The sequence below is a fragment of the Erythrolamprus reginae genome, chromosome 4, assembly GCF_031021105.1.
Source record: "Erythrolamprus reginae isolate rEryReg1 chromosome 4, rEryReg1.hap1, whole genome shotgun sequence".
NCBI lineage: Eukaryota > Metazoa > Chordata > Lepidosauria > Squamata > Dipsadidae > Erythrolamprus > Erythrolamprus reginae.
In genome coordinates this window covers 92,301,513-92,429,502 of record NC_091953.1, presented here as the reverse complement: position 1 = coordinate 92,429,502, position 127,990 = coordinate 92,301,513, and the positions used below count along the sequence as shown (strand labels likewise).

Sequence of the window (127,990 nt, the reverse complement as noted above, 5' to 3'; positions counted from 1 at the left end):
TTTTTGTAAACTTCCCGGTCAGATCTAAACTGCAGACCAAAGCTACAGAGTTTTTTTAAATTATTATTATTTAATTTCTTTATTGAAGACATGTTTTCCCAAACACCATCACTGCTAAACAAATAATTCCCTCAACACTGTCAGACTTTTTACTAAATCTGCACTTCTATTTCTACTAGTTTTTCTCATCATTCCTATCATCCTTTTCCTCCCACTTAGGACTGTATGACTGCAACTTGTTGCTTGTATCCTAAGATTTTTATTAATATTGATTGTTTCTTCATTGCTTATTTGACCCCTATGACAATCATTAAGTGTTGTACCACATGATTCTTGACAAATGTATCTTTTTCTTTTATGTACACTGTACCATGGCATGGTTCCCACGCTTGGCAACCAGCATGCCTTTATAATTATTGCAACAGCCCAGGATCATTTATGCACTGTTTATGGCCTTCCCAGCCAGTTTCTAACAAGCAAATCAATGGGGGAGCCAGATCCATTTAATGACCACATGATCCACTTAACTATTACAGTGATTTTCTTAACTGGCAAAAAAAGTAACATTGGACATTACTCACTTAACAATCACTTAGATTATAATGGAAATTCTGGTTCCAATTGTAATTGTAATTCAATTACAAGTACTGTACCTGCAATGGCTTTTTTCTCTTTCTTCTCCCCACTCCAGTGGCAGGAGAAGCAGCAAGAGAGAATATCAGGGAAAGAGAATGTGGGTGAACAGTTAACAATTTTCCAATTTAATATGAAGACCTAATATAGCAATTATTCTCAACCTGGGGGTTGGGACCCTTTTGGGGTCGAAAGACCGTTTCACAGAGGTCACCCAAGACCATCAGAAAAGACAAATTTCCCATGGTGTTAGGAACTAAAACTTCTTTTCTGGTGCCTTGGAACATATTTTTACAATCTGACCAATCAGGCATTTACCATGGGACTGTCCCTCTGACCTTTCTGCCAATCAGCTTAAAGCTCTATTGGGAGAATTGGTGCTAGACTTATGGTTGGGGGTCACCACAACATGAGGAACTGTATTAAGGAGTCGCGGCATTAGAAAAGTTGAGAACCACTGTGATATAGGAATATGGTACTAAAGAAGCAGAGGTGTTTCTCCTTTTGTCTCTCTCGTGATTGCAGATCAAGTCCCTACTTTACAAGGCAAAATAAAAGTCTGAAACCTTTTGTTAGTATTAGATCTTTTCTTGTTAGGTTATCAATGGGAAAGTTCAACTATCTCTGTAGGAACAGGCTAAGACAGTGATGGTTAACCTTTTCCAGATGGAGTGACCAAAGCACGTGCCTGAATCCCCAAAATGCAATGCGCACTCACCCCCGCACATGTAATGTAATCATTATAAGTCACTCAATGACAAATTTTGAGAAACTAAAGGAATATTTGAAATGGAGAACAATGACACCAGATGGTATCAGGAGAATCTCTGCTTACAGAGGAAATAAAGGTTAAAGATCACTATGTTCAGAGTTCAGTTATTGACTTTTACAAGTGTACTGTGTACTTTTCTCTACATTATAGATTAAGGGGAATACCCAAATTGTATTATTTCACGAAAAAGACTTAAAACGAACTCTAGCACAATTAGACAGCAAATTAATCACTTATAAGCCACCCTGAATCCCTCGGGATTGGGCGGCATAGAAGTCGAATAAATAAATAAATGTTTCTTCAGATTTATACAATCTTGTAACAATAACATTATTGTATTACAGTCATGTATCAAATTGATGAAGCTTATACCTTTGTAATACAATAAGGATGAAACCCAAAAAATATTATCATGAGCTGTAATAATAGATGACTGTCAAATATTATGCTGGCTTTCCCCATCCTGGTAATCTCCAATATGTTGGAACTTTATCTTCTCAACCAGCCTAGAAGTTTAGCTACTTCTAGGCAGTGTTCCCTCTAATTTTTTTTTGGGGGGGGGGGGGGGCGGAAAATTATAGTGTCTGAGCGGCAGTCCCTTCGGGACTGGGCGGCACAGAAATAATAAATAAATAAACAAACAAACAAATAAATCATCCAAGGGCATGGGGTGAGATATCATCAATATGCCGATGATACCCAGTTGTACATCTCCACCCCATGTCCAGTCAACGAAGCAGTGGAAGTGATGTGCCGGTGCCTGGAGGCTGTTGGGGCCTGGATGGGTGTCAACAAACTCAAACTCAACCCAGACAAGACGGAGTGGCTGTGGGTCTTGCCTCCCAAGGACAATTCTATCTGTCCGTCCATTACCCTGGGGGGGAATTATTGACCCCCTCAGAGAGGGTCCGCAACTTGGGCGTCCTCCTCGATCCACAGCTCACATTAGAAAAACACCTTTCAGCTGTGGCGAGGGGGGCGTTTGCCCAGGTTCGCCTGGTGCGCCAGTTGCGGCCCTATTTGGACCGGGAGTCATTGCTCACAGTCACTCATGCCCTCATCACCTCGAGGCTCGACTACTGTAACGCTCTCTACATGGGGCTACCTTTGAAAAGTGTTCGGAAACTTCAGATCGTGCAGAATGCAGCTGCGAGAGCAATTATGGGCTTCTCCAAGTATGCCCATATCACTCCAACACTCCGCAGTCTGCATTGGCTGCCGATCAGTTTCCGGTCACAATTCAAAGTGTTGGTTATGACCTATAAAGCCCTTCATGGCACCGGACCAGAATATCTTCGGGACCGCCTCCTGCCGCACGAATCCCAGCGACCGGTTAGGTCCCACAGAGTTGGCCTTCTCCGGGTCCCGTCGACTAAACAATGTCGTCTGGCGGGACCCAGGGGAAGAGCCTTCTCTGTGGGGGGCCCTGAAATGAATGAGACTCAGACAGGAGTGAAAGATGGTTCCGTTTATTCAGCTCTCTCGAAAGTGACTTCAGCAAGGAACGCATCTGAGCTGTCAGTGTCAGAACAGCCCTTTTTATACGTTTAAGGCTCGCGCCTAAAAGAAACGGCCGTGCGTCTTAGCCAATCAGACGCGGCCAAGGTTTATTCATAGTTTAAACAGTATTTACAAGGTATTTTCTTTTACAGAGTTTTACATTGGTTATATACAGACTTAACACCCCTCCCTCATTAGTTCAGCCAAACTGTCAATCAGTGAGCCAAGTGACGTAGTCCTCCAATCGATTGGGCCGGCGTGACGTGCGCTCAGACCTGCGCAGATCATTACCGGCTGGTATGTCTATGGTGGAGGTTGGCTCGTCGTTGTCTCCTGTCCGCGGCTGGGCCCAAGTTGGGGCTCTGGCCTGCGGAGACAAGTATGCTGATGGCGCACCGTGCCCAGAAGAGGAGGAAGGCTCGGCGTCGCTGGAGGAAGCATCAGGTCGTGGTAAGTCTTTTTGTAATTCCAAAAGTTCGAGTTGCGAATTAATGTCTGCTTGGGGGGAAGAATTTCCGTTAGCGGCCGGCTCTTCATTTGGTGTTATGCGCCCCCTTAAATGATCGATGTGCCGCCTCCATGTGCGGCCATCTTCCAATTGTACCACATAAGATTTTGGGGCTGTTTGTTGCAATATTTTTCCTTTCAGCCAACTCAACCCCCCGTCAAAATTTCTAGCAAAAACCAGTTGCCCTAGGTACATATTTCTTTCAGGTGCTGTACATGTTTCATTATTTACATTTTGAGTACAATAACGAGGGTGCAACCTGTCCAGGGGGGACCTTATTTTTCGACCCATTAAAATTTCTGCTGGGCTTTTGTTTGTGATGGAATTTGGGGTGATATGCTGCATTAATAAAAATTGATCTAATTTGTGTTGTATTTCCCCTGGGCCTGCCCTGCGCAAGGCTTCTTTGGCCACACGTACATAACGTTCTGCAAGGCCATTAACCCATGGCGAGTAAGGGGATGTGAGTGCGTGTCTGACCCCTAAGTTGCTTAAAAAGCACTCGAATTGTCTGGCAGTTAATTGTGGCCCGTTATCTGAAACTAGGATGTCTGGGCACCCATGTGTGGCAAACAAATGGTATAATGCTTTAATGGTGGCACAAGTAGTAATGTTTTGCATAGCAATGATTTCCACCCATCTGGAGAACGCGTCTACCACAATTAAAAAGTTTTGGGTTCCAATAGGCCCTGCGAAGTCAATATGAATGCGGGACCATGGCCCCGTGGGTCTTTCCCATTCCAGAGGTGTTGTTTTCGGGGGATTGGGCCGTGACTCCTGGCAAGGGTCACAGTTTGCTACCCATTGTTCAATGTCCCTATCTAAACCTGGCCACCACAAATAGCCCCTGGCCAACCCTTTCATTCTGACAATGCCTGGGTGGCCTGCATGCAACATACTTAGTACCTTCTGTTTTAAGGTATTGGGAATGACCACCCTGTCACCCCATAACACGCATCCCTTCAAGTAGGATAATTCCAACCTTTTAGATTTAAATTCTGACAGCCCAGTTTCCTCAGAGTCTCCCAACCAACCTTTTTGAATACAATTGATTAATTTTAACAATAGTAAATCCTTCTTAGTGTGCTCAGCCACCTCTTTGGCAGTGGTCAGGCAGTTTTCCTCAAGGTCAATTAGTAAGACATCCTCTGTGGGGGTTGGATCTGAGACTAACTCGGGCATGGGGCATCTACTTAACCCGTCAGCATGATTTATTGATTTTCCCCCCCTTGTGTGTTAGATGGTATTGGTATCCTGACAGGAAAAGGGCCCATCTTATTAATCTAGGGGACATGAAGGGAGGAGTTGGTTTATTGGCAGCTAGAAGACCAAGCAGGGGTTTGTGATCTGTTATTAGTTCAAAACTCCTCCCACAGAGATAATAATGGAATTTCTTAACGCTAGAGACTAGGGCCAATGCCTCTTTGTCTAATTGGCTGTAGTTTCTCTCTGTCATGGACAATGTTTTAGAAAAGAAGGCGATGGGGGCCTCTGTATTGTTTGGCATTATGTGAGCTAATACCCCGCCAACCCCATACGCCGAAGCGTCGCACGTGAGCCTTATTGGCAAAGTTGAGCTATATTGAACCACTACGCTTTTAGAGGTCAATAACTGTTTTATTTTATGAAAAGCTTCGCGCTCCATTGTGCCCCAGGTCCAGGGAACTCCCTTCTGCAGCAGTCGGTGTAGTGGTTCTGCTGCCGTTGCCTTCTGTTTAAGGAAGACAGAATAAAAATTAAGGAGGCCCAGAAATGCTTGGAGTTCTGTCTTATTATTTGGCTCGGGTGCTTTGGTTATGGCCTCTAGTTTGTCTGCTGTGGGGTGTATTCCCTCACTGTCTATTCTATAGCCCAGAAATTCTATGCTACTTGCTCCCCATACACACTTGTCTGGTTTTACTTTTAACCCCTTAGCTTGCAGTCTAGCCAATACTTCTCTGATGCGCATGTTTAATTCTGCTTGGTTTTTTCCTGATATAAATATATCGTCAAAATATGGGGAGGTTCCTTTTATACCTGCCAATAATCGTTCCATGAAACTTTGGAAAATACCTGGGGCGGTACTGACCCCGAATTGCAGGCGGGTGCACCTAAAAGCACCCCTATGGGTCACTATGGTCTGGGCCAGGGATGTGGCCTCATCGACCAGAAGCTGTTGGTATGCCTGTGCCAGGTCGATTTTCGAAAATACTCTCCCTTCCCCCAAAGAATGAAGCAATTGTTGGACCACTGGGATCGGGTATGGATGGTGTTGCAGGGCCTTATTGATAGTGGCTTTGTAGTCTGCACAGACCCTTAAGGAGCCATCAGGTTTAACTGGAGTGACAATGGGGGTTTCCCATGGCGCTTGTTCTACAGGGACTAAGATGCCCTGGGCAATCAATTTGTCCAATTGGATGTCTAGTTTAGGCAATAGTGGTAGGGGTACCCTACGAGGCTTAAGTCTGACTGGGGGTACCTTGGGATCTAGAGAGAAGGAGATAGGGGCCCCATTATAGGTGCCCAAAGTAGGGCTGAAAACCTCAGGAAATTCTTGGATAAAGTTAGGAATATCAGGTTCAGCATTTACATGACAAAGACCCAGTATTTCAATTCCCAAAGGAGACATCCATGTTAACCCCAGGAGGGAGTGTTTGGCTCCCTCAACCACAATCAGAGGAAGAAAATATTCACAATTTTTAAATTTCACAGGCACATCTACTTTCCCCAAAACAGGTATGACATTACCTTGAAAATCCCTTATTATTAAAGTTGAGTTAACAAAATCAGTTTTAAGAAAATTTGGCATATACATTTTGAATTTGTCCCAAGGCATAATAGAATGCTTAGAGCCTGTATCTAATTCTAGGTTACAAGGTTTGTTATTTAAAAGTAGTGAGATGATAATCTTGTTCCCTCCTTTAGCAGTTGCGCAATTTACGTAAGTTTGTGCTTTACCTCGTGCGTAGTCACGGTTAGCGGTAGAGTCGTTTCTGCGATTGAAGCCTCTGGAAAATTTGTTGTCTCGCAGTTGTTGTGCCTGGTTGTTGAAACGTTGTTGGCGGGGTGTAGAGAAGGACTCCTCTGGAAAGGGCGCTCTGCAAGCCTCGGCGATGTGCCCGCGTCGATTGCAGCGGCGGCAAATGGCGTCCCTGAAGGGGCAACGCTGTCGTGGGTGATTTCCTCGGCAACCGGGGCATGGGTTGGAGGGGCGTTGGTATCTGGGTTGTCTGGCTTGCTCGGAAGGCAGCAGGAGACAGGTGTCGTCGTCCGTGGCAGCTGGGCTGAGGTCATCTGTGGTTTCGGCGCGGGAAACAGCAACGGAGATTTTGGAGACGGTGTCTTTCTTTTCGTGTTCCTTGAGTTCTTTGGCGGCCGCGTCAGCTACTTCGGCTGTTTGAGCCAGCTTGATGACTGACTGAAGCGTTGGGTCGTCCTCTGTTAGGATTTTGTTCCGGACGGTCGCATTCTTCATCCCAAAGATCAGAGCGTCTGTGAGGCGAGCTTCTGGGCTGTCAAATTTGCACTTTGACAGCACCGTGCGAAGTCTCGTGGCGAATTGATTGATTGTCTCAGACTCACGCTGGGTCATCCTGGAAAATTGATGTCTGTAGACTACGGCAGGCTTCGTTGGTTTGAAGTGGTTTGCCAGTCTTGCTTGGAGGTCGTCCCACGGAACGGATTTAGCTGGAAGCGGGTCGGTAAGCGTTTGGACGAGGTCAAAAATCTCAGTCCCGCAATAGTTCAAGAAGATTGCCCGCTTCCTGTCGTCTTCAGCTTCTCCCATTCCTGCCGCTTCTAGGAAGATTTCAAATTTCGCCATGTAGGCGTCCCAAGACGACTTCTCGGGGTCGAAGTAGTCGGGAGCCCGGCCGATCTGGAGGTGATTCATGCTTGACTCGTGGATTCTTCGTTCTCTCGTCGCCAGTGAAATGAATGAGACTCAGACAGGAGTGAAAGATGGTTCCGTTTATTCAGCTCTCTCGAAAGTGACTTCAGCAAGGAACGCATCTGAGCTGTCAGTGTCAGAACAGCCCTTTTTATACGTTTAAGGCTCGCGCCTAAAAGAAACGGCCGTGCGTCTTAGCCAATCAGACGCGGCCAAGGTTTATTCATAGTTTAAACAGTATTTACAAGGTATTTTCTTTTACAGAGTTTTACATTGGTTATATACAGACTTAACAGCCCCGACCCTCTGGAACCAGCTCCCCCCTGAGATTAGGATTGCCCCCACCCTCCCTGCCTTTCGTAAACTCCTTAAGACCCACCTTTGCCGTCAGGCATGGGGGAACTAAAACACCTCCCCCTTGCCCATGTTGTTTTGTTGATTGATTGACTGTGTGCCTGTTTTTTTATATATACTGTTTTTTATGAGATTATTAATTTCAATTGGAACTGGATGGGTGGGCATTGGATTTGGTATTGTGTACTGTACTGTTTTTTATTATTGTTGTGAGCCGCCCCGAGTTTGCGGAGAGGGGCGGCATATAAATCCAATAAACCTAAACCTAAATTAAAAAACCACCCTGTTTTGCCTCAGAGAATTTCAAAATAAAATACTGTACAGTGTGTCTATAACAGTGAGCTCATAATAGGGCAACTCTATCAATATCAAAATGCCACTTAAATAGTTGAGCTAGTTTCAAACTAGATTTTGATTTTCTTTCTCTCTTCCTTACTCCCATTCTTTTTCTTTCTCTTTTCCTTCCTCTCTTTTTTTCTATCTGTTTCTCTCTCTTCCTCTCTTCCTCTCTCTCTCCTTCCCTCTCACTCTTTCCCTCTCGGCTTCTGGGCAGGTTTGGAAAACTCTGAGTTGATGATGATTTTTAAGTGAGCGATTGCTCACTGCTCAGCTTAGAGGGAACTATGCTTCTAGGCGGTGAGATGTTTCAAGTTTTCTAGCATTATTTAAGTGAGTTTCTACAAAAATAGAATGTAAAATGAGTTACCAACATTAACACTAAGAACTTCCTGTTTCTGTTATATTTCTAGGTGTTGTGTCCTGGGATTTGCATGTTAGCTGAGCTGTCGTCAATCAGGTCCGCGCTATGGAGCAAAGTGCTCAACCCTGTTTGGTTCACTCCCTGCCGGGCGCTCTATTTAAACTGGGGTCTCCCAGCAGGCTTTTGCTGGAGTTGCTCACTGTAACCAATAAAGAGCTGCAGTTACACAACCTGCCTCCTGCCGCTTCAGTGTTGGAACTCAACATTTGGTGGTGAGGATGGGATACTGAAGAACATTTCCTCCAAGCATCCGGCCTGGCCAGAAGGACATCTTGTGGTGCTAAATTTGAATTCCAAACAAATACTACATTAGCTGCCATGTCATCTTTCCATCCGCCAACCCCATTTGACCCAAGCAACGAGACATGGGACACCCACATGACAAGATTTTGCTGCTCCCTAGGAGCCAATGACCTGCAAGGCCTCTCAGTCAATTGGGAATGAGATACGTTCCTGAGCCATTGTGGCCACAAGGTCTTTGATACCACTTTGGTGCTAATGGAGCCAGTGCCTGTAGACTCGACCACATGGGCCACACTACAAGACCTTCTTTAAAAACACAATCCAGCACCCTCCAAGGTGGTTAGCCAGTACAAATTCTACAAGTGGCTACTACATGAAGGAGAGAGCATCAATGACTATGTGGCGACTCTATGAAAGGCAGTGACCCATTGCAGATTCCATGACCTGGATGATGCACTTCTGGACCAGATCGTGAGGGGGATTAAGGACATTAACCTACAAAAGAAACTTCTGCCTAAAAGCAACTTGAATCTAAAAATGGCGGTGGAAGAAGTCAGGATGTTGGAGATTTCCAATAAGGCTGCTGAGACCCTGCAGCAGAAATGCACACCAGCCCCTAATAAAGCACATTTCAAAGTGCATAAAACTCAATGCAATGCCAAGCCACCAGCTAGCAAAAAGGAGGAAGTATTCCTGAAAGACTGGTGCCAGGAGGGTGAGACAAGGAGGCCTCGACTATGCTAAGTTGTGGGAAACAGGACTCCCAACTTTCATGCCAGTTTCTTTCTAACCTGCCAACTTTAAGGTGTGTAGACTATGGGTAATGTGACCAGACGTCCTACTTTCCGCAGGACAGTCACACTTTCTAGCAATTTGTCCCGCGTCCTGGGGCATTTTTAAAAAGTCCCAATTTTTTGAAACAAGCTACCAGGAAGCCGCGAAGAAGGAAGCTCAGCTTCCGGTCTCACAACTTTTTGCTCTTTGCCCCTTCAGCTCCACAGATGTTGATTAACACATCCGGCACCCCTTCCCACCTTTCCCCCCCCCTCTTTTATTTTTTAAATTTTTATTTGCTCGCTTCCCCCCTCTTCCTCTTCCACTCTTGCTTGCTCCTCACCCTGGCTCGACACCTTCCCGTAGCTACCACCATGGGACTGAGCTGCCCAGGCAGGAGGGCTCGTTGGCCATAATAGCAAAGGCGGGGGAAGGAAAGGGAAGCATGGCCGAGGCATTTGCCCCCCTCTGACAGCCCATCCGCTGTGCTTGGAGGCGGGTGGGCAGAGCGGCATTTGTGCTGGGTGGAAGAACCTATCCGCTCTTTCCAGCAGCAGCTGGCCCAGCAAAGAGAGATAGGTCCATCCCGACCCGGTGTTCGCCCCAGCACCACCAATTGAGCGACTGAGTGTGCTCTGCTTCTGCCTCTGGATCAGCGTCACCTCGGAAGCAGGTGAGAGAGGCAGCACAGGAGCCCACCATTGACAGAGAGAGAGAGAAAAAAGAAAGGAAGAGAGAGTAAGAGAGAGAGAAAGGGAGAGAGAAAGAAATAGAGAGAAAGAAACAGAGAGAAAAAGAAAGAAAACAAGAGAGAGGGAGAGAGAAAGAGAGAAATAGCATGAGAGAGAGAGCAAGAGAGAGAGAGAGAGAGAAAGAGAGAGGAAGAGAGAAAGAGAAAGAAAGGGAGGAAGGAAGAGAAAGAGAGAAAGAAATATTTTTTGGCTAATTTATTTTAGAGCCCCCCCCCCTCCTCGCCCCGCTCAAGTGTGTCCCTCTTTCCCAATCTTAAAATCTGGTCACTTTAACTATGGGAAACATAGAATGTCCTGTGCCCGTTAACTTTCAGAAGATAATCCTATGACCAAATCCCAATTCTTGGAATAAGGGAGAGGCAGCTTTGCAATTACATCTTGATTTCTTTAAATTCAGAACTTTAGGCTATAAAGCAGAAGAAAGTTGTCCATTCTTCTAGAAACTGCATTTGAACTAAACTTCAAAGAACTTTGGAACAGTGAAATATGAAAAAGCTGTGTCACGTGCCCAGACAATAACAGTCGTTTCCATCATTTGGGCCTAGAGTGATTGATGTCTTTGGTTGCTTTTTTATAAAGGGCACCTCAATACAAACTTGATAAGTGGAACTTGATTTTCCATCTTGATGCAGCCATATTCACATGGAGCACATAAGACCCAGGATCCATCTAATTCAGTTTTTATTTCCAATAGTGGTCAATAAGCAGCTTTGGGAAAATACATGTTACATCATGCTATTTGCTCTGCATTAATTATTAGAGGAAAGCTCCTATTGACCTTCCTAGTTTTCTATTAACCATCATAATGATTTGAATATGGCTGCAGATCTTCTACAGTGTCAATAATGTTCAAGAACTGTCTGTATTTGTTTTTAACCTCATTGTAATGTGTTTGAAATTGCAGTAAGGCTAGTGTTTTCTTTGGCAATACTTTCAAACATCAGCTCATAAATGGTCTGTTTTCCCTACCACTGGTATGAACTCCTAGTTTACTCTTTTAGCAATTCCTGAACAAAAAGCAACTATTAATCCTATCTCCACTCCAAGGCTACAGTTTTGAAACATATTTCTGAAGAAGTTTTATTTCAAAAGGGATCATTTAATCAAAGGAAAAAACAAAATCCCCAAACTTGAGCAGTTGCTTGGTATTTGTAATAGGCTTTTCAATCAGCTCCTGATAGCCTAATTTGGGTTATTATAACCCAGGAGGAGTTGAACAGAGACATTAGAAAATAAGTGTCCCGTCATTACAAAGCAACCACCAATCTTTGCAAATGTGCATGCATCATCCATGTTATGCATACAGAAGGGGAGAAATGTACATCACATTCTTCCATTCTTCCATGAATGCCCATAACTTGCAATAATCTACAAGCAACCATAACAATCCAGAACAATTCTGTCTTGCATACAACAGCAACAAACACTAAGAACTATTGTAAAAGGCTTATCATTGCAACAATGTGATAGGCTCTTGCAAATTAGATTGGCTTTTAAACAGAAAGAGAGAACCATACTTTGCAGTTGAGTAGGTTCGTAGTGTGACAATTTTTCAAACAAAGCTGTCAATTGTGCAAATGATTTGCACTATAGATAGTCCTCAACTTATAACATTTGTTAAGCGACTGTTAAAAGTTATAATGTCAATGAAAAAAGTGACAACTTACAACTGTTGTAGCATCCTCACAATCACATAATCAAAATTCAGACACTTTGCAAACACTAAAGCTCTACATAGCTTAGGTCCAGACAATCTTTGGGACCGTCTTCTGCCACATAGCTCCCAGTGACCGATAAGGGCTCACAGGGTTGGTCTTCTCTGGGTTCTGTTAGCTAAACAGTGTTAGTTGGCGGGGTCATGAAGGAGAGCCTTCTCTGTGGCGGCTCTAGCCCTCTGGATCCAGCTACCTCCTGAGATCTGTACTACCCCCGCCCTACAGGCCTTCTGAAAAGCTGTAAAGACCTCGCTTTTCTGGCAGGCTTGGGGCCATTGATTAGATCAGTTTTTTTCAATCCTTTAGTGTCATCAGATTTCTGGCAGAACCCTGGTTGAAAAACACTGCATTAAGCTATACGCCCTGAAGTTGAAATACAATTATTTTATTGGCCAAGTGTGATTGTCTTTGGTGCACATGCTCTCAGTGTACATAAAAGAAGGTGCATTTGTCAAGAATCATGAGGTACAACACTTAATGATTGTCACAGGTGTCAAATAAGCAATCAAGAAACAATCAATATAAATCATAAGGATACAAGCAACAAGTTACAGTCATAGTCATAAGTGGGAGATCGGTGATAGGAATAGAATAGAATTATAATTTTTTTAATTGGCCAAGTGTGATTGGACACACAAGGAATTTGTCTTGGTGCATATGCTCTCAACGTACATAAAATAAAATATACATTTGTCAAGAATCATGTGGTACAACACTTAATGATTGTCATAGGGGTCAAATAAGCAATGAAGAAGCAATATTAATAAAAATCTTAGGATATAAGCAACAAGTTACAGTCATACAGTCAACATGGGAGGAAATGGGTGAAAGGAATGATGAGAAAAACTAGTAGAATAGAAGTGCAGATTTAGTAGAAAGTCTGACAGTGTTGAGGGAATTATTTGTTTAGTAGAGTGATGGCGTTCGGAAAAAAACTGTTCTTGTGTCTAGTTGTCTTGGTGTGCAGTGCTCTGTAGCGACATTTTGAGGGTAGGAGTTGAAACAATTTGTGTCCAGGATGTGAGGGGTCAGTAAATATTTTCCCCGCCCTCTTTTTGACTTGTGCAGTATAGATGTCCTCAATGGAAGGCAGGTTGGCAGCAATTGTTTTTTCTGCAGTTCTGATTATCCTCTGAAGTCTGTGTCGATCCTGTTGGGTTGCAGCACCAAACCAGACAGTTATAGAGGTGCAGATGAAAGACTCAATGATTAGTAAATAGTTTGACAGTGTTGAGGGAATTATTTGTTTAGTAGAGTGGGAAAAAACTGTTCTTGTGTCTAGTTGTTCTGGTGTGCAGTGCTCTATAGTGTCGTTTTGAGGGTAGGAATTGAAACCGTTTGTGTCCAGGATGTGAGGGATATGTAACAGTGTTGGGTTCCCACCAGTACAGTTCACTTTGCCATTTCGATAGCAGCCCACGACGGCTCCGGTACCATCTTTGCCAGACTGTCGTGCATGCCATCTTTTTTTCTGAATTTTCTGCTTTTCTTTTCTTCCTGCGCATGCATGGAAGCAAAATCTCATGAGGGGATGTACATATGAGATTTGGTGACTTTTTGCTTCTGCACGCGAAAGAAAAAAAATCACTGAAATCTCATTCGCATGTCCCCGTGTGAGATTTTGCTTCTGCACATGCCCAGGAAGCAAAGTCACGTGAGAGAATGTGCGTGCATGGCAATGCACATGTAGCACACCAGTATCAAGGTAAGAAAAACCCGCCTCTAGCTCTGTAAATATTTTCACCGCCCTCTTTTTGACTCGTGCAGTATACAGGTCCTCAATGGAAGGCAGGTTGGTAGCAATTGTTTTTTCTGCAGTTATAATTATTCTCTGAAGTCTGTGTTTGTCTTGTTGGGTTACAGAACCAAACCAGACAGTTATAGAGATGCAGATGATGGACTCAATAATTCTTCTGTAAAACTATATATGACAAAAAAGAAAAAGAAAAAAACAACAACCCCATCCAACCCTTGGAAAATTGGATGTGACTCATTTAGTGGCCATCTTGCTTAGCAATTTTGGTCTCAATTGTAAGTCTATGTATAATTTTGTGACCTTATGATGTGTAATTTTATAGGCTTCCTACCTGTTTTCCTGCAGATTCCTATGTATTTTTTTCCAAATTGACAAAAATATATACGGAGAGAATACTGGATAAAGTTTGTTTCTAGCAACTTCTTTTCATTCTCTTACGCTTTAACTGCAGATCTGGAGAGTTTTAATACATCAAGTGAAGCAGCAGCAGCAGTAATTCAAAATAGACATTGGTTGTGTGGTATTTTGCATTTTTCTATTGGTCCACTAGAGGGAGCAATGACCATCTTGTGATGTTCTGCTTTTGTTGATGGACTAAAAATGATTGAGCTTCAAATTCCTCTAATTTGTAAAAAAATATTTGTTTTTAGTTTGGATTAATTTGGGGAAAATTATTTGTTTTTAGTTTGGATTAAATTTATTGTAAGTCAATGTTACCAGTTGGTGTTAAGGTATTTTTCAGTCATATCATCTGACTGAATTTATTGGCCTTTATAATTGCCTATTGTCCTTTTCTGGTCATTTCCATTCTGTAGTAATCAGCTTGAAAATTATAGATGCCATTTCTAATGCACTTACATAATATATTTATAATTACTTAATCTACTTCTGTAGTGCTTGCCATGTCAAGAAGACATCTTGCAGTAATGAATAAGCATAACCATATTACAGGTTACCTATATATAGATAATTTTATTAATTAATGCAGTCAATTTTCTCATACTTTTTCTAATAATAAGCATATTATATCCCTTTTGTTCAAGTTTATATAAAAGTACAGGTAGTCTTTGGCTTACAACAGTTCATTTCTTGACAGTTTGAAGTTACATTGGCACTGAAAAAGTGACTTATGACCATTTTTCACATTTATGACCAATGAGGCATCCCATAGACACATGATAAAATTCAGATGCTTGGTAACTGATTCATATTTATGATAGCTGCAGCGTCCGAAACTCATGTGACACCTTTGGTGACCGTCTTATAAGCAAGTCAATGGGGAAGCCTTAACAACCTTGTTACCAATTTAACAAACATGACAAAAAAAGGTCATAAAATGGGGCAAAATTCACTTAATGTCTCAGCAGCAAAAGGTTGGCATTCAATTGTGGCTGTGAGTCAAGGACTACACGCATTTCTACCAAACATTTTATAACTTGACAGTAAGTTTGATGTATAAAACATTTTTAAATTTTTAAATCTCAGATTAATTTCTACTAAGTAAATATTGATCAGATTGAGATGCACATCTTCCTATCCTGAGTACTTCCCAGGTTCACACGAAACCAAATACAGTAATCCCTTGCTACTTCGCGGTTCATCTTTCACAGATTCGCTACTTCACTGGTTTTCAAAGGGGGCTTAAATCCATTAAATCCATTGAAAATTTTAAATCCATTAAAAATTCATAAAATTCTTCTATAGTACTATAGTATTATATTAAAGAAGCTGGTAGGATATCACATCTAGTTCCAGCTGAGAAACATTATAGAATGACTGTTTAATGCAAAGGGTGGATTTTAAAAGTCCAAATACAGTAGTCGTTAAATACATTTAAAAAAATACCTTCACGGAAATTCATTTTTCATGGGTGGTCTTGCAAAGCATCCCCCGCGAAAAACAAGGGATCACTGTACAATATCAAAGCAGCCTGAGAGAAACGTAGAATTCAAATAATCTATCTCAAACTGACTTCTGAGACATTCAGTGGCAGGTACTTCACATCTCAGATCTAAAATTGATTAGTGCTTCTTGTTTTAGAATTTTGAAGTTCAAACTGAAGTGTCCACAAGGGGTCAATCTTAATTCAGGAATTCAACACAATTTAAAGTTAAAATTCTAAGAGACCATCCCTCATTACATTATTTTAAGTGCTTTTTAACTTAATTGCTTTTTGAGATCCAGAAAACAAAAAGGACTACAGTATTCATGAGGGCACTGTGTCAATAATGAGCCTAACATGTTAATGGAGGTAGGGAACAAGGAGCTGGGTTTTGTACAATTTTTCCCTATGGTCTTCTATCCTACATATTTGTAACAACATATTTTGGTGTTCCTTGGTGGAAGTACAAGGCAGGATGAGAAAGAGGGAATTTTCCATATTTGGATCATTCTCTGGATTTCTGCACTGTTGTTAATATAATATTGCCTGGATCTTGGAAGAGTTGGCCTAATTTGAATCATCGGGTAACTGGTGGTTTTTGCATCTTTCTTCTTCCTTTCCAACCTCCTCCCTTCACATACAGACCCTTTATATAGTTTCACCTAATCGGAATTTCTCACTAATAATAATAGTATTGCAATGAAGGAATCTGCCTGTTAGATTAATATGGGAATTAAGGAGCGAGCCACAAGAACAGTTCATCAGCACCATTTATTCTCCTAGCTGAATGTAATACAAACTGCCAACAAGCAGCAGACAAGCCATTTTTATGGGCTTTCCTGTAACCTAGCTAGTCACTGACAGTAATTTATTTATCCTATCACTAGACCAGCCAATCAGTGGTGGCTATGCAAATCTGGGCTACGTATGACTGTATGTAACTTCACCCTTTTGAATTGATTAAAGCTTTCTGTATAAAGGTTGGTTGCTCAAGAAATATTTCTACCCTTTAAATGTGTCCATGTCAGAAGCTTCTTCTGTAAAAGTGGCCTTCAGATATTTTAGGGCTTTAAAAAAATTATGTTCCTTGTTTCAAAATATCAGTTTTCACAGAAGTTTTCAGTTAAAACAGTTAAAAACAACAATTATAGGACAATTATTGAATTGTATGATTTCATGATAATAATCACTAAAATGTACAGAATCACGTTTTTCTTTATGTAGAAATTTGTAACACTGTATTTTCTGGTCCCAGATACCATTGCACAATTTAGTGTAGTACTGTGAACACTTTGACCCAGAATTTCACAAGTTTGTCAGATTGTGCAAGATTTCAGTAATTCTGCCAGGAAATTTGAAGTCTTACAGAGAAATACCGCTGCTTAGTGAGATCTGGGTATACTTGTGTTCAATTTTCACATTCTTATATGAGAGTTCTGCTATTACCATGTTAGATTTTCATGTTCTTGATGTTCAAGTCTAATAAGACTTTGTGCCTGATTATACAATTTTTGAGAGTTTAGTGATTGACAAATAACTGGACATTTTGGAATGATAAAAAAACTGATTTTCTCTTGTGCGATTGTAGCATCATATCAGAGCAAATATCAAGAATGATATCTCATTCCACACTTTTAGTATGAGATATTTTGTCAAGTGTCTTGTTGCTAACTTAAAGTTGGATTTAACATTTTCTTTGAATCACATACTTCATTACCTGTGCTGTTTTCATCTTTTCCCTAAAAGCAAGCTACATGTGTATTAATACTCCATAAATATAGTTTGCCCAAATTAAATTAAAAAGTTCATATCTGTCATTCAAAATCAGATGAATTTTAAGTACAGTGCCATCTTAGAATATGTTACATATACTCTTATGATATTAGCTATTGATAATTGGCCATATCTTTCATTTATGATAGAGTTTGCTTACAATAATTCATAGCTCCCTGAGTCCATTTATACATATCACTACCAAATAAAGGAGAATATACATAGCTCATGTTTAAATGAGGAGTCTTTGGTGTTTTGAACTTGCTTATTTTCTTGCAATATTTCATTATCCAAACTAGATAACATCATCAGTGCTTGTGCAGACTAACAATGATAATGTTATCTAGTTTGGGTGATGAAACATCTGCAAAAAAACAACCAAGATAAGAGGACGCCAAGGATCCCTCAGCTCTTCAGGCCCACAGACCCTTAACCTTTTCCAAACATACTCAGGACCTTAGTAACCTACAAACATCCCAGTTTTCCAAGTAGTTAATCACAGCTCAGTACTTCTTAAACAACTATCCTTCTTTCTTTTACAGTAGTAGCTAAAAAGGTGAATGTCAACTTTATTTAAGGGCGTACATAAGTGCACTGGCGTGCCTTTCGTTCCCTGTCCAATTGTCTTTCCTTTTTCTCACTTATCATATATATTCTCTTTCTTTCATATATCCTCTCCTCTAAGTTCACTTTTACCCTTATATATATTACTACATGTCTATTTTTCTTCCTATGTATTTGTGTATTGGACAAATGAATAAATAAAATAAATAAGTGCTTATTGGACCTTCTGCATAACAGTACAAAACAATTATATAGCTTTTGGGTTATAGATAAGAGTTTTCCAGCATTCTATAGTTTTCCACCAGTGTTGTTATACAATGTTGAAAACACCTATACTTTTATATACCTTAGTCCCATTCCTACCTTTGTATAATATCTATACAGATTTAGTGTGTATGACTGTTCTTCCATTCCATTATATGTTAAATGATGTTATGGGCGTCATATGAATGTGAGTTCCTAGATGTATCTGTGAAGCTGGCAGCAGTAGAAATTTTGCAAATTTCACTAATGAAATCTGGCTGTGCTGATGAAATCGGGCTCTGCTAATGAAATATGATGAAATGAGACCATTTTGTGTGTTGCTTGTATTATAATGCAGAAGTATGCTGAATGTTTGTCACTGTACTTAATCTCTGAGCATTATCTCTTTTTTTAAAAAAATGAAATTGTTTTTTATCTTTAAACATTGTATATCATGGGATCTTTAACCTGTATAGTTTGGATATTATTTTTTCCTCTGGGCCCATCAAGATTTTATCTAGCTGTTGTGTTTCTATCTCTATACCAATCCCTTTGATATCTTTTTTATATCTTGATTTTAATTATAAATAGGGCCACCAATTGATCTTTATATTTTGTTCTGCCAATTGTTCTCTACTTTTAGTTTCCCAATTGAATTTAATATATCACTATATTTGTTTGTTTTAGTTGAGTCTATTAAGTTTGGATAGATTATTGCTTCCATGGTAGAAAGCCACTTAGGAATTTTCATATAATTTTTCTTTTTAGTTTCATACAATGTTTTTAAAGGCAACTTCCTAATTAGATGTTGATTAAAATTTTGCTGTAGTTTGATTCCATCATTCCATAAGTAAGGATGCCATGCCATCTGAAGATCATAGCCTTCTAATAACAGTATTATTTTATTTGTAAGATTAATCCATTCCTTTATCCAGGCCAGGGATGCTGCTTTATGATAAAGTTTCCAATCAAGTAGTAGTCCGAGGCCAGTTCTGCTCTTATTATCCTGGTAATCTTGCTTTTTTATTTTGCCGTATAGATTTAGATACGATTTTATTTAGTTCTGTAAAAAAATTCATATCTAATTTGATTGGAATCATTTGGAATAAATATAGAAATTTTGGCAGGATGCTCATTTCAATTGTCGCTGTATGTCCTAGTGGTGATAATTGTAGATTCTTCCATTTTTCCAATTCTAATTTTGTTTGATTTACTAATTTATCGTAGTTATCTTTTTTAGTGGATGAGCACTTGTGTCAGTGCTCCAAATAGCATCTGAGAAAAAAATCATATTCCAGTCCAATTCTCTCATCAAGATTCAATTTATTAACAGAGCCATGTTGGTTACACTGTAGCTTTCCCGATACTAACTTCCTTCCAGTATCTCACCCACATATTCATCACGAAGACCAGTCCGGTTGCAGGGATTCCACCGACCTCCTCCTTACATCTACTGGTGCAGAACAAAGGATGACCTTGGACTCCAAGAAAGGAATTTGTTGTGGCTAGTAACTTTCCCTCTCATGCAACTACCCCTCCCAGTAACCATGATACAATTCTACTGCAGCAGACCAAAGTCTCTAACTCAAAATGATGGCTTTGGCCTGACAACCTGTTTGTTAGAATTATACCTGAGAATAGGTATAGAATTATTGTCAGCCTCGCTATGTTTCATCTCTCCACACACTTCGGCTGTTATAAGTAAATGGGGGGGGGATATTTGGGAGGGGGAATTTTTTGGAGGGCCCTGATAAGTTTCACTTCTCTGGCAAAGGCCAGGAAGAGTTTTGATTTCCCTGAGAAGAGGTGAGAGAAAAGTCCACTAGAAGCTGCATTCCATAAGTATGATGCGGGGGGGGGGAGATGCGTCCACCTGACAAAGCTGGACAATGGGGATTGGCTATTTCCCAAAGGGGGGCAAGTGGGATTTTTTGATATGGGCAATTATCACACCTTTTTCTTTAGTCTTTGCTTTGCTTTTGATGCTTTCAGTTCTGATTTGAGTAAAATTCACTTTTGAAGTTCAAAATGGACTCTGAGTTTTATTTTTCTTAAATTCTGATTGAAGCCAGCCTGACAATTATCTAGAATTAATAGAATTATGTAGAATTATAGCATCATCTCTAGTATAATTCTTCACTTTGACTGGATTTCCAGAGATGCTCAGAGGGATATCAGGGACATTTCTGGAAACACTGAAAACTATTGGGCAAAGAGCAGCACAACAGTTTCTACAGTAAATAAATAAAAGCGTCAAATTTATGTTTCCTCTTTGACTGTTTTTCCTTCTTCTCTAAAGTTAATAATGTTTAGAAATATCTGCATAGCCACAGCATATCTCATTATTACAACCAGCAAAATCAATGTCTATTGCTAATATTGTCCTTCATTATTCTTAATATGGAGATAAATCTTGCAGTGTTTACATTGCAAAATGTGTTTGTTCTGCATAATGCCAACATGTCTACTGTCAAACCACATAACACTATCAAACTTCCCCTTTTTCTATGAAAAATACTTTATCGTGACATTCTGCTTTGACTAATGTTGAAGCACATGGTGCACAAAGTTTTAATAAGTATGACTAAAGTTATATTGTAGTGAAAAGGCCATGGCTCAATTCTTTCATCTAACCTGACTTTTGTAAATACAGAAAGGTTTTCCTCTGAGTAGAATGACTGTCTTCTTTGCACTTTATGGCATTACAATAGGTAGAATTAAATTCCATGGGGGGAAAATGAATGTTTTGAGTATAAAGTTCCTCCAGCAGTTCAATTTTATTTAAAGCTGCAATGTTAAATATGCATAGAAATAAAATACAACAGTGGTTGTCATTTGTTGAAGCAGCTCAATTTTTCTACTTGTAGTTTCAAAGCTGGAAAATTAGATTAAATAGGAAAACATATTCACTAGTTTACAACAAGAATGATTTTCAGTTGTAGGAAGAAGGAGCAAGAAAAGGGAAAGGAGAAGGATTTGGATGAGATAGTTAAGCATGGACTATTTTACCTATTTAGATTTGGGGTCAGCTTTATGAATTTTTGGTAATAGTTCAGAATTTTTCCTGGATCTTGAATATGTTTGGGTCCTTATATTTATTTCCTCCAAAACCTTTATAGTAAGGAGTGGGCTGCTGCCTGGATGGGAAGTAACGCAGTTGGGTAGCAAAAATGGAGCTCCACCCCAGAGCACTCAATTTGCACTGAAAGATATTGAAAGAAAATGCAGGGCATCCTGAATAAGCCACGCCCACAGTGTAGTAGTAAAAACTTTGGTAGCCTTTCACTGATAGTAAGGGTAATCTTTTTCCTCTCCAGATTGTTATTGTCTGGGATAATGACTTAGAACTCAATTTCTGAGTATGATGTCTTTATCTAATACGGGTCAAAATTAGAGGTAGTTCCTTGTGTTTCTCACTGGTTCTATAGAACTGGTAGTAAACCAGTGGTGAGATCACAGAGTTTGTTCTGTCAGTGCCAGTCCATGGACTCCAACATCTCTCTTTCTTTGAATTTTTTGAATTTTGAATTGTTTTTTGTTTTTGTTTTTTGCTGGTTTTTGTACTGTGCATACACTATATTATCAGCACTGTGCATGCACCACCATTTTTTTTTGCCTTTTTTTTTTTGCATGGAGCCAAGGGATGTGCAATGCATGCATAGCCATGTGACGTACTTTGCACGCACAACCAAGTGACATGGGAGGAAGTGAGCTGGCAACAAGGTAAGTTAGAACCTGCCCCTGGTCAAAATCTTTCCAGAATATCACCAGACTAGAAAAACAGTGTTTTAGCAAATGTAAATATAGTGAGTTTCAAAAAGTTTCATCTTTATACCTTCTCTATGGAGTGATTAAACCTTAAATATATCATTGTCCACTAATAAAGTTACAACCTACCCCTCATTCTCCATGCAGTGTATCCTGAAGAACGTATTCTGCTAGGCACTACACTTTTATGGGGCAACTGTGACCAATTAAAATAGGACATTAGTATTGTTTTATTGATTAGAAGGCAGAAGAGAGGCAAAATGTCCTTAAATAAGTTTCTCTAATACTAATATGGTACTTAAGTATAAGGCAGTCTTTGACTTATCGCCATTTGTTTAGTGACCATTCAAAGTTAGAACAGCACTGAAAAGGGTGACATGATTGTTTTTCACACTTACGACCAAAATTCGGATGCTTGGCAATGGACATGTATTTATGATTTGTGACCTCGCGACAAGCAGAGTCAATGGAGAAACAGCTTTCACTTAACAACCACATTACTAACACAACTGCAGTGATTCAATCAATCAGTCAGTCAGAATAGAGTTGGAACGGACCTTGGAAATCTTCTAATCCAGCCCCAAGCCTAAGCAGGAGACACTACACCAGTGATGGCGAACCTTTTTGGTTCACGTACCAAAAGAGTGTGTGTGCTTGTGCTAACATATGCGCACGTGCCCACCCCCATTCCCTCCCCCACACACATACACACCCCTGTGCTGCCCTGCACATATGCACAATCACCCCATCCCCCTGCCCCACATGTGCGCAGGCCTCACTGAAGCCTGGGATGGTGAAAAAAACAGCCAAATGGGCAAACCGGAAGTCTGGAAAAATGGACTTCCAGTTTGCCCTTTGGACTGTTTTTGTAGTCCGGAGGCTTCAAGAAGCTTTCCTAAATCCCCCAGAGTGCAAAAACAACACAAGGGCAAACCAGAAGTCCATTTTTCTGAACTTTTGGTTTGCTCGTTAGGCAGTTTTTTGCACTCCAGGGCTTCAGAGAAGCTTCCCTGAAGCCTCTGGAATGGAAAAAAACCCAGCACAACAGCAAAACAGAAGTCCATTTTTCTGAAGTTTCAGTTTGCCCATTGGGCAGTCCTTTGTACTCCGGGGCTCCAGGGAAGCTTCCTTGAAGCCTCTAGAGCAGTGTTTCTCAACCTTGGCAGTTTGAAGATATGTGGACTTCAACTCCCAGAATTCCCCAGCCAGCAATGCTGGCTGGGAAATTCTGGGAGTTGAAGTCCCCACATCTTCAAACTGCCAAGGTTGAGAAACACTGCTCTAGAGAATGAAATGGCCTTCCCCAAGGCTGAAAATCAGCAGGCTAGCATGTGCATGAGTACTGCAACTAACATAGGCAACGTATTGTGTGATATGGCTCCACGTGCCACCCATGGCACTCATGCCATAGGTTCACCATCACTACCCTATACCATTTCATACAACTAACTTTTTCAGTTACTTAAATATAGCATTGTCCACTAATAAAGTTACAAACTACCGCTCATTCTCCATGCGGTGTAACCTGAAGAGCCAGTCTCTTCTTAAAAGACTGCAGTGATGGATCACACACAACTTCTGACTTAAATTTAAACTTAAGATTCATTTAACAACTGTGGCAGGAAAGTTTGTAGAATGGAGCAAAACTCACTTAACAATTGTTTTGTTTAGCAATGGAAATTTTGTATTCATAAGTCAAATACTACTTGTAATTTTCCTCTTTATTACTTTGGTACCAGTTTAATAGAAAAATGCTAGCATTTTCATCAGCTCAGGCCATATTTAATAATAATAATTATTATTTTTATTATTATTTATTAGATTTGTATGCCGCCCCTCTCCAGAGACTCGGAGCAGCTTACAACAAATATTTATATCACAATAATCACTTGGTTTTGTTATTTATTCTTAGGTTTCCCCATTGTTTTTCAAACTCTGCAATTTTAGGGGGCATGGTTCCAACTTCCAGAATTCTCAGGCCAACATGATACAGAGCTGTTATTTTATTTATCAGGTGATAGGGATTCAGTTTGCTGTAATGGTTAGGCTTTCATCTAGAAACAAGAAAATTGAGACTTCTAGTCCTATCTTGGGCACAAAGTCAGTTGTTTTATCTTGGCCAACCACTCTTTGTCTCTACTCTAGGAAGCAAACAATCGCAAACCACTTCCAAATCTTGCCAAGAAAACTTCTGGGACTTGACTAGGTAATTGCTAAGAGTCAGCACTGGGCATCATACTACCGTATTTTTCAGACTGTAAGATACACTGGAGTATAAGAGGCACCTTAGTTTTGGGGGAGGAAAACAGGGAAAAGAATCTTCTTACCAGGTATTCATATAGCTAGCATCCTTAGACAGCACATTATTTTATCCCCTGGTTAGGGCTTTAAAAAAACTTTATTCCAAGAGAGTAACAATGAAAGAGCTTACAAGCCAGTAAGAGCTGGGAAAATCATTAGCACCTGGAAAGAAACATTTGGAGCAAGTAGAGCAAGGAAAAAAACCTTCAAAGTCTTAGGGCTTGGAAAACATTCTTTGCAGAGAGTAACAATGAAAGAGTTTGCAAGCTGGTAAGAACTGCCAATATTGTTAAAACCTGGTTAGGGCTGGAAAGAAACATTAAAGCAATGAAAAAACCCCTACAAAGAAAGGGTTTGGAAAGCATTCTTCGCAGAGAGTAATAATGAAAGAGCTTGCAAGCAGGTAAGAGCTGGGAACATTGTTAACACCTGGTTAGAGCTGGAAAGAAACTTATTCAGAGCAAGTTAGAGCAATGAAAAAACCATGCAAAGACTTAAAGCTAGGAAAACATTATTTGCAGAGAGAAACAATGAAAGATTCTGCAAGGTAGCATTGAGAGTATAAGATGCACCCAAATTATCAGCCTCTTTTAAGGAGAAAAAAGTGTGTCTTATACTCCAAAAATATGGTAAATAGGGTGCACCAAAAATGGCAAGGAGAAAATAGTTTACTATTCTCTTATCTAAAACTTCAGTTGAGAAAAGTTATAATTGCTTGATGTACTTTATACCACAAGCAAGGTTTGCTGATTAAAGTCTCATCACATTAAGATAATTTAAGATAGTTGAGTGTTCATTCAGAGCCTTGGGTTTGACATTCAATTGCTGAGATGATTATTCCCTTATCGAAAGACCCCAAATCGCAGATTGTTAAAGACTTGTAAATATAGCTTTAATTCTACTTTGCTATATGAAACTAGCATGTAGTGATTATTTTTTGTCTCAGTGTTATCTAGATAAATGCTTGGAAATTGTTTTATGGGAAGGGGAGACTAATACAAAAGCAGAAATGGATACGCATGTAAATTTAACATGCTATTGTCTTGCTAACACATTTTGTACATTCTTAATCATCTCCTTCCTAGGAGATTATTAATTTGTAAAACTCCTTAATTCTTAACAGCACAAGTATTCCAATATTTTAAAAAAGAAATATTTATTTTAAAAAAACAATGATACCATTTCCATTCTTTGGTATATAAATGCAGTTTGCTATGTAACAAATTAACGAACTTCTTCCTTTTGAGAAGCTTTTGATCTGTACACTTACTTTTCCTGAAGCCTTCAGATTTTAAATTGTAGCATTTACAATTCTACATACATTCTAGACATGTTTTTTGTTATCTATAGTAGAGCATAATGTATGTCACTAACCTGTTTTTACTTGATGGAATTGTTGTGGTCCATTTGCGTCCTGTGCAATTAGCAATGGACCCAGAGGACTCAAAGACAGTGGAGGCACAGTACAGGCATCCTGGCATCCGAGACTGACAGCAAAGAAGATGTGGTGTCAGAGGCTAAAGAGCAATCAGAGCCTTCTGCACCTCCTGAGATGAGTGACTTGGGAGAAGAGGAGGAGCCTCTTCTTGATGCTAGTATTCGCAGGGCCTTTAGGAGGCAAGAGTGGTTACTCAGGAGGAGACTTCCTCATGAGTAGTACTGCTGGCTACTGGGCCACACCCTCAGTCTATTTAAAGGGGAAATCACACGATGCTTTGGCACAGAGAACAATGCAGTTCATTTCAGAAATCTTGTCTCCGGCTTGTGTTTTAAAAGAACCACATTTTTGGCTGCAGTAATTAGCTCCTGGCTTCCAGCCAACCTCTGAAGTCTACGATACTGAACTTGGCTATACTCTAGTAATTACTGTCATGTTTACTTATTGTTGGGACTCTGGCCAGCTGATAAGACTTTATAAGAAGTGTGGTGAAGCCTTGCTAGATTTTATATTCTTTTCGAAAAGACTTTCGTAAATAGTAAAATCTTTAGGATTTAATCCGGTGGTGTGCATCTTATTTTGGGGGGCTTGTCACTGGGACAGAACAGGAATACTGTATGCAGCATATCAAAAGGAAGTGAGAAAATAAAGAGAAAATTCCAATAATGTACAATTACAAAGCCTTTAACATATCTTGTAAGAGGCTTCTACACTTAAAGAAGCATAAAATTAATCCCTAGGAAAAAATAAGTTTTTATTTTACTGATTTAATTTTAAAAAAATAATGCAACAATTAAACTTAAACATATTTACTTGAAAATAATTTGCATGAACTCATTAGTGCTTTCCTATTATGTAGTTATGGAACTGCAGTTCCACATAGTTGGGTATTATGAGATCTCAGAATCCTCATTTTTTTCTGTTTCTTTTACCTGTCAATCAATTTTCCAAAAATATGATAATGTCATTGAAAGTGGCACTGTTTTTGCTATCCCAATAAATAAATCCCAATAAGACACATAGCCTCAAATTTAATATGTGAAGTAAACTTTCCTGAAACATAGTCCATATTATTTTCTTGTCGGATCCTACAATGCTAAAAATTAGTACTGAGAACTGGAAGAATTTTCTTTTTAAACCTAATTGAGTCAAATAAAAGAAAAGAAATAATTTTATTAATAGAATATATAATGGCTTAAGCTTACTAGTGCCTTGAAATATTCATATTTAAAAACTTTACCATCCAAGCTTTTAAAACTGAATGAAACACTTTTTATTTTTTCCTTAACATAAATTGTACACAATAAACTTAATACTTATATAGAAAGTCATTTCAAATCAGATTAGGTTCACAGTATATTTTGAAAGCAATATAGTTCACCATTGAGGGTTAAGAATTTCAAATTTTATCAATACAGATTGAAAATTATGAACCAACTGCTACATGTACCTTAGTCAAAAGGTTACCAGTGAAAGTGTTATAATAGAGGAAATTTTGAACCAGAGAAACTAGGTTGTGTTGTGGTTGGCTTCAGGCCAGCTCCTGTGGCTGCTGATTTTGACATGGAGCAGTGGGGGCTGTCTGTTCACAGAAGACCAGTCTGGCTGGAGGACAAATAAGATAGTGAACCAGAAGCAGAGACAGGGAGAGGGAGGGAGCAGGAAGGGACTTGAGAGACAGAGAGGGGAATGGAGTCAGTCAGCTCTCCAGCCAGAGGTTCATCTGAATCAGAAGGGAAAGAATTAATGAACAATCCTATTCTGAATGCTCAGGTCCAGAGAATGCTGGGAAGACAAGAGCAGCTGCGCAAACACAGAAACAAATTATAGGGCACAGTTGATAAGGCTTAATGACGCTGCTGCAACCTTGAAAAGGTGGGGGATTGGAGAGATATACGTGGGATGTTATGTTTGCATGCTGTTATGAAAGAGAGATCCCTGATCTCTCTTTCATAACAGATCCCTAATTGGATCAGACACAGATCCCTGATTGGATCAAACACAGCCAATAGGAGCCCGCAGGCTAACCAATAGGAAGCCTGCAAAGACGACCAATCAGGAGCTTCAGCACGAGGACTGGAAACAATGTCACCAATCCCAGCGCTGGCAACAAAGTATATAAGTGTGGGTTTTTGCCAGGGTTTCTCAATCTCTCGCTAGATTCTTTTCCAGCCTGCGAGCTGGGCTCTCTGAATGCTCCTGCTGATCAAATAAAGAGCTGTTGTCACTTCCCTCTTGCCTCTGCCTCTGATTTAACAGTGGCGACGAGGGGCTTCGAACCTCCGCGGAAAAACCAGAGATGGCTACACCGATACCCCACGCTCTGCCTTTCTTCAACCCTGAAGAGGACACATGGACAGCATATATGTCCAAATTTCGACTCTTCCTTCAAGCAAACAACCTCGACGATGCCACAGACAACAGAAAACAAGCGATCTTCCTCCTCTACTGCGGCCAGATGGTCTACAACCGGGCCACCATGCTTACAGACCAAGAATCCATAGAGGACATCTCCTGGGCAGCGCTACAAGAGAAACTCGCAACCCATTTCCAGCCAACAACTCCTGTCCGCCTCAGCCGCCACCAATTCTCTCTGCTAAAACAGGCTGAAGGCGAATCCATAAATGACTTTGTTACCCGACTGCGCGCCCTGCTAACAAAATGCAAGTACAAAGAGCCAGAGGAACACCTGGTGGACCATTTAATCTTCGGGATGAGCAACCTAGCCTTACAAAAAAAGTACCTCATTGAAGAAGAAACGTCTTTACAAGACATCATGAAAGCCGTGAAAGCCGCTGAGATCTCCGATGCATCTGCTGCCGAACTCAAACGCACAGCTGCACCCGTGCACAAGGTGACAGAAATCACCCCATCACACACGGGAGACTCCGCCGAACAACCACCCGAAGCAGCAACTGACGAAGACTACTGCCTTCAGATCCGCCGCTCCTCACAATATGGCAATCCTCGGCGACCTTTCCCACCATGTTTTGGCTGCCATGGCTCCCATTCCCAATCCCGATGCCCTTTCAAAGATGCCCTCTGCCACCGCTGCCATAGAAAAGGGCACATCGCCGAAGTTTGCCGAGCGCCCGCCCCAGGGGACTTCAACCAACCCTGGCAGCGCCAGCCAGCCACAGGCGGGAATTCCAACGCTCCCTATAACCGCAGGAACTTCAAGCAGTCCACAGGCTTTCACTCAGGATCCCGCAAAGGTAATTCCCCTTTTTCAATTAACCACAACTCTACACCGGCCCAGGGGAAACTTTTCACCTCCCTTCTAATTAACAATCGGCCCTGTAAGATGGAAATTGACACGGGCTCCCGCTACTCCATAATGCCATGGCACAAATTCCCACCTATATTTGCCACATATACTAAAAGACCAACTAACCCCCTGGACTTTTGGGCTGGCAGATTTTCAAGGGAATACCATTCCAGTATTGGGGTCTATCGATGTGCCTGTATGCTCTGATCATTTCAAAGGACTGTTGCCACTAATTGTCGTAGACGGCCCTAAATACACCCTGTTGGGGCTAGATTGGTTCCAGCCGCTAGGCATGGGCATCACAGGCATTCACTCCATTACTGACCAAAGAATGCCCCCAAAGGACATAATGAAGGACTTTGCTGACGTATTTGAACCAGGACTGGGCACATATAAGGGCACTCCAATATCATTCAACCTCGACCCATCGATACCCCCAATTCGCCTAAAACCCCGGAGGGTAACTTTGCCATTACTCCCAAAGGTCGACCAGCAACTAGATAAATTAATCGCCCAGGGAGTCCTCATACCAATTGACCACGCCAAATGGGAGACCCCAATCGTCCTCTCCCTAAAACCCGATGGCTCAGTTCATATATGCGCTGACTACAAAGCAACGATTAACAGGGCTTTGCAACACAATGCTTACCCGATTCCAGTAGTTCAGCAGCTATTACATACTCTGGGAAATGGCTCTGTCTTTGCAAAGATCGATTTGGCCCAGGCTTATCAGCAATTACCAGTCTCAGAGGAAACGGCAGAAGCCCAGACAATCGTGACTCACCGGGGAGCATTCAAATGTTCCAGGTTACAGTTTGGGGTAGCTACCGCCCCAGGCATTTTTCAAAGCCTCATGGAATGCTTGCTAAACAAAATCCCAGGGGTGGTGCCATATTTTGATGACGTGTTAATATCCGCAACATCAGCCCCCCAGCTATGGGAAAGAATTCGACAAGTACTCACTAAATTTCAGGAAGTGGGCCTCCGCATAAAACCGGAAAAGTTTTCTTGGGTAGTCCCCAGTGTCAAATTCCTGGGTTTCTCCATAGATAAAAGGGGGATCCATCCAACAGAAGAAAAAGTCTCAGCAATAAAAAACGCCCCTGTCCCAACGAACAAAACGGAACTACAATCATTTCTGGGTTTACTAAACTTCTATTCCATCTTTCTCAAGCAGAAAGCCACAACAGCGGAGCCGCTTCATCACCTACTTAAGCAAGGAACAGCCTGGACATGGGGACCGGCCGAGCAGGACGCCTTCCAAGCCATCAAAGAAATGCTATCATCAGACAGTGTCCTCGTGCAATACAACATAACTATGCTCGTGACCTTAACCTGCGATGCCTCACCGTTTGGCATAGGAGCTGTCCTCAGCCACACTTTCCCAGATGGCATGGATGCCCCCATAGCTTTCTACTCAAAGACCTTGTCCCCGGCAGAAAGGAACTACTCTCAACTGGACAAAGAAGCACTAGCTTTAGTCACGGGCATCAAAAAATTCCATGGGTATTTATTCGTCCGCCCATTCACCTTGATTACAGACCACAAACCCCTATTAGGAATCTTAGCGGGAAACAAACAGACGCCTGCATTCCTTTCCCCAAGAATGACCCGCTGGACAATCTTCCTAGCAGCCTACAACTACACTCTCATACACCGAGGGGGGAAGGAAATCGGCCACGCAGATGCCCTTAGCAGATGCCCCCAGACAGACCTGGTAATAGACCCAGCCCCAGCCACGGACATATTGCTAATTGAAATGCAGGAGAACCCGATAATAAGCGCAGAGGAAATTGCCCAGGAGACAAATAAAGATTCGGTATTGTCTCAAGTCAAGCAGTGGGTCCTGAGGGGGTGGCCAGAGAAAATCCAGGGAGAGGCATTTCAAACTTTTAAAAACAGACAAACGGAACTGAGCGTGTTAAGGGACTGCATATTGTGGGGCGACCGAGTAATAGTTCCAAAACAGCTACAGAAAAAAGCGTTAAAATTACTGCATCAAGGGCACCCGGGCATGGTACGAATGAAGAGTCTGGCTCGGAGTCATTTATGGTGGCCCGGGCTGGATCAGGACATTGAGACCTGGGTAGCAACATGTAACCCATGCCAGCAAACTCGCCCAGATCCACCCAAAACCAAGCCAACGGAGTGGGAAACACCAAAAGGGCCCTGGTCTTGCATTCACATAGACTTCGCAGGACCAGTGGCAGGACAATCCTTTCTAATCGTAGTAGACGCCTACTCAAAATGGCTCGAGGTAATTCTAATGACCTCAACTACAACGGCAGCTACAATAAAGGCACTGCGGAGAATTTTCTCCACACATGGGTTACCAGATGTCCTAGTCTCCGACAATGGCCCCCAGCTGACATCTAGACAAATGGAAATCTTCCTAGCCGAGCGAGGGATCCGGCATGCACTAACTGCGCCCCACTTCGCGGCCTCTAATGGCCGGGTTGAACGAATGGTGAGGTTCACGAAAGAGGCCCTTCACCGAGCACCAACCAGAGACTGGCAACAACAAATAGATGAGTTCCTACTGGCCCAACACATCACCCCTTCAGCCAGCACCAAGAAAAGCCCGGCGGAACTCCTCATGGGAAGAAAGCTCCGCTCCCCTCTAGACAGAATGCACCCAGAATACACTAAGGAAAAAGACAAACCAAAAGCAGAGCCGGAAAGAACCTTCAAATCAGGCGACCCAGTGTATGCCAAAGACATTGACTCAAACCTCCGCTGGAGGGAGGGCACCATAGATCAAAGAACCGGCCACAAGTCGTACACGGTTCTGCTACGAAATGGGAAAATCTGGCGAAGACACATCGACCAAATCAGGAAGCGACACCCGGATGAGTCCCCACAAAATAACGATCACATTTTCCCCACAGAAAATCGCATAGAACAACCATCCTACTCACCACACCATCTTCTGGCATCCAGCGATGGCTGCCCGGGAGCCCTGGTGGCCAGCGGAGGTGAGACCGCACCATCGTCCACGGGCCAAGGCAACCCTTGCCAGGATGGAGCAGCACAAGAGCCAGCCGCCCAGGAAGACAGCTCACAGCAGACTGAACTGCGCAGGTCCGGCCGGGCGACCAGACCACCAATCAGGTTACAGGACTACGTAGCCTATCTAAATGACTGACAGTTGTAAAAGGACTATGGGGGGAGGGATATTATGTTTGCATGCTGTTATGAAAGAGAGATCCCTGATTGGATCAGACACAGATCCCTGATTGGATCAAACACAGCCAATGGGAGCCTGCAGGCTAACCAATAGGAAGCCTGCAAAGACGACCAATCAGGAGCTTCAGCACGAGGACTGGAAACAATGTCACCAATCCCAGCGCTGGCAACAAAGTATATAAGTGTGGGTTTTTGCCGGGGTTTCTCAATCTCTTTCTAGATTCTTTTCCAGCCTGCGAGCTGGGCTCTCTGGATGCTCCTGCTGATCAAATAAAGAGCTGTTGTCACTTCCCTCTTGCCTCTGCCTCTGATTTAACATGGGAGATTATTGTTCAGCATTGAGGAAAGTTTGATGAATTGTGGTTTGGTGCTTGCTGTGGATTTCTGGACATTCCGACATTCCAATTTTGAGTTATTGCTGGCTGCTGTAAGCCTGAAAGTCTTCTACACTGACTGGAGTAATTAACTCTGACCTATTGACTACATGAACTCACATTGCTCTGAAATTTTGTGGTTTGCAGTTCTCTGAGCATAAAGAACAATCCTTGTTTGATTTTTCCAAATCTGAGTGTGTGTGTTTGATTAATTACTTTGTTCTTGGGTGGCTCAAGGCCAGGCAGAACAGGTTGCAGAGCATTTGGATGATTTTATCTTGGATTTAAAAGCAACACATTCATCCTCCTCAAGAGGAAATTGCTTAAACTGTGTATAGTATCAATGTTGACACATGGTTGCAAAATGTTAAATGCAAAAGCAGGACAGATTAACATTATACAAAGAAAAATGGAAAAGGCAAATACTCAATACAGCAAGACATAGAACATAGAATCTGACGAAGAGGTCTTCTAGTCCAATTACCTATACCATCATCCAGGTCAAATGGTTGTCCAATTTCTTTTTGAAAACCTCCAGTGATGGAGCACCCACAATTCCATGGGACAAGCAATTCCACTAATTAATTGTTTTTACTGTCAGAAAATTTGTCCTTACTTCTAGGTTGGATCTGTCTTTAACAAACTTCCACCCATTACTTCTTGCCCGGCCTTGAAAAATAAGGCAGTGCTTGGTGCTTTGGAGAATAAATCAACCCCCCCTACTCTGTGACAGCCCTCCAAGTGCTGGAAGACAACTGTCATGTCCCCCTAATCCTTCTTTTCAACAGATTATACATAAAAATGACTCAGCAGATAAATCCCTGAAATACAGTATATTCAGTTATAAGGGACACAGTTGGTACACTGGAAATAAAGAATGGTGGTGGGAGCTTCTCATAACCAAAATTACATTTACATCATCAAAACAAATGGACTGATCAACTGATCATTATGTCATAATGAAACTGATAGATTCAAGGAAATTACAATTGACTGGCTATTTTGTATTGAACAGATCAGTGGTGCCAACAATTCTCAACTGGATATGAATTAACCATAAAAGACCCAGGAAAGGTTGTAACTTTGCCAAAATAGTTATGTTTTCTTATGGTATAATTTAAAGATTATAATACATATTGGATTTCCTCAAAGAAAGAAAATTTCAGTTTAGTCACGTGTAGAGTTAGACACACTGAAATCAATTAATATTGATTTCAGGGTGTCTATTCTAAGCATACAACTTGAACCTAACTCAGAGTCATTGCTGAATGCTGCTATGGATTTGTGGCATGGTAATGTTCCTTTACATTTTACATATGTTGCATATTACAATAGGTATAATAGTTCACATATTTGAAGACAAGAATTTTCCCGGTATTGAATAGAGTTCCTCAATCTTGCTTGTAGAGTAGTTGTTTGAGATAATCATTCTTTTGCTTTTTTCATGAAATAGAACGAAAAAAGATCTCTTCATCTTTTGGCATCAGTATTAAAAAACACTATCCTGCCTTTGCAAACATGTTCTAAGTGCATCCAACCCATCCTTATGTCCACTTGAAAGAGATCTTGCTGATGTCCTGGTAGACAATATACTTTCCCTTCTAGTCTCTGAACTGTCACTCACCAGTACCTTCCGTCCTACTGCCTGCATGGACTTCTGATAAAACTCTTTGGATGCAAAGTAGTAAATGAATGGATCTATGCAGTTGTTGAGGCAACTAAGGCACAAGGTAAGTTTGTAGATATGATAATAACCCTCCTTTTTTGTGAGACGGCTGATCATGTGCACCAATAGGATAAAGTTGTTGGGTGCAAAACAAATGATAAAAACCAAGAGCACTATTATAGCCAAGTAGATTGACCGTGTCTTCTGCCCATTGCCATATTTGTGAGAAGTTTGAATGAGCTTACAAATGATGGCTATGTAGCAAGCAACTGTAACTGTGAATGGAAGCAAGAAAAAGAAAAAGAAAGGCAGCAGGAGGAAAGCTGCCCATGCAGCCATATTGGGAAGCATATTCCAGTGAAGGACATCAAAACATGTTGTAATGTTCAGAACTTCTACTTCTACTTTATAAGTCTGGTCAGTTGAGGCAAGGGGCCATAAAGACAATAATACAAAAAACCAAATTCCCATGCAGGTAGCAATTGCATATCTCTTTTTTCTCCATTTTTTGGAGGTCAGAGGGTATACCACCCCCAAATAGCGTTCAAAGCTGATGAAGGTCATAGTTAATATGGAGGAATACATGTTTGCATAAAACATTACTGTGACATAGCTGCACAGTTGTTTGCCGTAAGACCAGTTGTTCTTCTTCACATAGTATATAATCTGAAGGGGAAGACAGGAGGCCAGTGCAAGATCCGTGAGGCTAAGGTTAATCATGAGAATAATTGATGGTGTTTTGGGTTTGATGTGAAAGAATAGAATCCAGAGTGAGAAAATATTTCCAGGGATACTGATGATAACAACTAGCGAATACACAATTGGTAAGATGGTCATAATATAAGGATTCTCAAGCATGTCCAGCGTTGCATTATCCAGTGATGTGTTTATATTCATTTTCTGTATTTGATTTCTTTCGTCTTGAAAATTTGAAGATGTATCACAGCTTAAATTTGTACCCTATAAAGTAGAAAAACACAGAAAAGTGGTCAGTGAAAATGTGAAAGAAAACTTAGATGTGGTTTCTCCTATGGACCATTTTCTCTCAAGTCATGGACATCTTTCTAAAGACTGTCACATATCCCTTTCTAAAGCTATTTAAGTATCTTTAAGTAAGGCAAGGATAATCATGGGAAACCCATAGGAAGTGCCCTTTCAAAAAGACTCTTACTCTCCTGGTCTCATTGGATTTCAGATTAAATGCATATTTGAAGAAGATTATGTGTATATAGTGGGTGACATTCCATTATATACCATTATCCATCGACATCAGTGTGGTCCCAAATACTCTCAGATACCAGTCTCCCTATTTTATTAGGCTAAAATGTATTGAAATATTTTTTTAAATAGTAAAATTTAAAAATAGGAAGTAGAAATGTTGCAAGATAATAGTTTTTTGCATTATATTTATTTACAGGCATGCCTTTTGTTCCACAAAAGTTCTAATAGGATGGTTGATGGTAGCTTGAATTCTAGCATGCAGTTGTTTTGTATCTGGATGTTCACCATAGTAGCTGCTTTGTGAATGTGTATCCTTGACATTCACTTAAAATTCTAGATGTGCCACTGGCACCTTCTCCTGATCTACTGCAAACACAGCACCTTGAATTATGCCGTAGGACAATAAAAACTAGTGAAAGTGAAAAGTCAACAACAACAATAATGTCAAACATTTTGCTGATATAAATATAAAAATATAAATATAAATATCTAAAAAAGGACAAGTATAAAATGTGGAAAGAAGGGGTAATAACTAATGCAGAATACCAGCAAATAGCCTGAGCCTGTAAAGGTGAAGTAAGGAAAGCTTTAGCTCACAATGAACAAAGGCTTGCAACAAGAGTAAAAGTAACAAAAAAAAGTTTCTTCCAATATATTAAAAACAAAAAAAAAGTCAAGGAAACAATTGGTGCATTGCAGGGAGAAAACGGCAAGAAGGTGACAACCATAAGGTGACCAGACGTCCTGCTTTTCGCGAGACAGTCACGCCTTTTCATAATCTGTCCCGCGTCCCGTGCCTTTTCAGAAATGTCCCAATTTTCTCCCCCCCCTCTCCTCTATGGTAACAGTGGAAGGAAATGGCAAAATGTCTTGGGGTCATCCTGGATGGGTTGTACTTCCTGTGTCTCCTAGCTCAGGGTAGGCCTCATGCTCACGATGAGCTTTTTGAAGAATTCATCTTCTGAACCGAGTGAGTGGATCCGGCTGCGGCAACCTGTTGCTGAGGCCATGCTTGTGGCACATGGCCTGGGCACCAGCATTCTGTACATCACCGAGGTGTGGGCGTCCCCCAGAGAGAAAGGGAGGGAATATGAGGGAGAGAAAAAATAAAGAGAAATCCCCCCCCAATCAATGGTGTCCTGCTTTAGCAATGTAAAAATCTGGTCACTTTAGACAAGCAGCAGGGAGAAAGCAGAGCTACTCAACACATTTTTTGCAGCTGTCTTTACACAAAGTGAAAAAACAACTCAATGTATCAAAAACAGCATCACAAAAAATATATTAGGAACACAAGTTAAAACAGGGAAGAAAATGGTAAAGGAACACCTGTCCATCCTAGATGAATTCAAATTACCAGGACCAGATGGATTACACTCCAAGGTTCTGAAGGAACTGGCAGATGAGATCTCAGACCCACTGAACTATATTCTTCAAAGATCCTGTAGCACCGGGGAATTGCCAGAGGACTCAAAAAGAGCTGATGTAGTTCCCCTCTTCAAGAAAGAGGGAAAAAAACAGATCCAGGAAACTACAGACCTATCAGCCTGACTTCAATACCAGGGAAGATTTTGGAAAAGATAATCAAGCAATAAGTCAACAAACATCTAGAAGCAAACAAAGTAATAACCAAAAGCCAACATGGGTTTGTTAAAAATAGATCATGCCAGACTAATCTTATAGCATTCTTTGACAAAGTGACAAAATTAGTGGACCAGGGGAATGCTGTTGATGTGATTTACTTAGACTTCAGTAAGGCTTTTGACAAAGTAGACCATAACCCAACTACTAATAAACTAGAAAAATGTGGCATGGACAGCAACACCTCAAGATGGATTCAAAATTGGCTAACTAACTGCACTCAACATGTAGTGCTCAATGGAACTACATCTACATGGAGGGATGTATGCAGTGGAGTAGCACAGGGCTCTGTTTTAGGCCCAGTACTCTTCAACATCTTCATCAATGACTTGGACAAGGGGATAGATGAGGAACTTATCAAATTTGCAGATAACACCAAACTGGCAGGAATAGCCAACACTCCAGAAAATAGGATCTTGACAAACCTGAACAATGGGCGCTATCTAACAAAATGAAATTCAATGGTGAAAAAAGTAAAGTTCTACATTTGGGCAAGACAAACAAGATGCACAGGTACAGTATATGTGGTACATTGCTCAACAGTAGTAACTGTGAGAGGGATCTTGCAGTCCTAGTGGACAACTATTTAAATAGTATCGAACATTTTGAGTAAAAGCTAAACTCATATTTCTGTATCTCTTACTATACCCTGTCTGACTTTCCCATAAATATTCAAAATGTCATCTACTAATACAAATACAAGTACTAAAGCTTGGAAGAAGGCAGCACCTCTATCTTCAACTCCGACCATCCAGCGTAACTTAGAAAACTCTTCTACTGACAAAACATCAGCTGTACAATCAGACCAAGCTGCACCCATCACCCTAGCTTCCCTACAAGAGATAATGATTAATATGCAGAAATAAATGGATCGGAAGTATGAATTAATGATGGAAAATATGGGTGCAATGAAGGAAGAGATCAAGGAAGAGATCAAGAAAATTGACGATCGTGTTGGACAGCTTGATGAGAAGATAGTAATGATGCATGGAACCCTCACGCAGAATGATGAAAAAATTCAAAAAATTGAGGAACAAAATGATAGAATGGAAACCAGGTTGCAATACGCAGAAAGTAGGACAGAATACATCAATAAAAATCTGGAAGAGGCCATTTTAAATCTTGAGCTTGAAAAATCAGCATTCTTCTTGAGGTTCCAGAATATTAGCGAATCAAGTGAAGAGAACCTGCCTCAGATTATGTCAGAAATTCTTGCACCCATCACAAATAAAACCCCACAGGAAATGTATCAACAAATGGGTGAAATTTACAGATTATCTACAAGTTACGCAAAAAGAAATTGCCTACCCAGGGAAGTACATATTAGATTCACTAAGCGTACTATAAGAGATGAAATCTACAATATGTCAAAGGAAAATCCTCCATCATATAAAGGAAAAGAGATCATAGTCCTTCGTCAAGTTCCTAGACGAGTGCGTGAAAAGCGGAAACCCTATCAAACCCTAGCTAATAAACTCAACAGAAACAAGATACCATTTAGATGGTTGACACCTGAGGGCATGCTTATCTCCTTAATTGACAAAAAATACAAAATAACTTTGATAGAAGATGCAAGAGACTTTTACGATCAAGTCATCAAAAAGGTAGATGAGGAATGTATTAGGGAGCAAGAATCAAAAGATAAATCTAGCCTGGATGAAATCAGCTCTGAAGACACTCTCGCAGATAAGGAAACTGGACTTAAATTAACGGAAGAATATGGCAGAGATGGCCCAACAACAAGATCTCAAGCGGAGGTGAGAAAGGAGAAAAGAAGAGAACCAGCAAACTAACTTACATCACAAAAAACCATTACCGAATAATGAAATAAGACTATTCTCTATCAATATCAACGGCCTCAACTCTCCTAGTAAAAGGAAAAAAACATTCTACAAAATTGAACAACAAAAAGCAGATATAATCTGTCTCCAAGAAACGCATGTAAAAAAACAAGACCAATTAATCTTAAACCATCCCAAGCTTGGAGAAATCTTCTCATCCCTTGCTGAAGTCAAGAAAAGAGGAGTAGTACTATACATTAAACCTAAACTTATCCCTAAACTAATTTACACAGACGACAACGGCCAGATATTAATAGTACAAATTACATCAGGAACAAAAAAAATACATATAATTGCAATCTATGCTCCCACAATAAATCAATCCACTTTTTATGCAAAGCTACATCAAAAAATCACGGAATTAAACTTAACAAATATAATAATAACAGGCGACTTCAATGCAATATTAGACAGGAAAAAGGATCATAAAAGCACTAAGCAAATGAAAAAGAGAAAACAACTACCGACAACTTTTGAACAACTTACAACTGAATTAGCACTAAAAGACATATGGCGTCACTTTAATCCAAACAATAGACAATACACTTTTTTCTCTTTTCCTCACAAGTCATGGTCCCGCATTGATATGGCCTGGGCGGATTTAGAATTTATCAATGAAGTAACAGACATACAAATACTTCCAAACTCCTGGGCAGATCATAACCCCATATTGTTGAAACGGAGAGATTCAACTAATAACCATTCAAGACGATGGACTATGAACCAAACAATATTTAAAGAAGAAAACTTTCAAAAAATGTTAAAACAACAATTGGGTGAGTTTCTCCAAATTAACAATGATGGTAACACTTCCACATAAAACCTATGGGACACAATGAAAGCCTATGTGCGAGGAACCTATATTGCATACCAAAATAAAAATAAAAAACAGAAACAAAACAGCCTATCCACACTAAAAATAAAACTTCAGAACCTTGAAAAAACCCTACAAATGAAACCATACAACGCCGAAATTTTAAGAGAATTGAATATTACAAAACATTACATAAACTTGCAAACTCAAGAAGAACTCTCACATAAATTAAGGATTGCCAAACAAAAGCACTTTGAATTTGCAAACAAACCTGGGCGATGGTTAGCCTCAAAACTCGCTCACCAAAAAGCAGATAAAATTATAGAGGCATTATATGATCATACAGATGCTTTAAAAACAACACTCAGCGATAAAAAACAAATAATTAAATCTTTCTTTGAGGAATTATATAAAAAAGATGACGTAAATGAACAATTAATAAATAATCTATTCAAGAACTTAGAAAATACAGAAAAAATAAATAAGGAAGATCAGGATATGCTAAATGACAAAATAACATCAATGGAACTAACTAGTGCAATTACAAAACAAAAAAATAATAAAACCCCGGGCACAGACGGTATACCTGCCGAATTCTATAAACAATTTCAAGAAATTCTGGAGCCTATAATGTTACCCCTTGTTAATGAAATTCTCGAGGGTTCAAAACTTCCTTCCTCCTGGAACGAGGCCTACATAACTTTAATACCTAAAGATACACAAAATAGAGCTTACATTCAAAATTATCGTCCAATATCCCTGCTTAACTCAGATTATAAAATCTTTGCATCCATCATAGCCGAAAGATTTAAACGAATATTAACTGTTAGAATACATACAGACCAAAATGGCTTCCTTCCGGCAAGAAACATAACAACAAACACAAGGATTATTTTGGACTCTTTAGAATACTACGATAAAAACATAGATAAACCAGTAGCATTCCTATTCATAGATCTACAGAAAGCTTTTGATAGTTTATACTGGCAATTCTTTACAACACAAATAGCGTCAATGCAATTTGGTAATAAATTTACAGAACTCATTAAAACTATATACTCAATACAAACAGCCAAAATACTGATAAACAATGATATGACAGAAACAATAAGTATAAAAAAAGGAGTGAGGCAGGGCTGTCCCTTAGCCCCCCTGATTTTTATCTTTGCACTAGAAGTTCTACTAAATAAAATAAGACACAATAAGGAAATCCAAGGATTAAAAATTAAAAATGAACACTATAAACTTCAAGCTTTTGCTGATGACATGGTGTTCATTGTACAAGACCTCTTAAAATCTGCACCTATCCTAATTAATGAAATAAATAAATTTGGAGAGATTGCTGGATTAAAAATCAATAGAGAAAAAACAAAAATGATAACAAAAAATATGACAAAACAGCAGATATCGAAATTAGAAGAATCCACTAAAATAAAAACCGCCAAAAAAGTTAAATACTTAGGATTATGGGTTACCGCAAATTGCAGCACTATCAAGAAAGACAATTACGATAAACTAATCAATGAAATGGACAAAGATTTTTACAGATGGTCGAAACTCCCACTCTCTATAATGGGAAAAATTGCTGTAATTAAAAGCAATATACTTCCTAGATTTCTATACCTTTTCCAAACTGCACCCATTAAACTAAACAGGACCTTTTTCAAAAACTTACACAAAAAAATTCGCAAATTCATATGGGCAAAAAAAAAGGCCAGGATAAAACTTAAGGACCTACAAGACCATAGGTCAAGGGGTGGATTTGGGTTACCAAACATGGAACTATACTACCATGCCTCAATTGTAAACCTACTGAAAGAATGGATAATACTTAAAAATTCTAGAATATTAACACTTGAAGGCTATGACCTTCAATCCGGGTGGCACAAGTTTCTGATGACAGACATAGATAAAATACCAACATATTTCAGATCACACTACATCCGAAAAACCTTAATTAACACCTGGCACTTCATTAAAAAAAACCATTACCTCTGCATCCCAAAATGGATTTCACCAACAGAAGCCATTATATACCCGAATGCATTAACTCCTGATAAAATTATAACATACGACCAACTACTAAACGAAAATAATGAACTAATCCCTAAGCAAAAACTCATGGAAAAAGGTATTAAAGTAGATTGGTTACACTACCTACAAATAAAATCAAAATATAATGAAGATAAGAACAAATCAGACTTCCAAAAAAATAACCCCCTCGATAAAATAATTTTTGGTCCACAAAAAAAGCAAATATCAAATATATACAATATCCTCCTTCAACACGATACTGTTGAAGAAATAGTTAAAGGAACTATGATAGCGTGGTCACAAAACTTTGGGTACACAATTTATTTAAACGAATGGGAAAAAATTTGGACTGCTAACTATAAATTAACGATGGCAACCTCATATAAGGAAAACCATTATAAAATGTTCTACAGATGGCACTTGCCACCTGCTAGACTTGCAAAAATGTATCCAAATCTATCACCATTATGTTGGAAATGCAGAGAAAAACCAGGTACATATTACCACATCTGGTGGACATGTGAAATCACCCAAAAATATTGGGAAAAAATTAAAACTATACTAGAACAAATTACTTCTCAGACTATCCATGCGAAACCCGAACTATTTCTACTAGGAATCACAAGACAAAATTTTAGTAAAGAAAACAGATATATTATAATCCATATTATTACAGCCGCACGGATTTTATATGCACAATTTTGGAAGCAAGAAAAAAACCCAACTACTCTATCACTCTTGATTAAAATAATGGAATGCGCAGAAATGTCCAAACTAACAATGGAACTGCAAAACAAGGATGAGACAGATTTCTACAAAGCTTGGGATAAATGGTATCTCTGGTTAAAAAAAAGGAATTATCTAAAAATTATTCATCAAGAAAAATATCCAACAAAAACAACTTGAAAAAATAGCAATTTACATCACAAATCATAACATCAAATTGAAACAACAAACTGTAAACATCGATCGACACGAACTCCAACTTTACAAAGAAAATAAACCCCTAAATGAATTATATATATTGGCACTAAAAACTACATTCAAAACATATCGATAAAACTTTAGGGTAAAACACACCAACTACGAGCTCAAACTACAGGCCGCAAATCATGAAAGACCCAGCTCTAACGCTGGTTTTCGCTTCTCTATCCCCCCCTCCTTCTTTTCCCTATCCCCCTTCCTTCTATATCTACTTCCCTCCCTTCACAACCCCCTTCTCCCACTCCCCAATTACTACATAAGTAGAGTGTAAAAAATGTACAATATGCATATCTCTTTTGTCTCTCTGTATTTGGTTTTTATTGTATATATTTAATAAATTTATTTTTTAAAAAAAAATGTGGAAAGAAGGGGAAATAACTAATGCAGAATACCAGCAAATAGCCTGAGCCTGTAAAGGTGAAGTAAGGAAAGCTTTAGCTCACAATGAACAAAGGCTTGCAACAAGAGTAAAAGTAACAAAAAAAAGTTTCTTCCAATATATTAAAAACAAAAAAAAAGTCAAGGAAACAATTGGTGCATTGCAGGGAGAAAACGGCAAGAAGGTGACAACCATAAGGTGACCAGACGTCCTGCTTTTCAGGAGACAGTCACGCCTTTTCATAATCTGTCCCGCGTCCCGTGCCTTTTCAGAAATGTCCCAATTTTCTCTCCCCCCCTCCTCTATGGTAACAGTGGAAGGAAATGGCAAAATGTCTTGGGGTCATCCTGGGTGGGTTGTACTTCCTGTGTCTCCTAGCTCAGGGTAGGCCTCATGCTCACGATGAGCTTTTTGAAGAATTCATCTTCTGAACCGAGTGAGTGGATCCGGCTGCGGCAACCTGTTGCTGAGGCCATGCTTGTGGCACATGGCCTGGGCACCAGCATTCTGTACATCACCGAGGTGTGGGCGTCCCCCAGAGAGAAAGGGAGGGAATATGAGGGAGAGAAAAAATAAAGAGAAATCCCCCCCCCCCCAATCAATGGTGTCCTGCTTTAGCAATGTAAAAATCTGGTCACTTTAGACAAGCAGCAGGGAGAAAGCAGAGCTACTCAACACATTTTTTGCAGCTGTCTTTACACAAAGTGAAAAAACAACTCAATGTATCAAAAACAGCATCACAAAAAATATATTAGGAACACAAATTAAAACAGGGAAGAAAATGGTAAAGGAACACCTGTCCATCCTAGATGAATTCAAATTACCAGGACCAGATGGATTACACTCCAAGGTTCTGAAGGAACTGGCAGATGAGATCTCAGACCCACTGAACTATATTCTTCAAAGATCCTGGAGCACCGGGGAATTGCCAGAGGACTCAAAAAGAGCTGATGTAGTTCTCCTCTTCAAGAAAGAGGGAAAAAAACAGATCCAGGAAACTACAGACCTATCAGCCTGACTTCAATACCAGGGAAGATTTTGGAAAAGATAATCAAGCAATAAGTCAACAAACATCTAGAAGCAAACAAAGTAATAACCAAAAGCCAACATGGGTTTGTTAAAAATAGATCATGCCAGACTAATCTTATAGCATTCTTTGACAAAGTGACAAAATTAGTGGACCAGGGGAATGCTGTTGATGTGATTTACTTAGACTTCAGTAAGGCTTTTGACAAAGTAGACCATAACCCAACTACTAAATAAACTAGAAAAATGTGGCATGGACAGCAACACCTCAAGATGGATTCAAAATTGGCTAACTAACTGCACTCAACATGTAGTGCTCAATGGAACTACATCTACATGGAGGGATGTATGCAGTGGAGTAGCACAGGGCTCTGTTTTAGGCCCAGTACTCTTCAACATCTTCATCAATGACTTGGACAAGGGGATAGATGAGGAACTTATCAAATTTGCAGATAACACCAAACTGGCAGGAATAGCCAACACTCCAGAAAATAGGATCTTGACAAACCTGAACAATGGGCGCTATCTAACAAAATGAAATTCAATGGTGAAAAAAGTAAAGTTCTACATTTGGGCAAGACAAACAAGATGCACAGGTACAGTATATGTGGTACATTGCTCAACAGTAGTAACTGTGAGAGGGATCTTGCAGTCCTAGTGGACAACTATTTAAATATGAGCCAGCAGTGTGCAGAAGCTGCCAAAAAAGCTAACACAGTTCTAGGCTGCATTAACAGAGGGATAGAATCAAGATCACATGAAGTGTTAATACCATTTTATAAGGTCTTGGTACACACTTGGAATACATTCAGTTTTGGTCACCATGATGCAAAAAGGATGTTGAGACTCTATAAACAGTGCAAAAAAGAGCAACAAAGATGATTAGGGAACTGGAGGCTAAAACAAATGAAGAACAGTTGCAGGAACTGGTTATACCCAATTTAATTAAAAGAAAGACTAGGGGACACATGATAGCAGTGTTCCAATATCTTGGGGGTGCCACAAAAAAGAGAGAGTCAGGCTATTCTCCAGAGCACCTGAGGGTAGGAGGAATTGGTGGAAACGAAACAAGGAGATAAGCAACTTAGAACTAAGAGAGAAATTCCCTGACAGTTAAAACAGTGGAACAGCTTGCCTCCAGAACTTGTGAATGTTCCAACACTGGAAGCTTTTAAGCAGATGTTGGATAACCATCTGTCTGAAGTAGTGTAGGGTTTCCTGCCTAAGCAGGGGGTTGGACTAGAAGATCTCCAAGGTCCCTTCCAACTCTGTTGTTGTTGTTGTTATAAATATGGGTGTTGGTTCCATTTATTCAGCAATCACCAGATGAACTGCAAGAGCAGTAACTAGTAGCAAGCACAGGTATACAGTGCAATGTTTTAGTATTTCAACTGGAAATATTACTAAAATATCACATGTATCACAAGATAAATAGAATACTTTTGCTAAGCATGTGTAGAACTACCTTTTTTATAAATCATATCATACTAACTGATTAAAATTTCAAAAACAAATTGATGTATTTGCTAATATCTATAAGTGTGAGCACTTCCCTTTTCATCACAAGAGCAAAAGCAAAACACAAATGGTTGACTGCCACAGAAAGACAAGTCATGGCATGTCAAAGAAGAACTTGCCATGTATTTTACCACTAACTACCTACTGTATGTACATCATGCATGCGTAGAGCATACAGAATATACAGTTTATTAAAATAAACTTTAAAAAGAATATGGAGTTGTAAACCAGAGAAGTTATAAAGTAGGTTACCAGTTGCAGTAGTACTTATGCCACATGGAGTATTATTTACTATCTGTAATTGATTCCTTCTGAAACATTTTGGCCCACATGTTTCAAAGGCAACCAAAGTTCTAACAGTCCTATTATTGCTTCAACCCAATATTTGATCATTTTGGCTCAGGAGTATTTTGCTGAAAGACACTGTAGCAATATTGTAGATACACATCAGTTATTTTCAGTCAAAGAAGCACATTCATCCATTTATTTAGAATAAAGTGATCAGATTTTAAAATTGGTAAAGAAGGACAACATTGAGTGGGGGGGAGGGTGTTAGGGGGGGGAATGTGGCTTTTTCTTTTCTCTCTCTCTCTCTTTTCCTCCCTCCCTTTCTTTCTATTTCTCTCACTTTCTCTCTCCCTCCCTCCCTCTTTCTCTCTCTTCCTTCCTTCCTCTTTCTCTCTCTCTCTCTTTATCCCTCTTTCTTTCCCTCTTCCTTCCTCTCTTTTTTCTCTCTCTTCCTTCCTCCCTTTATCTTTCTTTCTCGCTCCCTCCTTCTCTCCCCTCTCTCTCTTTCTCTCTTCCTCCCTCACTTTCTATTTATCTTGGTCTCTCTCTCCCCTTCTTTCTTTCCCCCTCTCTCTTTTCTTTCTTTTCCCCTCCCTTTCTATTACTCTTTCTCTCTCTCTCCCACTCCTTCCCTTCCTTCCTCTCACTCTTTCTCTCCCTTCCTTCCTCCCTTTCTCTCTTGCTCCCTTTCTCTCTATTTCTCTCTCACTCTTTCTCTTTCTTTCTCTTTCTTTTTCTTCCATCCTCTTTTTCTCTCTCTTTCTCTCTTCCTTCCTCCCTGTCTCTTTCTCTCTTTCCCTCTCTTTCTCTCTCTTCCTTTCTTCTCTCTCCCCCTCTCTCCATCAGTGGTGCGCACCTGTACTGCCTCTCTCACCTGCTTCTGAGGTGACACTGACACAGAGGCAGAGTGTGCTCAGTCACTCCATTGGCGGCACTGGGGTGAAGGCCATTCAGGGAGAAAAAATGCCAGGCTGAGTTTGGCCCATCTTCATTCGCTGGGCCAGCTGCTGCTTGGATGGAGCAGATGGGTTTTTCTGCCCAGCACAAATGCCACTCCGTCCTCTGGCCCCCAAGCACAGCAGACGGGCTGTTGGAGGAGGGGGGCAAATGCCTCAGCCGCACTTCCCTTTCTTTTTCCTCCCTTTGATTTTGCTGCCAGGAGCCCTCCTGCCTGGGCGGCAGTGTCGAGATAGGGGCGAGAAGCGAGCACGAGTGGAAGAGGAGGAGGGGGGAGGAAGTGAGCAAATTTTAAAAAAGAAAGAAAAATAAAAGAGAGGGGGAGAAAGGCAGGGAGGGATGCCTAAGGGGTTAATTGACAGCTGCAGGTCGCTGAGTGGACGAAGAGCAAAAAGTTGTGAAGCCGGGGCAAGGGGGCCACAGGTGACGTGGTAGGGCTTGCTGGCGAGCGGAGCTGAGCTAGAGACAGAAAGGGTTGGGGAGTCCAATGCTTCGGCCATGCTGCCTGGGGAGAAGGAAACTTCGCTCTGTGCTTGGAAGCTGCAAAGAAGGAAGCTTAGCTTCCATGCTGCCCAAAATCGGCTGATGCAGAGATCCAGCAATCTCCAGCTGGTGGCTTGTTTAAAAAAAATCGGGACTTTTTAAAAGTGCCGTGGAACACAGGACAAATTGCTAAAAAGCGTGACTGTCCTGCTGAAAGCGGGAAGTCTGGTCACCTTAATTTAGAATTCAATGCATAAAATATGCCTATACAACAAGCACCAGAGAAAGTTCAGAACAGAATAAGCCAGATGTTGCCCTTCTGTGAAGTTTAAAAGTTCAGAAACCTCTGTAACTGAAGAAGTTTAAGAAGCATCTCATGACACTATCACAACTACAAAAGTGATTTAGAAAACAAACAACATAGTTCAATTATGGGAAATCCTCCTGGGTGTACACTTAAACAAGGTGTAGTTCAGAATACACCATATAAAGAAAGCATCTGCAAAGTCAAACCAGACAGGAATTAATAAAAACCTATTTCTTTTATTAGGATTAATTTCACTTGCAGAGTTCCAATCAAAATACATTATTTATCTACTCCAACATTTTCCAGTACAGACTTTCTGCGAAAAGGAAAAAAAAAGTGAAACAAGATAACTTGGGTAGATTATAACTCGGAAACAGTATTATTGGCCCCATCTGATAATCTATGTATGAGAAAGGATGTTGTTTGCTACGGGGATGGCAGTTTAAGTTCTGTTTCAGTTTCTGGAGAGTTGCTAGGGTCTGAAGGAGAAAACTAAGTTGAAGCTGAACCCAAGTAGGGTGGAGCTGATGTTTGTTCAACAGGATCCTTCATGTGCTTCAGGGTTGTATTTCAAAGATAAAGCAAGTCTGTGCCTTGAGGATACTCTCAAATGTTTTAATAAATCAAGTCTACCCTCTTTATATACACACACTCTAAATCAGCCAAATTATTATTAAATTATCATATTCATACACCGTATTTTTGGAGTATAAGACACACCTGAGTCTTGGAGGAAGAAAATAAGGTGGGAAATCTACCTATCAGGTATTCATCTGGCTTAGTCTGGTCAGTTTCAGCATATTGTTTTATCCCCTGGTTAGGGCTAAAAAAAATCTTTGGAGGGAATAGCAATGAAAGCAAGCCTGCAAAAACTTAGGGCTGGGGGAAAAAACCTTCTTTGGAGTAGCAATGGAAAAATCCTGCAAGCTGAGAAGATAGTTAACACCTCGATAGGGCTGGAGGGAAAAGCTTCAAAAGAATACATTTGGAGTATAAGACACACCCAAATTTTCAGCTTCTTTTTTTGAGGGGTGTGTATGTGTCTTATACTCTGAAAAATATGATATTTCTCAATAACATGCTTAAGAAGCAAAAATCTTCTTTGCATATGCCTTCCTAGCTAAAAACCAAACTACCGTATTTTTCAGAGTGTAAGATACACTGGAGTATAAGACACATAGATTTTACAGGTGGAAAACAAGGAAAAAAGTATTTGGAACCAAATGGTGTGGTAATGTATTATTTAATACTTTTTACAACCATGTACACTTTTTACAAATTTCAAACTTGACAGCTTTAAGACTAGTGGACTTCAACTCCAGAATTTCTCCCCCAGTCATGCTAGATGGAGTAATTAGAAGGCAAAAAGGCTGTGTTTTTGCAAAGAATGGGCCATTTTTTTGCAAAAAGTGGGTGGGCAAAGGATCTGGGGAGCCTGCAGCCAGCTTTTGGGGGCTGGGGGATGGCAAAACTGTCCCAATTTTTGTGAAAAATGGGCTGGTTCTTGCCCATTTTTTCACAAAAATAGAGGCATTTTTGTCTTCCACCAGTCCCCAGGAGCTCTCTGCGTGCTCCCCAGACCCTTTCCCCAACCCATGGCCTGCTTTTCACATTTTGGGCATACCCCAGCAGCCAGGAGCTCTCCGCAGGCTGGGGTCAGGTTATGGGAGAACAAAAATGGCTGCATTCAGTGTATAAGACACACCAACATTTCCACTCTCTTTTAGGGGGGAAAGGTGAATCTTATACTCCAAAAAATACGCTATACTACCCAAATGTTGCTGTCACCATGTCTACTCTTTGAATCGGAGGGTTAGATAACACTTTCCCATGTACACTAATAAACTAATGCCTCTTATAATTTCTTTCATCATTCCTTTCTGTTACATTTTCTTTAGTGTAAGACAAATGGCATTCTTCCATTTATGAGGTAGAGAAGCACACACATATATGAAATATACACATGTATGAAACAAGTTGTAGAGTCACTTTGTAAGCAAATAGGAGCCATATTTTAATCTTTAAAATAAAATCTTAAGTCTTGTTACAACATCTTTAACTGGAGTCTTATCATATTTCAAGATCTTACAAAGATTTTACTTCTATTTCATTTTTTGTTTTTTCTGAGATGATAACATTTATAGATATAGCAACTGCTAAGGTCAGCTACAATAGTTAGGCTTATACAACAATAAATGATGAAAAACAAATCTTTTTAAAGCTATGCTTATGTATCAATCCCTTTTTAAAATATTTTTTTGACACTGCATATATCCTTATCTATCTAGATTTTATTTGCTTCTTTACATTCAGCCAATTTACTTTGTAGTAGTAAAGTCAGAGGGTGGAGAAATAACCAACCTCAATTTTTCCTCTATAAGCTGTCTTCTGAAAAAGGAAAGTTCTTTATTTTAGAATGAGAGGTATTTTTATTTGTTTTTGGAAGTATGGGTAAATGTAAAAGACTTGTGGTAAGGCACAACATTACCACACCGCAAATCTTGAAAGCCTAGGTAAAGATATGGAACTTCACATAAGGGACTGCAGGAGGAGACTTTACAAAAAGCAATGAAGTGAAACAAGAACTATGTAATTGCTGAGTTGATTATAGCACAGAAACTGAGAGACATTAGAATAACACCAATAAGGCTAAGATAGCATGACTATTTATTAGGGATCCTGAGAGTTGTCATTTAAAACAGTGGTTCTCAACCTTTTTTCACCACAAAGCCCCTTTAAATACCTTTTGTGCCATGGACCATGGCCACAGACAACCAAGATTCAACTCAAGATTTAAATCATAATATTTCTTCAAGCCTTCATAGATACCCTTGTGATGACTTTGTGGACTCTCAGGGTCCCTGGACCACAGGTTGAAAACTACTGATTTAAAACATATGGAGATCATTAGAGAAAATTTATTTATTTTTATTTATTGGTTTATTTATTTTGTCCAATACATAATGAGGGTTTTAGTGGGTATATATCTATATACACATAGTAAAATACATGATATTGTTCTAACCTAGAGAAAAAGATAATACTGTAAGAAAATCAGTTTGACACTATTAAATAAAACTGCCCCACAATTATGGTAAGCTTTTTAATTGCCACCAGGTCTCAATCAGAGTTGATGTTATCTGTGAACATCCAGATGTGGTCAATCGACATTTCCTATGCTTGGTTTATGATTCATGGGGGGGGCAAAGATTCCCTACACAAAGTCTAATATATTGGTGTTATAAATGCAAAAATGATAGGAATTTTTGTATCCTCTCTTGTGTGTTTGCCTACTATAACTCTGCAGATTTTAACCTCACACATGGTTATATACCCACCCATGTGTGACGTTAAAACAAAATCAAGTATGACATTACCAATTTAGGCTAAAAATATCTATACAGAATTTCCCTGTGGTGGAGACAAATTTGGTCTGGTTCAATATTATTATATTACTATCAATTATATTTGTTTCCTGCCCATCTCATTCTAAAAAGCGAGTCAAAAGAATCAGAAAATTCTTAAAGGACTATTTACTACTATTTTTTTCTCATCCATTCAAATTATGCCTCTACTGAAAATCTTCTTGACACATTTTTTCTTTTTAAAAAAATACCCCACCAGAGTGTTAGTAAAATGTTTGTTTATGTGTGATATAGTGCTAGCCTCAAAGTAGATAAAATATTTCTTTCACTCTAGGACAGCTCTCGTGATTAACCAACCGGAATAAATATTGCAAAACAAAACAAAATGGATGAGTTTGAAACTGTCTATGTGGCAATATTGTTATCAGCAATGATATTATAACATTTCTGATAACCCTTTTATCTCTTCTGCCAGTCTAATGAAGAATATTCTGTTTTCTATGTCCCCCCCTCCCCCTTCACACTTCAAGCCATTTAAAAAAAAATCTAGTGGTTTCAAGCTTGGCTAATCTGCACGTTTCATCACTGCACGCAAACAGCTTACCATGTGAAAGTAACTGCTGGGTGGCATGATTTTATTGTAACTTTCATGTGGCAGCTGTGTGCGTTCTGAGGGCAGAAGGCACACAATTTGTGCTGTAAACATGCTAAAACTGTGAAACAGAAGCCAGAAGAAATGAGGAAGTGGTGGAAATGATTTGCATGAAAGAGTTGTGGGACTCAAAGGAGGGAGGACATGGCTGAAACACACTTTTGAAGGTAACCTCTAAATGTTGTAACCAATTCCATATAATCTATCCGACTGCACAATTGTTTCAGTTACAAGGACTCTCTTAAATTGGGCATTGCATTCCCAAATTTTGGTTAAAAAGCAAGTTGACAACAAGCCAACGGTCACTTATTCGCACTTACATTTTATTTTATTATTCAATCAAGTCAATTTAATTAGCACAATTGCCTCCACTGCAATTAATAATTTGCCTCTGTCATATTAAAAATGACAATTTTAACAAAACCTTTAGAATGATAGGTCCCTGAAGCAGCAGTTTATCTTGTAATAGATGGATAGGCAAAAAAGTGAACTTTAAAAAAATAATACCTTACGGAAAACTTTTCTATCCAAGGATCTTTCAGGAATATTGGATTAGAATTCCTGTTATTTATAGCCAAGAGTGACTAAAGATTCTTACCTGAGGATTGCCCAACCAAATGTCATTTAAAAAATATATGACTTTTGAAGAAATCTTTCGGTGGTCTCTTGTTATTTTAATGACTCTTTTTCAAAAGGCAACTGGACTTTTCCAATATCTCAGGGATTGCCACAAAGAAGAATGAGTCAACCTATTCTCCAAAGCATCTGAGGGTAGAACAAGAAGCAATGGATAAGCAGTAGGTTGGACTAGAAGACCTCCAGGGTCCCTTCCAACTGTTGTTGTTGTGTTGTTGTTGTTGTTATTGTTATTGTTATTATCATTATCATTATCATTATTATCATCATCATCATCATCATCATCATCATCCTTGAAGACATCTGGCTTCTCATCCAAGAAACTTCTTCAATTCTGACTGAATGCTGGGGGATGGAAGAATTTGCATTCCTTGCAGTCCGTGCTCACAACTAAAGTAGCTTCTTGGATAAGAAATGAAACATCTTCAAGGAAAAAAAACTAAGTGAAGTTGTCTTTTGAAGAAGCACCTTCGACATGCATGAGTGCGAATATCCATACATTATTTTAACTAAACAGCATATCAGAGCAACAGTGTAATGACTTCTTCAAAGACAAAATCTTTATCATCACTGTTGTTGCCATCATTATCATCATCTCCATTGTTGTAGTTCTGAATAGTCATAGAATGGGAATCCCCTATCTGAAATAATTGTCTACAATAAATTGAAATGAAAATTATAATGCCTACGCTGGAATAATAATAGAATGATAATGGTCTATTGTCAACTACAGAATCCTATTGAGGAAGTAGAATGTCTAGACTTATTTTTATCAGATTCATGGCACAGAGACAGCATTGATCTCTTTGCTAGTTGACCTCTGTTGGGACATTTCAGATCTCTCGGTAATTTTTAATTTTGTTGGTCACAGTAATTCCTCAAATTATTACAATGCATCCGTTCCCGTGAACTCCGTGTAGAACTCAAAAGATGACTAGATCTAGGTGAAACAACTTTTACATAAATTACCGTGCTGAACACATCAAAAGCAATACTCGCGATCTGTTCCACATATCCAACCCACCATCCCTGACAACAAAACAACATTCCACACATCACCAACCAAGATTAGGTAAGCAAGCCCCTTACTTCTCCAATCCAATCCAATACTAATCTCAAATGCAAAGTAATCAATGCAAGAAATGTAGTTAACAAAATCCCCAAATTCCTACTACTACTAAACACCTTTGACATTATTTTTGTCTGTGAAACATGGTTAATGACTCTATCATTGCAGCAAGAAACTACCTTGTCTTCTGGTCCGATCATGAAACATGCATAGGAGGTGGAGTAGCTATATTCTACAAAAAGACTCTAAACCTAAAAAATATCCAAGTTACACATGACCTCACCCTTCCTGAAACATCGTCTGCAATCTGTCCTTAAATAACACACTTTGCTTCCTACTTTGTTACAGAGCCCCAGGCAACAACATCACAGATACAAACCAATTAACCTCACTGCTAATGTGGCCAGCCTCCTGCCCATACCCCCCTTATCTTACTTGGAGACCTCAATCTACCTCTCATTAACTGGACCCTAAATGAATGCATGACTGAACCCATCCATACAACCCTATACAACACTGTTACCAATCTTAGACTCAACCAAATAGTAATGAACTGTACTAGACTCAACAAATGCCTTGCACTCATATTCTGCAACAGCAAAAGAGCAATTTATGTACTACAAATAAAAGAACCTTTTTCCAGCAGTGACCACTGCATGATAAACTTCAGTTTCAATCTATACCATTCAAGCATCACCTTAATAATGGGACACCTAAGTACAACTTTTAAAAAGCCAACTATGAACTCATAGATGCCGACCACTCTAAACTCTATTCTCTGACTGGAGCACTGCCGATGATCTCTATAACATCTTCCTGCTCAAATTCAAAAGAACTATCTGACTACAGGTACCATAATAACCACCATAAACAAGAAAAACACTACCCATATCAATAAGGAAGCTACAATCCACAAAAAAATCCCTCTGACAAAAAAACAAAACAGGCTATGTAGCCAACTTCAAAAACCGCTACAAAAATATATGCCACTAAATAAAGACAGAATGCTCCAACTATCACAGCAAACAAGAGGAAAATCTTCTGCTTACAAAATCCAACCGCATCTTCTACAACTTCGTAAATAACAAACTCAAGGACTTGACACCCATCCCATAATTAAAAGGACCCAACAACAAAGCATGCTACAATGAAACAATCAAAACTAACCTCTTCAACACATTTTTTTGGTTCAGTCTTTGTAAACAGCGATGGTTCATGCCCAAAATTCCATAGTGGTACCACAAATACTCACAACAATTTAACACAAATAAACTCCACTGAAGACAACATTGAAAAGCACTACATGGCCTAAAACCTTCTGACAATCAGGCCTCATGGACTATGTGCATACTTTCTAAAAAAGCTCTCCACAGCCATAGCTGAACCACTAAGCATAACCTTTGAAAAATTCTACAGGACCAATTCCCTACCAAACCTATGGTCACTAGCCATGGTCATTCCCATCTTCAAAAAGGGAGATCCCAGTCTAGTAGAAAACTACAGATCAATCTCTCTATGCTGCATCACATTTAAAGTCATGGAATCAATCATAAACCAATCCCTTACTCTTCAGCTAGAAACTAACAACCTACTTTCAAACAAGCAATTCAGTTTGAGGAAAAAAATATCCTGCAATCTATAACTACTACACTGCAAAAATATAGGGATCTCAAAACTTGACCACGGCAGATCAATACATGCAATTTACATAGACTTCTGTAAAGCCTTCGACTAAGTGGCTAATGATAAACTAATTTCGAAATTGAAATCCTACAGTATCTCTGGCCTGGTACATGACTGGATAACTATGTTCCTATCAAACAAATACAAGTGGTCAAAATAGGAAGTGCCCTATATAGTCCCATTCCTGTTAACAACGGTGTACCCCAAGCCAGTGTCCTAGGACCAATACTCTTTATACTCTATCTAAATGACCTTTGCGATCACTTTACAAGTGACTGCATTCTCTTTGCCAACCCAGTAGTGGATTGCAGTCAGTATGGCTGGGATCGTGGTTCCGGTGGCAGAAATTGAGATATGCATGCATCTCCGCGCCCCCGATGCAGCAAGCGAAATCTCACACAAGGATGCTCTTGTGTGCGAGATTTTGCCAATTTTTGTCATTTTTTTGATTTTACGCACTCGCCATGATCTCGGAGAGCATACCGGTAATAGCTGATAAGTAGAACTCCCACCTGCTGATTAGGTAAAACTCTTCAACACCACTGACAACACTGCTACCCTCCAAAAGACCTTGACTTTGTGTCAGAATGGTCAAACATCTGGCAATTCCAAATCTCAACCAGCAAATGCTCTACACATTGGCAAAAAAAAATCAGAACACCCAATACAAGCTGAATAGACAAGACCTTACAGATGACCATCACTCTGTCAAAGACCTTGGAATACCAAATGATATCAGATGATTAAATGCCAAAGCTCACTGCAACAACTTCACCAAAAAGGCTTCAAGAGTTTTAATCCTATGTAGTTTCTTCTCCGGTAATACCTCACTACTAACCAGAGCATACAAAATATTTGCTAGACCAATCCTTGAATGCATCTCATCTGTCTGGAACCCACACCACATATTGGATATAAATACATTAGAAAGTGCCCAGAGATACTTTACAAGAAGGGCCCTCCACTCCTCTACTTGCAAAAGAATACCTTATGCAACCAGACTTGAAATCCTGGGCTTAGAAAGCTTAGAACTACATCACCTTCGGCATAATCTAAGCATAGCTCATAAAATTATCTGCTACAACATCCTTCCTGTCAATGACTACTTCAGCTTCAACCATAACAATCCACGAGCACACAATAGATACAAACTCAAAGTGAATCGTTTCAAACGTGACTGTAGAAAATATAACTTTAGCAACAGACTGGTCAATGCCTGGAACTCACTACCTGACTCTGTAGTTTCATCACCAAGCCCCTAAATATTTAGCCTTAGACTGTCTACTGTTGACCTCACCCAATTATTAAGAGGTCAGTAAGGTGCATGCATAAGTGCACTCACCGTGCCAACCATCCCTGTCCTAATGTTCCCTCTTATCAGTACCCATCAATCTTTAGAGAGGAGCGGCATAAATAAATATAAACAATATTATATCTATGTATATTGCCAACACATACTTGACTAAATAAATAAATAAATAAATAGAAACAAAATAACTCAAAGAGTTGGAGCTTGATGGTGTTATGCTTCAATTGTTTCACTTCTGCTTGAGTGAGTGGTAGCAATTCTTGGCGGGTAAGAAGAAATCAGCCTTGTGGATCTTGATTTCTGCACTTCTACCAAGTTCAGCCAAGTTCAGCCTAGTTTTATTCTATTACTTCATCTGTTTTACATCTAAATGAAACCACTAGCAGAGTTTGTCCATCAATTCAGTGAGATACCATTAGTATTCAATTACAGTAGTACCTCTAGATACGAGCTGCTCCACATGCGAGTATTCCAAGTTAAGAGCTGCGACACGAGCGAAATTTCTGTTCGACACCAGAGCTCAAATTTGGGATACGAGCCGAGCTTCCACTAGGTGGCACAAGAATCTCCTTGCTTCTGGTTATCTTGGCGCGAAAAACAAAGTCTAAAGGCATTTGTTTGAGATGCGAGTTAATTGACTTAAGAGCTCGGATCTGGAACGATTTAAACTCGTATGTCGAGGTACCACTGTACATATCTCCATTTTGGACCAAGCTGGAGATGCAGTGAAGTCATAAACTGGGGTCTGCAGATTATTTGGATTTGAATTGGATGAAACTGACAAACTGAACCCTAGCAAGATGAAGTTGCAGAAATAATAATCAATCTCTGGTGATAACTCTTGAAAAGTGGTACTATCCTAAAAGAGCAGGTACATGACTTGGGATCTTTCTAGAGTCATGGCTACTATTTAGTAAGCAAATGGAGACAGCAGATAGGGGACTTTCTTCCAAATTTTGGCTGGTGTGCCTGCAGTAAGGAGCCCTTGCCACAGTAACTTGTTTTCTCAAAATCATCACTTCATATATTGTTTTCTGTCAGTCGATAGATATGTCTCTCTCCCTTCCTGCCTGTCTCTGTCCCGTTTCCCCCCCCCACACACACAAAGAAATATACTGTACTGTACTTCTTCCCTCATGAAAAGAGCGGTTGGATGAGCAAAAACCCGCATACCTTTGGAGTCTTCGGAGAGGGGCGGCATATAAATCTAATAAATTATTATTATTATTATTATTATTATTATTATTATTATTATTATTACCTGGGTTGTGACATAACATAATAGCTAAATGAGCCGAGGACAAAGTGGATTTCATATCAGATTCTGATATACTTTATAGTTTGTAGATTTTATAGGCATTTATAGTTTATATCACTTTATTGGTTTTTATGTTTTTTGTCCAGATTTTATTTTGTAAAATTCTGTGATAATAAAGTTGTTCAAACTGTTCTGAGAGAGCACTAATGTATTTCTCCACTGACTATGTTGTTGGTTTTGTAATTCTGATATGCAAACACTACTGGTGCAATAGAAGCAGCATTGCCCATTTCAACAGAGATGCTAGTAAGCTTTAGCTCCCTTTATGATTAATGTGTAATTTCTTTTAAGAGTACGCTTGTCTGTGTGCACCATACTAACAAACAAAGAAACATGAACACAAGAAAAATGAGAGTCCCTTAAACTAAAATAACCAGATTTTAAGATTGGGAAAGAGAGACACCACTCGGGGGTGGGTGGTGGGTGGGTGTTAAAAAAAGTTTAACCAAAAAAAAATTAGCAAAAAATCTCTTCCTCTCTCTCTCTCTCACTATCTTCCTCTCTCCCTTTCTCTCTATTTCTCTCTCCTTCTCTCTCCCTCCCTCTTTCTCACTCTCTTCCTTTGTTCCTCTTTCTTTCTCTCTCTTTCTATCCCTCTTTTTTTCCTCTTCCTTCCTTCCTCTCTTTTTTGCTCTCTTTTTCTCTCTCTCTCTTCCTCCCATTCTATTTCTCTCTCTCTCTCTTTCTTTCTCTCTTTTCTCTCACTCTCTTTCTCTCTCTTCTCTGCCCCAAAGGTGCCTGGGTTGAGGCAAAGGCGGGAGAGGAGGCGGAGGGGTGAAGAGGGTCCGAAGGCTCAGCGGGTGCTTCCCTTCTCCCGTGGAGTCTCTGCCCAGCAGACCCGGATAGCGCCCTGACACGCCCTCCAAGTTCCTCCGCTGCTCTTTCACATACACCACCCAGCTCAAGACCAACAAAGAAGGCCAGGTGTGGGTAGTGGTGGTGGAAGGATGACCCCTCAGTTCTGCTGCCCCATTACCCACTCATGCAGCTGGCCTTCATCTTTGAAATGGGGGGCTGGGAAAGAAGAGCAGGTAGCAGAGGCCCAGCCGGCCCTTGACCTCCTCCCGGGTTGCGGCAAAATCTCCTGCCTGCCATTCCATCTTCTGCAGGGCTGCAGTGCCGGGACATGACTGGGCCCATCCAGGGGCAGGGAGGGGGAAACAGGCAAACAAAGGCCCTGCACAACTGGCCTGAAGTCTGCACAGAGACCTCCGGACAAGCTGGGTTAGGGGTGGGGAGAGCGAGGCAGCAGCACAGAGCCCGGAATCCCCTCCCTCCAGCCTCTTCCCAAGGGGGTCTCGTTGGGAGGAAAAAAAGTGGGACATTTTTCAAAGGGCGCGGGATGCGGGACAAATGATAAAAAAGTGTGATTGTCCCATTGAAAGCGGGACGTCTGGTCACCTTACCTTAAACTTACATTCATGAATTTACAAAACCAGAATAAAACCAAAGACTTCTTCAATACACAAGGATAGAATGAAATGCACCACATTATTCCTTCCAGGAAGGAAGAGTTTAATACACCTTGTTATTTTGTTTAGACAACCTCTAATGACAATTTATTTCTGATCCTTTCTATGCATATCAGCCTAATGATAGAGTCTGAGACTATATTTTCTATAGCTGTACTTTTGATTTGCCATGTTCAGAACTTCTGAAATTAAGAAAACTGAGTACTGTATATGATAAAAGCATAACATTCCTCCAATACTCATTGCATCATATGGTTTGCTCCTGTCCTGCAAAAATATTCCGGCGAATGCTATAAAGAAACACAAATAATAGTCGGTGTTCTCTTCTAGTGTCTCAAAAGAAGAAACTAGTATTATAGCCAAGCTCTGCATTACAAAAATTACTATATAAAAATATACTGGCTCTCCTTACTTTCATTTCAGTTAATTCAACCAAATATATAAATATCACTCTATATGTACATTCCCAAATACGATACAGTATGAGTGCTAGTCTTTAATTTATGAGGTTTTAATCCATTTATTATAATGATCAATAAAACAATACCTCCCCCCAATGTTCCCTCTAATTTTTTTTTGGGGGGGGCGGAAAAGTATAGTGTCTGAGTGGCAGTCCCTTTGGGACTGGGCGGCACAGAAATAAATAAATAAACAAACAAACAAACAAACAAACAAATAAATAAATAAAAAACCCACCCTGTTTTGCCTCAGAGAATTTCAAAATAAAATACTGTACTATGTGTCTATAACAGTGAGCTCATAATAGGGCAACTCTATCAATATCAAAATGCCACTTAAATAGTTGAGTTAGTTTCAAACTAGATTTTGATTTTCTTTCTCTCTTCCTTACTCCCATTCTTTTTCTTTCTCTTTTCCTTCCTCTCTTTTTTCTATCTGTTTCTCTCTCTTCCTCTCTTCCTCTCTCTCTCCTTCCCTCTCACTCTTTCCCTCTCGGCTTCTGGGCAGGTTTGGAAAACTCTGAGTTGATGATGATTTTTAAGTGAGCGATTGCTCACTGCTCAGCTTAGAGCAGTGTTTTTCAACCAGTGTGCCGTGGCACACTAGTGTGCCGTGAGACATGGTCAGGTGTGCCGCGAAGCTCAGAGAAAGAAAACAAGAGAGAGAGAAAGAAAGAAAGAGAAAGAGAAATCAAGCAAGAGAGAAAGAAAACAGAGAAAGCAAGCAAGAGAGAGAAAGCAAGAAAGAGAGAGAAAGGGAGAGAGAACAAGAAAGAAAGCAAGAGAGAAAGAAAGAAAGCAAGAGAGAGAGAGAAAGAGGGAGGGAAGGTTGGAGAGAGAAAAACATAGAGGGGGGGTAGGGAGGGAGAGAGAAAGCAAAAAAGAGGAAAGGAAGAGAGAAAGAAAGAGGGATGGAGAGAGAAAAAAAGAGAGAAAGAGGGAGAGAGAAATAGAGCAAAAGGGAGGAAGAGAGAAAAATTTTTTGTCCAATATTTTTTTAGCCCCCCCCCCCTCAATGTGCCCCATGGTTTTGTAAATGTAAAAAATGTGCCGTGGCTCAAAAAAGGTTGAAAATCACTGGCTTAGAGAGAACTATGCCTCCCCCCCTATTTTCTCCTCAGATTATAGCTATGGCGTATGTTAAGCCAATACACGAATAGTTTGCAATCACTTCAAGAGTTTCCCGGTCCAATATTTTAAATAATAGACTGAACATGATACAGAATCAATGATAATAATCACGTTAAACATGAACAAACTGGGTAGCTAAGCACAAATCAGTACAAATAAGAGCCAATGGGTATTTGGAGATAGGAATAAAAAGCAAACATTTTGGTGAGGCAGCTATTATACAATATTTTTATTTCCGAAAACGGGCAAGCCTGTAAGGGCAACTTTAAATCAACTACGGTATCTTCTATAAGAAACAAAAAAAAATGTTTATGCCTGTAAAAACAAACATTATGATAAGCTATAATTTTGCAGGTTCTGTTTTCAAAAACAGTTAGAGCAAATAAAGATCCCCCCATAAAGTTATTTCACCATTTATGTAATTTATGAATTTTCCCCTAACTTTTGTCTTCCCTAGAACAGCAATGTAAAGGTTGCTTTGTTTTATCGGATGTCTGCCTCAGATGCTGAAATTTTACTAATGTATTTCTTTCTGCTTTAATTTAAATCCAACATGGTTTCTAATAGTCAGTTTATACATTATGTTAAAATATCAGCTGTTTATGTAGTTTTAATAATAGTTCTTATTACACAGTAACTGCTCTTCCCCAACTTATTACTGATTGAAAATTTGTGTATTATCTGTTTTAAAAATATTTTACCATTGTTTAATTTATCAATGATGGCCTTCTATCAGTAGGTAGAATGCAATTAACTATAGCACTATTTTTTTAATAATAATTCTGAATCATCACAGAAAGTTCTTAGATAGTATACATTTTTAAGCAAAACATGACATATACAATAATTAAATATATCAGAGCACTATTTTTATTGAATAATAATTCTGAATTATCACAGAAAGTTCCTAGAATATATACATTTTTAAGCAAAACATGACAAACATAGAATAATTACCTGCTGTGGTATCTACTACATTCAACAGTGCTTATAATAGGAAGTGAGATGATTTTCTTTCAGAATAGCTCAGGAAATTACCATCCCCCACCAACTCCTTACAAACACACATATTCTTAACTCTTTCATCAAGAGACAAAGTGTAATTATTAACGGAATTTGCATCATGCACATAGATTTGTCTGGAAATCAATATATTTGAGCCTTAATAAAGGGGAATATTGTGGATTTTTTAGAATTTAATATTTAGTTTGTATTTTCCATCTCAAGAAGATATACAAAGTAGTTTAGGGAGAGTGAAGGAGGAGGAGGAGTTTGGGGAAATCTCTTGTCTCATTTTGCGCAGTTTTCCAAAACAAACTGATTTAAATTTAGATTTAGATTAGATTTAATTGGATTTGTATGCCGCCCCTCTCCGAAGCTAAATTTTTAGCTTCTTCATGCTATCTGAACTTGTATAAAGTTCAAATACAAAGAAATACATTAGTACCATTTCTCTAGCAAGGTAGAGAAGCATTGATGTTTTCCATCCAATTTCTTATTTTGTTAACATTCTGTCTTTCTGCTGTTTTAGAAATGGCCAATCTCTGCACCAGATACAGATCCTTCAAAGTTGTGCCATGATAGTTAGGTTGATGGGAGCTGGTGTTCGGGAATTTTGGAGGGCTGAAAAAATATAAGGTGATAAAATATAACATTCTAAAAAAAAACCATTTAGAAACATTGGGCAAAAGTAATTAAATAATTATTTAAGCAACGATAAGGTAGTGCATTCCAGACATTGATCACTCTATTTCTGAAGTCGTACTTTCTACAGTCGAGTTTAGAACAGTTAACTTTTAGTTTCAATCTATTACGTGCTCGTGTATTGCTGCGGTTGAAGGTGAAGTGGTCATTAACAGGAAGGACATTTTGGTTTATGATTTTATGAATTACAGCTAAATTAGATCACAGGCAACATAGTTGTAAATTGTCTAATTGCAGTATTTCAAATCTGGTGGAATAAGGTATTTTGTTGTGAGCGGAGGAGTGAAGGACTCTTCTTGTGAAATATTTCTGGTCTCTCTCGATTGTATTAATGTCTGATATGCAATGGAGGTGCAGACAGGTGAGCAGTATTCTAGAATTGGTCTAACAAATGTTTTGTATGCTCTGGTTAGCAGTGCAATATTGCCAGAGAAGAAGCTACGTAAGATTAGATTAACAACTCTTAGTGCTTTTTTGGCAATGTTGTTACAGTGGGCTCTAGCACTTAGGTCATTGGATATGAGTATTCCAAGGTCTTTGACAGAGTGAGGGTCATCTACAAGTTCATTTCCACCAAGTTTGTATTTTGTGTTCTGATTCTTTTTGCCAATGTATAAAACAGATCATTTGTTGGTTGAGATTTGAAGTTGCCAATTGTTTGATCATTCTGCTACACGGTCCTTTTGAAAGGTAGCAGCATTGTTGGTCTGCAAAGAGAACACAGTTGCTTATAATGCAATCACAAAGATTGTTTATGTAGTATATGAAGAGTGTTGGTCCACTGTTGTCAGGAGCAGGATTAGATATGGCACTTCCTATTTTGACCACTTGTTGTCTGTTAGACAGGAATGCTGTTATCCAGTCCAGAGATGCCATAGGATTTTATTTTCTGAAGTAGTTTGTCATGAACTACTGAATAAAAAGCTTTACAAAAATCTATGTAGATTTCGTCTATTGCTTTACCCTGATCAAGTTGTGTGCTCCATATGTTTTTGCAGTGTAAGAATTCCAGATTACAGGATAACTTTTTTTCTGAAACAAAATTGTTTATTGGAAAGTAGATTACTAATTTCTAAATGAAGTGTAATGGATTGGTTTATGATTAATTCCATGACTTTGCAAGTGACGCAACCCAAAGGGATTGGTCTGTAATTTTCAACATTACTAGGCATTTCCCAAAGTGTAAACTATTTTTGGAAATGCTGCCTTAAACTACTGTCTCTTAAATGATGCCTGCAGTTATTTAGTTCCCAAGATTTTGGAACCCATCCTCTTGCTCCTGGCAATCCATCTTAATACTAGGTAACTCTGGCCAGTTCATAAGCAGCAACCATTAATCAGATAATGTTGTCTTCCTTTCATTCCCATCCTATTACAACCTCACACCTTGTCCATGTTTCCAGCCTCAATTAAAAACACTATTTTCTGCCCAAGTTACTTGAGGCCTTCAGTGTAGAATAGTCTTCAGGACTTTATTCCAGTTCTAGTGGCAACCCTATATTCAGTTGCCTGAGTTTTCTGACATTTTCCCACCCCTCCAAAGGTTGGTTATTGCCTTGGATAGTCATTTCATTCTGTTGAGTGGCTATTAAATCAGTGATGTATACTCTACCATAGAGTGAAACTGATTAAATTCTGGTAGTTCCAGGCAGCAGTGCCAGCTTACTGGAGGGCTCTGATCAACTGATTAAGATCATAGAGCTAAGGTTCTTAACTTGCAGTTACCACTTCTTAAGAAAGAGCTATAATGATACAACCTGGGAGGCGGGGGAGGAAGAGTTACTGCCTAGGTTATGATCAGATAAAAAGAAGGGAACCCTAGCTGAATGATAGTTAAAGAAAGAATTTTAAAAGGCATCTGCCCTAGAGTGCCAGCTTAGTAAAAAGAGATGGCACAAGATACTTTCAGACTTGCAAAGTTCTTTTAAGGTAGCCTTTCAATAAAGTAATTGTGTTTCCTGTCTAGTTACTTGTAAGTCTGACTGGGCTGCACCACAGAGAAAAGAAGCTCAGGAAGAGATATTATATTTAAACTATCTGCATGAACTCAGTTCTGGCTGCAATGGAGTATTGCCGAGATGTTGCTTTTCAAAAATCTTTGTATTGCCGAGATGTCGATTTTAATCTTTGTATTTCTTTTGGACTTTGACTCATGGTCCTGAATTAATTAGGGAGTCTTTGGGAAACTTCACCCAGTAAAACCCAGATCATAATTTTTGAAGTTGTCTTAAGAAACCATCAGAGGAGCAGTATAGGAAACTGGTAGCTTTGACTGCAATACAGAATTGATCTTTGTGAATCTTTCTTCCTTGGCATCATGCTTTTTTAAAATATCAGGTATGAAATTTCTAATTTCCTAGTAAAATATGTAATTTAACTCTCAAATTAGTGTCAAACACAAGAAAACAGCCATCATGACTCTTTTCTTTTTTCAAAATAACCCAAGACTGATCTAAGCCAATAAAAGCTTATTACTTTAATGGTTACAAGTTGGTAGAAAGAGAAACAAAACAAAAGTTCAGAGAAGAACAACATTTGCTCAAAATGTAAACTTTTGCAATATTAAATTTTGCCATACAGGTCTGGATATTTTGAACCTGTCTAAAGGATGCGGTCCAGTGATGGGCTCCTATGGGTACAGTCAGGTACGCAGAATTTGCAGAAAAATGTTGGTAAGGCATGCAGAACCAGTAGAATTTTTTTTTCTTTTTAATCCCTTCTGGGCTCTGGGTATGTTTTTCCTATCGCAGTAAATGAGGTTGAATTTGTATAATTGTAGAAGAGCTCTCTCTCTCTCTCTCTCTCTCTCTGTGTGTGTGTGTACATACATATACAGTTTATATAGTAGATAATGTATATTTTTGTGTGCCAGTGTGTAATATGTATGTACACATATGGCATATATACATAGAATTAAATAGTATAATTTTGATGTTCAGTAATAGTAGATAGATAGGGAAATTGCATCTCTTTGAGGCGAGGAGAAGCCAGACACCCTAACCCTAACCCAAACCCTTGATGTGAGTGACGTTGGCCACCTTTAAGCCAGTCAGATGACCTTTAACTTGTAAGGTGACTAGACATCCCGCTTTTGGTGGGACAGTCCCGCTTTTTAACAAATTTTCCCGCATCTTGTGGCATTTTTTAAAAGTCCCGCTTTTTTGAAAAAATGCACGACAAGCTTCCAGCCACCCCAGTCCTTTGCAGCCCGGCGGCGGCAGCATCTACTTCCACCTTCAGATGCTCTTGCTGCAAGATTCCTCAGGGGGAGTTTAGCGCTGATCAAAAGGTAAGGCTTCTGCCATTCCACCCCCACAGCCCACGTTCATTTGGGAAAAGCCTCCCGAGATGTAGCTGTAGGAGGGGGGAGCCACCGCTTCAGGAAGGTTTGGGATTCCTTTTAGTGAAAAAGGATGCAAATTCCTTTGGACTGCAAGGTACTAGAATATAATGTAATAAAGTTGTGATGCCTCTTTTCTTTGCCCCTTCCAACCGAATACCCTGCTTTCCTCTTTTCGGTCGCGTTACACCACGTACGGAAAAAAATAAATACATTTACTGCTCCGCCTGCTTCTCCCCCCCTACCTCCTACCCTTCCCCCTTTTCTGTTGGTGCAAGAATGAGAGTTTAGTAGTAGGAGGGGCTGGAAAAGAAAATGAGAGATAGGTGCGTGCTGGCAGCTTTCAAAATAACCCCTCAACCCTGCATTTTACCCTCTGGGGAAATAAAAGGTTTCCAAAGCAAAACAAGCTGGCACGCTTGGCAGCCTGTGCTCAGGAAAGTAATCCAATTCCTGCAAGCCGGTACGACCTGGGATATTATGGAATGCCAGCTCTGACCTTACAGATGGAATCTGGCTGCCAGTCCAGGGAAAAACAAAACAAAAAACTCCTGGGCTCAAATGCGAGGATTCCATAGATCAATTTTTTGAAAATGTGTGATTCCCCAAAAGTATGCAGAGGTATTGCTCCTACGAAATTGGCGTCTTGCAATGTATCTTCAACAGCTAAACTGTGCTGAGTAAAATCGTGCAAATTTCCTCAAAGTTGTAATTTTTGGATATGTCTGGAACTCTCATAACATCCAGGCATCTTCCCCTGCAACAGAAGTGACAAATTTAAGGAGTAAGGTGTGGTGAATAAAAGTGCAGCCTCAAGCTCCATGCCTATAACATTGAAAAGATGTACAGTATGTTATTTTATGGATAGCTGTGTTTTCTCATCTAAGTAACTGTCAACAACGATACCAAATTTTAAAAGTTATTTTGACCCCCTTTCCTCATACTTTCCCTATCATCTGCTTTACCCCTGTTTCTCTGAGAGTGATACTGGTATGATCTTTTTCCCCTTGTTTGGTACATCACAACATGTTTTGATTTTGTGAACATGGGAATGAATGAATGCATGTGGCTGAGGAAAATAGGGTAACTCACACTCTAGAACTGTTGTCATGGTGTTATTTGTACCATTTTCACCTAAAAGTGCTATCTGTCCCATGAGGTTCCCAGGAATTCCCATCCTAGTTTGGAAGGTGGTAAAATCATAGGGGCTATAATTTGGGGACAGGATGCACCTTCCTCTTTGAAAGTGGTAATGTTCAGTTCCAAACATCTGGTGGTTTCACAGAAAGCCCTTTAAGATATGAAGGAATACTTTTTAAATAAACCACAGTAGCTTGTTATGGAAGGGGCTTTTCAAGAAACAGCTAATTTTAACACATGCATACAATGCATCTGTTAAAAGTAGCCCCTGATGACAATTGATTATTTCTTAGATTTCTATTAATCCATAGCCAGCTACCATTTCTTTCCCAAAATATTCAATTTCCTATTCACACACACACACGCACACACACACACACACACATGCTATCTCTCTTTTGTGTGTGTGGTTATGAGAAGATAATGATGTCCTATTAAGAAATTAATATTACATATCACTGTGAACTGTTTTTGTGTAGTGTGCATTTGTTTTTATTATTATTATAATTATAAAAATCAATACATTTCAAAAAAGAAAAGAATCCCCCCTCCTCTCACTCCGGTCAATGGTGTCCCACTTTACCAATGTTAAAATCTGGTCACCTTACCTTTAAGCCACCTCCCAGATCACATGATCATCAAAGCACTCCCACCTAGTCAGATGGCCATCAAACTATAGGCGCAAAATAAGCTACGCCCACAGTGTGGTAGTAAAACTTTTTGCAGTCTTTCATTGATGGGGTCCATCTTTTGACATTATATAAGCTGATTTTCATCAACGCTTTAGCAATGACTTGAGCTTTAAGTGGCTATAATTTTTCACCAGTTTTATGAATTATTAGCTGGATAAAACAAATAAAAACTGATGACGACAACAACAACAAAGAACAAAACACCCAAGTGCACCTGTAAATTAATTGTGCTTTAATCTCTTTCCTGATTAACCAGCCAGACAACCAACAGATTTCAGTTAGATAAAACTACTTTTTGCAAATCACACCTTAACAGTTTTATGTACAACTATCTGGGACTGAGACTTTCATTCTTACTCAGTATTCTTTTTTAGGCAGAATAAAGAAACATACAATGTAAGCAATACTTACTTCTTCTTTCTGAAGTTTTATAAACATAATTTTGAAATGACTTCTATTAGGGACTTTAGAGCATAGATTAAATCCCTTCATAGTCAAAATAAAACAATCACAGGGAGTTGACCAAAGAGATGTCATTGGAAGACTGAATACCCAGAACCAGAAAGATATACAAATGTAGCAAAGGGAGAAAAAGAGAGAGGGGTGGAGGGAGGGAGTGGGAGAGAACACCCTTGTGCCATGGGGAAAAATAAAACTTGATGTCATATTTTCTTATATTGCAATTCCTTCTCAAAGAAGAACCAGGTGTTCTTTGGTTGCTCTACCAAGGAACCTGAATATTGTGACGTTGCTATTAACTGTGAAGTATGTCTAAAATAAGTCTAGCGGCTCATTTGGTATTTGCTTCTGAGACATGGAAAAAAGATGGAGAACTAGGGTTTACAACTTCACCAGGACTCTTGAGCTGGTATATGTTGTATCAGTAGAGTGTTGGGAATAAGAAGCAGAATCTCTAAGGTAGTTATAGCAAAGATTCTGAACCTCCTTAGGCCAGGAGGAGCATTTTGAATGGGATACCCTGGTATGGGTATTCTCACAAAATGGTTACCATAATGATAAACTGGAAGGGACAGTGGTGAATTTTGCCTTTCTTCTTCTACATGGTCCTAATGCTGCAATTTTTATTTCCCCCCCCCTCCCTGCTGACGTGGACACATTGCCAAAGAAATATTTCCAAGATCCACCATTTTTATTTTCTAAGATTGTTTAAGGGTCAAAGTCATTTCTGGGATCAAAAGAAGAAGTGAATACTCCACTTTGCACCATGCCAATTTAAAAAAACTTTGAAAACTTAAACAGAACAAAAAGCTGGAGATGAAGTATTTTCTGTATGTGTGGGAATGGATAGGAATATAATTTATGCAAAAATCCATGAAGCAGATTTTAAGCTACAATAGAAAGGAGATATATTTATTTGAAAAATATTATAAGGCTAGGCAAAGCCAAGCAACCAGCCAACAACATCCAAGTAAGAGGTAAGGACAACATACATGTGTGCTTGGGGAGTAGGCTGAGTGAAAACAGTCTAAGATTAGCAGACTCTTTGATAAAGATGGGCACAAAGTAAATCTATAATCCTTCATCTATAAGACACTGTCCCTGTATCATAAAGAGTAGAGTCATCAGATTAATTCTTCAGTAACACTAAAAAAAGTATTATTTTACATATTGCTGTTCTTGAACATCATTTTGGGTATTGCAAATATATAGTGATTCTGTCAATCACTACAGATCTAGTCTGTCAGAGAACCAATTTGGAATATTTGTATTTTGCATTAGAAAAAAATCAACAAGTGTATCAGCACCAGCCCTCCTATCAGTTCTTGTATTGCTGTGGGTCCAGAGATGGGCTGCTGCCCGGATGTGGGGAAATGCAGTAGGGTAGCAAAAATGGAGCCCAACCCCAGAGCACCCAATTTGCATTGAAAGAAGTTGAAAGAAAATGCAGGGTGTCCTGTATAAGCCACACCCACAGTGTGGTAGTAAAAATTTTGGTAGCCCATCACTGTGTGGGTCATAGGTATAATATTTTTATTGAATCCTGGGTTAATTGTCATTGTCTTATATAAAGGACTTTTAGTATCCTGAGACTACTTCATTTGGCAAACATATAATTCAAATAATCCACTAACATTATGGGACTGTGCCATCCTGTCACTGACCACCAGACAAAACTTTTGCTAGAACCTCGAATACAGCTCATCTGTCTGGAACCCATATCGTATCTCAGACATCAACACCCTCGAAAATGTCCAAAGGTACTTCACCAGAAGAGCCCTTCACTCCTCCACTCGAAACAGAATATCCTACGAAACTACACTTACAATCCTGGGTCAAGAAAGCTTAGAACTACGATGCCTTAAACATGACCTAAGTATTGCCCACAAGATCATATGCTGCAACATCCTGCCTGTCAACAACTACTTCATCTTCAACCGCAATAACACAAGAGCGCACAACAGATTCAAACTTAATATTAACCGCTCCAAACTTGACTGTTAAAAATATGACTTTAGCAATCGAGTTGTCGAAGCATGGAACTCATTACCGGACTCCGTGCTGTCAACCCCCAACATTTTCCCCTTAGACTATCCACGATTGAGCTCTCCAGGTTCCTAAGAGGTCAGTAAGGGGCATGCATAAGTGCACTAGTGTGCCTTCCATCCCCTGTCCAATTGTCTCTCCTATATCTCCTATATCTTTTCTTACATTCATATATCTCTCCCTCTTTTCTTCATCGACGTATTTTATTCTCATATCTCTTCTTCTATCCTTTACTTGATATATTTTACTACATGTATATTATTTTCAACCTTCATTTTGTATTGGACAAAATAAACAAACAAACAATAAATAAATAAATAAATAGACAGACAGACAGTCAGACAGACAAACAAACAAACAAACAAACAAACAAACAAACAAATAAAGTCTTGTAAATTGTTGTGTTATACAGGAAAATAGTGACTTAAACAGGAGGGATTTAACACTTGTCCTTTAGCATGGCATTCATCATTTCCCTATCCCTTTTAATATGGAAGATCTATTCTGCGGGTTAATGGATCCAGATGTTTGCAGGTCTTTGAGAATGTTTTCCCTTCATATAGTCTAGTGGTGGCAAACCTATTGCACGGGTGCTACAGGTGGCACGTGGAGCCATATCTGCTGGCACATGAGCCGTTGCCCTAGCTGAGCTCAAACATGCATGTGTGTGCCGGCCAGCTGACTTTTGGCTTGCACAGAGGCTCTGGGAGGAAGTTTTTGGCTTACAGAGAGCCTCCAGGGGGATGGGGGAGGGTGTTTTTACTCTCTGCCAGCTCCAGGAAAGCCTTTGGAGCCTGAGAAGGGTGAAACATGAGTCTACTGGGCCCACCAGAAATTGGGAAGCAGGCCATTTTCAGCCTCAAGAGGGTCTACGGGAGTGGCAGAAGCTGTTTTATTCTCCCCAGGTATTGAATTATGGGTGTAGGCACTCACGCATGTGTGATAGCGCACACCCACACTCTTTTGGCACCCAAGGAAAAAAAGGTTCACCATCACTGATATAGTCAATGCTTCTTTCAAAGCCTTGTATTCAACTGCTTCCAAACTTGTCAAATTTGGTACTCAACACATTTTGATGTGGCAATATTGTCCCAGGACTCATCTTTGGGGCTTGACATCCTGCAAAAGGAATACACTGATCTATCATTAACTATCTAGGCTTGACTATCCCATATTGTCACTTTTCTCATACCTCTTGATATTTTTCTACTACTATACCATCCATTTTACAAAAAATTGCCATTTATTTTGGGAACCAACTTCTTTATACCTTCTCTGAAATTCATTTTCTGTGCAGGCTGAAATCTTCTCTGCCTGCATAATCTGTATGAGCCCAAGTGTATCAGTATAGCATAATTAGGATTATAATCTGGTGACAATATATTGACATTGATCATATAATCAGAGTATATTGGGACAATTACCACCTGTGTTCTGTGCTCCTGTTAATGCAGTCGTCTTTTTAACTGCTACATCACATTGCTAGCTAGTATTTTACTTAGATCAATAAGAATAACCTTGAGGTAAGAAGGGTGACCTATATATTTTCTAAATAAGCAAATAAATGATCATACTTCAAAATATTCTCCTTTTGAGAATATGATGACATCACGTAAGCATGAACACCCTATATCGTAGTGATGGCAAACCATTTTCCTCGGGTGCACATGTGCGAGTGCCCACACCCATAATTCAATGCCTGGGGAGGGCAGAAACAGCTCCCCCTCGGAGGCCCTCTGGAATCCAGAAACAGCCTGTTTCCCAACTTCTGGTGGGCCCAGAATGCTTATATTTCACCCTCCCCAGGCTCCAAAGACTTCCCTGGAGCCAAGGGAGGGTAAAAATACCCTCCCACAGCCGCCCAGAGGCTCTCTGGAAGCTAAAAACACCCGCCCAGAGCCTCTGTGCAAGCCCAAAATCAGCTGGCTGGCACACACATGCACATTGGAGCTGAGCTAGGGCAACAGCTTGTGTGCCAGCAAATATGGCTCCACATGCCACCTGTGACACCCGTGCCATAGGTTCGCCATCACTGTTATATGGCATCCCAGAAAGCATAAACTGCAAACTAGAAGCTTTTCTCTAAAATATGTTAGAAGCAGGATTCAAAACAACATGCAGAACAATAAAACCTCAATTTAACGAACAGTTTGGAGAAGGGGATGTGCATTAAATCTAAATGTGCATTCAATCTGAATGTACATTTTTTGTGTCAAGTTTTATGATTTGCATCATTGCATAATCAATGTACATGGTATCATTTTCAGTAAAACATCTCTTTAACTGGCAAACCTTAAATGAACACCAGTCTATAAAATGGAGGTTTGTCAGAACAAAAATGGTACTACAGAAAAATCAATTTCATAAACTATGTGTATTTTAAAGTTAAGTGATTAACAGTTTTATTGTGAAGAAGATACATTTGAACAATGGGCGACAGTTTTGAGGTTACAATAGATGCAACTCAGACAGTGGATTCAAAAAGTAATTCAGTTACTGGCTGTGGTGTTTCCTTCCTTCCTATTGTTTTCAATTATGAACTTGAGAAATAAGAATTAAGAAGAACATGAGTTAAAATGTTTAAATACTTGACAAAATACATTTTGATCCACAAGGTTTTTTTTTTTTTTAATGCAGCCTTCATATTTAAGAAGCCGTGGCAAGAAGTTGCCATTATTTTCTGGTTTTGTCAGATTTACAGTGATATAACTGTTGCCAATTATAGAATCCACTAGGACATCTCCATCAGAAAACCATCAGTTTGCAGACTTCTGGTAACTTCATGGGTCTGTTCCACTGACTAACAGCTCTAACGTTTAGACTATTCTTCTGTACCTATTGCTTAAACCTGTGGGGCCTTGAGGTTTTGGTTGTGATCTTCCTTTGTATAAACCTACTAAAGGTAGTTCCCGTTTCTTGTGGCAGCTCTTCAGATACAGTGGTACCTCGAGATACGAGTTTAATTCGTTCCGGACCTGGGCTCTTAAGTCGAGCAGCTCTTATCTCGAACGACTTTTCCCCATAGGAATTAATGTAAATAATTTTAATTGGTTCCAGCCCTCAAAAAACTCACAAAGTTAGTCTAAATTATGCAGAAAGACATGTTTTTAATGAAGAAATGTACATGTACATATAAATGAATAATGAAGTTTCTTTCACTTAACTTGTAAACTTTCTTAAACTTTTAAATTTACATATGTTCAACTTCTCTGCCACCCAATCCTGTAGGACAGAGGTCCCCAACCCTTTTTGCACCAGGGACCGGCTTTAAGCGATCAAGAGAGGAATGGGTGAATGAATGGACGGAGGGTGGAAAGGAAGGAAGGAAAGAGGGAAGGGACAGGAACAGAGGAAGGAAGCAAGGAAACTTATGAAAGGGGAGAGTAAGAGAGGAATGAGTGAAGGGAGGGAGGGAGGGAAGAAAATGGGAAGGAGAAAGAAAAGAAGAAATAGAGGAAGGGAAGGTAAAAGAGAGAAAGAAAAAGAGCAAGAAAGAAAGCAAGAAAGAAAGAAAGAAAGAAAGAAAGAAAGAAAGGGGGAAGGGACAGGAACAGAGGAAGGAAGCAAGGAAACTTATGAAAGGGGAGAGTAAGAGAGGAATGAGTGAAGGGAGGGAGGGAAGAAGGTGGGAAGGAGAAAGAAAAGAAGAAATAGAGGAAGGGAAGGTAAAAGAGAGAAAGAAAAAGAGCAAGAAAGAAAGCTGCAAGCACCCCCCCGAGCCCCCCAGGCCGGCTGCAACCTTTTAAAACACGCGCGCCGCTTCGCAGCTGTCTCCTGAAGCCGAACGCGGAAGTTAGCGTTTGGCTTCAGGAGACAGCTCCTTGGCGCTTGTATCTCGAATTTGGGCTTGTAAGTAGAACAAAAATATCTCTCCCCTCCCAGCTCTTATCTCGAGTTGCTCTTAAGTAGAGCAGCTCTTATGTCGGGGTTCCACTGTATATTTTAACTATGTAACAATACTATTTGTGTCTATGACATAATACCACAGGCATCTATAGGAAGTGAGACATGATCTCTGCTCCTAAAGATACATTTATCTTTTAAACTACTACATTACATCTAACCTGGGGCCAAGAAGAACAGGTTTTCCCCAATTTATACTTCTGCCTTCCATTTCTCAACCCTGATGCAGAACTTTACATTCACTTTAAAGTTCTATTCTAACCAAATGCTGAAATCTGTCCTGTTCATTTTGATTTTCTCCTGCTCATCTCCTCTAAATTATTAGCCCCATTTCCCAGCTTTGTCATCTGTTAACCTGGCAAATGCCCCCTGAACTCCAACAAATAGAATGTATGGGTATTTGCTTTTATTTCCATGGTTATTGCTTTTTCTCTGTGATGCATTTTTTGTATACCATGTAGGAATTTGTCACAAAAAAGTGTTTTGGGTCCATCAGGTTCTTATTTTTAAAATGCCCTGGCAAAGCTCTCAGAGATCTTCAAGGTCCAGGAGTCTCCACTGTTATCTACAGCAGAGGTCCCCAACCGCCAGTCCGCGGACCGGCACCGGGCCGTTGGGGGTTTTCAGCCGGTCTGCGGCGCCAGGGCCCCCTCGGCCTTTCCGCACCACCAGCGGCGCTCCCCCCGCCAGCCAGCCAAGCCCCGCGCCCCGCCGGAACCGGCTCCTCGCTCTCCCCCCGCCACCCGCCGCGTTTGCAGGAGGTGGGGAGGGTCGGGCGGCCCGCCAAGGCCAGGAGGGACGCCGCTGCCTCCCCCCTTCCCTCTCTCCGCCCGCCGCTGCGCCTCCTTGACGCCGAGAGGAAATGCCGGCAAAGGCTTTTCTCAGCAGAGGTCTTCAATGTCGGGGGCGCACGGGCGGTTGCACGCGCTCCCTATCTCCCTGCTAGCCCACTCGGAGTATTCAAAATAAGAAAAACCTTTGCCGGCGAAGGCTTTTCTTATTTTGAATATTCCGAGTGGGCTAGCAGGGAGATAGGGAGCGCGTGCAACCGCCTGTGCGCCCCCGACATTGAATATCACCTTCGCCGGCCCCACCTCTCCTGCAAACCCCCTTGCTGAGAGCCCGGGGCGAAAGTGCAAAGGTGAGGCGGGCAGGGCGTGCGCGCGTCACCGCTGAGAAGAACGGAGAACGAGAGTGAGTGAGAGCAACAGACAGCAAGATAGAGAGAAAGTGAGAAAGAGAGAGTGAGAGAAAGGGGGGGAGAAAGAGATAGCAAGAGAGTGAACAAGAGAGAGAAAGAGCGTGAGAAAGAAAACAAGAAAGAGTGAGAGAGAAAGCAAAAGAGACAGAAAGAAAACAAGAGAAAGTGAGAAGAAGAGAGAGAAAGAGGGGGAGAGAGAGAGAAAGAGAGGGAGAGGGAGAAAGAGAGAGGGAGAGGGGGGAGAGATAGCAAGAGAGGGAGAGAGAGAAAGAGAGAGGGAAAGGGGGGAGAGATAGCAAGAGAGGGAGAGAGAGGGAAAGGGGAGAGAGGGGGGAGAGAAAGAGAGAGGGAGAGAGAGAGGAGATAAAGGAAGAGGAGAGAGAGAAAGGAAGAGAAAGAAAGAAAGAGGGATAGAAAGAGAGAGAGAGTGAGAGATGCTCAGTGAGCCTTTCTTTGAAGTTGCCTTTCTTTCTTTCTTTCTTTCTTTCTTTCTCTTTCTTTCTTGCTCTTTTTCTTTCTCTCTTTTACCTTCCTTTCCTCTATTTCTTCTTTTCTTTCTCCTTCCTACCTTCTTCCCTTACTCTCCCCTTTCATAAGTTTCCTTGCTTCCTTCCTCTGTTCCTGTCCCTTCCCCCCTTCTTTCTTTCTTTCTTTCTTTCCTTCCTTCCTTTCCTCCCTCCATTTCTTGCTTTCCTTTTCCTTCCTCCCTTCTTTCCTCCCTCATTCCCTTCTTTCACTCCTTCCTCTCTTACTCTCCCCTTTCACACCTTTCCTTGCTTCCTTTGCACCCTTCTTCTGTTCCTGTCCCTTCCCTCTTTCCTTCCTTCCCACCCTCCGTCCATTCATTCACCCATTCCTCTCTTGATCGCCCCTTTTACGGCGCCGCTGACAGCTAGCTCCCCCCCCCCACCGGGCCATGGAAAACTGGTCTAGCTTAAAGCCGGTCCCTGGTGCAAAAAAGGTTGGGGACCTCTGATCTACAGGACCCGAAGAGTATTTACTTATTTTTCTTTTAATTTGTATTAACTTTCTCAGCACAATATATTGACATGGTTATTATTCTTCAGACCTGCCCAACAGCTGATCCAAGAGGTGTAGATCTGGTCAGTAAAATGAGGAAATATTCTCCCATTTTATCAAGGAGATCCCACCGCCCATCAACCATCTGCAAGCCCATATGACACCTGATCTATGTAGTGGGCGGTGCATAGCCAGGTTTCATTGCTTTATTGGATGCAGTCTTATCTCTGATCAGTTGTGCAGTAGGAGAGCCAGAGAGCAAATATTTAGGATAGGGATGGGTCAGTTATTTGGTGAATAACCTGAAGAGCCTTGTCTATTTAATGGGAAGTGCTCAGCCCTCTCAACCCACAGGTTCACTTTTTCACAGACTTGGGAAAGTGCTGTGTTCTGAAGCTTGCTAAATACTTAGGTGTCACAACTACCCTCCAATCACAGCAGTGTTATGGTTGGTAGATGGTTTCCTGCTGGTTGACAACATTGAGAAATATGAAACTCTGTCTTCTGGGTTTCCAGAAACTGAAAACCTGACTTTGGTCCCATGCCTGAGCTTGATGTTTATTATTTGTTTAATGACCCCTGTTTTGTTTGGTTGATATTAGGCTACTGTTTGCACTGCTCATTTAAATTAATGAGTTTAGTTGTTTTTTCTCTAGTTTTATACTGTACATCTCTCTGAGTCCATTGCAACTGGGCAACCAATCAAAATAAATAAATAAATAAATAAATAGATGATGTGAGAATTATCTATAGAATCTAGGCATCCAAGGCCTAGATAGATACAAAACACTCTTATTAGAGTACAGTACTAAACTTCCGACCTTTTGGACAGCGGACCTTGCCAGAAAAGCAAACAGTACAATAACATGTTTACATCCTGTATCAGAGATGAAGAAATCCTATTTTTTAGGCCAAGAAACATTAATAAAGGCAGGATAACAACTTGATGGATTAATCTAGAGAGTTCCAAGGAACTATGATGAAATTGGATGCAAGACAACCCCATATATGGACAGGAGGAAGGGGGTGTAAACCAGACATGAAAATTCTATAGAAGATGATTCCTGAAGTTAGGTACTTTACCTTTTGAGGTACACGGGGAAAAATACCTGTGACTTCAATTGGTCCTCGTATGATACGGTATTATCATGCTGGCATCTTTAGGCTCTTTTTGTTATGTTTGATATATGTTATGTTTGATAAATGTTTCTATGATATATATATCATGTGGTTAATAAAGATTTTTAGCTTTTATTCTCATGGTCTGGGGAATTTTTCTTACAGATGAAATGAAAGACACTGAAGTTGGAAAATTAAGAAGTGACTTTGTTTATCGAGTCTTGTTCATCCCAAAACAGAACACAGTACCATTATCAAGCAGCAATCCAGAATGTATATATGATAGGGATAGGTGGTAGAGACAACAAATTTTCTTCAGGTTCAATTCTTTGCACAAGGATTAGTAGAAAGCATATGAAATAAACTATGGAAGAATGGGTATAACAATACAAGACTGGAAGAAACATAATACATATCTTACACACTTACAATACAATACAATGAGAAGTACAACACTTATAGCTATAATAAGATAGGACAATGTATGACTATATATGAGAGTCAATTTAGTCTAGTGGTTAAGGTATCTGACCAGAAAGCAAGACATTATAGTTCAAGTTCCGCTTTAGCCATGAATGCCAGCTGGGTGACTTTGGCCAGTTACTCTCTCCAACTCACCTCACAGGTGATTGTTGTGAGGAAAATGGGAGGAGGAAGGTGTGTTGGATTTATTCTACTTTGAATTATTTGTAAAAATCGTAAAGGTGGGATATTAATAAATGAAGAAATAAATAAAATACATTCAAAAAATTGGAAATAATCCATAGAGTTAAAGAATAGAAATTGTGGAAAAAGAGAGAAAGTATAAATAATAGAAATTGGGCTTGTGCAGGTGAAGAGGAGTAGATATAAGATGATAAAGGGATTATTAAAAACACTAAAAGTTGTAAATGAATGGAAGAAATATACTGTAATTATAGAATGCTGAATATGTTCATGGTGTTAAATCAGCATCTCAGATTTTACACAAATCATTAAGTGGATCTAAATTAACTAATTAACTAATAGTTCACGTAAATTATAGAACTTGCTGCTCAATGCCTTCAAATCTAGACTTTTCTCCAGCGATGAAAAAGCACTAGCTGCTCTGGTTTGTTGACAAGGGAGGCAGGCAGCGACTTCGTGTTCCATTTTGCAGTTGAGTTTAGGCCACCATACACAGCCTCTAACTAGGGCCTTCATCCAGACAACACTGGGATGATCATTGTGGATCATTTAAAGAACAGGGTGCTGCAGTGAATTTCTAATTCAATTCCTGGGATGGTTCTGGGCCTCAATCAGGTGGAAAACCTCTTCCTCCTGGGATGAAGCTTGTTCTAGTTCAGGAGAAAGGGAAGTCAATCTCGGAGCAGGCATTGCGGTAGTGGCATGGATGGAGGTGTCCATTTTGTCTAATGATTGTGATGAAAGTTTGGAGGCCCTCTGTTGAATGTGAGGCTGGGGATAGCAAGCAGACGTCTTTTTAATCTACAATCTTTAACCCTGAAGTAGTCTTCCAAATTATCGAATTCACAATGTAAAGCTAGGTGCTGTAACACCATCACACATTGGTTTATGCTTTCCGCATCAGCCTGATTGCGGTGGTAAAAAGCGTAGAGGCAAGCACACCAAGATGGCAGGGGTGTGCAGTAATCCCACAGCATGGTCAACAAGTCCTCCCAGGTGACATCACTGATTGAAGTGGAAGCAAAGAGGGCGCGGGCAGTTTCAAACATATCAGGGCCACAAAATCCAAGGAAATGTGCCCGTTTGTCGGCTCTCGATAGCTCTGTGTAAGCATTGGCAATGAGGAAGTTCTTGAATCATGCAACATAAAAGTCTCATGTCTCTCCCTGAGGATCAAACAGTTTAAAGTTTTGCAGTGTAGACATAGTACTGACTGGAGCAATGTTCTTTCATAGGCAGTGGAGTTGGAGGACACAGAGGAAACGGCACCCTTGTCGCCAGTGTTAGACCACGAGGCAGACACTGTGAGTCGTAGTGTAGCAGTTTATTGACAATAACTAGTAGACAACAGACAACGGCCAACAGTAGCACTTATATTTATAATCAGTGATACTAAATGTAACAAGTTTTTTTAAAATAAATGTAACAAGTTGAACAACCAATCCCCTAACCATAATTTCTCTCTTGAACCCGTCCCCTAGTGGCGGCAATACATAACAGTAACTCGGAATCAAGCAGCATATATATTTAATTTGATGATGATGATTCATTCTGGTCCAGCTTATCTCATCAAGCATGCCTTAAAGACATAATGGTCAGGCAGTTGATAAATCAACAATTTATTAGAGTAGTAAATCTATTTCAGAGTTGTATTATTTTGATGTTTGGATAACAAAAATATTAGAAATAATAGAATCATGTTTTTTTTCTATTTGGGAGAGCTTGTTTTCTACAGTAACTAACTGCCATACAGAAGTCTAATCCCAGTATTGTATTGTCTTAGTGTTGCCCTTGTTTCTATGGATTATTGTCCTAATAAATATTGCTTTAAAATCTTTATAGCCATGATGGTGAACCTGTGGCACATGTGCCACAAGCGGCACACAGAGCCATATCTGCTGGCCATTGCCCTAGCTCAGTCCAGTGCTGACCAGCTGATTTCCGTCTCGTATTTTTGGTCTCTGGGGGGGGCATTTTTGCCCTCCCAAGGTTTCAGGGGAGTCACTGGAGCCTGGAAAGGGCAAAAAATGGGTCTACCAGGCCCACCAAAAGTTGAGAAATAAGGGAGTGGGGTCATGTATGGGGAAGGGGGCTGCATGGAGGATCATATATGCAGGGGTGCAGGCTACATAGGGGTACATTTATGATGGGGGCACATGTGTGTGTGCAATTGCACACACATAAATACTTTCGGTACCCAAGAGGAAAAAGGTTCGCCATCACTGCCCAATAGCATTTCATGATCATAAAAGATATTCAATTAAGATCTCAATATAAAGACCAGAAACCGTTTTTTATTTAAACTGTAAGACTGTCCATGTTTTGAATGATACCAGTCATATTGCTAATTTTATTGTCAATTTTATACCAATTCGCACAATTTAATAAGCCCTATCTATACAGAACTTTTTCTAACCATCCTCAGTTTTAAAAGACATGTATTGTAGGAATGTAGTACACCTGTCAGCTGCTACATCCTTTGATTATTAGTGCAATCCATGATGTTCTGAGACAATGGCTCAACAAGTCTGCTTCTAGACAACAAATCTTTCCATTAATAAGAGATCCTTCATTATGGTCATCCATCAATTAATGTCTTTCTTGTTTATTTATTATAATAAATATGTTTATTGTTAAATCTTTGGTGCTTCTCGTACTGGCATGATTTGCATGTCATGCTGTGAAAAAATTGGAGTACTTTCACCAAAGTGTACTGCCGCACACTTGCAGAGTTTCCTCTGTATTTTTTGTCGAAACTCTTTAGAACCAAAGTAATAAAGAAATGGGTCGAAGCAGCAATTAAAGCTGGCTGTAGCGAGTGACAGTTTGTATTCCACATAAAATGATTTATTTTGGAAAAGGAGGATGTAATGAGTCACTGACAGGACAATGTGCGGGAGGTAGCAAACAGTAATCAGGAATAGCAACGCTATGATGAAGTAGACAGTCTGCCTCTTGCTGTCTCTGAACTGAGAAGATGAATGGAGAAGTGTTAATATGATTGAGATGTAGCAAAACCCCATGATGATCAATGGTAGGATGAAAAATAGAAAGAGCAGGGCTCCAGCATAAACAATAAATTTTTCTTTGGCGCTAAACATTTCTTTGGGCAAAACATCAAAGCAGGTAATGATAGGGAGCTCCTGTAAATGAATGGTGAGCTTATGCTGCATGAGAGGCAAAAGAGTGAGTAAAACCAGGGCCCAAATGCTGATGCACGCCAGGAAAGAGGCCCTAATTGACTTTGCTGCTTTGTAGCGCAGTGGGTGGACAATGCCAAGGTATCGCTCAATGCTAAGGCTCATCATGGTTAAAATGGAGCAATGGAGGTTCCCATAGGACAGAATGGACACAATTTGACACAAGGCGTCTCCAAAAGGCCAATTATTCTCCTTTAGATGGTAGGCTATTTGAAAGGGGAGGACGAAGCCATACAACAAGTCTGCCATGTTTAAATTAATGCAAAATATAATGGTGGGAGTCCAAGGCCTTGAATAGCAACAAAGGAACCACAAGGAGATTACATTGAGAGGAATGCTGATGCAGCAGTTGAGTATGAAGAGGGCTGGCAAAACCGTCTGCATCACGTAGCTCTGAAGTGCTGTCAGTGTGGCATTGGTCACATTTCTGGGATTGTTTAGATGTGACATCACAAAGTCCGGTGTGATGGCAAGGGAGATGTTTTGAACCATCTTTCTTCTGAAAATTAGTGGAGCTTTAGTTCTAGATTTAAGAAGGAGAAATACAGGCTGGTGAAGTAACCCTTTGCTGCAACATATCAACATTAATATTTCTTAATTAAATAGTAAATATTTAATAAATTAATAAATAGTAATAATATTAAATAGTAATATTTCATAAATGCAACTATTTCTTCTTCAACTCCTGATTACTTCTAAAAACAAAATCTATTATGACTTTGCTTCACTTTTTTTTTTTTACTTAAAAGGAGGAAGATTTGTTCCTGCAGCAATAAAAGTTTTAAATGTCAAAATTTTATTTTGAATTTTATACAGAGTTTTGATTTGGTTGACATTTGCTAATAACAACCTAACACAACTGCAGGTGAGCATTTTAAGATGTCTTTTAAATGTCCCAAGCCATGTTTCAAATTCTGCTATTCTTTTGGAAACTGGACAATGCCTTTTCACAGCAAAGCCTTGGTTACAAAAGCATGATTTTAAAAAAGAAAGGAAATCCCGAATGAATCTTATGTAGATATGTGGTTCAAACAGGTGACTCAAAAGAATAATCAAATTTGCATTGATCCTGATTATTTATTGCTCCGTATTGACAACTCATTACATCAAAGATAATTCCTGAAAGCCAAAGTATCTTGTTCACCTGCATCATCTGGAATTAATTATAAACATATTTTTCAACTCCCTACACATTGAAATATGATATATTTAAACATTTTCAGAATTTCAGATAAAAATTAGAAGAGATGTGTTGCCATTAAATAAAATATGTGGTAGATTTTTGAAAGAATTTCATCTATCAAAGCAGTAATGTGCCCCACACAATACAAATGGGATCGGCAATCCTTTAGGACTTTTTAATGGATTACGGAGGCTGGCCTGGCCGTGCACATGCCCGACACATGTGGGCGCACCCCCACTCATGTGCAAAAGTGAAATCTCACTTGGGGGCATGCACACACGTGTCGGACACACCTGCACCCATGCTGGCCTCGGAATCCCGTACTGGTAGGAAAAAGTAAGTGGAGGTCTTCGCTGTCTCAAAGATTTTGCCCCTATAATGATCCTGATCCTGAAACTGTGAGTTATATTTTATTGCATTTTGAGTCTTCAACAGGAAGTTATCTGGCCTATTTTAAAATCTAAACCACGACATATATGTACGGTAATTTATGAATATGTAAACATTTTACTTGCCGATGAAAATCCTAAAATAGACTTTTAACACTGGATACTAAAAAAAATACTAACCATGACTTTTTGGATATTCAAAAGCCCACATTTAATTTTAACCTGTATTCTGGTAATGGATGCAGTCTAGGGCAGGGCAAACAGATAGACATAGATAGCACAATATCTGCATTTGATTTAATTTTAAATTACTTTAAAATATCAAGATACTTACTCCTTATTATGTTATGCTTTTTCTCTGAGATTTTTGCTTTTAGAAATTTCAATGTCAGAAATATTCTATTTTCCTAGGGGAGGTGTGGGTGCTAACTTCCTACAGTATGATCAAAAATTAATTTAATATTGGATTTGTCTTGTATTGCTGTTGCTGTGAGCCGCCCCGAGTCTGCGGAGAGGGGCGGCATACAAATCTGATTAAACTAAACTAAACTAAACTAATGTACAATACACACAAAAGCAGGTAGAGCTTCCATTGAACTGTCATGGGACCCATCTTTAAAATCACATTCTGTAGCATTGTGAATGAGTGTGGGTGTGGGTGTATGTTTTATATATATGCACTTCATATTTTTGGAGTATATGATGCACTGGAGTATAAGACGCAACTAGATTTTAGAGGGGTAAAACAAGGAAAAAAGTATTCTGAACCAAATGGTGTTGTAATATATTATTTAATAAAATGCCACTGTAGCAGAATACTTTTTACCAACATACTTTTTACAAACTTCAAACTTCACAGCTTTAAGACTTGTGGACTTGAACTCCCAGAATTCCTTTTCCAGTCATGATAGCTCAGGAATGGAATAGAAGTCCACAGGTCTTAAACTTGCCAAGTCTCATTGCATCCCTAACCCTAACCTAGGTGTCCCCATTTTTGTGGAAAACAGGCAATTTTTTGCCCAATTTTTGAGGCAAAAAATTGAGGCAATTTTGTCTTCCCCAAGTCCCCAGGAAGTCTCTGCAGGCTCCCCGGACCCTTTGCCAACACATTTTTGTGGAGGGGGAAGGGTGAAAAACTGCCGGGGCATTTTTGCCTTCCTCCAGTACCACGAGCTCTCTGCAGGCTTCCCAGACCCACTATCCAAAAAATGGAATGCAAAGGCAGGGCTTTGAGACAGCAAAAAATGGCTGCATTCGGTGTATAAGATGGACCAACATTTCCATCCCCTTTTTTTGTGGAGGGGGGGGGGAATTGTGTCTTATACGCCAAGGGAGTATGGTGTATGTATGTATGAATGAATATATGTATGTATGTATGTATGAATACATGTATGTATGTATGTATGTATGTATTCTATATACAGTGGTACCTCTGCTTAAGAACTTAATTCGTTCTGTGACCAGGATAGTTCTTAAGTAGAAGCAATTTTTCCCATAGGAATCAATGTAAAAGCAAATAATGCGTGCAAACCCATTAGGAAAGAAATAAAAGCTTGGAATTTGGGTGGGAGGAGGAAAAAGAGGAAGAGGACAGTCACTGCTGAAGGAAGAAGGTGAGGTGAGGGGATTCAAAAAAATCCAAAACTTTAAGGCTTAAAAAAAAGAGGGACTCTGAGACGGCGAGGAGGAGCACACGCCGCCCATACACCTGGCACAAGGCTGCCTCCCAAAGAGAGAAACCCAGGCAGGCAAGGGGGGAAACCCCCCGCTCCTTTGACCAAGCAGCTACTGCTGCTACCTGCTTCCTCTTCCTTCCCATGCTCTCCTCTCACTCGCTCGCCTTGTAGCCAGTGCCTTTCCTTCACTATGGTGACCCTTCGGTTTGGCTGAAGCTGAGTTGATTCGGCCGGAGAGAAGTGCCCCTTTTTGCTTTCTGCACCCAGAAGCTCCAGGAAGCAACCTCACGCCAGGTGTATGGGAGGAAATGTGAAGGAGTCACCACAGCGAAGTGGTTTATTCCCTCTCCAAGCACCCAGAGAAAGGAAAATGCTTTGCTCGCTCTGGACTGCCAAAGCCTCCTTAAGCGCCACTGAAAGGCTCCTCTGGCAGCCCAGAAAAGCCCAAGATGGCCAGAATTAAAGATGGAATGGCCGGGCTTTCATGCCACTCTCAAATTTCCTGGGAAATTTTTCTGGGCTCGGGTTCTTATGCAGAAAATGGTTCTTAAGAAGAGGCAAAAAAATCTTATCTAGAAAAGTTCTTAAGTAGAGTCATTCTTAAGTAGAGTTACCACTGTATATATAGAAATAAAGGTAGACTAGTAAATATATAAACAGTACAGTATTAGGTTAAGGGTATGTGGTACACTTAGGCCACATTGATAGTGCCATCTCCTTCCAATGCACAAGAACATTATCTGTTTGTTTGTTTGTTTGTTTGTTTGTTTATTAATTTGGTCAGTCACCAGCCTTTCAATGCAAACATTTACATTTTTTGAGTGATTTTGAAGGAGGGGTAGCATTGATACCTCCCAAGCTTGGGCCCTTAGGCCATTATCTATTTGTGCTTAGATTAAAGGCAACCCTAAGATATAAATATGGAAAACAGCTAAGGAGACATGCTATGCATTTTAGCATTTAAAAGATTTTTACTAGAATATGGTGTTCATGATTTCCTGCTTTTTTTCAAAATATAATTGCATTTCTTAAATTGATGAATTAATTTATGGATTGCATAGAGAGCTTTGGCAATTGGTAGTTTTGAAATGAAATGAGGTAAATTGGAATAATTAGGGAACTTATTATATATTATGAAAAATCAATAGTATAGTAGCCATTGTATACACTGAAGTTGTAGAAGATAAGAAGAAGGACAGGAGATGGTAAACCACAGCTTCTAGAAATCTAGTAACTGTGGTTCACCATCGCCTGTTCTTTTTATAAAACTTAAAACTGGCAGTTAGAGTGGCAGGAAGCTATTTCAGATAATCATTGATTTAAACCATAATTAGAACTAGAATGTCTGTTGTAAGTCATTGAAATCGTAAGTCAAGTTGGACCTGATTTTATTAAAATGTTTATGGCATCATTAACTGAATAACTACAGTTGATAATAAATAATAATACAGTCATTTAGTGAATCCAGCTTTCACAATACTGTAGTTGTTTCATGCTGGAAATTGTTAAAAAAAGGTCACAAATTGAGATTACATGATTGGAGGATCCTGCAACCAGTTGCAAATGTGAGCTGTTTGCCAAGCATCCAAACTGCAGTTATGTGACCAGAAAGTGCTGCGACAGCAGTATGTGTGAGTACAAGTCATAAGACTCTTTTTCCAAAGCCATAATAACACTGAATCATCAATAAACAAGTGATTATAAATCAAGAGATTTGTGCATAACTACACAGAAATATGCATCTAGATCAGGGGTGTTAAACTCAATTTCATTGAGGGACACATCAGGGTTGTGTTTGACTTCGGAGGGCCAGAGGGCATTCTTTGCGGTCATGTGACTTGGATGGGGGTTGCTGGGTGATCATGTGACTGGGTGGCCGTGGGCAGCTTGATGTCACTCATGTCGAAAGTTAGGGTTAGGGTGCCTGGCCTCTCTGCCTCAAAGCCCTCAATGAGAAACAATTTCCCTGCCTATTTACTACTACTGAACATCCAAAATATACTATTTAAACCTATGTATATATGCCATATATGTACATACATATTACACACAGGAACAGAAAAAGATACATTATCTACAATATATACTGTATGTATATGTACACACACACACACAGAGAGAGCTCTTCTAAAATTACACATTCAACCTCACTTACTGCATTTTAGAAAAACATACACACAGAGTCCACTTTCTGCCACACCTTTAACTATAACATTAGAACATTACACATGCCTTCAGATGTTATTCCCTAGCTTGCACATCACTGTTAGAGCCAAGAAATATCATGGATTGAATAAAATGTGGTGAAACTCACTTAACAATGCTCTTGCTTAGCAACCAAAGTTTTGGGCTCAATTTTGGGCTCTCTCTCTCTTATCTCCCCTTCTTCCTTCCTTCCTCTTCCTTTATTCATGTGATTTGCTACTTCAGCTATAAGGAGTATGCCAACAAAGTATTTTAAAGTCTTAGATACCTTACAATTGAATGGTTAATATCATGAAGATAATAAAAATGATGCAGGAGGCATGTTAAATCATTTGTTTGTTTGTTTTTTGTTAATTTAGGTCAGTAATCAACACCCTTAAACACTCAAAGAGCATTTGTACCCATTTTCCACAACTTTGATTTTTATCTTCCTTCCCTCTCCTTCCTTCCCCCTCCTCTGATTTTATCTCCCTGCCTCCTTTTTCTCTCCTTCCTTTCTCCCTCCCTCCTCTTTCTCTCCCTTCCTTTCCTCTCTTTCTCCCTTCCTCTTTCTTTCTTTCTCCCTCTCCCCCGCTCCCTCTCCCTATCCCCCCTCACACACACACAGACACCTATCCAGAGGTGGGTTCCAATTTTTTTTATTGCCACCCTGTGGGTGTGACTTTATTTTATGGGCATGACCGAGTGGGAGTGGCTTGTTGATCATGTGACCAGGTGGGAGTGCTTCATGTTCATGTGATTGGGTGGGTGTGGCCAACTCAATGTCACCCACATCAAAGGGTGCCTCACCTGGCCCCTCACTTCCCAGACATTCTTGTCACACCTCAAGGTATCTATAGATCTGTAAAAATGTTGTTCACCTTTTTACAACTTTATTATCTACATACTATAGATGTACTTTCCTGGACCATCAAAAGCTCCAAGACTAGCAAACAAGCATGGTTGAGCAGGGCCAGGGCATTAGTATGGGAGCGGCGAGGAGTTCAGGGCAGGCAGCGGTTTGTCTTGGAGAGCAGGCAAGGGGAAGAAGAGAGTCCTCCGCCACCCCTCCTCCATGCAACCTGCTGCCGAGCAGTCTCCTTCACGCTGCCCTCTTCATTCGTGGGATGGATGGGATGGAACTTCTGTGCTTGTTTGCTGGTGGGGTGGAATGGGGCCAGAGCCATTCCGCCTCTTCCCTCTGTCTGAACATACAACCACTGTGCCTGTCTCTTGCCTGTTACAGCTCCAAAGGTGGCAGCTTCAGGAGATGCGGGCTCGTCTGGAGTTTGTCCCTGCTGCCCTCAGGTGCAAGAGAGTGGGGCAGGCGAAAGGCAGCTTATGTTTGGGCAGGGCAAGGGGAGAATGGCTCGTCTGGAGTGTTTGGCTGCACCTTAATCCAGCTATAAAGAACCTGGCACAAAAGCATGGAGCAAGAACTGCAGCTCTCCTTCCCCTCTTCCCCACCAATCCCAAGAATGGCAGAAAATAACAGGAAAAAAATGATATTTTAAAAAACTCTTGACTAATGACCATACAGGTAGAGTTAGTACATGGGGGGAGGGGGGCGGACAGTGGATGCAGCCGTGCTTGTCCTCATCTAAAGGCGTTCACATTCTGAGTACTTTTTACCCTGCCATGGCCTTGGTAGCTACTTGTTACCCTGGCAATGGGCTCTGTACTGCCACAACCACCAGCAGCAAAAGCAGCTCCTTTCTTTCCGATCTCCCCACAGCAGTCTTTCCCTTCACCTGAGCCCATCATGAACAGATTGACTCGCAAATCCCTCCCAGCTCCTGTCCGATGTCCTCTCGCCTTCTCGGGGAGGACAGGGGGCCATCTTGTGAGTGAGCAATAATTTAACTTAGTATTCCCAAACATACACACACATGTAGAGAGCTACTCTCAGCACAAACTATCATAGAGAAAACTCTAGAAACGGGTCTCCAGTCATGGCAACTTTAAGACTTGTGGACTTCAATTCCCAGAATTCCCCAGCCAGCATAGCTAAATAAATAAACTAACTTTGTACTGCTGCCTGCTTGCCTATCCACCCTGGCTCTGCTGAGAATAAATGCCTCCCCGAATCATTTGGACTGGAAACTCCTCTCCCCCAACCTCATCCCTTTATCCACTGGAGTTGTCCTTTTGCTTTCTCTGAATTCTTCTGTTGTCCCCCCCCCCCCTTCAGTAAAGTTTTGCTTTGCACAAGCACAAATAACTCACATGGGGAGGAACTGTTAGGTTCTCTTCTGAAATTCAGCAGCGCTGCTACAAAACTGGGAGATTTCCTCATACTGATTCTGTGTATTTCTCCTCGCCAGTCCCTTCTCTTACTTTTCTGTTAGGAGAGCCTCCTGCAAAAAGGGCCATCTGATTTTTCAATTGTTTTTTTGTGGCGCAGAAATCAGGCAACTGGGGAAAGCAGAAGGACAACTCCAGTGGATAAAGGTGGGGGTGTTTTCCAGCCCAAATCAGGGGTGACTTCCAACTTACTCACTGCCAGTTCACTCCCTCCCTTCTTTGCTGCGTGGGCATGCCTCATGTCCACATGTACAGTAACAAAAACTCCGGGGCGGGGGGGGGGGGGACTTAGCAGGGGAAAATGGCAACCAGATGCACAGTGCTGGAACTCAGCTTCTGAGCATGCTCAGAAGGAAATTTTTAATTTTAAAAAACAATAAAAGATGGTGGTGCCCACAGATCAACACCAATCAATCTGATCTGTGGGCACTGCCATCTTTGCTGCCCAATGGTGGCATCATTGTGGCATCAGCAGCAGGTCACTACCACTTCGGGCAAACCGGTCCAAACCAGGAGGAACCCACCCCTGCACCTATCTAGCCTGGTCATAAAGTATCTGTCGTGACAGAAGTTTTCATTACTCTCTATAATACACCTGATACTAATCAATACCCTATCTCTCAACTACACAAAGCCTATACAAATTTACTTGACAGTAAGGCTACTCTCTGTCAGTGGAATTTTATCCTAAAAGATACACAATCAGCCTGCTAGCTCCGTTGTTTAATAGGCTCTAAGTAAAATTTCTACATTAACAAAATTTATACCTAAACAACAGACTATAGGAGCAAAAAAATCATAGCAATAATATGAACTATCCTTCTCCCCCCCTCCTTTCCCACTTGCTTCCTTTTGCTTTCAGGGTGGGAGGGAAAACCAAATAAAAATGGGGAGGACAGAAAATGGTGCATGACTGCAAAATAGGAGAAGGACATTTTTCAGCCACTTTCTGGGACTGAAAAGTTGAGGTGGGTTCTAACTTACCTTGCTGCCAGTTTGCTTCTTCAAGATGGCGGCCACATGTACAGTGCTGGAAACCTGGCTTCTGCACATGCTCAGAAGAAAAATAAAATTAAAAAAAATTGAAAAAAATAAAAGAAAAAAAGAAAGCTGAAAACAAGATGGTGGCTGTATGCACAGTGCTCAGAAAAAAATAGAAAAAAAATTAGATTTTTTTTTTTTTTTAAATGGCAGTGCCCATGGACCGGCACCAACTGATCCGGTTCAGTGACGTCTTTATAATATCACCAGTGGGTTGCTATGGGTTTGGGGGAACTGGTCCGAACCAGGAGAAACCCACTCCTACTCTATGGTAAGAAAGTTCATAAAATGAGGAAGAAGTCACTTAACAACTGCTTCTCTTAGCAACAAAAATATTGGGCTCAATTATGGCTGTAAATTGAAGACTACCTATAGTAGTCAGATGTTTTGGAAAATCCAAACATTTTCTATTTCCTCGTCTCTGCCCCCCCCCCCCCGATTGTATTATAGTTTTCAGGAGGATTTCCATGACAGTTCAATAAAAATGGAAATATACTTTAAAAAAAAATATTAACTATTCTTACAAAAATATTTTTGCAATGCCTACATGAAAAAAAGATGGAAAAAGAGCGGATGTAGTCTCATGCACGGCTGACTCATGCGCTATCATCTACTGAAAAGAAAATTCACATGAGGGTGCAGATGCTTCATTCTATATTCCTCTTTTGATTTGCCTGCTAGCCTATTTTATACAAAATTAGAAACTGGATGACTGCAACAACGAGGGAAGAGAGTTAATGATGACTGACCCTTAATCTAAATATGAGTAATCATATTAGATTTGTGCCTGTACAATATTGTTTTATCGCTTGTTGTGAGCCGCCCCGAGTCTTTGGAGAGGGGCGGCATACAAATCTAATAAATTATTATTATTATTATTATTATTATTATTATTATTTAAGTTTTGCTTAATTGCAACTCCTCATCTTTTGACAATGTTGCCAAAAATGGTGAAAAATTACTAAGAATCAGTGTTCAAAGACCCACAGGTTCTTTCCTATTTTATAGCAGTATTAAGCAAAGGCTGTCTGTTGAATCTTTATGTATAAAATGTGACTGTAGATAGATGTACTATCTGCGGTGAGCTGACTTCACACAGTATATATGAAAACAGGCTGTCTTTCTCACAACCATGAAAAAATATATTAGAACAAATCACCTCCCAGACCATCCCTGCAAAACCCGAACTATTTTCATTAGGAATCATAAGACAAAACTTTTATAAAGAAAACAGATATATTACAATTCACATTATTACAGCTGCAAGGATTCTATACGCACAATACTGGAAACAGGAAAAAAACCCAAACGTTTTATCTCTTTTGATTAAAATAATGGAATGTGCAGAAATGTCCAAGCTAACAATAGAACTGCAAAATAAGGATGAGACAGATTTCTACAAAGCATGGGACAAATGGTACCATTGGTTAAAAAAAAAGAAATTACTTAAAAATTATACATCAAGAAAAATGTCCAACTAAAACAACGTGTAAAACCAATAAACTACGACATGAATCATAATATCAAATTAAAACGATAAACTGTAAACATCCATCAACACAAATTTTGAACTACAAAGAAACTGAATGAACAAACCCTTAAACCACTGATAAATGTTGGCACTAGCAACTACGTCAAATACAGATGGATAAAACTTCAGGAAAATCTACACCACCTATATGCTTAAACCACAGGCTGCAAAACATGGAAGCCCCAGCTCTAACGCTGGCCCCCCACACTCTTCTTACTACTCTTTTCTCGCTCTATTTTTCTATCCTTCCTCCTCTTGTATTTCTTTCCCTTCTTTCTAAATCCCTTTCCCTTTCTTCCTTTCTCCTTCCCCACTCACGCATGCTATATAAGTAAACTATAATTGCTAGAATGTACATTATATATATTCCCTTTACTTTTCTGTACCCTATTTTTAATGTATATATCTAATAAACATATTTTCAAAAAGAAAAAATATTTTGAGGCAATGCTTTTTCATAACAAAGGTGCAGAGTAACACCCTTCAATCTACTGAGGAGTATGTGGGCAATGACTTAGGTGGCTCAGATGTTATGCTATCTATGACTTGTGAAACTGTAGGTTACCCTCTGCTTACAACCACAACTGAAATCAGAGTTCTACTTGAAAGTAATTCCAGTCATAAATCAAGACCGGATCCAATTCTGTAACATTTTTGTATTGGTTGTTAAGCAAATCATTTTGCAATGTCATTAAGCAAACAATTCAGTCATAAGTACAAACCCATTTTCCCAAATGGAGGGGGGGGAGAGTTTGCCAGAAACTCACAGTAAAAAATCACAAATCATGGCTATGTGATTGTGGGATGCCACAACTGGTTGTAAAGTAGGGGTGGGTTCCAACATACCTCACTGCTGATTCGCTTTCTCTCATAGAGCATGGCTGCATGTGCACACATGCGCAGTGCAAAAACACATTTTTTTAAAAAAGCAAAAAATGGCAACGCATGCACAGTACCAAAAACTCAGCTTCTGCGCATGCGCAAACATTTAAAATATATATATATTTTATTTATTTTTTAAAACCAAGATGGTGGCAGCCACGGATCGGCACCAACCAATTCAGTTTTGGTGATGTCATTATGATGTCACCACCGGATCACTATGGGTTCAGGCAAACCGGTCCAAACTGGCCCGAACTCATCCTTATTGTAAAGGCAAGCTGGTTTGCCAAGTGCCCAAAATACAGAAACATTTATTTATTTATTTATTTATTTATTTATTTATTGGATTTGTATGCCGCCCCTCTCCAGAGACCATGGGGAGGAAAAAAGGGCACAACCTTTTACAATAGCCAGAAGTGTTTTATGGCCCACAATGCACCTGTTCTAGGTCCATTGTAATTCTGAATATCCATTAAACAAACAGTCATAAATCCAGATACAAAGATATTACAGGTAGTCCTTGACTTATGGCCAAAATTAAGCCCAAAATTTATGTTGCTAAGTAAGACGTTTGTTAAGTGCATTTTGTTCCATTTTACAAACTTTCTTGCCACTGTGAATCAGGGCAGTTGTTAAGTTAATAACATGTCTGTTAAATGAATCTGGCTTCCCCATTGACTTGACTTGTCAGGAGGTCGCAAATATCATAAATAATAAATATGAGTCAGTTATTAAATTCATGGAATTTTAATCATGTGACCATAGGATGCTGCCAAGGTCATTAGTGTGGAAACTGGTCACTTTTTTCAGTCCCGTTGTAACTTTGAAAGGTCAATAATAAACAGTCGTAGGTCGAAAACTACCTGTATAAATTTTATAGATCAAAATGAAAGAAAGGGGGGAAACTTTTCTTCATTACTGCAGCTAACAACTATTCTAAAATATTTTTCTTTATCAAGTAATGTTGCAGATTTTCTTTTCCCTACATAATTCAGAAGTGTGTGTGTGTAAATTATTACGTTTATGTATTTTATTAAAAATCTGGTGAAACCCTATCGATTGCTAATGTTTGTTTGTTTGTTTGTTTATTTGTTGGTTAATTTATTTATTTATTTATTTATTTATTTATTTATTTATTGATTGATTGATTGATTTGATTTGTATGCCGCCCCTTTCCGTAGACTCAGGGCAGCTATTTAATTCCTATACTGAAATTCCAAGTATATTTTTAAATAAGTAACTTGTATTATTTGGGTTTGTTTAGAACTTATGTAATAGGAGGGCTGGAATATAAAGTAAGAACCAAGGGTAGTGGGGTGCATTGTTGTTTATTTCTGCAATGTATTTGCTGAGCTCAGTATGATTGTGACATGCTTTGGACATATTTGGAAATCACCAATTTTTCCTGTTATTGTTACATGCAAAAAAATGAAAAGAAAAGAAAAGAAAAAAGGGAACTAACTTGTTGTGCTGTACATGGCATTGAGACATCTTCTTTCTTCACATTATTTCACTAAGAATGGATAAGTATTCCTCACCTCTATGAGTGAACTAAAGGTTTATTTGTCCCAAAAGCTTTCAGAGAAAATGTTGAACTCCTCATTCGCTTCCTACTACAAAACACTTTTATTCAAATTTTCCAAAGACCAAAGGTCCGGGCCCGTACCCAAAATCAGTCTTCAGAAATAATTTATTTGATAAATCTCTCTAAACAGATTGCCATTTTCTTGTCAACATCTGCATACTTATTGGATACATATTTGAACATATGAACTTGAAGTTCTAAGTCTAGTTTCATATTAACAATATATGAAACTAGACTTACAATTCTGGGTCTTGAAAGCTTAGAACTAAGACACCTTAAACATGATCTAAGTATTGCCCACAAGATCATAGGCTGCAATGTCCTGCCTGTCAAAGACTACTTCAGCTTAAACCACAACAACACAAGAGCACACAACAGAAGCTTAATATTAACCGCTCCAAACTTGACTGTAAAAAATATGACTTTAGTAATCGGGTTGTCGAAGCATGGAACTCATTACCGGAGTCTGTAGTATCATCTCCAGATTCCTAAGAGGTCAGTAAGGGGCGTATATAAGCGCACTAGAGTGCCTTCCGTCCCCTAGTCTCTCCTATATCTTGTATTTCTTCTCTGCTATATCCTCTATAACCTTCATTTTGTATTATTGTGTATTGGACAAAATAAATAAAATAAAAAAATAAATAAAATAAATCCCTAAGCACATATGTTGATGAAGATTCTAGGTCATTCAGTAGTCTGGAAGTTGAATCATGGCAACTGGACCATATTTCTTTTTGTTTTGAAAGCATTCTTCTGCTTATCTGAGTAAGAATAGAATAGAATAGAATAGAATGGAATGGAGTGGAGTGGAATGGAATGGAATAGAATAGAATTCCTTATTGGCCAAGTGTGATTGGACACACAAGGAATTTGTCTTGGTGCGTATGCTCTTAGTGTACATAAAAGAAAATATAGATTTGTCAAGAATCATGTGGTACAACACTTAATGATTTTCATAGGGGTCAAATAAGCAACGAAGAAACAATCAATATTAATAAAAAATCTTAGGATACCAACAACAAGTTACAGTCATACAGTCCTAAGTGGGAAGAAATGGGTGATAGGAATGATGAGAAAAAAACTACTGGAAATAGAAGTGCAGACTCACTAAAAAGTTTGACAGTGTTGAGGGAATTATTTGTTTAGTAGAGTGATGGTGTAAGGAAAAAACTGTTCTTGTGTCTAGTTGTCTTGGTGTGCAGTGCTCTATAGCAATGTTTTGAGGGTAGAAGTTAAAACAGTTTGTGTCCAGGATGTGAGGGGTCAGTAAATATTTTCCCCGCCCTCTTTTTGACTCGTGCAGTATACAGGTTCTAAGCAGTAAAAAGTTTCAAACAAAAAAGGAAAGAAGTCCAGTTGCCATCATTCCATTTCAAGGTTGCTATGTACAGTAACATTTTCTCAGAAAATTAATAAAACATATTATGATAGGTTTGAGCAGTGAGAAAATATCTGCTGCAAACTCCACATGGGTGTCAGGAAGGGCATCCTGCCAGTAAATGCTCAGTTGCCCTGACTCTACCCTGAATTAAGGAGATTGCAGGGTTGTAAAAAGAAAAAAAGGAGTGGCCTGTGAAGATTTGCCTTCCCTTTCTTTTTGCTAACCAAAGATTTTCAAAATTATGCTGAATCAGTCAGTACTTACAAGAAAGTCTGAAATCTTGATACATGATTATACAAGTGAACAGCCCTCTAGCTCCAAACGGTTGGATGCCCTGGAGAAACTGAAGCACCAGGACAAGAATACTCTCTACAGAGAAATGCCACATTCACTATTGCAGAAAGATGCTGATCAAACCTCATATGTTTAGTAGATAAGATTATTAACAAAATCAACAGGAAGACTGAAGCAGATACCTCAGGTGATACATTTGAAGCCTCAAGATTTTTATCCTGTTTTTCTATAGCAGTTTTAAGCAAATACTCTCCTTTGGGTGCTATGAGCGAACAAAGAATGTATTGTGTGACCTACAAAAATTACAAAAAAACTTAAACAGACTAAAAGAAATCCAGCAGCAGTAAAAACTCAAGCTTAATTACATGTTTAACAGAATAGTTATGTTGGTTCAGGTGCCCCAAACACAAGCATTTAAGACATTATGTATCCTTCCATAATACATAAGGCATTCTATAGCCTACGGATGTCAAATTTACGGCATCAAATTTCCATCACATCATGTTTCCCAGGGTTTTTTGTATTTGTGGACCTGGGATGGGCGTGGCTTTCACATGATGCATTGGGCCATGGGTCACCAGTTTAACACTTCTGCCATAGCCTGACTAGGTACCTTTCTGGGCAGATTCATTAAAACTATAAAGCTACCACAGCCTGGATGAAGGTTTGGTATCTTTGTAGATTACTAGATATGCATCTGGCTGCCACTGATTTACATAGATCAGGGCTCTTCCAAATGAGTTACACTGATAGAACATTTGCTGCCCTATTTATCCTGCTTCCAAAAGTATTCCGTCCAGAGTCCCTTCTAATGAGATAGTTGGCTATATAAATTGGATTAATAAATAAGACAACTCAGATAAATGGTGCCACATGGGGCGCATTTACGACAAGGATTGGCAGATTCCCCTCAGCTTTGCTTCCCTCTGTTTTTCTCAAACATCTTCAGCTAAAAGGAAAACAGCTATTTCACGGTCCTTAAGGTGATCGATGATGGTACCTGTTCGTTTAATGACTTAAAACTTCCTTTCTTGCCAGCCCTATAACCACCTTAAGGACAGTGAGGCAGATATTTTCCTTCTAGCTGGTTTTCCTTCTCACTTGTCAAAATCAGCCATTGTGGTGCAGTGATTAGAGTTCACCAGTCCAAATATCACCAGGCTCAAGGTTGACTCTGCCTTCCATCCTTCCGAGGTGGGTAAAATGAAGACCCAGATTGTTGGGGACGATATGCTGATTCTGTAAACTGCTTATAGAGGGCTGTAAAGCACTGTGAAGTGGTATATAAGTCCAAGTGTTGGTGCTATTGCTAAAACTTCTGTGGCTAGTAAAAATGTTGTTTGTGGGTGTATTCAAAGAAATCCAAACATCTCTCATGTTTGCTAATTAAGAGATGAAAGATGAAGAGATGAGAAATGAAATTTATTTGTTACATTAAATTATATGCTATCTATGTCACTATATTGAGCGTGTCTAGATGGCTTACATAATAAACAACATACTGTAAATCAGCGGTCCCCAAAGTATGGCCCGGGGTCTGCATGCAGCCCACTGAGGCCATTTATACAGCCCGCAGGTGAGTCTGTCACCCTGGAGTAACCCCCGTGGGCTCTGAGCCCCACCCGGCTTCTCCGGCTGTGTCCGGGGACCATGCCAATGTCCCCTGTAAGGCGTGCTGCCACGCACACAAAAACAACCCCCCATGCAGTCTTTTCCAAGGCCACACTGGGGAGCTGGGCATCAGAGTTGGGGCAGGGAGCAACAAGAAAAGTGCAGGGAAGTCTTGCACCAGTGAAGGTTCGCACGCGCCTATGTGCGCGAACTCCCCATTCCACTGCCAGCCTGCCATGCACATGGGGGGGTGGGGAGGCTGAGCACTCCACTGCAAACTTCAAAGAGGCTCAGAGGCTCCCTCTCCTTCCCCACCGCCTGTGTCTATCGCTGGCGCCTCCAGCCAAGGTGGGGATTGTGCCCAGAGGAGGTGGTGAGTCTCTATGCCCGCTCACTGAGGCACCTCTGTATCCGCAGCCAGAGTGACAGCGGCGAGAACGTCCCCCTCGATCTCATCTCACCTGAGGTAAAGGAAGGCCTGCCGAAAGCTGAGCCGGGCACAACACACACACATATATGCACACACCCTCCTCCTCTTTGAGTTGCCAGCTCCCGTTTTCTGAATGGGGATTGAATGTGAGTCTGGGGTTGGGTATGTGTAGAAGCTTGTCAGGCAAATTCTCCGTGGGGAGAGAAGAGGGAGAGAGAAAGAGGGAAAAGACAGAGAGAGAAGTGGGGAGAAAGAAAGAAAAGGGAAAGAGTAGGAAAAAAGAGGGAGGGAAAGAGAAGTGGAGAGGAAGGAAGAAGAGAGGGAAGGAAGGAAGGGGGAGAAAGAGGGAGAGAGAAAGGCAGGGAGGGAGGAAGAGAGATAGCAAGAGAGATAGTGAGAAAGAGAGAGAGAGAGCAAGAGAGAGAAAGAAAGCAAGAGATAGAGAGAGAGAAAGCAAGAGAGAGAAAAAGAAAGCAAGAGAGAGAAAAGGAGAGGAAGGAAGGAGGGAGGGATGGAGGGAGGGAGGGAGGGAAGGAAGGAAGGAGAAATGGAGGGAAAAGGAAGGAAGGAAAGAAGGAAGGAAGAAGAAATGGAGGGAACAAGGAAGGAAGGAAGAATGAAATGAATGGAGGGACGGAGGAAGGAAGGACTTTTTTGGGGGGTGTAAATTTTTTTTAAATTTTCTCTCAACATACATTCAAACAATACAGTGTACCATCTAATTTTCCATGAATAAAATGTGGTATTTTGTTAGTAACTAATATCAATCATCAAAAAAGTTGCAAATGTTTTTTTTCTAAAGTTGTCATCCAGGTACATACTTTTCTTTTAATTAAATTCCCTCCTTAATGTTCCTTCAAAAAGTACAACACCAATTATATTTCTAACGTATTAACCATTATGACAAAGTGCTTCCTCCTTTATACATTTGTCTATAAACCAAGAAAACCTTGTATAGCCAATCAGATGTTAACAAAAGAAAATTAAAAACAAAACATAAACTTTTGTGAATTTCAGACTTCTCTCCCCCTCTAAATAGTACGTTCCCATTTTGTTTATTACTTTAAAATAAGGTATGTGCAGTGTGCATATGGATTTGTTCATAGTTTTTTTATAGTCCGGCCCTCCAACAGTCCGAGGGACCATGAAATGGTCCCCTGTGTAAAAAGTTTGGGGACCCCTGCTGTAAATATAAACATATTAAAAGCATTAAAATTAAGATTAACAACAATTAAATAAATAAAAGGTTACAATATTCTTGAACAGTACTGATCCATGTCTAAAAGAAACCTGGCAATCTGCTGATATCTGCTGGTAATCAGGGTTCCTTTGAAAGTATATATGCCAAATCAGAGCTGGTGCTCACACGTTTGAACATAGATTTACCATTATTCATGCTTCAATTCATAGGGATGGACAGAGGTGTGACAGGAAGCAGCAGTGAGCATTATCTCTCTTCCCCCCTCTTCATTGTTCATTCCTACTACTGCCACCTCTTATCAGCTACCTTCACTTAAGGTTCTATCCTTTCCAAAGAATTTACAATTCCAGAGCAATTTTTCTAGGTCTTTAAAATAATTGTGCAATGATCCCTTATTTATTTTTTATTTTATTCATTTATTTATTTTGTCCAAAACACAATGAAGGTTACAGAGGATACACTTGTAGTAGAATATATCAATGAAAGAATGGAAGAGAAGATACCTTGTGTCCTTTCCCTTCCATACCATTTCACTCCAGTTTTCCAGCTAATTTTTAAAAAAAGCTGATTTATTCAGAAAGCTATCAGATATTGGGTGGAAAAACCCTGTCATAATTATTAGTGTACATGCCTTAATATCCAGGACTTATTTGTGTGTGGTGGTGGTTTGGGAATGAGCAGACTGGTAGATGATTGTAAGAAATAGTATTTATTTAGATCGTTAGCATAGCCTATAAAAATGTTGGTCCCAAAGTTTTATCAACAAAGACCTGTTTCTGAATGAGCAAAAATTGCATACATTGTGAGACTTAATCAGCAAACCTTACAGAACTGTTTCATGTCTCTAAATGTTTATTACATAAGAGTGTAGTAAATTTTCACAATGACAGCACTCAAATGTGGATTTGAAGTTCTGGCAGTTGCAATTTCAGTTGATCAGTTGAAGAAACCTCCAAAGTATAGATATGTAGATAAACAGCCAGACAGACATAGATGGATAGATAAAATTGACTTATTAATGCCACACACACAAGTACTCATAAATATGTGTGCTTAGGCATGAGTAACAGCTTTAGTAGCAACACATAAGACATATTTAAAGGATAGAAATGTTCACTAAATGATCTTATCTTTTAGACATTTCAGTGCCAAAGCAGTTTGCCTGTATGACACAACTGAATTTTGCCATATAAGTAGATTATATTATGTAACATTGTAACAATCAAAAGCAACAACATAAAACATGTCTTTAAAATCATTAAATACTCAAAAGAGTAACAAGCTCACCTGTTTATTTATCTGCTTCTGACTCTGTAAAATTTTATAATGAAGTGTCGTGTATTACCACAATGTACTTTATTGCAAAACATCTACTTCCTTTCCTTTGTTTTCCTCTCCTCTTGTCCTAGAAAAAAAAAGATCAGAGTTAAGAAGGAGAACAATATATTCAATGTCGACTTTAATTAGCATGGGTGGGGAGAATTATGCAGTTATCATACAGTATTTGGAGTAGGAATAAAAGCATAATATAGTGACAAACATACAGTATTTTTTTTTTAAAAAAACCAGTGGCTGTATGTAGAAGGAATGGGGGATGGCTTTGAAAGAGGAAAAGCTGCGACAAGACAATGGTCAGAGAAGCATGGCTTAAGCGGTGCCATGAAATTAGTTGAATAAACAAGGACATATATATATATATATAAGTTTATACAGTTGCTTATTTACTTCCTCGTGTAATTCAAAGGTTAATATTATAGTAAATTATAATTTTGAGTTGGTAGTTGTAACTGGATAAACAAAATTCTCAGTAATAATAAATAAGAAATATCAAAGCATCAAAATATTTATTTATTTATTTATTTATTTATTTATTTATTTATTTATTTATTTATTTATTTATTTATTTATTAGGCCTGGGGGAGATGTTTCAATTCCCCCATGCCTGATGGCAAAGGTGGGTTTTAAGGAGTTTACGAAAGGCGAGGAGGGTGGGGGCAGTTCTAATCTCTGGTTCCAGAGGGTCGGGGCCGCCACAGAGAAGGCTCTTCCCCTGGGTCCCACCAAACGGCATTGTTTAGTTGACGGGACCCGGAGAAGGCCAACTCTGTGGGACCTAATTGGTCGCTGGGATTCGTGCATCAGAAGGCGGTCCCGGAGATATTATGGCCCGATGCAATGAAGGGCTTTATAGGTCATAACCAACACTTTGAATTGTGACCGGAAACTGATCGGCAACCAATGCAGACTGCGGAGTGTTGGTGTAACTTGGGCATACCTAGGGAAGCCCATGATTGCTCTCGCAGCTGCATTCTGCACAATCTGAAGTTTCCAAACACTTTTCAAAGGTAGCCCCATGTAGAGAGCATTACAGTAGTCGAACCTTGAGGTGATGAGGGCATGAGTGACTGTGAGCAGTGAGTCCCGGTCCAGATAGGACTGCAACTGGTGCACCAGGCGAACCTGGGCAAACGTCCCCCTCACCACAGCTGAAAGATGGTTCTCTAATGTGAGCTGTGGATCGAGGAGGATGCCCAAGTTGTGGACCCTCTCTGAGGGGGGTCAATAATTCCCCCACAGGGTTATGGACGGACAGATGGAATTGTCCCCGGGAGGCAAAACCCACAGCCACTCCATCTTATCCGGGTTGAGTTTGAGTCTGTTGACACCCATCCAGACCCCAACAGCCTCCAGGCACCGGTACATCACTTCCACTGCTTTGTTGACTGGACATGGGGTGGAGATGTACAGCTGGATATCATCAGCATACTGATGATACCTCACCCCATGTCCCTGGATGATCTCACCCAGCGGTTTCATGTAGATATTAAATAGCAGGGGGGAGAGGACTGACCCCTGAGGCACCCCACAAGGGACTAACCTTGAGGTCAACCTCTGACCCCCCACTAACACCGACTGCGACCGACTGGAGAGATAGGAGGAGAACCACTGAAGAACAATGCCTCCCACTCCCAACCCCTCCAGCTGGCACAGATGGATACCATGGTCAATGGTATTGAAAGCCGCTGAGAGGTCAAGAAGCACCAGGACAGAGGATAAACCCCTGTCCCGGGCCTGCCAGAGATCATCCATCAATGCGACCAAAGCAGTTTCCGTGCTGTAGCCGGGCCTGAATCCTGACTGCTGAGGGCCTAGATAATCGGCTTCTTCCAAGGACCGCTGGAGTTGGAGCGCCACCACCTTCTCAACAACCTTCCCCATAAAGGGAAGGTTGGAGACTGGCCGATAGTTGTTAAGAATGGCTGGGCCCATAAATATAATAAATATCTAAATAAATATCTATTGTTTATGTATCTTTGGAATGATAATTCTATTACTTCTATAAATTCTATAAATATTCTATAAATATTCTATAATTTCTATAAATAGAAGATTACAACTAATAACAAGGAAAATAAACAGAAATACAGGTTCGAAATTTACTTTGTGAGAAGTCTAGTAAGGGATATTAATAGATAATACAGATTAATCTAATTCAACCTAAATGTAATATAAATGTATTATAAATTCAATATAAATAAATTTAAGTATTAAATATTAAATATTTTAAGTATTAAATATTAAATATTTTAAGTATTAAATATTAAATATTTTTCTAACTAGAAAAGTGGAAGAGTACCAACAGCAATAAATATATAATGGTAATAAGAGTAATAACAGTAATTTCTTCTTAAGTACTTATCAAGTTCTATTATTTGCTTGTAGTAAGTTGCTTGTAGTAAGTTGAAATGGGTCTTGTAAGTGTAGATATTGTATGTATAGTTTCTTAGAATCGTCCAAAGTATCCCATATATCCAATATGCGGATTGTTATTTCAATAATTCTTTAATTCATTACGTAAAGTACCCTTAATAGTCAGTTGTTATATTCAATGAAATCAGAGTACGTTCCAAGTAGTTGAACAATTATTTAAACTAGTCTGGAGAAATAGTCAGTCCTTGTTCTTAATATAATCCAATTAATCCAAATGATAAGATTTTCTAAATGTTCAATATCTAAGTATCCAATAATTAGTCCAGTTGATGCAAAAGTAAAACGTGTCATCTTAGTATGGTCTGAAAACCCAGTAAGTAAAATCACATACGTCTACGAAATATTTGAGGCAATACAGTGTTCCCTCGATTTTCATGGGGGATGCGTTCCGAGACCGCCTGCGAAAGTTGAATTTCCGTAAAGTAGAGATGCGGAAGTAAATACACTATTTTTGGCTATGAACAGTATCACAAGCCTTCCCTTAACACTTTAAGCCCCTAAATTGCAATTTCCCATTCCCTTAGAAACCATTTAGATTATTACTCACCATATTTATTTATTAAAGTTTATTAAAAAACATATTTATTAAAGGCAGACAAAAGTTTGGCGATGACACATGATGTCATCGGGCAGGAAAAACCGTGGTATAGGGAAAAAACCCGCAAAGTATTTTTTAATTAATATTTTTGAAAAACCGTGGTATAGACTTTTCGCGAAGTTCGAACCCGCGAGGGAACACTGTAGTTGAAACAGAAGAATCAAAAGACAGGAACGTAGTAAATCCAAAAACAAAAAAGGGGGTTACGCAGGATACTGTAGAGTAGAAATTGAAAAGTAAAAAGGAAGGGATCAGTGGAGAATTCCGGTTGTTATTAAGTTGTTATAAAGTTATGGGCCTGATTCCTTCAAAGTTTCAAACAACGATAGCAATCTGACAGTAACTCCTTTCTCTTACCTTCCACACGTTCTAAAATCTTTCTCCCTTTGTGGTCAATGTATCTCAATGATCTGGTGGCTTTAAGGTTTTTGCATCGAAATCCAACAAAAGGAAAATATCTGGAACGTTAAGCTTCTCCGACTATTTAGTGCTGCGTCATTGCCACCATCTTCCTCAGGCAGTCAAGAAAAAAAATTGTAGTCGCTGCTTACCAGTCCGTTGATATTACAGGAACAAATGTTAAATTAATTCCACAAAGGGGTTACTTTCATACACTTTCAAAATCCAAACCACCAGCTCGTTGTCTTTCAAATCTAGCCCAACAAGTGCTCGTCGCTACTGCGGCTTCCTCTAATAAATCAGGAATACCACTCTTCCGGATCTGCCGGAGACAGATTTCTTTGGGAGATGATCAGGAGGGGTTCCCCCGCTTCTCAAGGGGCCCACCGGCCACCTAATGGTGTGCTGGAAGTTCCTCTTTAAAACTGCAGGCTGTACGGGTGCACAGTCACCCGATAGGGCGATCGAAACTCCCAAAAACAATCCTGGAGGACCGGGAATCGCCCAGCTACAGCGTCGTCTTCTCCAATTTTTCATTCAAACATTTTTTTTTCATTTATTCCATCCACTGACCCAACTTTCATAATGATGTTACAATTAGAAAAATCATGGGCCAACTTTTGTCTTAGTGTGATATCTTATACTTAAATATATTATCTAGATAGGGCATTTCCCCACTTCTATTTTAAGCTACTGGCACTATCCAAAGACAGATGGAAATGAAGCCAGTTTAATGTCACACCAACACTCCGCAGTCTGCATTGGTTGCCTATCAATTTCCGGTAACAATTCAAAGTGCTGGTTATGACCTATAAAGCCCTTCATGGCACCGGGCCAGGTTATCTCCGGGACCGCCTTCTGCCGCACGAATCCCAGCGACCAATTAGGTCCCACAGAGTGGGCCTTCTCTGGGTCCCATCAACTAAACAATGTCGTTTGGCGGGACCATGGGGAAGAGCCTTCTCTGTGGTGGTCCCGGCCCTCTGGAATCAACTCCCCCCAGAGATTAGAATAGCCCCCACCCTCCTTGCCTTTCATAAGCTTCTTAAAACCCACCTCTGTTGTCAGGCATGGGGGAATTGAGATATTCTTTCCCCCTAGGCTTCTACAATTTATGTATGGTATATTTGTATGTATGATTGGTTTTAAAATAAGGGTTTTTAGCTGCTTTAGTATTGGATTGTCGCATGTTGTTTTTGCCACTGTTGTTAGCCACCCCGAGTCTACAGAGAGGGGCGGCATACAAATCCAATAAATAAATAAATGAATGAATGAATGAATGAATGAATGAATGAATAAATAAATAAATATCTTTTCATATATCAATCCCTTATTCTATTCTACCCTGTTTTTTGGTATTGACTGTCCTGACCATGGTACTTATCATCAGATCAGTTGATTTCCTGCTTCTTTACCCCACCCATCTATACAAGAAGAACAAATACCAAGCATTTTCCTTTCTATGGGTGAATCTTCAGATCTGTGATTTCCTTCAATAGATTTTTGTATGAAACTTCTTCAGCTGAATTCCCCTCAAACCTCAGAGAGGGGTGGTATAGAAATCCAATTAATAAACAAATAGACGTGTTTCATGCATTCATTACTGGATTAGCAACGAATATAAGAAAAGACCAGGGATTATAATTCTTCTCATCATAGGGGCTAGTAAGGAGAATTGGCAGAGCTTTGATCATTTCAACTGTTTCAAAACAAAACAACAGCCCAGATTTCTACAAAAGATGTCGATTATTTTAGGTGATTCAAAAGGAGGCAACTCAGCAAACCAGGAACCAGACATGAGGAAAATGTTCTTGCCATAACACGTATTGCAGTAACCCATTGGGGTGAGGGCATTTGCCCACGATGAAATGCAGTGCCAGGGAGAGTCTAAATAGCAGCAGCTCTATTTTGGCTCTGTAATGAAGGATAAAGTTTGCCTTCAGTGGATTATGGAAGATAGACAATGGCATTCCTGATTTTGAGCAATGATAGTCCACACTATGCTGTGATAACATGATAACTCAAGTGGTTCTTTATTATCACGACATCTCTTTGAAACCACCAATAACTTTCTTGCTGTAACTTTTGTCCTATCAGAAAATGACCATTGGACTCTAAAGAGCCTCTCTTCCTTTCTACTGAGAAAGTTCCTGTCAATATCCAGCTTGAGTATCCAAATAAAAATCTAGGATCATTTCAGTTCTGAAAATCTTACTGTTTATTGAACACATAGCATGGTAATGGCAAGGTAAAACTAACTCTGAATTTCTAAGGCACCAGTTCACAGTATTAAATCATGAATTTCTCAGCCCAACACCCCCCCCCCCACACACACTTTGTTGTGGAAACAATCTGCCTTTTTTTCACACCTGTTGATATGACCCAGATTCTCACGCTTCTGTGGAACAGCAGAAATTTTGTTTCTCCAAACTAACCCTTTGATAGTAAACACTTCCCTCCTTGACTCTAATGCAGTGTTTCCCAGACTTGCCAACTTGAAGATACCTGGACTTCAACTCCCAGAATTCCCCAGCCAGCATTCGCTGGCTGGGGAATTCTGGGAGTTGAAGTCCAAATATCTTCAAGTTGCCAAGGTTGGGAAGCACTGCTCTAATGACAAGGTGAAACAAAAAGGCACACACTCAGGATTTGAGAAAGATGGACAGGTAGCTGTCATCTAAAGACATGGGTCACTGTGGACACAAAGTGAAGCCCTTTAGTTTAAAGTGGATATGTCATTCTTCCTAATCTACCTTTTGTAATAGGACAGTGATGATGAACCTATGGCATGCAGAGCCATATTTGCTGGCACGTGAGCTGTTGTCCTAGCTCAGTTCCAACATGTGTGTGTGTGCCAGCCAGCTGATTTTTGGCTCATACAGAGGCTCTGGGAGGGCGTCCAGAGGGATGGGAGAGGGCGTTTTTATCCTCCCCTGACTCTAGGGAAGCCTTTGGAGCCTGGAAAGGGAGAAACATGAGCCTACTGGACCCACCAGAAGTTGGGAAGCAAGCTGTTTCCGGCCTCCAGAGGGCTTTCAGGGTGTGGGGAAAGCTGTTTTCCCCCTCCCCATGCATTGAATATTGTGTTTGGGCACTTGCGCATACGCAATAGCATGCACACAAGTTTTTTCAGCATCCAAGGAAAAAACGGTTCACCATCACTGTAAGAGGACATTTTCCTTCCTTATGGGAGGACATACTGTATCTTTTGAACAGTTTATTTATTGACAAAATAACTCAGACCTATACAGACCTATCCAAGGGGCTAATACATCTTCAGTTTCTACCAGCTCCACCCACACACAAAACCCCCAAAAACATAAACAGCTGAGTATCTAGCAGGTTATAATATGGTTTATGTTTGTTTAGTCACTATACATGATCAATGCCTGTAATAATGCCTGCATATAGTCATTGAACTTTAAGAGGACAAACATTGTAAAATGTGATGGAAATGTGCATCAGTGCCTTCCAAATTAAAGGACTGTGGTTTGCATGTCTGGTGACGGCTTTTCCTGTCAGAAACCAGACGCTGAAGGGACAGTCAGTTCCACCAAAGCAAAAAACAAAATGTGTAGAAGTAGGTAAAATGTATATTATATTACAGAAACCATTGAGGCATATTGTCTGGATATACCCATAGACAGTAATACTGGCACAGATGAGAGATGTGAACAGATTATCTGGATCCCTTATACCAGTGATGGTGAACCTATGGCACATATCTGCTGGCATGCAAGCCCTTGCCCTAGCTCAGCTCAAATGTGTATGTATGTGTCGGTCAACCATCGTGGGGCTTCCCAGATTCACCCACATCTCCATGGCCTGCATTGGCTGCTGATCAGTTTCTGGTCACAATTCAAAGTGTTGGTTATGACCTTTAAAGCCCTACATGGCATTGGACCAGAGTACCTACTGGGCCCACCATAAGTTGGGAAACAGGCAGTTTCCAGCCTCCTGAGGGCCACCAGGGGACAGGGAAAGCTGTTTTTGCCTTCCCCAGGCATTGAATTATCAGTGTTGGCACTCTCACATGCACGATAGTGTGCGTGCATGATTTTTCGGCCGCCGAGGAATAAAAGGTTCACCATCACTGCCTTATACCATTATAGGATTCAAGCTGGGCTTGAGATGGAAGTGGCTCTAGGTGATGATATGTCAGGACTAGATCAGTGCTTCTCAATTATTTTCTGTTAGCCCCTCCCCTTAGGAAGAAGTAAACATTTTGCGCCCTCCCCCCAACTTTCTGCTGTGATGATTGTTTGAAATATTTGGCATGTTTTCACTGAAAAACTCAAGCAGTTTAGCAGCGTGATTTGGGTGTAATGTGTTTAAGTGATGCCTTAATTTATTTGGCTTCATGCAACATTTTTAGACACAGGAAACATACTGATCTTTCCTCATTTTCCACCATAGTCACAGTGAAGCCAAGTGTAACATATGCTTCATCATATTTTCTCTTTTTAATTTTTGAGAGACATTTGTCTCAATATCTCCATCTCTCTCCTCCTTTCTTTCCATCCCTGTTAAATATTTTTCCACAGTGTTTCTTAAGGGATTTTTATCTGCACTTCATATCTCCTGCTCTATGCTGTGTGCTATTGTTCGATGCAAAAAACCCCTACTCCCTGCAGCAAAAAAAGCACATTCTCCAGGGTCACGTGCCCCCCACCCCCGTATTGCTCCATGTACCCCAGTGGGAGCCAGCCCCACTATTTGATGAGCAGTGACCTAGATGGACGAAAACCTCTAAACCATAGGCCTTCACCATCAACCAAGGTGAACCTCTTGGAAAAGGCTGGGAGTATAAAGAAGGAATTTCTAAGTTAGAGAGGACTGTAAAGCACTGGGAAGTGGTATTTAAGTTTAAGTGGTATTAATGATCCCATTTGCTGAGCATGGAAGAGTAGGCAAGACTGCTTCCATATGTGCAGTCCTACATGTCATTTCTTGTGCTATACAGTATCTATATGAAATCACTGGGATAGTTTATATATAGATTTGAAGTGAGCTATTTTCAATAGGCTGATGAACCAAGTTTTATGTCATCGCTCTAGGGCCAGCCTGGAGAGTTTGGCCTGGATCAAGTTTGCCAAAGTCAAAATAATCTAAAATGAAATTTGTGCAAGGAGGTCTTGCTTTTGTAGATCACTCATTTGTATTAAAACTGATCATTTCTTGAAACAATGGCTCTGGGGGGGAAAAAGATTCTTGATTAAATGATTTTGAATTGCACAGATGGAAAATAACCTCATGATTTTTGTAAACTGAGGTAAGCAAAATACTGTTGTTCAAAATTAGCCTATTTGACAAAATGAACTCAGTTAACCTAGTTTTTTTGTTATGTACAGTATACACATTTTCTTGATAAACATATTGACTTCTCTCACATATGGTTTTGCATGGCTGATGAGTTGTATATATAAGCAACTTTGCATGAAAAACAATTTAGGCTGAAAAAGGAAATTTAGTCATGGGTCTGTAGAGAGTTACATCATTAAGACTTTATGGCAGTGACTAATATTTGTCCCACAATACATAATGCAACTTTAATTAGTAGATATCTAATAAAAAATAATCAAAAGCAAAATTATAACAGAATTAGATAAAGTAATAAATATTATGCTTCTCTAAAGTTATGTAAAAATATGTGACATTCATTCAGAAATATTTGAGAAAAACAATTCTATCCCTCTGTCTTATGCTTGCAGTACATATAAATATCTATTTTATAACCCTGTAAATATTCTATATAAGAATTTTTAATATTTTACAATGCTGCTCGTATTTATATTATTTTTATATTGCTAATTCATTGCAAAAATGTCACACACGAACATTTAAAGCAGTACAACATTCTCAACATTTTTATTTCAAATAATAGTCTATTGATAAGGCTTTGACATTTAGGACATCAATGATGCAGTTTTTATGTTCAGTTAAATTCAGTTACTGTGGATTTACCAACCACGTCCGCTGGAACAAACTTCCAGCAGACGTGGTTGGTAAATCCACAGTAACTGAATTTAAACATGCCTGGGATAAACATATATCCATTGTAAGATAAAATACAGGAAATAGTATAAGGGCAGACTAGATGGACCATGAGGTCTTTTTCTGCCGTCAGTCTTCTATGTTTCTATGTTTCTATGTTTCTCTTTCCGTTTTTCTGAACTTTTAAAAATCTTATCTTTTGATAAAAGCCAAAGATGGAACATTTAGTTTTCATATGATTTATATTTGGGATTTAAAATATGGAATAATAGAGTTAGAAGGGACCTTGGAGGTTTTCTAGCCTAACCCCCTCCTCGAGTAGGAGACCCTATAACATTTCAGACAAATTGTTTCCCAGTTTCTTTTTGAAAGTCTTCAGTGATGTAGCATCCACAGCTTCTGAAGACTCCTTTCCTTGGTTAGTTTCCAACCTGTGTTTTTTGTCTTGCCTATTGGTGCTTTGGGGAAATAGTTTGACCCCCTGCTCTGTGTAGGAACCCCTCAAATATTGGAACATTATTATGTCCCACTTACCTGAAACTTATCTCAAATACCAGATATCAAATACATCCCAATAATGATGGCCCTGGCCAAAATGTGGCTCAAAAGTACATATCTTGATTTTATGTAATTTCTATCTGGGAAAATTTTCTCCATGTAAAACTCTTTCTAGTTGACTGCCAGGCTTCCTTAGGAAAAAAAAATGATTGCTAGTTATTACAAGTAGTCCTCGACTTACAACCATTCTTTTAGTGGAAAAATTACAAGTCCTGAAAAAACCCGACTTATGACAGTTTTATGGTCATGTAATCAAAATTCATACACTTGGCAATTGACTCATGTTTGTGATGATTGCAGTGCCTTGCAGTGCTTTTGCAACTACCTGACAAGCAGAGACAATGGGAAGGCCAGAGTCACTTAACAATCAGAAAAAACAACAAGCAGAAAAAACAATTGCTACCAACCTGCCTTCCATTGGGGACCTGTGTCCTGCATGAGTCAAAAAGAGGGCTGTGAAAATATTTAGACACCTCCTATCCTGGATGCAAATTGCTTCAACTCCTACCCTCAAAATGACACTATAGAGCACTAACACAAGAACAATTAGCCACAAGAACAGGTTTTCCCCAAACTCCATGACTCTGCTAAATAAATAATTCCCTCAACACTCTCAAACTATTCACCAAGTCTGCACTACTTTTAATCTTGTCATCGTTCCCCTCAGCAATCTCCTCCCACTGTTGTGGTTAGTTCTGACCCAGCTCCTGCCCCAAAGAATGTGCAGGTGGATGTGGGGGAAACATCCACATGCCGCAGGCCTGTTTTGTTCCCGATGGAATCTGCCGACGAAGCCTCCTCTGACCAAGGAAGTGTGAGTGACAGGGAAGAGGGGAGTTTTGCAGACAACCCAGGAGGAGATCAATCATCTGTATCATCCTTGGATTCTGAACAAGAAATAATGACACATCCACACATGCGTAGAGTGATGCATAGGAGACAACAACTGAAGGATTATTACAACAGAAAATGAGGCTACCTGTGGTTGGGTGGGGCTGCTGTAATTAGTGCTAAAGATAAAAGTGCAACCTGGTGTTTTAGCCTCATGGTAGCTTATCTGATTCATTGTTTCATCAAGATTGTGGTTTTTGTGCTGTTCAAGATTGTGTGTGGACTCTCTGGACTTTAGAATTGGACTCAATTTCCCAGTTATTGGGTGAGCAATTGGATTGCATTTAACCTGTGCCTTGTGTGTACCAGAAAATCCCTTTGACATTTAAAAAGGGAGCTGTTTCTGTTTTTCTGTTTATAAAAACTTTTGGGTTTTCCTTTTATCGTGTGGTGTGTGTCTTCCTGGACTAATTACCCTGTAATTACGGCTGAACACCCACAAATGACTGTATGACTGTAACTTTGTTACTTGTATCCTTACAATTTATATTGAGTAGTTCCTGTTATGATTGGATTGCTTATTTGTCCCCAGACTATGATTCTTGACAAACTTATCTTTTCTTTTATGTACATTGAGAACACAAATTCCTTGTGTGTCTAAACACACTTAGCCAACTAAAAAAAATTCTATTGAGGGTTGTGGCCAATGCTCCGTAGGGGAACTCCAATACCGCCACCATCTGGAGACCTGGTCCATTTGGAACCCAGTTGTAACATCCAGAAGGAGTGGGGGAAAGGGGGAGTCAGAACCATCTCCTCAGCCGGCGGCGACGGGAGACAACTTTGTCGTCCTTAGCTGCGGCAGTCACTTTTGCAAGGATTGGTATTGTGAAGTTAGAGTCATTTGGGAAGAGAAAACTAAAGATTTGTGCTGGAGGAGCAGAAAAATGTAGGTAGATGAGTGATTTTGCCAAATGAAAATTAAACAGAGACATTGAAATAGTTTAAGGAAAACAAAAGGAAATTAAGGAACGGCTGTCCTAGTATGTGGATACAAGAGAAAAACAAGAGTAAAAGGGATATACAACTGAAGCCCATTTATTAAAGTTTTTAGACTGTGTCTACCCTGCTGTTCTGTTCGAAAAGACTATATACTTGTACTGTTCCTGGGTTTATTTGACCTGGACTAAAATGGTTTATTTTAGGTACTTAAATTTGGTCTTTTTGAAAACTTTTTTTGCTGGGATACTAATTTGAACTTTTCTGAACACAATGAAAGGAACATTGAAATGAAAATATTAATGCTTATATTTTTATTTTGCTCATAAAAGCCCGCCCGCCATTTTTGTGAAATTGTTTTCAATTTATAGATAGTTTAGCCTGCAAACTGCATACAATTTTACTAAATTTGGTGTGGTATTACAAGTTTGAACATTTCTGAACATAATGATATTAAAATTGAACTGGGAAAAAAATGATGCTTATTTGTTTATTTTGCTGATAAAAGGGCCACCACCACCCGTTTTTTTCAAGTACTTCACTTTATTTATTTTTTTTAGGCTCCTAATTCCAAATATTTTCAATAACTTTGGCATTGATATACAAAAATGAACATTCCTGATCACAACTAAATGAAAATTGAAGTGAAAAAAATGATGCTTATTTGCCCCCCCCCCCCCCCAGCCTGTGTGCAATGTTTCCCCTTCATATATAAATTATGCTTGTGAATTCAAAATTACATACTTGTTTTTAGTAAAATGGATTTCTTTCATAAAATGAGTTGTCTGGCTTTTCAAAAGGATATTCTGAATATTTTTAGCCAAATCTGTATAAAAAGTGAAAATAATTACACACAGCCAGGACAGGGGGTAGTGGCTTTCTTCTGAGTAAAATAAATAAGCATCGATTTTTTAAGTTCAATTTTCATATCATTATGTTCAGAAATGTTCAATTTATTATATCAATACCAAAGGGGGGGGGGGAAATATTTCAGATTTGGAGCCTAAAAAAAATAAAAATAAAATTGAAACCCAGTTAAGAAGTGTTGTTGTTTCTTAGAGGTTCACCTGTTTCATCTGGTTCAGTTCGCCAAACTTGTAGTACACTGTCCGGTGGCCCACTGGTTACCAACAAGCTGAAAGCACAAATCAATAAGAAACGGAGCAGTGAAGATACCGTATTTTTCGGTATAAGATGCACCTTTTTCCCTACTAAAAGAGAGTGATAATTTGGGTGCTTTTTAAACACTGAATGTAACCCTGCCCAGCCTCTCAAACTGAGCTTTCAGAGGCTGAAATAGCCTCTCAGAGGGAGCTTTGCAAAGCTGAAAAGAACCTCTCAAATGGAGCCTTGCAAAGCTGAAAAAGCAGCATCTGAAATGGAGCTTTGCAAAGCTGAAAAAACAGCCTCTAAAATGGAGCTCCGCAGAGCTGAAAACAACCTTTGAAACGGAGCTCTACAAAGCTGAAAAAGCAGTATCTCAAATGGAGCTTTGCAAAGCTGAAAAAACAGCCTCTAAAATGGAGCTTTGTAGGGCTGAAAACAACCTCTGAAATGGAGCTTTGCAGAGCTGAAAAAGCAGCCTCTGAAATGGAGCCTTGCAGAGCTGAAAAAGCAGCTTCTGAAATGGAGCTTTGCAAGGCTGAAAAAACAGCCTCTAAAACGGAGGTTTGCAAGGCTGAAAATAAGCTCTGAAACAGAGCTTTGCAGAGCTGAAAAAACAGCCTCTAAAACAGAGCTTTGCAAAGCTGAAAAAACAACCTCTCAAATGGAGCCTTGCAAAGCTGAAAAACCAGCTTTGCAAGGTTAATATACCTGTTCCAAACTGTTTGCTAAAGATGCTATCCAGATGGATGCTGGGAGGCATAATTTTTTCTTCTTCTTCCTCCCCAAAAACTAAGGTGCCTCTTACATTACACTCTGGTGTGTCTTACAGTCTGAAAAATACGGTAATTCCTTCTCTATCACACAAAAGGTCCACTTTAAGAGGGATGTACTACAACTCCCAGAATTCTGGAAGCTGACGTCCATCTATCTTAAAGCTTGTGAGGTTGAGAAAAGCCGCTATAAACGAGGCTAAACTGAATTGGTGGGTCAGGATGTTGGTGGGCACAATTCTAGCCTGAATGCAAAAGGTGTCCCATCATCCCACTAAGATGCAGCATAGATTTTCCTTGGTTGCATATCTCTCAAAGCCATCCAAGCCAGAACTATCCTCAGATCTTGTCACAATGAGTTCCACAGGCAATGATGTGGTAAAGCAGTGGTTCTCAACCTGGGGATTTGGGGGTCGAAACATCATTTCACAAAGGTCATCTAAGACCAAATGAAAAGACAAATTTCCCATGGTGTTAGGAACTAAAGCTTCTATTCTGGCACCTTGGAACATATTTTTACAATCTGACCAATTAGGCGCTTGACAATGGAGGTGTCCCTCTGACTTTCCTGCCAATCAGCTTAAAGCTCTGTTGGAAGAACTGGCGCTAGACTTATGGTTGGGGGTCACCACGAGGAACTGTATTAAGGGGTCTTGGCATTAGAAAGATTGAGAAAACCACTGCGGTAGAAAGTCACTATTAATCAAAAACATGGCAACAATTTCAGGTTAATCCAGATCTTTATGTTCAGAAAATGACAGGAAAGCCAAATACACTGCTCAAAAAAATAAAGGGAACACTTAAACAATACAATATAACTCCAAGTAAATCAAACTTATGTGAAATCAATCTGTCCATTTGGGAAGCAACATTGATTCACAATCAATTTAACATGTTTTCATCACATTCAACTTTGTACAGAACGAAGTATTCAATGAGAATATTTCATTCATTCAGATCTAGGATAAGTTCTTTGAGTGTTCCCTTTATTTTTTTGAGCAGTATATTTTGTTTTATAATTCTGTCCCATGAAATATGAGAATTTGGTGACCTTCTGAAAAGGCTCCAGAAAGACTTGACGTGGAGTCTGTTGAATTCACTGAGGGCTCCTGAGATTCATGTTCAGTATCCTTGAACCAGGATGAGCATGAGAAAAACAGATAAGACACATAGAATGAATGTGCGGTTAATGAGGCAACCTCGAAGTCCTTCGTTCTCTATATGCTTTATCATAACTTCCAGGGCAATGTAACCTTTGCAACTCTCTTGCTTGAGATTAATAACAGCCGAGGGCTTGGTCAGCACATATAGTCCTCAACTTACAGTTTAATGTTTCCAAATGTAAAATAATGCACTTGGGGAAAAGGAATCCTCAATCTGAGTATTATATTGGCAGTTCTGTGTTAGCAAAAACTTCAGAAGAGAAGGATTTAGGGGTAGTGAATTCTGACAGTCTCAAAATGGGTGAGCAGTGTGGTCGGGCAGTAGGAAAAGCAAGTAGGATGCTTGGCTGCATAGCTAGAGGTATAACAAGCAGGAAGAGGGAGATTGTGATCCCCTTATATAGAGCGCTGATGAGACCACATTTGGAATACTGTGTTCAGTTCTGGAGACCTCACCTACAAAAAGATATTGACAAAATTGAACGGGTCCAAAGACTGCCTACAAAAATGGTGGAAGGTCTTAAGCATAAAACTTATCAGAAAAGACTTAATGAACTCAATCTGTATAGTCTGGAGGACAGAAGGAAAAGAGGGGACATGATTGAAACATTTAAATATGTTAAAGGGTTAAATAAGGTTCAGGAGGGAAGTGTTTTTAATAGGAAAGTGAACACAAGAACAAGGGGACATAATCTGAAGTTAGTTGGGGGAAAGATCAAAAGCAACGTGACAAAATATTATTTCACTGAAATAATAGTAGATGCTTGGAACAAACTTCCAGCAGACGTGGTTGGTAAATCCACAGTAACTGAATTTAAACATGCCTGGGATAAACATATATCCATTGTAAGATAAAATACAGGAAATAGTATAAGGGCAGACTAGATGGACCATGAGGTCTTTTTCTGCCGCCAGTCTTCTATGTTTCTATGTTTCTTCAGCTACAATTGAAACTAACATTTACATTAAAGTCACACAGATAGGATCCCAAACAAGGATCTTAACCTCCTACCTGGTTCCTGGGACATGTTTGAGACTGTAGATGGGCCGATCACAGATTCCACCCATTTGAACCTTGAAATCTCTCGCTGGACATAAGCCCTACAAAAACCAAGAAAGGCGAAAGATTTATACGATCTGAAGAGAAACCAGAGTATAAAATTATCCCAGACAAACCTTATATCTAGTGACGCACATAATTACCACAACTAGAATAATTTATGCCCAGAACTGGAAAAATCAAAATATCTCTTCAGTAGGTCGAATTATCGAAAGATGTGCAGAAATGGACGAGATGACAAAGCATATTAAGGGAACAAAAGACAACGAAAATAATAAACTATGGGGAAAATGGCACAAATGGTTCCAAAAAAGAAATAAGATAGAATGATATCTAATACCAGATTACAGATCTATTGAAATTTATGATAAAGAGAATGCAATTAGAAAATATTAAAAATATTATTACTTGAACTTATGAAAAACGTTTTTTAAATTGGTTCATTGCAAATATATGAATACATTTACAACTTTAGCTATTCTAATATCTCTTTTAGATTGAAGTAAGTTTTCCTCTTTTTTTTGATCACTGAAGTAAAGACTAATTACAAATGTATATAAAACGGGAAACAATCTTTAAATATATATCTTTTTAATGTATTAAAAACAATACCCAGTTATACATCTCCACCCCATGTCCAGTCAACGAAGCAGTGGAAGTGATGTGCCGGTGCCTGGAGGCTGTTGGGGACTGGATGGGTGTCAACAAACTCAAACTCAACCCAGACAAGACAGAGTGGCTGTGGGTCTTGCCTCCCAAGGACAATTCCATCTGTCTGTCCATTACCCTGGGGGGGAACAACTGACCCCCTCAGAGAGGGTTCGCAACTTGGGCATCCTCCTCGATTCACAGCTGACATTGGAACATCCTCTTTCGGCTGTGGCGAAGAGAGCATTTGCCCAGGTTCGCCTGGTGCACCAGTTGCAGCCCTATTTGGACAGGGAGTCATTGCTTACAGTCGCTCATGCCCTCATCACCTCGAGGTTCGATTACTGCAACCCTCTCTACATGGGGCAGAACGCAGCCCTGAGAGCCATTGTGGGGCTTCCAAGATTCGCCCACGTTTCTTCAACACTCCGTGGCTTGCATTGGCTGCCGATCAGTTTCAGGTCACAATTCAAAGTGTTGGTCATGACCTTTAAAGCCCTACATGGCATTGGACCAGAGTACCTCCGGAACCGCCTCCTACCGCACGAATCCCAGCGACTGATAAGGTCCCACAGAGTTGGCCTTCTCCGGGTCTCGTCGACTAAACAATGTCGCTTGGCGGGCCCCAGGGGAAGAGCCTTCTCTGTGGCTTCCCCGGCCCTCTGGAACCAACTCCCCCCGGAGATTAGAACCACTCCCACCCTTCCTGTCTTTCGTAAACTACTCAAGACTCACTTATACTGCCAGGCATGGGGGAGTTGAGACACCTTTCCCCCAGGCTTTTTTATACTTTGTTTTATGTTTGGTACGAATGTGCTGTTTGGTTTTTTAAATAATGATAGGGTTTTATATGTTTTTTAATATTAGATTTGTTCTACTACTATATTGTTTTTATTACTGTTGTGAGCCGCCCCGAGTCTTCGGAGAGGGGCGGCATACAAATCTAATAAATAAAAATAAATAAATAAATAAATAAATAAAACATTAAAAAACAAACAAACAACGGACCAAGAAATCCACTTGTCATATTGAAAGAAAATAAAACAGACCAGAACAGCAAGATAACATAACGAAAAACAAAACAAAATATAATAAAATAAAGGGGAAATTTGCATTTCCCTTCTGCAAAAACACACTGGGACGCGCCTGCAGGAAAATGAAAGCTGCGCACGCAGCACACTAATAGCCTCTGTATAAAGGTAGTCCTCGCCTTACAACAATTCCTTTAGTGACCGTTCAAACCTACAATGGCAGTGGGGGGGAAAGTGACTTACAACTATTTTTTTCACACAATCTTTATAAGCCGCTCCATGATCATGTGATAAAAATTCAAATGCTTGGCAACTGGTTGATACTTATGTCCGTTGCTATGTCTCAACAAGGTCATGTTTTTTTCCCAAAATACAAATTTTATTTTTCTCCAACATAGAATAAAAAACAGTACATAAGTACAAACACTAAAACCATGCTTAAAATAAAACATATATTAAAAAATTCTTTTTTCTATTAATCATTCAATGGGGGCTTACCGTATATACAGTACTCGAGTATAAGTCGAGATTTTCTGCACAAAAAATGTGCCGAAAAATCCAACCTCGGCTTATACTAGAGTCATTGACTTTCACTGACCTGAAAACTGCCCTGCAGCATTTTCCAAAGCTCCACAGTTCAGATGTGAAAGGCAGGAAGGAAAGAAACCTCATGGCTGGCAACACAAGATTTTTTTTTCTTTCTGCTCTTGGCAATACCCCTCAGCTGCCTGATTAGCAGCAGGCTGAACCAGTCACAGATCCTCCTCTATACAGAAAGGAGGCACTGAGAGAGCTATCTGATTGGCATCAGGCTGTAACAATCACAGCTCCTCCTCTACAGGAAGCACTGGGGGAAGGGGCGGAAGGGTTGAAGAGACTTTCAGAAGGAAGGAACCATGGCTTTCTCTTCTGATCAAGCCAACAACAATATTTTACAAGTAAATAAAATGTACAAGTAAAATGTAAGTTACCCATTTATATTTGATTAACAGGATAGGTTATTTTGTAAGAAATTGTTGCTTCAAGTGGGGATAATTCTGTGTAATTAAACTTTTTCTTACAAATATACTTATACGCAAGAGGATTGTTAATGCTGACTTGTTTAAAACAATACAAAGGTTAGGATAATATTATTAAGAGTATGAATTTTGTCATTAATCATTTGTTCTACATAATTAATATGACTAGATTTACCTTTTTTAAGAGTATGGTTTCTCCTTATGCAAGATAAATATCATATAGAAGAAAGATTTTACAATTAATGATTGAGTAACCCCCAATTGTTATTTACTCATCTATTGAGATAGTAATGATTTTAACTTATGAAAGATGTTTTAAATGGGAAATCTGAATATTTATTATATGGAAGTTTGATTTAAGCAATTGTTTTGAAAGAATATATGAAATCCCAATTAGTAAGAAAATTATAATGATATTGTATTGAAGATAAAGATAACAGGTTTTAAGATTAAGATAACATTCCTAAAGATATTTTAAGAGGGTTTTGGAATTTAGAAAAAAAATGATTTTGGAAGGGGAGGAAGAAAGATGCAAGAAATAAAAAAACATTTTGGAAGGAAAAAAGTTACATAATAATAATAACAACAGGGTTGGAAGGGACCTTGGAGGTCTTCTAGTCCAACCCCTTGCCTAGGCAGGAAACCCTACACTACTTCAGACAAATGGGTATCCAACATCTTCTTAGAAACTTCCAGTGTTGGAGCATTCACAACTTCTGGTGGCAGGCTGTTCCACAGATTCATTGTTACAACTGTCAGGAATTTTCTCCTTAGTTCTAAGTTGCTTCTCTCCTTTTTTAGTTTCCACCCATTGCTTCTTGTTCTGCCCTCAGTGCTTTGGAGCATAGGTTGACTCTCTTTGTGGCAAATCCTGAGATATTGGAAGAATGCTATCATGTCTCCCCTGGTCCTTTTTTTTCATTAAACTAGATATACCCAGTTCTTGCAACCGTTCTTGATATGTTTTTTTAATTCTTCTACAAAAACAATTTTAAGAAGCTACAATAGAAGAATATTCAATTTTTATAAGTTACCAGTAGCCACTGTATTTTCCACCCTGGGCTTATATTCGAGTCAATAGGTTTTCCCAGTTTTTGTGGCAAAAGTAAGTGTCTCGGCTTATACTCGGGCCGACTTATACTCAAGTATATACGGTATCTTTCTTCCCTTAAAAAAAGCATTCTATAGAACGTATATAATATTATCAAATGAGAAAACCTCAAAAAAAGAAAAAAACAATCTTTTTCCCACCTTACACTAAAAAAAATTACATTACATCAGTATAAAGAATATCAAACTCTCTATTATGCCAATCTTAGTTCAAACTTTCACTTCTACATTAGATTACTTAATCCAATATCAACGTATCCTGTAATTACTAGAGGTTCTATATATTTCAATGGTGCTTAAGGAGGCTTTGGCAGTCCAGAGCGATCAAAGCATTTTCCTTTCTCTGGGCACTTGGAGAGGGAATAAACCTCTGCCAGCGCCCAGAAAAAAGAAATGCTCCCTTCGCTCTGGGCAGCGACTGTCCTCCTCTTCTTCCTCCTCCTCCTCTAACCCAAATTCTGAGCTTTTATTTCTTTCCTAATGGGTTTGCACACATTATTTGAGTCCTCGGAGAGGGGCAGCATACAAATCTAATATTATTATTATTATTATTATTATTATTATTATTATTATTATTATTATTATTATTATTTTACATTGATTCCTATGGGAAAAATTGCTTCTATTTACAAACTTTTCTACTTAAGAAACTAGTCACGGAATGAATTAAATTCTTAAGTAGAGGTACCACTGTATATCTGAAATACAAAATGCAAAACTAAATACAGTAATACCTCGTCTTACGAACCTAATTGGTTCTGGAAGGAGGTTCGTAAGGGGAAAAGTTAGTAACACAAAACAATGTTTCCCATAGGAAACAATGTAAAAGCGATTAATGCGTGCAAGGGGGGGAATTGCAAAATGGCGCTCCGCTGGGCGCCGCCGCCTGGCTGTCACCTTTTAAAACAGCCGGGGGGCTTCTCGGCGTTCACGCGAACCCGAACTTTTGCCGAACTTTTCGGGTTCGGGAGGCCGCCGAGAAGCGCCGCCCCCCACCTGTCACCTTCTGAAACAGCCGGGGGGGGGTCTCGGGATTCTCCCAAATGCTGAACCTGGAAATTTGGCAAAAGTTCGGGTTCAGGTTCCGGAGGCCGCTGAGAAGTGCCCAGCTGTTTCAGAACATTACAGCCAGATTGGCACCTCCGTTTCAGCCTCCAGATTGGCCGAAAATGCCACCACCGATTGTAAAAACGGCGCTTTGCCGGGCGCCACCACCCAGCTGTAACCTTCTGAAACAGCTGGGCGCTTCTTGGCGGCCTCCGTAACCCAAACCCGAACTTTTGCCGAACTTCCGGGTTTGGCATTCGGGAGAATGCCGAGAAGCCCCCTGGCTGTTTCAGAAGGTGACAGGCGGGGGCGGCGCTTCACGGCGGCCTCCCGAACCCGAACCCGAAAAGTTCAGCAAAAGTTTGGGTTCCGGTTTGGGAGAATGCTGAGAAGCCCCCGGCTGTTTCAAAAGGTGGCAGCTGGGTGGCGGCGCCCAGCAGAGCGCCATTTTGCGATCTGCGGTGGGTTCGTAAGTAAAAAAAACTTCGTAAGAAGAGGCAAAAAATTTCGTATCTTGAAATGTTCGTATCACGGGGGGTTCGTATCACAAGGTACCACTGTACAAAAATGTGATCCCCTGTTGCAACCTTTGGACAACCAAAATCAAGGGGGAAGCCAGATTCACTTAACAATCTTGTTACTAATGGCAGTGATTCACTTAACAACAGTGGCAAGAAACATCACAAAAAGGGGCAAGACTCACTTAACAAATACCTTGCTGAGCACAGAAATTTGGGGTTCCATTGCGGTTGTAAGTTGGGAACCGCCTTGTAATGCAAATCCCGATATTGGGTTCTCTATCCTGGGTGAATTTATCCAATTTCTCGAGAAAGCCATCCAGGTGAACAGCTTAGTTAACAGCAGTCCCTACATCTAGTGGAGGGGAGTTCCACAGGGCACTTTTGCCCCAGAGAGCCACCAAGTTGCATACCACCCTGCCCAGGGTAATCTCTACCTTATTTTGTTTCGCGATCAGCCTCGGAGGCAGAAGCAGCTGCAGAATTTCGTTCCTATTCCCATTCTCGTATCCAGCCACACAAATGCCTAGGGAGCAAATCACAATGAGTCTCAGCGTTGCAAACAGGCAAACCGCCAGACTTACAACTCAACTTACAACCACTCATCGAGCAATCATTCGAAGTCACCATGGCACAGAAAAAGGGAAGCCAAATTTATTTATTCATTCATTCATTCATTCATTCATTCATTCATTCATTCATTCAATTTTTATGCTGCCCTTCTCCTTAGACTCAGGGCGGCTTACATGTTAGCAATAGCACTTATTAACAAAGCTAGGCTATTGCCCCCACAATCCGGGTCTTCATTTTATCCACCTCGGAAGGATGGAAGGCTGAGTCAACCTTGAGCTGGTGATGAGATTTGAACCGCTGACCTTCAGATCTACAGTCAGCTTCAGTGGCCTGCAGTACAGCACTCTACCTGCTGCACCACCCCGGCTCTTTGAATTATTCATTGAACAAGTGAATTATTCATTGAACAAGTGAATTATTCATTGAACAAGTGAATTATTCACAGAATAACTACAGTGATACACCTAACAACCGTGGCAAAAAATACACAGTGTTCCCTTGATTTTCGCGGGTTCGAACTTCGCGAAACGTCTATACCACGGTTTTTCAAAAATATAAATTAAAAAATACTTCGCGGGTTTTTTTCCTATACCACGGTTTTTCCCACCCGGTGAAGTCATACGTCATCACCAAACTTTCGTCTGCTTTTAATAAATATTTTTTCATTAAACTTTAATAAATAAGCATGGTGAGTAATAATCTAAATGGTTGCTAAGGGAATGGGAAATTGCAATTTAGGGGTTTAAAGTGTTAAGGGAAGGTTTGTGATACTGTTCATAGCCAAAAATAGTGTATTTACTTCCGCATCTCTACTTCGCGGAAATTTGACTTTCGCGGGCGGTCTCGGAACGCATTCCCCGCGAAAAGCGAGGGAACACTGAATATCATAAAATCAGGTGTGACTCACTTACCAATGCCTTGCTTAGCAGAAGTCATGCTGGATCCAATTTTGTGGGTGGGACCCCTCCTCGGGAGACCCTCCCCACCGCAGCTGCCCCCAACTCATTGAAAAGCAATGAACGGTCACTCACGTTGGTCTCCTGTCCATTCGATGACTCTGGTGGGCCCAGGAAGTTCAAAGAGATGCAGGTCATTGTATCTAAGCAAGATGAATAGCGTTAGCATTTAGACTTATATACCGCTTCATAGTGCTTTTAAAGCCCTCTGTAAGCAGTTTACAAAATCAGCATATTGCCGCCAAACAATCTGGGTCCTCGCTTTACCCATTTCGGAAGGATGGAAGGCTAAGTCAACTTTGAGTCGGTGGCTAGCAGTTAGCTGAAGTAGCCTGCACTGCTACACTCTAACCACTGCACCACCCCCAGCTTTTGGGGAGAGGGAAGGCATTTTCAAGAACGGAAAAGGAAAATGTCACTGGCTTGAATCAATTCTGTATCCCAATGTAGGCAGCAATGCTCCATCTCACATAGAAACATAGAAGATTGACAACAGAAGATCGTCTGCCCTTATACTATTTCCTGTATTTTATCTTAGGATGTGTTTATCCCAGGCATGAGTCTTCGGAGGGGGGCGGCATACAAATCTAATAAATAACAATAATAATAATAATAATAAAATTCAGTTACTGTGGATTTACCAACCATGTCTGCTGGAAGTTTCTTCCAAGCCTCTACTACTCTTTCAGTAAAATAATATTTTCTCACGTTGCTTCTGATCTTTCCTCCAACTAACTTCAGATTATGCCCCCTTGTTCTTGTGTTCACTTTCCTACTAAAACACTTCCATCCTGAACCTTATTTAACCATTTAACATATTTAAATGTCTCCCCCTTACCCCTTTCCCTTCTGTCCTCCAAAAACCAAAATAGGAGGCTTACAGGCCTCTCTCATCTTTTTAAGTGGGAGAACTTAATACACCAGCCCCACTGTATATACCAAGAGTAATGGATATGAAATTGAGAAGTATTAATGATTATACATTGCTCAAAAAGATAAAGGGAACACTTAAACAACAGAATATAACTCCAAGTAAATGAAACTTCTGTAAAATCAAACTGTCCACTTAGGAAGCAACACTGATTGACAATTTCACATGCTGTTGTGCACATTCAACTTTATACAGAATAAGTATTCAATGAGAATATTTCATTCATTCAGATCTAGGATGTGTTATTTGAGTGTTCCCTTTATTTTATTTTTTTGAGCAGTATATTTAGTAGATGATATTTGTTTATTAAGTTGGATTGAAGTATAGAAGTATTTTTTTTTAAATTGCAACTAGAATTATCCACTCAGGGAAGGATTTAGAGCAGTAGTTCTCAAACTCGAGGCGGCTAACAACATATAAAATAACAATATATAACATCCTGAATCCAATCAGGGGCAATTAGGTGTTAGCCCCATGGCCAACGAAATGAGAATATGTTGTATGATTGAACTGGTATGATGGTTTTTAAATATTGGATTTTTAGATTGTAATTTTAAATTTAATTAGATTTGCCATTCTGCTGTATTGTTATATGATATGCTGTCAGCCGCCCCGAGTCCTCAGAGAAGGACGGCATTCAAATCTAATAAATAAATAAAAGGTTTAGAAATCTTAGAACTACGTCACCTTAAACACGATCTATGCATAGCCCATAAAATCATCTCCTACAATGTCCTTCCTGTCAACGACTACTTCAGCTTCAACCACAACCACACACGAGCATGCAACAGATATAAACCTAATGTAAACCGCTCCAAACTCGACTGCAGGAAATACAACTTTAGTAACCGAGTAGTTGATGCATGGAACTCACTACCTGACTCTGTAATATCATCACCCAACCCCCAAAACTTTACCCTTAGACTAATCACTGTTGATCTCTCCCAATTCCTAAGAGGTCAGTAAGGGGCGTGCATAAGTGCACCAGCGTGCCCTCCGTCCCCTGTCCTAATTTTTCTTTTTTTCTTTTAATTTTTTTACTAGTATCATGTATGTGAATATTATTGTATAGCTTTACATACCCCCAATATGCACTTGACCAAACAGATAAATAAAAATAAAATAAGACCATAAAAATACTCATACCCATTCAATTCAAGTTAGTCATACAGTCATAAGTTGGAGGAAATGGGTGATAGGTATGTACCTGATGTTATGTCATGTCAAATGTCATCTTATGTCAAATGGTGGAAGGTCTTAAGCATAAAACTTATCAGAAAAGACTTAATGAACTCAATCTGTATAGCCTGGAGGACAGAAGGGAAAGAGGGGACATGATTGAAACATCATTTAAATACGTTAAACGCAGGGGTTCCCAAACTAGGTAACTTTAAGACTTGTGGACTTCAACTCCCAGAATTCTCCAGCCAGCTATGCTGGCTGGAGAATTCTGGGAGTTGAAGTCCACAAGGCTTAAAGTTGCCTAGTTTGGGGACCTCTGCGTTAAAGGGTTAAATAAGGTTCAGGAGGGAAGTGTTTTTTAATAGAAAAGTGAACACAAGAACAAGGGGGCACAATCTGAGGGTAGTTGGGGGAAAGATCAGAAGCAAGGTGAGAAAATATTTTTTTACTGAAAGAGTAGTAGATGCTTGGAACAAACTTCCAGCAGATGTGGTTGGTAAATCCACAGTAACTGAATTTAAACATGCCTGGGATAAACATATATCCATCCTAAGATAAAATACAGGAAATAGTATAAGGGCAGACTAGATGAACCAGGAGGTCTTTTTCTGCAGTCAATCTTATATGTTTCTATGTATGTTTTTGATGTGGAGAAAGATTTAAAAAAATATTTTTTTATAAAAAAGCCGATGGGGGAGGAGAGGAGGGGAGGAGGGAGGGGCAGACTTGGGGAGGGGCTTCAGCACCCCACCACCACCAAGAGCTCCTCCCTCCTAGGCAAAGATGCAAAGGGTTGCAAAAGCCTCTCCAGCCGGCATGGGTCCTCAAACTTGGCGACTGGTGGACTTCAACTCCCAGAATTCTCCAGCCAGCTTAGTCTTAAAGTTGCCAAGTTTGAAGACCTCTGCTCCACAGACAACGAGGTGGAACTCCCATCGCGCTGGGAGTTCAACACGCCCCTCCGGTCTTTCCCAGATCAGGCCAGGAGGTGGCAGCAGAGAGCGTGTGAGAGAGCTCGTCCGGTGGTGTAGAATAGATAGAATAGAATTCTTTATTGGCCAAGTGTGATTGGACAAACAAGGAATTTGTCTTTGGTGCAGATGCTCTTAGTGTACATAGAAGAAAATATAGATTTGTCAAGAATCCTAAGATACAACACAATGATTGTCATAGGGGTCAAATAAGCAATGAAGAAACAATATTAATAAAAATCTTAGGATACAAGCAGCAAGTTACAGTCATAGGGTCCTAAGTGGGAGGAAAAGGATGATGGGAATAATGAGAAAAAACTAGTAGAAATAGAAGTGCAGGCATAATAAAAAGGTTGACAGAGTTGAGGGAATTAGTAGGTTGTCGCTTTGTGCGTTGGCTGTGGACAATGGGGTTTGTGATCTGGTCCGGGTCAGCGTTAGCCAAGATTCTGCACGCCTGCGGGCAGAAGGGACTGACTCATTGGGTTTGGCACAATACACGCAGGAACACTCACCTAAAGTTAACTCTATCTTAAGTATTCCTGGAATAAAATGTACAGTTTGTCTCTCCTTGCAGGAAAGACTGGACTTCTTCCCTCCTGTCTTGTGAATGAATGCAGTGGATCAACCTTTCATTCGATTCAATTAATTCAATTCAATTAATTTAATTCATTCAATTTAATTTAATTTAATTTAATTAGGTATAGAGCTGGAAAGGGACCTAAGATGTCTTCTAGTCCAACCCCCTAATATACATAACACTGCTCAAAAAAACAAAGGGAACACTTAAACAACACAATATAACTCCAAGTAAATCCAACGTCTGTGAAATCAAACTGTCCACTTAGGAAGCACCACTGATTGACAATCAATTTCACAGGCTGTTGTGCATATTCAACTTTGTCCTAGAACAAAGCATTCAATGAGAATATTTCTTTCATTCAGATCTAGGATGAGTTCTTTTGAGTGTTCCCTTTATTTTTTTTTTGAGCAGTATATATAGATGGTAATAAACAAAGATATAACAATGTTATACATGAAATTAGTGAGAGAGAAACATTAGGACAGGTGACAATAGGCACGCTGGTGCACTTATGCATCCCCTTGACCTCTTAGGAATTGGGAGAGGTCAACAGTGGGTAGTCTAAGGGTAAAGTTTTGGGGGTTAGGTGAGGATACTACAGAGTCCGGAAGTGAGTTCCATGCATCAACTACTCGGTTATTAAAGTTGTACACTGCTCAAAAAAAAAAAAGGGAACACTTAAAAAACAGAATATAACTTCAATTAAACTTCTGTGAAATCAAACTTTCTACTTAGGAAGCAACACTGATTGACAATCAATTTCACCAGTGAAGGGTTACCAAAATTTTTACTACCATACTGTGGGCGTGGGTTATGCAGGACGCCCTGCATTTTCTTTCAACATCTTTCTGTGCAAATTGAGTGCTCTGGGCTGGAGCTTTATTTTCGCTACCTCACTGCGTTTCCCAGCTCCAACCGGGCAGCAGCCTACCCCTGAATTTCACATGCTGTTGTGCAAATGGAATGATTGTGCAAATGAAATATTCAATGAGAATATTCATTCAGATCTAGGATGTGTTATTTGAGTGTTCCCTTTATTTTTTGGAGCAGTATATTTCCTACAGTCGAGTTCGGAGCGGTTTACTTTAAGTATCTGTTGTGTGCTCGTGTGTTGTTGTGGTTGAAATTGAAGTAGTCGTTGACAGGAAGGACGTTGTAGCAGATGATTTTATAGGCTATGCTTAGGTCGTGTTTGAGGTGACATAGTTCTTAGCTTTCTAAGCCTAGGATTTCAAGTCTGGTTGCGATATACTGTTGCAAGTAGAGGAGTGGAGGACTCTTCTTGTAAAATATCTCTGGATGCTTTCT

General features: G+C 39.8%; 2 protein-coding genes across 3 annotated transcripts; both read right to left on the bottom strand.

Annotated features, from left to right (window-relative positions):
- Positions 1–31,887: 31,887 nt before the first annotated feature.
- Positions 31,888–61,649, bottom strand: LOC139166803 (P2Y purinoceptor 8-like). The gene is made up of 2 exons (XM_070750889.1): positions 61,639–61,649; positions 31,888–35,058 (listed from the first exon to the last, which is right to left on the bottom strand). Exon 2 carries the CDS (start codon positions 34,993–34,995, stop codon positions 33,922–33,924), a length of 1,074 nt encoding a protein of 357 aa, XP_070606990.1. The 5' UTR covers positions 34,996–35,058; positions 61,639–61,649; the 3' UTR covers positions 31,888–33,921.
- Positions 61,650–79,282: 17,633 nt separating this feature from the next.
- LOC139166802 (P2Y purinoceptor 8-like) lies at positions 79,283–100,238 on the bottom strand. Of its 2 annotated transcripts, none has more exons than XM_070750887.1 (2): positions 100,151–100,238; positions 79,283–81,694 (listed from the first exon to the last, which is right to left on the bottom strand). In XM_070750887.1, the coding sequence occupies exon 2, from the start codon at positions 81,661–81,663 to the stop codon at positions 80,605–80,607; it is 1,059 nt and encodes a 352-aa protein (XP_070606988.1). In that variant the 5' UTR covers positions 81,664–81,694; positions 100,151–100,238; the 3' UTR covers positions 79,283–80,604. The 2 variants fall into 2 exon arrangements, with proteins under 2 accessions (XP_070606988.1, XP_070606989.1); XM_070750888.1 differs by lacking the exon at positions 100,151–100,238 and adding an exon at positions 86,734–86,760.
- Between the last annotated feature and the right edge of the window lie 27,752 nt (positions 100,239–127,990).

Coding starts and splice junctions, on each gene's coding strand:
- LOC139166803 (XM_070750889.1), bottom strand. CDS start 34,995: ATGAATATAAACACATCACTGGATAATGCAACGCTGGACATGCTTGAG.
- LOC139166802 (XM_070750887.1), bottom strand. CDS start 81,663: ATGGTTCAAAACATCTCCCTTGCCATCACACCGGACTTTGTGATGTCA.